Here is a 144,179-nt window from a genome sequence, read left to right on the forward strand (position 1 = left end):
AGCACAGCGAAGGGCCCCTTACGGCACCAGAGTGGAGTGTATTGTGCACTTGTGTGTGGAGTGCACTTACCACTTAACTGATGGAATTAATAATTCTCTCAAAATAATGTACTGTAAATCGGCAGGCGATAAAAGTGAAATTTTATATCTTGTTGGCAAGATATTGTATACAAATACAGAAGCTTAAAATATGCCAAGTACAATACTCAGAGCTTTGAAATGTAAGCTCAAGATCTTCAACACCCCACATAACATTTTACATAATAATGCAAATGATGAACACACTGGTTTCATAAACAGACATCTGCACTCCTTATGAACAGGCGTGATCACATTTCTGAACTCCAAGAATAAAGTTGTGTTTAAATCATACAAATAAAATTTAATATGACCCAGATTTTGGATCATTTTGTCAAAGGCCGCTAAACAGATTGACATAGGCTTTGAAGGGACATTGGCAAACACAAACCACGACAATCAAGATGAGTCTCATTAAAAAGAGCTTGATGCCTGCTAAAAAAAGAAAATCAATATATAATCAAGGATTCTTTCCATTGGGCCACAGACACATCTGATATGTCTTATAAAGAAACCCAGTCAATCAATATTCTCTGTAATGTTTAATACACAATGTCAACATTCAACTGTTTAATGGCTTTAAGTTGGTAAATATAGGCTACAGTGACCTGATTTTATTGGCCAGAGATTTAATAATATATTATAGAGGCATATTGTATCTCAGAAAGCATATATTTGCTGTATGCATGAATCAACGTGTGATGAATAAGAGTTTTGTCAGTTTGGACCAACCTTGAAAGCATTGATCCATAGACCAATTTATTTTACAACCAATAAACAAGGCTGCAAATCAATTTTCAAACCAAATGATATGGAGATAAGTATTGATCGGTGGAGGTGTTGGCAGACACGAAGCACAGTATGAGGCAGCACACTGTGTGTGTGTGTGTGTGTGTGTGTGTGTGTGTGTGTGTGTGTGTTTCCATGGTAATGGAAAAGCTGAGGAATATGTGGAGCTAAGTTATGTTGCCTTGAAGAACTTGAAAAATAAATGCAGGTGCCAGTTTTCATCAAGGACACTGACATTTCATGGCCATTTCATGATGTCATGAACATATACTTGAATGTTTCTACGAAATTTCAGGTTTCATTAAGTTCCATCAATGGAGTTTAGAAATGAAATCATTTTAACAAAGTTTGATGTTATTCATGCTAAAAACAATACAAAATAAATAATAAATAAATAAATAAATAAATAAATAAATAAATAAATAAATAAGAAAAATCAATAAAAATATGGAAAAATAGAGGTACACAATTATTTTTATTGTGTCATTTCCATTTAAGATGTAATTCTTACCATTGTTCTTGTAAGTGTCTAAAAAGTATGAAAATGTGATTTACTTATATTTAAAATATTAATTTACTTGTGAATAGAAAGTTCAAAAGAACATCATTTATTTGAAAGAGATTTTATAAATGTCTTTATTGTATTTATCGTCATTCAATTTTATGCATTCTTACTGAATAAAATAATTAATTTCTTAAAAAAAATCTTACTGAATCCAAACTTTTGTAGTAGTGTACAGAAACAGTAGTGTAAATTCTTACTGTATATTTCAGATCAGATTGACAGCACATTTTATATAATTTTCAGACTTTTATTCATATTCTTTAGTATGGTGATTTTACACACACAAGGCAATACAAGTTTATTTATATAGCACATTTCATACACAATGGTAATTCAAAGTGATTTACATAGAAGAAATTAAACAGCCCATTCTCATCCTAGGGCGTCATATATTGACGCTTTTGACATTTCATCTACATCGAACGCACATGGCACCCTTTAGCATCAATATGAGACGCAGATAGAAATGGGCCAGAAGGCGCCTCCTAGCGGTCTAACCCTAACCCTACACCAGACCTAAACCTACCCATAACCGAACAAAGCTCTGTGCGTCTCATATTGACGCTAAAGGGTGCCATGTGCGTTCGATGTAGACGAAATGTCAAAAGCGTCAGTATATGACGCCCAAGGATGAGAATGCGTTGTTTTGGGAAGGCCAGTGAGTTGTCCATTACAATAATCCACCCTGCTGGTGATGAAAGCATGAACACGTTTCTCTAAGTCTTGACTGGAAACAAAGCATCTAATTCTTGCAATATTTTTCAGATGATAGTATGCTGATTTAGTTATTGCTTTGACATGACTACTGAAGCTAAGGTCTGACTCTAGAGTCACACCAAGATTCCTGACTTGATTTTTAGTTGTTTGACCCCTAGAGTGAAGGTATGCATTCACCTTGAGAACTTCATCTTTATTTCCAAATGCAATGACTTCAGTTTTGTCTTTGTTTAACTGAAGAATGTTTTGGCACGTCCAACTGTTGACTTCATCAATGCATTGGCACAGGGAGTCAATGGGGCTGTAATCATTAGGTGATAGGGCTAAGTACAGCTGTGTGTCGTCTGCATAGCTGTGGTAAGCAATTTGGTTCTTTCTCATTATTTGGCTCAGTGGGAGCATATACAGGTTGAATAGGAGTGGCACAAGAATTGAGCCTTGAAGTTCTCTGCATGTCATGGATGTCCACTCAGACTTATGGTCTCCTATACTCACATAATAACCTCTCCCTCCTAAGTATGACCTGAACATTTTTAGGACTATCCCAGAAAGCCCAACCCAGTTTTCCAGCCTGTCAAGAGGTATGTTATGATCGACAGTGTCAAATGCAGCACTGAGGTCGAGTAGTACCAGCACTGATAATTTGCCTGTATCATTATTTAAGCGAATATCGCACACACACGCATGCTGGACATTCCATCCCTAGTGAAAAATTAATACCAAAATGTATTTATTTTATGCTAAGTATACAACAAATACTTTTACATTTATGTACTTCATATAAATACCATGCAGTTGTACTGTTGGTACTGTATACTAAACTGATATACTTAAAGTATAGTAAATTGGAACAACTAATTTTGTACTAAATTCACTCTAGTTATCTGGAAATAGTGCTGAGGAAATAGTGCTAAGGTTACTTAAGTATATTTGATTGTGCTAAAATGGAACTATTACTAATACATTTTAGGTACATTTTAAATTTCTTGCATTTAAAGAAGGATATTATACAGTGATCATACTATCCTTAATAAATGTGATATTAAAACACATTTTAGGCTTAATATTAAGAAATGTAGCCTGGCAAGCCAGACCTACATCAAGATGTTAGGTCTGGAAACTCACCATAGTCACGGCTCAATCCGAGGGGCGGGATAAATGGCTGTCTTTCAAATTCCCTCTGCACGCAATAGGACAGCGCTTCAACCAACCAGAGCGTTTTCCCTACAGCGGAGCTAGTTGATAGATTCAACTTTTGCCATATATCTGGCCGGCAAAACGACGAACACATCTTCCTTTTTTTAAGAATGACTTAAGTGCCGTTCTTTGCTCTTTTCTCAAAGAAAAACTTAACTCCAAGTCCTCCAGAGTCGCGGCCAAAGCCGATTCGAAAGACCGTTGTTCTCCATCAGCAGCCGTCATTCTTTGTTTTCAAGTGGCAGCCAGGTAACCGTCGCAACTCTGTCGTCATATGTTAAGCCCGCCCCCGCCTACTCTATACACGACGTGATTGGCCTGACCCAATTTGGGTTTTTGTAGCTAGAAGGTTTATTGAGAGTTGCTAGACCCACCTGGCTGCGAAATAATTTTTGCTGCCGCTAGGGTGCGTCTAGATTTCTAGGCTATAAGAAATGTGCATTGTGCAATTAAAGTCTTGCATACAAAGTTTAATTATAATATGTGAATAAATATGTTACAGTTTTTTAATATTGCTCAGACACTAAAATTGGAACTTGAGGCCAACTCAGTGAAACCATTCTCTCATGTACCAAATCTTCAGCTCATGTGTTTCATTTGGGAAACAATGCCATTTAAATTCCACTATCATTTCCCAATTACCTACATGATCATGTCTGAAAACACTTATACATCATTTATTCACTTAAAAAATCAAAACATTTGTGTTCTGAGAAAGAAAGAAGTTATTTTTACCCCCTTGTATTTCTGTTTAGAGTGTAAATATATATGTATATACTGTATCAACCAGGGGAAAATGAGGTGTGAGTGGATTATCCCGCAGCACACTTGCACTGCTATGGCAGGGAAAACAAGAGGGTCCAAAAGCCATGTAAAAAAACACAGTGCTACTGGACCCCTAGTAGCTGAGGGTAGTCAGGCAGAGGAGAAGGAAGGCCCCGTGGAGGAGGAAGGCTTTGACACACATCAAAGTCCCCTGAAAAGACAGAGCTAAGAAGAATAGAGTACCATCTAGAAGGAACACAATCAAGTGGCCAAAGACTAGTGAGGCATCAGTATGGCAGAATTTGGACTTAGACCTTAACGAGGTGCTGCAGAGGTCACTGTGGGGGACTTTGAAGTCTAGGCTCAACCTGTTTGGAGACATTCTTTACCAGGAATGCAAAGACAGGTTTTGGACATTTACCAACAAGAAATCTGCTGTGCCAAGACAAAAGGGTTGGCGAGGGAAAAAGATAGAGCAGCTGGTTCAGCAGCAGCGTCAACTCCGTAAATGCTGGAGGAAAATAAACCAGAATGAGAGGGAGGGTCTCAGAGCCCTGTGTACTGAGATCAGTAGGAGACTAGCCAATATGCGGAGGGCAGAGCATATCTGAAGGAGGCGGAAGAGGAGAGAAAAGGAATGAGCCAAATTCTTTAAGGTTTGCTAGGCAGCTGCTGGAGGAGGCTAAGTCTGGGAGTTTGGAGGTCACTAGAGAGGAGTTGGAAGAGCACATTAGGAGGCAGTATAGCGACCCAGTGAGAAATGAGTCCTTAAGGTCATCGAGCCACTTGCCTCAGCCAGGTCTCCCTTTATAAAAGTTCGACACCCTCCCGCCAAAGCTCAGTGAAGTTTGACAGGTGGTGAAAAAGGCCAGATCCGTATCAGCTCCAGGTCCCAACGGGGTACCTTACAAATTATAAAAGAACTTTTGTGGGTCCTCATGCAAGCAGCCTGTAAAAAGCTACCCATCCCAAAGGCATGGAGAAGTGCTATGTCTGTCTTCATCCCCAAGGAGAAGGACTCTAGGGAAATTGGCCAAGTTCCTAGCATAGCATTGATCAACGTCGAAGGCAAGATTTTCTTCTCCGTCTTAGCAAGAAGATTGACCAACTTCTTGCTGGAGAATGGGTTCCCTGGCTTTCCAGGGTGTGTGGAACACTCTTCAGTAATCTGGGAGCAGATCCAACGGGGCAAACGAAAAAGATCAGACCTGCACGTTGTGTGGCTTGACATGGCAAATGCATATGGTTCAGTACCCCACCAGCTTATCAACTATGCCACTGAGTTTTTCCAAATGCCCAACAGCATCAGGAGTCTGGTCTCAAACTATTTCAACGAACTGCAAATGGCCTTCTCCCTGCAGGAGTTCACAACTGGATGGCAGCAGCTGGAGGTGGGCATCGCCATGGGGTGCTCAATATCCCCCATCCTCTTTAGGGCTGCCTTTGTGGTGATCCTCATTGCTGAAGAGAATGGACGAGCTAATGTCCTGACAAGGATGAAGATCAAACCTGCCAAGTCCCGAAGCCTTTCTCCCAGGAAGCGAGTTAGAAGTGACCTCACTATCTTTACCGTCGGCAGTGAGAAGATCCCCCTTCTTGCTGACCAGCCCATTAAAAGCCTTGGGCGACATTATACAGCAGAACTCTCTGACAAACAAGCAGGGGAAGCTGTGATGAAGCAGCTGACTGACGGCCTGACGACTGACTGATGCCAGCTCCCGGGAAAACTTAAGGCCTTGTGCTACCACACCACACTTTACCAGAGGATAATGTGGCCACTTAAGTTGTGTGAGATTCCATTATCCATGGTAAGCAGGCTGGATGGAAAAGCCAACTTGTTAATTCGAAAATGGCTGGGGGTGCCGCGATGCCTGTTTGAAACCGGTCTCTTTGGAAGAAACATGCTACAGCTGCCCTTACAGTCAATCACATTGGGCATTCTCCAAAACAGGAGAAATCCAGGCTTGTGATGTAAAGGAATACATTGCTCAGTCAGTGAGGGATGCCAATGTCCATATCCTCACTGGCCGTAAATGGAAAGCCCATGCTGAGGTCGACCAGGCAATAAGCAGGCTGCAGCGAAAAAAGATAATCGACAGAGTTCAAGCAGGAAGGGCAGGCCTTGGGTGTGAAGAAGTCCCAAAGTCCTGGTCCAAGGCCAGCAGGAAAGGGAGGAAGGAGCTGGTCGTTGCAGAGGTGATGAACATGGAGCGTCAAAAGATCAAGGCCATAGCTCAGGGGGAATGGACGACATGGGAAAACATGGCTGCCAGAAAAATCAGCTTGGCAGACCTCTGAAAGATCCCGCAGGCAAGGTTTCGTTTTTTTATTAGGGTGACGTACGACACTCTTCCCTTTCTGCGGAACTTAAGTTTGTGGTTTGGCAAGGAGGAATGCTGCTCTCTTTGTAAAACCCCAGGTGTAAGCCTCCACCATATCTTGTCAGGCTGCAAGACGGCACTCTCCCAAGGCCGCTACAGATGACGGCATGACCAGGTCTTGAGAATGCTTGCAGAGATTCTGGAGAGACAGAGGCAGGAAGCGAGCAGAGGGCACTTTGCACCAGCAGACCATTACGTCCAGTTTGTTCAAGAAGGTGGAGGGGGTACAAGCAATAAAAATGTCCCCACAAGGTCAACATTTCTGGTATTACAATCCTTGTGTGGACATTTGGTCCCCACTCCACAGGGTTTACCAGGACCACACACACAGAGGAGAGAGAGAGAGAGAGAGAGAGAGAGAGAGAGAGAGAGAGAGAGAGAGAGAGAGAGAGAGAGAGAGAGAGAGAGAGAGAGAGAGACCATCTGACACACAATCCATCTCCCCATGATGCTCTGGATTTTATCAGGAACACTGCAGCAGATGGGCTGTGAACAAGAACAGAGTGATATGTGTTAAAGCGAACACTGAAGCGGATACACACACATTTCATGAATATTGCGTGCTTTGACTCATCGGAGACCCCTACCTTCTTTGAAATAAGTCTCCGACTTTGGCAATCATCTAGATAGTCATCCAGACTTCATGGCAAACCTATCGAAAGCACTCCTCTGGGGAGTTTCAGCTCCAGACTCTGAAGAAGTGAGTGAGGGAGAAACTTTGCACTGAGATACTCCCACTGCACATCTGCCCCCAAAGCCGGGGAAAATGAACAGTGCTAAAACTAGCTTATGAGACAGCATGTGAGCGTCTCAATTTCACAACCACAATTGACATCTGACACAGTGTTGGAAGGCTGACATCATATTTACATTTAATTTTAGAAAGTGTGGAAAATGTTGCATTTTTCCATTATATATTCCAAAAAATTGCCTCTCACAAGGTTGACAACAAAATGAGAGATAAAATGTATAATGTGCAAACTAATCATGTGTAAATAAATCTCATCCAAAACATCTTAAAAGGGTTTTTAGTACTAAAACTACATGAAAATGTAGACAAAACGGTGGAAGCTTAATTCTACTGTTGAAATAAAAAAGCTATTGCAATTCAGAGAAAAAAGTCAGAATTGGCAGATATAAACTGAGGATTGGCAGATACCTGTATAAACTCACAATTGTGAGAATAAAGTGATAAATGAGATAAAAAATATGCAATTATCGTTGTTGTTGTTGTTGTTGTGGTGGTGGAAACAAACAAAACAAAAAATAGAATTGTGACACGTAAAGTCACAATTCCAACTTTATAACTCGCAATTCAGCATAAAAAGTCAGCATATAGTTTTGTATAACTGTGAGATATAAACTCCGCAATTGTGAGAAAAAAAAGTCAGAATTGTGAGATCACAATTATCGTTTAATTTTTTTATTCCGTGATGGAAACAAGCTTACAAAACACATATGACAAGTACATAAATTATATTTAAACATAAGTCAGTCCAGCCAAATTTTTTGCTCTGTTGACCATAGCATCATTTATCTCCTCTGAGCCTGCATGTCTGTCAAAATATTGACGTTGTGTACCAAAAACAAATCATAGTTCACAAGTGTGGCATATCCAGACGGTGATGAGAAAAGGGATCAAATTTGTCTTGGTTCATCATCAATCATTCTGAACTACTGCCGCTGTCAGACTTTTTATGATTAATGATTCTATGATTTTGCTCTTTATTTCTATTTCCTGTATGTTAATGATGTGGTTTAATGTTCCACTTCTATTCAAAGACTTTCTTCTTGACATCCATCCAAGTTGACCTGATTTCTTTCATCCTGAACTCAAAATGCTGGTTAAACGATTTAATGTTGCCAATCCAGGCGGGTTGAAGGTTTTTACTTTTTTAAGGTTGACTGACATCAATCAAGACCAAATAATTTATTTTGTACAAGTCAATATTGGTTACAGAGGTGGATATTGATTGAAGGGTCAATGACATGCTCATTTTTGTCTGAATCTGAAACTTGTTAAAAAAATACATAGAGTATTCATACAAACAATGTGTTACATAAGTGTCACAGGCCGGGGTGGGCCAATCAGGCTGCACCCACCCCTGGAACCCCTCTTTCACCCTTGGGGGGTCGGACAGAGGCCAAGCAAGACAACAACAGACAGAATAATCAAAAAGGTATATTTTATTTATGAATTAGAAGGTTTAAAGTCTTAAAAGGTAGAGGTCCGGTGAGTAGGATTTCTTCGGTTCCCAGGCCAGAAGGGGAGACTAAAGGGGTTCGTGGAATTGCCGTCAGGTAAGTGTATGGTACGTATGTCTCGGAAGGAGGAAGAGAAAGGGGGGGGTTTACGGCCAGGAGCGTGGGTCTTCTGACCAAGGTCTTTCACCGCCCACCCGACGGCGGCGGCTTTCCCTTCCGTCTTTCCCAAAGGCGGACAAACGCACAGGGCAGGCGAAAGGATGACCAACTGGATTCTTTTACTGTAGAGCAGCCAATGGCAGTTTCTCACAGTCTTCCTCAGAGGCGGGCTTACACACAGAGCTGATAAGAGGAGTTAATTCTGCAAAGCAGACAGGTGAGCATTCATGTAAATCTTCGTGGTTCACATAAGACAAGGGACTTACAACTGGAGTCTTTCACTGCAAAGTAGCCGATGAACAGTTTCTCACAGTCTTCCTCAAAGGCGGGCTTACACACAGAGCTGGTAAGAGGAGTTAATTCTGCAAAGCAGACAGGTGAGCATTCATGTAAATCTTCGTGGTTCACAGAAGACAGGGGACTTACAACTGGAGTCTTTCACTGCAAAGCAGCCGATGAACAGTTTCTCACAGTCTTCCTCAGAGGCGGGCTTACACACAGAGAACTGGAGTCTTTCACTGCAAAGCAGCCGATGAACAGTTCCTCACAGTCTTCCTCAAAGGCGGGCTTACACACAGAGCTGGTAAGAGGAGTTAATTCTGCAAAGCAGACAGGTGAGCATTCATGTAAATCTTCGTGGTTCACAGAAAACAGGGGACTTACAACTGGAGTCTTTCACTGCAGAGCAGCCGATGAACAGTTTCTCACAGTCTTCCTCAGAGGCGGGCTTACACACAGAGCTGGTGAGAGGAGTTAATTCTGCAAAGCAGACAGGTGAGCATTCATGTAAATCTTCGTGGTTCACAGAAGACAGGGGACTTACAACTGGAGTCTTTCACTGCAGAGCAGCCGATGAACAGTTTCTCACAGTCTTCCTCAGAGGCGGGCTTACACACAGAGCTGGTGAGAGGAGTTAATTCTGCAAAGCAGACAGGTGAGCATTCATGTAAATCTTCGTGGTTCACAGAAGACAGGGGACTTACAACTGGAGTCTTTCACTGCAAAGCAGCCGATGAACAGTTTCTCACAGTCTTCCTCAGAGGCGGGCTTACACACAGAGCTGGTGAGAGGAGTTAATTCTGCAAAGCAGACAGGTGAGCATTCATGTAAATCTTCGTGGTTCACATAAGACAAGGGACTTACAACTGGAGTCTTTCACTGCAGAGCAGCCGATGAACAGTTTCTCACAGTCTTCCTCAGAGGCGGGCTTACACACAGAGCTGGTGAGAGGAGTTAATTCTGCAAAGCAGACAGGTGAGCATTCATGTAAATCTTCGTGGTTCACAGAAGACAGGGGACTTACAACTGGAGTCTTTCACTGCAAAGCAGCCGATGAACAGTTTCTCACAGTCTTCCTCAGAGGCGGGCTTACACACAGAGCTGGTGAGAGGAGTTAATTCTGCAAAGCAGACAGGTGAGCATTCATGTAAATCTTCGTGGTTCACATAAGACAAGGGACTTACAACTGGAGTCTTTCACTGCAAAGCAGCCGATGAATAGTTTCTCACAGTCTTCCTCAGAGGCGGGCTTACACACAGAGCTGGTGAGAGGAGTTAATTCTGCAAAGCAGACAGGTGAGCATTCATGTAAATCTTCGTGGTTCACAGAAGACAGGGGACTTACAACTGGAGTCTTTCACTGCAGAGCAGCCGATGAACAGTTTCTCACAGTCTATGATTCAGTATTTCACAACGTTTTTCTTCTCTGTAAGATATATCATAGTTATCTTCTTCACACAATCACAGTATTGTAATGCAGGTCAGTAGATAGGCTCCAGCAGATTTAAGTGTATAAATTCACACAACGAGACCGTGCATCACATCACTTCATCACTGTAAGTCATCACTCCAAGGGGAAATACAAAGCTTAAGGCCGTTGCCCATTTCCTAATCCGCATTTACAGCAACCATCTTCATATGTGAAAAGTCAGCGATCGAATCTTGTACTCACAGTTCTCATCAAGTTTTCCTTATTCCAGCGTCTTCCCTCTTTCCACGAACGTACCTGAATCAACACCTGCCCTTGAATGACCGTGCCCGCAGCCCATTCACTCTCATCACAGCTCAGCCCCGAACTCAGCTCCAAACATTGCTGTAAGCACTGCACAAGCACCACCCCAAAAACACACCGCAGCTTCCCTTTACCTCTCCTTTTATGCTCCTCTTAGACAACGTGTCTCATTCTCAGCCCTCGCTCACCTCGGGCCCAGCTGCCGGTGATCTCGGATAATTAATTCCTGTTTACGGGGCGCTTACGCTGGTTCAGGCTGTGTAGGTGTTTCACTGTTTAGGTTCCGGGGGAGTCGCGACAAATTTTAGTTCCGCTTTACAGGGGACTGATGTATTTAGTCACCCCGTGACATACCCCCCCACCAATCCGTTCTAGTCCCTAGAACGCTATAGTTCGATCCATTCTCCATACCGCCCCGGAGGCTGGCCCCGATTGTCCCGTCGGGACCGTCTTGGGGGCGAGGGGATTTCGGCTGGCTCTTGCTCAAGAACCGGTCCCCTTGGGACCACTGCCCATCCTACCGGTGGAGCTTGGTGGGCTCCTGCTTCGGCGGGGGTGACTGTGTCTACCGGTCTCGGGTAGTTGGGGCAAGGGCGGATCAGGTTCCGATGCAATACCCTCTCTGGGCCGTCTTCTCCTTCAGGACGGAGGACATACACAGGCTGGTCAGGTCTAGGTTGCCGCTGGACCACATATGGTTGAGGTTCCCATCGGTCGCTCAATTTCCCCTTCCCCTGACGCCGGTTGTCCTTGACCAGTACCCGCTCTCCTTGCAGCAGGGGCATTCTCCGGGCTGTCCGATCGTAGAGCCGTTCGTTCTTCAATGCTGCGCGGTCAATTCGGGCCGAGACCTGCTCGTAAGCCAGGTGGAGACGCTGATGGTGGTTGCTCACCCAGTCAGTCAGGTTAGCTCCCGTCTCGGTGGGGCTGGTTCCCAGTAGTAAGTCCGTAGGCAGCCGTACATGTCGTCCAAACATCAAATATGTTGGGGCGTATCCCGTGGTGCTATGTACACTATTATTATAGGCCTGGACTACAGCCGGGAGATGTGTCATCCAGTTACTCTGCTGTTCTGCCTCCAACGTTCCGAGCAGGCCCAACAGGGTCTGATTGAAGCGCTCGCAGCCTCCATTCCCCTGGGGGTGATAGGGTGTGGTGTGGGTCTTCTTGCAACCATATAACTGGCACAGCTCCCTGATGACTCGGGACTCGAAATTAGGGCCCTGGTCTGAATGTAATACTTCTGGACACCCGAAGGGCTGGAACACATGTCTCCACAGGGCGGTTGCAGTGGTGGTAGCGGTTTGGTCTCTGGTCGGGACGGCCCATGCATATTTAGTGAAGAGATCGGTCGCTACAAGGATGTTCTGGATAAAGTCAGCCGGTCGCCCCAGTGTCAGGTAATCCATCGCCACCATGTGCAGAGGGGCCTTGGCCCGAATGGAGACCAAGGGTGCTCGTTCCGTCCTCCGAGCCTTAAACAGGGTGCACCGTGGGCACTGCGAAATAAACCGTCCCACAGTCCTCTCCATGCCAGGCCAGTAAAAGTATCTCCGTATCAACGACGTTGTCCTTTCCTGCCCTTGATGTCCCAAATGCGTATGATACGCTCGAAGTAATGCAGGGGCTTGTTCTTCCGGTACCACCACTTGACATACCTCCTCCCCCAACGTTGGATCCTGTACCCGTCGACAGACGACCCCCTCCTTAAGGGTAAGCCTCTCCCATTGTCCCAACAGCCGTTTTACCCCTTGGGATTGCCCACGCCGTGCCTCTCTTTCCGGCCAATCCCCCTGCTGTAGCCAGTCTCGTACCTGTGCCAGACCCGGGTCCTCCATCTGACGCTCTTTCCACCGTTGGGGGTCCCAACCCCAACTCACGGGAGCCCCTTCCTCCCTAAGGTCCGGGGCCGCTACAATCCCCACCATCAGTCCCTCTTCTGGCGATATAGCCCTGCCAGGAACCGGTCCAGCAGGCTTTCCCTCCGGCAGCCGAGATAGTACGTCAGCGTTCGTATGCTCCTTCCCTGGCCGATACTGAAGCTGGTAATCATAATTGGCTAACTGAGCCACCCATCGCTGTTCGACGGCTCCCAGCTTGGCAGTCTGGAGATGGACCAGCGGGCTGTTATCCGTCACGACCACCACCTTAGCTCCCCAGAGGTAGTCCTTGAACTTCTCGCTGACAGCCCACTTCATAGCGAGGAGTTCAAGCTTGAAGGAGCTATAGTTTGCGTCGTTACGTTCGGCAGGATGTAGACTTCGGCTGGCATAAGCAATAACTCGCTCCTCGCCTTGTTGCTTCTGGGCGAGCACTGCTCCCAAACCCAAGTTGCTGGCGTCCGTATAGAGCGTAAACGGCTGGGAAAAATTGGCATACGCTAAGATCGGGGCTTGGAGCAGCTCCTGCTTTAGCCTCCGGAAGGCTGATTCGCAGGCAGGATCCCACAGGATGGAGGAGGTCCCACGCCCCCGGGCTCGGCCAGAGCCGGCCAGCAGCTGGTTCAAGGGTTTAGCGATTTTTGCGAAGTCCTTAATGAACCGTCGGTAATACCCCACAAATCCTAGGAAGGACCTTGCTTGTCGCACGGTCCTCGGGGCAGCCCACTCCTGGACAGCCGACACCTTATCAGGATCCACTGCGATCCCAGCTGCACTAACCCGATGCCCCAGAAACTTGACTTCCTTCTGGAGCAACTGACATTTCTCGGGCTGCAACTTCAAACCATATCGTTCCAGGGACCGGAATACCTGCTCCAGATGTTGCAAATGAGACTTAAAGTCAGGAGAATATACTATGACATCATCCAGGTACACGAGTGTGGTATCCATAAGCTGGCCCCCCAAACAGCGTTGCATGAGTCGTTGGAAGGTAGCTGGGGCATTGCACAGGCCAAACGGCATACGCTCCCATTCAAAGAGGCCGAAGGGAGTAGTAAAGGCCGTCTTCTCCCGATCTTTTTCTTCCATCTGTACCTGCCAGTAACCGCTAGCCAGATCCAAGGTGGAGTACCAGGCAGCCCGGGTAAGGCTAGTCAGAGAGTCTTCAACCCGCGGCAGAGGAAAGGCATCTCGTTTGGTCACTTGATTGAGCTTCCGGTAGTCAACACAGAATCGCCATGCTCCGGTCTTCTTTCGGACAAGGACAATGGGTGCCGCCCACGGGCTACTGCTCTCCCGAATGACTCCCTTTTCCAGCATTCCTCGTAGTAGGGTCCGGACTTCCGGGTACAGAGTCGGTGGTACGGGACGGTAGCGCTCCCGGCTTGGGGGAGCATCTCCAGTCGGGATCTGATGCTTTACAATGTCTGTCCGCCCATAATCCTCCTCATGTGCAGAGAATAGATGTTCCCATCTCACCAGAAAGTCTTGAAGCTGTCTTGCTTGTTCTTCCCCCAATCCCTCGCCCCGCAGGGACTCCCCAGCAAGGTGGGCCGGCAATCCTCCATCTGTCCTGCTCACCGGGATTTCAGTTTGGGCTAAAGCCACCTCCACAACTGTGGGTCCCGCTCGGCTAAACTGAACTTCCCCTTCCTCACGAATTTGTTGAGGGCCAATTACCGTGATCCGGGCCAGGCGTTGGTGTCGATGAAGATCCACTGCATAAGAATTCGTATTACGCAGTCTGACGGCCACCCGGCCCTGATGTACAGAAGCCAAGCCGCGGGCCACCTCCACAGCCTGACAATCGGGATGAGGCTCCACCAGGATCCATTCCTTAGACCCGTGAAGCTGAGCGGGAAGGCGAGCCCAGATGATAGCCTCACTCTGAGCCGGAATGGACAGTACGTATCGACATGCTACTCTCCCCACACTCTCTTGGTCCCGTCGAGCCGCTGCCATACAAATCCGGCGACAGTCCGCCACAACCCGGTCCCATTCTCGTTTTTCCTCCCTTGGGGCCGTCGGTGTAGGTCTCGTTCTGAACAATTCTTCCCAGCACTCAGAAATGACGTTCATCCCCAGTAGGGCACGATGAGCCCCCATACAGGTGTCCCGAACAATCACAACTCCCTTCTGCGGGACCCGAGTCCCCTGGACCTCCAGGTCCGTAACTAGATAGCCCACATAGGGAATATCCAGACCATTAGCCCCCCGTAGAGTTAACCAGGGGGCATCCGCGGCAGAAAGATCTTGAACCCCGAATAATTCTCGGGACAGGCTTTCAGAGAATAGCGTCACCTGGGACCCGGTGTCTAGAAGGCATTGGACTTCGGCCCCATTGACTCGAACTGATACCAGAGGACAGCGGCCGACCAAATGATTTTTTTGTCGTTGATGAAAAGGGTCAACTAAGGGGGTCCCGACCACTTGACCCACAGTGGCCGGTGACACTAAAAAACCCCTTGTGACCCTCGACGTGCAGAACACTGCCGGACATAATGGCCTGGGGCACCGCAGCCATTGCAGATAGGACGTCCCTGCTCGTCCCACTGGAAACGGAGCCCCGATGGCCGGGGTGGTCGTTGTTCTGGAAATCGACCCCCGTCAGAGTATGCTCGCTCCCGTACCGGTGGCGAAGGGCGGTGAGATTCACGGCGAAGTTCTTCTAAAAAGGTTTTCGACAGTTCGGTCATTTGGTCACGGACGTCTCTTCTCAATTCGTCTCGTAAGGCCTGCTTCCAATCTGGTGGAGCAAGAGGTAAGGGACCGTCTGCCGCATTTGTGGCCATGCACTGGGAGGACTCTGGGATATCAGCATGGTCTCGTTCGAGAGCTAATGCCTCCTGGCGAAGCTCATCGAACGTCAAGACAGGGTTGCGGCGTAGTTGGATCCGGAGGCTCTGGCGTATCGGGCCATCTCGCAGCCCCAGCAAGAACTGATCCTTCAATAGAGCCTCTTCTTCACCAAGTCCATGGTCCTGTCTCCCCTTCAACCGAGACAATTGTTCCCGTAACTGCAGGGCAAAGGCACGAATAGTCTGGCGAGGCCCTTGCTTGCAGTTAAAAAATTGTGTGCGGAGAACAGCTGCGGGAGTCGTGTCACCATACTGTCCTGTTAGGAAACCGAGGATGGCCTGGGCGGTGGCTCGAGTGGCTTCCGGTGCTGCTTGCACTTCTCTCCTTGCTTCGCCGTCAAGTGAATTTAAAATGAACTGGGTCTTCTGGGTGGCATTTAACCCTTGCAGGCCTGCTAAGTACTCTACTTGTGTCTTCCATGCCGACAAACTAAGTTCCGACCCTGGTCCTCCATATTTTTGAGCCCATGGAGCTCCCATAAAGATGGGCATAACCTGTGGGCGACCCACCGGTACATCTTCGTCTGCCATTGCTCGGCCTCCGTCTACTCAACCCAAGGTGAACCCTGCCGACTACGCCAAAAGATGTCACAGGCCGGGGTGGGCCAATCAGGCTGCACCCACCCCTGGAACCCCTCTTTCACCCTTGGGGGGTCGGACAGAGGCCAAGCAAGACAACAACAGACAGAATAATCAAAAAGGTATATTTTATTTATGAATTAGAAGGTTTAAAGTCTTAAAAGGTAGAGGTCCGGTGAGTAGGATTTCTTCGGTTCCCAGGCCAGAAGGGGAGACTAAAGGGGTTCGTGGAATTGCCGTCAGGTAAGTGTATGGTACGTATGTCTCGGAAGGAGGAAGAGAAAGGGGGGGGTTTACGGCCAGGAGCGTGGGTCTTCTGACCAAGGTCTTTCACCGCCCACCCGACGGCGGCGGCTTTCCCTTCCGTCTTTCCCAAAGGCGGACAAACGCACAGGGCAGGCGAAAGGATGACCAACTGGATTCTTTTACTGTAGAGCAGCCAATGGCAGTTTCTCACAGTCTTCCTCAGAGGCGGGCTTACACACAGAGCTGATAAGAGGAGTTAATTCTGCAAAGCAGACAGGTGAGCATTCATGTAAATCTTCGTGGTTCACATAAGACAAGGGACTTACAACTGGAGTCTTTCACTGCAAAGTAGCCGATGAACAGTTTCTCACAGTCTTCCTCAAAGGCGGGCTTACACACAGAGCTGGTAAGAGGAGTTAATTCTGCAAAGCAGACAGGTGAGCATTCATGTAAATCTTCGTGGTTCACAGAAGACAGGGGACTTACAACTGGAGTCTTTCACTGCAAAGCAGCCGATGAACAGTTTCTCACAGTCTTCCTCAGAGGCGGGCTTACACACAGAGAACTGGAGTCTTTCACTGCAAAGCAGCCGATGAACAGTTCCTCACAGTCTTCCTCAAAGGCGGGCTTACACACAGAGCTGGTAAGAGGAGTTAATTCTGCAAAGCAGACAGGTGAGCATTCATGTAAATCTTCGTGGTTCACAGAAAACAGGGGACTTACAACTGGAGTCTTTCACTGCAGAGCAGCCGATGAACAGTTTCTCACAGTCTTCCTCAGAGGCGGGCTTACACACAGAGCTGGTGAGAGGAGTTAATTCTGCAAAGCAGACAGGTGAGCATTCATGTAAATCTTCGTGGTTCACAGAAGACAGGGGACTTACAACTGGAGTCTTTCACTGCAGAGCAGCCGATGAACAGTTTCTCACAGTCTTCCTCAGAGGCGGGCTTACACACAGAGCTGGTGAGAGGAGTTAATTCTGCAAAGCAGACAGGTGAGCATTCATGTAAATCTTCGTGGTTCACAGAAGACAGGGGACTTACAACTGGAGTCTTTCACTGCAAAGCAGCCGATGAACAGTTTCTCACAGTCTTCCTCAGAGGCGGGCTTACACACAGAGCTGGTGAGAGGAGTTAATTCTGCAAAGCAGACAGGTGAGCATTCATGTAAATCTTCGTGGTTCACATAAGACAAGGGACTTACAACTGGAGTCTTTCACTGCAGAGCAGCCGATGAACAGTTTCTCACAGTCTTCCTCAGAGGCGGGCTTACACACAGAGCTGGTGAGAGGAGTTAATTCTGCAAAGCAGACAGGTGAGCATTCATGTAAATCTTCGTGGTTCACAGAAGACAGGGGACTTACAACTGGAGTCTTTCACTGCAAAGCAGCCGATGAACAGTTTCTCACAGTCTTCCTCAGAGGCGGGCTTACACACAGAGCTGGTGAGAGGAGTTAATTCTGCAAAGCAGACAGGTGAGCATTCATGTAAATCTTCGTGGTTCACATAAGACAAGGGACTTACAACTGGAGTCTTTCACTGCAAAGCAGCCGATGAATAGTTTCTCACAGTCTTCCTCAGAGGCGGGCTTACACACAGAGCTGGTGAGAGGAGTTAATTCTGCAAAGCAGACAGGTGAGCATTCATGTAAATCTTCGTGGTTCACAGAAGACAGGGGACTTACAACTGGAGTCTTTCACTGCAGAGCAGCCGATGAACAGTTTCTCACAGTCTATGATTCAGTATTTCACAACGTTTTTCTTCTCTGTAAGATATATCATAGTTATCTTCTTCACACAATCACAGTATTGTAATGCAGGTCAGTAGATAGGCTCCAGCAGATTTAAGTGTATAAATTCACACAACGAGACCGTGCATCACATCACTTCATCACTGTAAGTCATCACTCCAAGGGGAAATACAAAGCTTAAGGCCGTTGCCCATTTCCTAATCCGCATTTACAGCAACCATCTTCATATGTGAAAAGTCAGCGATCGAATCTTGTACTCACAGTTCTCATCAAGTTTTCCTTATTCCAGCGTCTTCCCTCTTTCCACGAACGTACCTGAATCAACACCTGCCCTTGAATGACCGTGCCCGCAGCCCATTCACTCTCATCACAGCTCAGCCCCGAACTCAGCTCCAAACATTGCTGTAAGCACTGCACAAGCACCACCCCAAAAACACACCGCAGCTTCCCTTTACCTCTCCTTTTATGCTCCTCTTAGACAACGTGTCTCATTCTCAGCCCTCGCTCACCTCGGGCCCAGCTGCCGGTGATCTCGGATAATTAATTCCTGTTTACGGGGCGCTTACGCTGGTTCAGGCTGTGTAGGTGTTTCACTGTTTAGGTTCCGGGGGAGTCGCGACAAATTTTAGTTCCGCTTTACAGGGGACTGATGTATTTAGTCACCCCGTGACATAAGCATATTTTTAATTTCTGAATTATTTTGGAATTTTTAGACAGCATGTGTTAAAATCAAAAAGTCATACATACACTACTCTCCTGATATCATAATGCAGAAATACCGCATTAAAAGAATGAAAACTATTTTTAAAAAACCTTATTAGTTTGGCATGATCTTTTATTTCTGTTGTCTGTTGTTTGTTTTTCAACAAAACTGCCTCACTGCTTATTAATGTCTGAAAAACCTTTGTCCACCAAATCAGTCATGTGGTGCTGCCAACATGAAAAGAAAAATAAATATGAAACAGTATGAAATATCATAAAGAGGACCCTGCAGACCATCATAACTGCATGTCAAAGTCAATAAGTCTCTTAAGATATCAAATAATTGGAGCTTTTTATGACAAAGCAAGGTTATTAAATGCCATGCTGCATGTGCAACTCCCCTAAAACATAATAATATATGAATTAATAACTGATATTTGCATGACATTTGTAACACTCTTTTTTACTTCAAAAATGTATTTTGAAACATTTTTTTTTAAACTAATCATTAATACATGTCACAGTTATGCTAAGTAAAGTCTGTGTTTTGTTTTGTTTTGTTTTCAAGGACTTTTAGTTCATTTATCATGGTTCCTGTTTGCTCCTTAGTTGTCATGGCAATTCATTATTTGATTAATTAGTGCACTCCTGTTTGTCTAGTTATCTTGTATTTAATGCCCTCACTTATTTCTGTTCATTGTATGGGGTGTTGTTTGTGTTTCGTGCACACTGCTACATTGCCTTTCTTGTTGGAATGATGTTTCTTTTTTTTTCTTTTTTTTATGAACTCAATCTTCATCATCTTTATCTTTATCGTCATCTAAGTAGCATAATGAGACTTCTGCTACTTTATCAAGGCCGCTTTAGAAAAAAAAAAAAAAAAAAAAAAAAAAAAAATATATATATATATATATATATATATATATATATATATATATATATATATATATATATATATATGTTAAGAAAACAATGCTTGCCCTAAAACAGTCAAACTTGGAAGATGTGTTCTCAAGGGTGTGGTTTCTTTTCAAAATCTTCAGAAAACAACAGCCCGATGGTGATGATAGTACTGGGATTACTCAGAATCAACTTAAAAATGAAAACAAGTCAAAGCTGCTGCCAAAGATAGCCTCACAACAAATAACAGATCATCTTCAACAGAGGAAGAGCTTTCCAAAGACATCAAAGCATATACAGTACACCTGATAGAATTGATGACATCTGCAAGATGTTTAGATGGTGAAGGGCACCTGGTCCTCTCCACACCTGTACGATTGTTTATAGAATTTCTAAACCTACGAGACAGAGGTTTGAGGTGATGAAAACATAATGCTAGCACGTCAACGTGTGCCAATCATCCCTCAAAACTGGCATTTTCTGTATACTGTCCTATTTAGAATTGCTGAAGGCAAAAATGTGGTCAAAATGAAAACCACGAATTCAGCAACTACTTCTCAGGAGATTAGACAAGCCACCTTAAGGGAATTGCAGCAATGATTCCTCAAAGTAGAGCAGCAAAGGGGGAGAAACTAAATACGACAACGTAGTCAACATTACGGCATCATGGAGACAATGTTTTAATTTTGCCCTAACCATAAATTACAGACTTCAATGTGATAATGTAGTTATGTAATTTTGAGTGAAATCATTTTTGCAGGCAGTTAATCCCCCTAGACACCATGTCACTAGTTTTCTGAAATGAAGTTTTCTCTGCTCCTAAAAAATAAATAAAACACTTGACAAGTTTCACACCTCAAGCAAAGCGCACTGACAATTAAAGAGTATTTATATAAAACTAACAAAGAGCCTTTTGAGTTTAGCAGACCTCAATGGCAGTTTTCTTTGGATCAATTCACATGTGTCTTTGAGAAACGATTAAGTTGTCAGTAAGCTGCACAGTGCAGAGATTCTCTGATCACATTTGGCTCTGTCTCTGATACAGTTACACCTCTGAGAGATGGAGGATTTGAAGGTTTAAAAGAAATGTATTTTAAATTGAAAAATAGTAAAAAAATAAATAATAATAATTAAACCTTTGTTGTTTGCAACATATATGTTATGTATTTTAAAACTATTTTCTGGTCAGATTTTTTTTTGTTGCCATATGGGGTGTTTCATTACTGCATGAAGACCTAGGCCAGACTGATGACAAAAAAACATACGCTGCCATTTAAAGGGAGTGTGATTGCTTCCCAAGGCAACATTTTTCAAATAGTAAAAGAAATAATAGATTGTCACTGCCCGCTGTGTTAGTGGTTTCTATTTTCTCCAGACTACAGTGTGGAGATTGTGGCACGGCTCTGTGGAGAGGGATCAAACCGTTTGCTTTCAAAGGGATGTGCAGGAAATGACTCTTCAAGTTAAGTGGTTCTTTTTGGTTGATGCTGGATGCGTGCAGGACATGGGGCCGCATCGACCTTTAGGCACGTGCTATGTTTCTAGAGCATTACTGGACTGTGGGGGACTTACACTTGCAGAACACACACATGCAGACATAGCTCAAGGCCACATCTTTTGTGTTGTGTCTAAACAATATTGTGGATTTGAAGGTGGGAATATGAATTCTGCAGTACACCACAATGATCTAATTCCTCAAGACCACACAAGAAGGTACAGTGATGTTTTGTTTCTTAGACCTGGACTTAAACTGATCCTGGAATAATTGGACTTGTTAATGTGAAATATCCAGTCAGTTCCATTTCATAGTTTTTCAGGTCTTCAAATTATATTGGCCGAGTGATTGGGCCTGAGACTGTTTGAATCACTCTGTTTGTCCATTATTGTATTTGCAGAGAGAATGTTGTATTCATAAGTATTGCAAGTTGTCAGTTTCGGAACTGTAAGACAAATTTGTTGAGTAAAATCTTTAAGTACAATCAACTTGGATGCTTAAGTAATTTCCACTTAAATAACATTAAACTGACCTTTAAAAAATGAGTTTCAATCTTGTAAAATTTATAAAAGTTAATAGACTGGGTAAACCCAGCCTGATCTGCCAGTGATTTGATTTCGCCATGCAGCTCAGGCTGGAAACCTGTACAAATATCTATCCTGCTTCCTTTACAAATTTGCGGGAACCAATCACAAACTGGCTTATCCACCTGGCGCGCTATTGGTGGGTTTAATCCAATCCAATTCCAGAGCCGTTACGGCTCTGTCCTAGTCTGGCTATCACCAGACCAAGCTCAATCTTTTAAGATTGAACATTGGTCTGGGGAGTCTGCTATGTATTTTCTTGCACAAGAGGCGTGATCATCGGGCATAGTTCAAATTACTCTGTACACTATTGGATAGTCCTTCAACCAATCAGACCAACGGTCCGGGTGAAGTATTTTGCAGAGCGGCGTGAAAACTCCAGGCAGGAAATGTGTAACCAAACGTGTTGATCAGCAGTTTGGAGAGGCAGCAATGGAATCGAGCGATTTTTGCAGGTTGTGCAAAAAAAAAAAACATGAAAGTTAATGGTATTTACACCCACTCGAGCGATTTGTTTGCTAAAAAGAAGCCATTGAGTATCGTCGAGAGGTTGAAAGGAATTTTGGGGACACATTTTTAATTTGTGGCCACAATATCTATATTTTTCTTCTGCTTGTCATGTGTGGGACTCTGCAGCTCAACAATTCACATTGTTTTGACTATTTTTGGAACTATTTGGTAGAGAAAAAATAGACAAAAAACTGGCAACATTATGTCTGAAATGTAAATGACCAAAATTAATTTCTTATTTATTCAACAATTGTATAAAAGCATTACCCTCCAAATCATGCTGTTGGTTGTAATATCAGCATATCAAATATTTAGAGAAACAGTACTCTTGCTTGTGTGATATTGCTTAAATATATAATTTGCTCATGTAGACTAGACTTGCTCAGAATCTGTCCAGTTGCACTGGGTTGCACAAACTAGCCTTGCTGATTTGTTTGGATCAAGTTGTTTGGAACACAGCTATGGGTTAAAAAGAAAGTGACAGCTGAAACTAATTTTAAAGGATGTAGTATTAGAGTGACACAACTTTACACATAAACCATTTTACATGACACCTGTAGGACTACATGAATGTTTACAGTTTGCAAAATAAAAAATGAACATATTTGGGTCTCAAAGGGATATGGTAATAATATCAACAGAATAAGAAATGAAAAACAACAAGAGATGAAGAGAAAGCAGGAGGGAGAGTTCAGCACAAGCAGAATAAACAAGAAGCGACAAGTGATGACATGACGTCTAATAGAGAGAGAAAGGCTGTTCTTGTCACAACCTTATTTTTCGTAGAACTGCAAATAGAGGAGAAACTGACTATGCTTGTTGAAATATTTCTCTGTTATAATTTACCTCAAACAAAATCTGACATTCAGTGACAGTTCCTCACATAATTCAGTCTTACAAGTGTAGTTTGTTACATAACCAGAAAAATGCTTGCCTGCAAAGTGTTCTGTGGGCCTACAAAAAGACTTTATGAAGATCCGTCTTTACGTAACTCTTTGACTGTCTGGTAATCATCCACAATTTCTGTCTACACAATTTTGAGTGGTTACGACTTGTTCACCAAATCCTCTGTTATAATAAAACCAATGGTCAGTTGCCTTTAATGGTCCATGCTTGCGTTTCCTTTGAAGCTGAGCAGAAAAGATGATTACATGTCACCCTTCGTGAGATGTTTGCAGAAACTATATAGGCATTTTTTGTGGTTTTTGCACCACTGGAGAGGGGCAGACAGTTTCTCAGTCAAAAAACAAATCATCCAATTTACTAAGCTCATCAAGTAAATTGGCCATTTTGATATTGTATTTGTTGTTAAAAAAAAAGTATGAAACCACTTAAAGCAGTTTGTTCCTGGTCCATGGGACTCAAGCCAGTATTGTGTCTACCAATGACAAAGCCCCAAACACAACAAACAGCTCTGTTTCCCATGAGAGCCCTTTCAAGCCAGAAAGCCATTGCTTGTGCAATTTATTTTAATAGAACAAAATGATCATGCCACAGAAATATGTCCAGTGATTAAAACATGGGCCAACATGGGCTTGCCAAAAAAACAAATAAACAAAAAAATTAAATAGCAAACCTTTTTATGTATTTCAAAGTTGTCAAGCAGCGTTTTGTTGGTACAAATTGTTTTACTGCTGTTTTTCCAGTTAACAGTTTGCTGTCTCAAATTATATTTCCCAAAAGTGACATCAGATGAAACAGGGGGAAAAAAGAGGAAATCTGGAAGTTATACTCTTAAAATGCATTCTTCCCCATAAAGCATTTCAGATTCCTTTAAAGAGAACCACCCCACCTAATAAAAGCAGTGTTCACATTCAAAAATGGGATTTCCCGAGACCTTACATATTCATCTTTGAGAAGATACCAAAGCCATTATGTAAATAAGACAGAACTGAATCAAAGGAACAATGTGGAGCTATTCACATAGAATGTTTTGTTGCATTTAAAAACAGAGAATATGGGCAGCAGACTGAAATAAACTGTGCTAAAATGTTTGTCAACATCCGGTGTTCTCCATTTCGCTATATACTGCGTCTCACACAAAAATCCATGAACCATGTAGGCAACAGCCTACTGTATAAATTTGTGCTAACGTTTTGATAGCGTTATTAAAGACCAGATAGCCTAACGTTTGTCTTTAATGTTGAGAAAACCTTGCCAGAACTTTCTAAAAACATTACCCTGTAAGCAGGAATAAAGCTCTGTGACTTGAGATAAAATACCGGCTTCAACTGAAAGTCATATTGACTTGCATATTCAGTCATACATTACATGCTCAGCAGATGTAAATGTTGATAAATCTAATAGGCATATTATTAATAATCCAATCAAATCTAATAATACATCTAATTACAGGATTAAGGGGGTCAATTTTATAATTAGGCTTAGATCATTAATATAGATATCACTGTACCCTGAGGTTCTAAGGACCATATTACTTTCACAATAAGGACATGTCACTACAAGATTGGGGAGTAAACCATTTGGCCATTTCTAAGAGGCCTTTACTATAACACATTGTGAAGGCTCCTGTGAAGGAACTTTGTTAGATGCTCCTTTCTCTTTTATCTCCCTTAAGGCGTTCACTCATGTTTGACAAATTGTCTTTATTCAGTCATTCCAGGAGTGTGGGGATGTGGGCCTCTAGCAATGCACCAGGCGGGCTCTGTTCAGACGGGAGAGAAAAAGTAAGAAAAAAAACATGTTGTTATGTTCTATGAACAGCCCAACTGATTACTTAAACAGGTAATTACTGCAATTTAATTTCCTAAAATACAAGTATTGATAAACCCTGTTTTAAATGTTTTCAAATATCCTGCAATCATTCAGAGGCCAATGCAGGTGTGCTGTCTTTCATAGCCCCTTCATGATAAGATCGACCACCAAGCATGAAAGGTGGGTTCAGGACCCTAACATAATATTCAATGGTCTGTTCCACCTGGGTGGGCCGGCTGTGCTGGAACGCGCCAACATGAGCCAGAGGGGTCTACCTGCTGAGACAGGAGCCTAAGGCTCTTGCTGATAGGAGACCCACATGTGTTGAGTGACGGTGGCATGACCTTGGTTGGAGAAGGTGGAGGAACTGCCAACAATTATCTGCATATCTGGTCTGATCATATTACTTGAGTGCCATTTAATATGCATGCTACACTAAAGACAAATTCGTCATATGCCCCTGTTAATGAAGAGTTTTTTTATTCAGCTTATTTGATGAAAATTTCCTGAAGCTTAATGCACTGTGATGCCCAGCAGGTTCTTTTAAATAAGCTCTTGTGTTGTGCTGTTCTTATTACTTTGCATCAGTGCACATTCTGTGTGATACTGTGCTGATTAAAATTCTGTGTCTACACATGGTGAAGAAAAGAGATTCTGATGCCCAGATCAGTTTGTTCAGTGATCCTTAGCCAGCATGTGCTGAGTACTAAAGTGTTTAAGCTTACTGAGTCAGGGACATGGCATACAGGTTTTATATGTTACTGAAATTTGCGTATAGTAGGCACTTTAGACTCTACCCTATATTTCAGTAATATAATAAAGCTCAGAGGTTAAGTAATGGCCAGCAGTTCCAGGACAAGACTATGCAGTGGTCTCTACCCTTTCATTTCATGTCAGAAAGCTGATACTGCCATCAACTGGTCAAGATGTTACATTGAATGTTTGATGCCTTTTTTTTTTCTTTTTTTTTTAAACAGTGACAGTTAAATGGTTTCTATGATTATGTGACTATGAATGCATTATGTGTACAAAATGTACAAACAAATAAATTAAATTCATCATTTATTAGCATATGCCACCGTTCAATAGAGAAGAAAAGACAATTGCAACTTTCCCTTGGATATACATCACCATAGGGAATACTATAGCAAATTCTTTAAAGGGATAGTTCACCCAAAAATGAAAACCTGCAGTTAATGTACTCACTCTCAGGCCATCCAAGATGTAGGTGTCTTTTTTTTTCTTCAGTAGAACAGTAAAGAAGATTTTTTAGCCAAAACCGTGGTTCTTGGTTATAACGCAACTCAATATTACAGTCACTCTGAGAAAAAAATATACAAGCAAAACAAAATGAATATGGCTCCTGGTGACACATTAAGGTCTTATGAAGCGAAAGTGCAAGAAACTGAACATTATTTATTTACAACAATAATCCACAGCCTCTGTATCACGACAGTCTTGAGCATGAGCTTCCTGATGCATTATGACGTATGCGCAGGAGCACAGCTCATGATCTGACGCTGTGTTTGTCGAACGCCAAATGGGTTAGCGGTCAAAAACACGCTAATTCTGACCCATTTGGTGTTCGATGTTATGTGACAGGAAGCTCACGCTCTAGACTGTCTTGAATGTGTTCAGGACCGTTTGCCAAGGTTTTTGTATAACAGGCCAGTTTGGCCTTTTATAGAGCAAATAAACATGCTTCAACAAAGACAAAATTGGCTACAAAATCAGAATCAGCAATGCAAAATCATGATTTCCAAAGGGGGATAATTGCTGTGTTGCATCTATCAATAACTCCCCAATGCATTTTTACTTTAATAAGAGAATCCATTATCAGTCTTCAGCTTTTAATGCAGGTAATTCAGCTTTTAATGCAGGTAATGTGTTGTTTATTCAGATCTGAATATGAGAGTAAATGAGAGAACTTTTTTTTCAAAATGTTACCCGAGAGTCAGTGTCCCAGAGTTGCATGAGGCCTATGAAGGGGAGCGATTAACAATGAGACATGGTAATGTTGTAAAACAGTGTAATGTAATGTCAGCATAACTGCTTGTGCACTGGTGTGCAGCGGTAACAAGCCAGGGGAATGGTGTTTTATAGCTTACCTACACAATTAATCAGGGAATTATGTCAAATGGTAAAGGCAGCTGGCACGTTTATGGCCATAGGCCAGATTTTTGCATATCAAGCAAACCTTAAAAATGGGCTGAGGTAGTTTTTCCATTTTTATGTACTGTAGTGTGAAGTGTGTTCATCACCAACTGCTTGCTATAGCAACTCGCAAAGCAGTCTGAGCCTTTGAGTGTGAATATTAGCAAATGACCCCCAGATGCCCCTGGTGCCTCAAAGTTTAAACAGAAGTGTAATGCAGTTAAAAAGACTGAATACATTTTGTGTAATAAATATAGGCCGTGTAGTCTGCTAAACAGTGTGGGTGGATCTGGCTGACTCAATGGATAATTAATATAGAGATGCTCTTGAAGAAGAATGGTTAAAAGCAAAAGAACAGAGAAATAAACAAGCAATGGAAAATTATGCCAGGTTGGGAGAATCAGAAAACAGACATTATTGGAATATTCCCGGTTAGTTAACCCTAAGGGATAGGGATAGTTTACCCAAAAATTTAAATTGTGTCATTATTTATATTCCAAACCTATGACTTTCTTTCATCTGTGGAACCCAAGATAACTGAACAGTTAAATTAACTTAAGGAAATTAGCTCATGTTACTGTACCATACTTTGAAAAAAGTTACGTAAACTCAATAACTGATCATATTAAGCTAAACTTAAACTGAATGAGTTGCAGCAGATTTCTAGTTCCCAGCATGCTTTGCGTCAGACTGTATAAGGAGGGTTTCTGTTAAGTAGTTTTACAGGGGTTATGTGGTAGGCTAAGGTCGAGGAGGAACTGCAGCACTGTTTGACTAAAAATGCAGTAGCCTATGATGTTTAGGCTAATTGTGTAAGTGTGTGAAGTGATAATATTTTTGCTAATTAATTACATTAGCACATGCATGATTTTGTTAACTAGCAATATTGTTAATATCTTTATGCAATCAAATTATACAAGTTTGTTTAGTCAATCATTCAATTTAATTAAAATTAACATGCGTATGTTATGTGCTTAGTCATTGTAGGCATTAAGTTGTCAAGGCAGTTGTAAAATTGAGAATTTTAACATTTATGAATTGGCTCACGAATTCCATCGTTGCCTCCTGTAGCCAGTTTTCTTTTTTCGTTTTCTTTTTGTAAAGTTATCATTACAGAAATGATGTTGATTGCTGAACCCAGAATATTCCTGAGCTGAACAGCGTGAGACTGTTGCAGTTTGTGTGAAATAGATCTGTAGTTGACATCGCATCCTGCTATGAAAGAAAAGAAACAACTCAACACATTCCACTGAGGGAGCTCATTCTCCTTCAACGCACATCCCAGCACAATGAGATAAACCTCAAAAGAGCTAATTTCAGAGCAATGTCTGTCAGTTTCTTATGTGGGAGCTTTAAAAGTTAAAATTTAAATATTATGCTAATATGCAGCGGGATTATCGGTTGCAAACGGTGTTTTGACAGGCTTCAGCATGATCTCTTTTCCTGAAAACGGTAGACCACCACGCACGCAAATCCGTATGCAGAGGGTGCAGTGACGTCCTTTTGTGTTAAAAATGAGCAAGAGGTGGCGCTATTTCACTGAAAATCTATAATTATAATCTCTAAGCATGTTGCGGCAGGCAAACAAAAACGAAAGTCTTTTGTCTTACAAGTAACAGTTAGCTATGTTGCTTGAAAGAACATTTCGTTGGGGATAAAACTGCTGCTAATCAGAGAATGGAAGAGGAACAAATCGCAACTGCGTGACATTTCCGGGTCCTTCGTGGAGATTTTATTTAAGTTTCAATTCAAAACAAGCTAAACGTGCTTGTTTTGGACACACTGTACAGCAGATTTGGTCAAGTGTGTTATAGGTTAAAAACACATTTCCGCGATATCAGTTGACCAATCAATGCTTGAACATGCAAACACGTGATCTTGTGCTCAGCTTCCTTATATTGTGAACCTATAATGTCTGTTTACACTGGACAAGAGCATGTTATGCATTAACTGTCATCTGTAGAGTAATGTTTCTGTCAGCCGTCAGATGATTTCTTTCTCGTCCCAGGTGCAGCAGGTAGGCCACGGCAGACAGTCCGTTTTTAGGATGAAAAAAAATATATAATAATAATCATATTTAGTGTATTTACAATGTATATTGTAGGCTAGTTCAGGATAAAAAAAAAATTGGATTAGATAGCCTATAGATACACGAACGGACATTGCACGTGTGCACTCAGTTGTAACTTAACTTTATATATTGTTTCATAAACTCATAATGTTATTGACTTCCATTCATCTGTTTTTCAGACCCAATGTTGCCATGTTAACAAAAACTAAAAGTATAAAGTAAAATATAAATATTAGACTTGAACATAAAAAATAAAATAAAAAACTTGTAGAACTCAAATATGGATTTGTTTGAAAAAATGTCAAATGCCTTGTCAACTAACTGAAACAAAATATACAATAGCCTACCTCTTTTGCCTAAACTAGACCCCATATCTAATATGTAGTTTTTATTTAGTTTAAAGATGTTGAAGGACACAAAATGTTCTTTGTTCATCTGTTTTCTGTTTTTGTTGACTTCTTTTTCTTTCAGGGTGTATAATGAAATCTCTTCTATGGATCCTGTGCACTCTTGGCCTGCTTCTCTGTACTGATGCAGACAGTGGTACAAAACCTAATTTTGTCTTTATGATGGTCGACGATTTGGGAATTGGAGACCTTGGATGCTACGGAAACACAACCCTCAGGTTTATTCATACAATTCAGTTTGTTACTTTTTTGTTCTATGGGAAATCCACACTAGCTTGCTGCCTATAGACATGTTATCTGAATATCTCTTACCTTTTAGCCGTTATGTACTCTGCATATGAAGTAGTAGGCCTATACATTAATGCCATCAGTGTCAAGTTCCCACAGAATAAAAAGTTGATCATGCAAGCGAAGTAGATTTGACATGCATGGGATTTTCCTTTTGATGGGTTCATATATGTTTCAAAGATGAAGAAAGTTTTGATCCTAGATGAATAGTCATCTCTCTAATAAGCATAATGAGACTGTTGTATTGTGGTTGTCCTGGCCTGCAGGACGCCTAACATTGACAGACTGGCCCTGGAAGGGGTGAAACTGACCCAACACATAGCTGCTGCGCCGCTCTGCACTCCCAGCAGGGCAGCTTTCCTCACAGGCAGATACCCTATCCGATCAGGTCAGTCCTGGAGTAACTGCTGAACTAAGCAATATGTGCTGTTTTTAAAGCATTGTTGAGATTGTGTTTAAAAACACTTCTGTATGTGAGAGATTTCTGCTTAAGAGCAGGACAATATTATTATTTGTCCTGTTTATCAGGAATATCTCATATACATAAGTGTTTTTAACAGTACAGTAAGTTGCAATAATAATAACTGTTATCACTGCTGAATTGTCAAAATGTCTAATTGTGTAACATTTGCTAACATTTTTATTTAAAACCGCGATTTCTTGATTTAAAAATAATACAATTGTGGCAAAACATTCAATTCAAATGAATAAAAAGCCCTAATGACACTTTATTAAACAACAACTACAGCTCTCGTTCTGTCCGTTATACGTCATTACGTACTGTTTCTACTTCATTGCACATGCGCAAAACATTACAATTTCGGTTTTCAATTCAATTAAGTGTTTACATCTGTCCTGTCGAACTTAGAAAAGGTTTAAATCACCCATTACAATCCAAATCGGATTTGTTTCATTCCGATTGACCGTGGTTACATGTGACTTTTTTCATTCTGACTGAGCTACTAGTCTGATTACAGTTGGATCATCAGGGTCCATGTAAATGCAGCTACTGTTAGTGTACTTATAGTGTTCATGTTGCATTGCAAAACACCTTTGATGCTATTGAGGTTGGATACGGATTAAGTTAAGACAGGTTTAGTGGCATGGGTAGGTGTAAGGGAATAATCAACAGTGTGATTATTGATGTTACAGAAGTACAGTGTAAAAACATGTGCAACATGCACACAATAGGAGCACTGTATCAAATCATTAATTTAAATGTTAGTACATAGTAGTTAAAAGACACTTAATATTAAAGGTATAGCGGAGGATTTTCTTTTCCCGGGTGGAACATCAAGACTATTGGTCCTCCTAAGTGTCAATCATTCTGGTGATATGTTTACGTAAGGCCGTCGTACGTGCTCGTGCACACGATTCACACGATGGCGTGCGCTCAAAACACAGGTTGGGCTTCCCACTGATGCCTCAGTCGCGAAGTTTCTACTTGACAGGTAAAGTTTGGCATGCTATTTGGAGAAATACATTTAAAATCACTGCTAGTAAAAGTTAATGTAAGCTATGATTTGCTCGTGCATGCTCTCTCGTGCACACGTTTAATAGGCGTCCCCTCTCGGGAACAGGTAGAGGTAGAGAGTGTGCGCATGTGAATTTTTTCAAAAAGTGGAGAGGGAGGTTCTTTTCTAAAATTCGGGAAAATCCTCCGCTATACCTTTAAGTTTTTCAGTTCATGTGCACATTATTATTTTTTCTCTTTTTTTGATGGCATAGGTATGGCAGCAAAAGGCCGAATGGGAGTTTTTCTCTTTACTGCATCGTCAGGAGGCCTTCCACAAGAGGAAATCACCTTTGCCAAGGCTGTCAAAGGGCAAGGCTATTCCACTGCTGTAATTGGTATGTTACTTTCATAACCCTGGTTATCTGGTAACAGAGTCCCGTACAGTATATCACTGTGGGAAATGCCTCAGACGTGATCAATGACACGGTGACTGACCGACAGGTCACGACTCAGCAATGGCACTGAGGCCCCACCTCCTGTCCCTGCCGTCACCTACCATTGCGCAATCCTTAGCATATCTTTTCTTTGTTCTGACTGCAGCTAAGGAAGTGTTGAGAGTAGGGGTGGTATTCCAAAATCAATTCCTGATTTTTTTCAGGAAAATCACGATTCACGATTTTATCACAATTCTTTTTTATGTTGGTTTTACTATTTTGTGACTGAGCATTACAGCCAAACTAATGTCCATATTTTAAAAACAAAGCCTTAGGTAACAAAATATAAAATAAAAAAGAATGGCAGACAGGGGCGAAGATAAAAATTGTCATTATTTTCTTTGTTATTAAATATTAAGATCAAAGATACACATACACAACTTAATATACAAATTAAATAAACAGTGCTTTATGTTTTCAGCTACAGTAGGTGTATTTAACAGTAGCATTGAAGAAAGTAATTAAATGAACAAATATGAAAATAAAACAAAACATAGACTTCATTGCAGAGCATGTGAGCGGAGTGGAGCGGTGAGAATCTCCGCTCATCGCTCACGGAACTGTTCACCCCTCCGCTCCCCCGCTCAAAGCTACATCGGGCCGCTCCGCTCATTATCGCTCAGCGCTCAACGAGGTTTGCTTCGCGCTCCACTCAAATCGCCCCCCGCTCGCTCCGAAAAAGGAAAAAAATCTACATGTATATCACTTTTAGCTTACCTCCTTAAGAACTGAGTAACAACAACATTTTTCAAATATAAATGTTTTATTTCAAATTACACAAAAAGTCCTGTAAAATTAAACGAATAAATGGGCCTAATAATATAAATAAAAATGATATAAACAAAAATATACATATACTTTTTTTAAAAGTAAATTAACTATAAGGCGAGAATTTTGATACGTGAACTTTTGCAACGCGCACGATTAAAATTTAAATTGGCTTTCATACACACAAACTGCTGTAAAATTAAACGAATAAATGGACCTAATAATATAAATATTATTACGGACGACAAATTCGGCTAAATAAAATGAACCATTAGGTCTACTTGAATGAAAAAACGAATTTATTTGAATATTACGCTATATTTAATTTACACTTTGTGAAGTTACCGTATTCAATTTGCTAACCTTTTGTTGCGTGTTCGCGTATTGTCACGTTCATATTTTGTGCTTCCTTGTCATCCGTTCATCATCTTTGCTTTATTTTTCGTGAAGCATTATTTTGTTGCGCTTCTGCTACGATAAATAGACATCCACTCTTTCATTGCGCGTGTATCGGAGGCCAGCTAGTGAGAGTTGTGCAGGCTGATGTCTACTAGAGAATGCAGTGTTTACTGTTTAGCGTCCTTGTTAGTGCACCCGCCTCACATTTCAGCGATCGCGGTTCGAGACCATCTTGCAAATTGCCCCCCCAAAAAAAAGATATCACTGGACTTAATGACTACAGACCTGTCACTCCCACATCTTTGGTCATGAAGTCATTTGAAAGACTGGTGCTGGCCTACCTGAAGAACATCACACAGTTTGCCTATAGAGAAAACATGTCTGTGGATAATGCAGTCAACATGGGACTGCACTACACCCTGAACACTTCTCGACAGACCTGGGACTTACGCAAGGATCTTGTGGATTTCAGTTCGGCCTTCAATACGATCATGCCTGATCTTCTCACAGCTGAACTGACCAAGCATTACATACCAACCCCAATCTGTCAGTGGATCACCAGCTTCCTAACAGACAGGCAGCAACTATTGATACTGGGGAAACTCACATCCAGGACTCTCACTATCAGCACCGGTGCTGCTCAGGGTTGCGTACTCTCCCCACTGCTCTTCTCCTTGTACACAAACGACTACACTGCAAAAGACCCCTCTGTCAAGCTCCTGAAATTTGCAGATGACACAACAGTCATCGGCCTTATCCAAAATGGTGACTAATCTGGTTACAGACTGGAGGTTGAACAGCTGGCTGTCTGATGCAGTCATAACAACCTTGAGCTGAACACTCTCAAAACAGTGGAGATGATAGTGGATTTCAGGAAAAAAAAAACAGCTCCACTCACCATCATGAACAGCACTGAGGCAACAGTGGAGTCATTCAGGTTCCTGTGCACTACGATCTCTCAGGACCTGAAATGGGACACTCACATAGACTCCATAGTGAAAAAGGCCCAGCAGAGTTTACTACCTTATACCTTAGGTATACTTCCTTCGTCAGCAGAGGAAGTTCAACTTGCCACAGGAGCTGCTAAAAAAGTTCTACTCCGCTGTCATTGAGTCTGTCCTGTGCTCATCTATAACTGTCTGGTTTGGTTCAGCTACCAATTCAGACATCAGGAGACTACAGCGTACAGTCAGGACGGCTGAGAAGATTATTGGTTCCCCCTGCCCAACCTCCAAGATCTTTACACACTTTGGACCCCACACACCCAGCCCACCGTTTCTTTGAACTGGCAATAAAGCTCTCTCTGGTTCTGATGTTGAAAACAATTTGGGAACTGCGATTCACTTTTGTAGTTTGTGTTTTGCCCTGTGTATCAAAATCAGTGATACACCATGATATACCACTGGATCAAAAGCCAGCAGCAGCTAAAGACTCATCTCAGGGACAAATGTGGGTTCACAAGCAAGTGGGGTACAGTGACAGAGCATGCAGCTCGCTGACTCACTTTGCAGGAAACAGTGCAAGCTGTAAAGCTGTCTTTGGGAAAAGTAGATGCTTTTCATCTTTTGTGGGAAATCAATGTTTGGTTCAAAAGGGGATTGAGAGAGTGTGTTTCACAGTTAGATCCCAGGATGGTTTTAGTGGTTTTTAAATTATGTGCATCCTTCATAAAATGACATATCCGTATCTCTCGCACACTTGAGTCACCAGTTGATTACTGTCACACATAATGAATGGGAATGTGCATTCCTCCACTTAACTGCCAAACTGTGCAGCTGTGGCAAGTGGGTGTCCCCCTGCTGATTTATGCATGCCTCCGCTGTGGTGTTGTCTGATCTGACCAGAATACAGTGATTTCAGTGAACCAGAAACAAGAAGAAATAGAGCTTCAAGCAGCGATGACTCCCTATTTTCTTGTGCGTATTACGTTGCTTCCTGATATCATGGTTTGCGCAAACACATATATATAACCTTAATTTGTATAGGCCTAAATAAAACAGTTAGGTACGGTTGTATGTATTAAATAAATTCAGATTGGATTGTGTTGGTAATAGGTACTTATCTAACGCTAAAAGAAGTTTTGTGCCTCTAAAAAGTGCTTTCGACCTCCTTTTTGATCTGAATGGTGTGTGTAAAACACTACAGACTTGACGTCCCACTGCCTAGAACACAACTGAATGCTTTTTCAAGCGCTTCCATACTTGGAAAAAAATACTTTTAAATAGGAAATGACGGAATATTTACGTACATATTTACAGTGGGTCTATTCGCACAGGATTAGTATTAAATGAGGGCATTTTTCCAGACCTTTTTACTGAAGGTAAAAGTCAGCGTAATCTTTACTGACATTGTCCGTAATATTACTGAGATGGCACATTCGGACGGGACTAAAATCACTGAGAAGCTGTGGTAATTATTACTTTACCCCACCTCTTCACGTTAAACTAGTCCCGTCCGAATAGGGCTTATGTCAAAGTCATTTGAATACATTGACTGCAGTCAGCTGATGCCACTATGACCGTGAACCACATCCATGAGATCATTTAAATTTAAATAAACTGCTTGTGACAGGATGTCATAGGTCAGTTTCAGGTGATTATAAATGTGTCATTTGCATCTCAAAATTTTGTACTCCCAGGAGGATTTATGTTAAGGTATATTTATATATATATATTTTATTAACCTAATACGTAAACTAATTATATAAAATTATATTGTCAGGGCACTACAAATTAACTGGTTATATGCCTTTTTTTGTTATTAAAATTGATATTAAAATATAGGGCCTAAGACATTTCTTATCCTGAAATGCAAGCAACTGCAGACAGCAATGAAAGGGTTAAACTCTAAACCAGCAAGAGTGTAAAATCAATCTCTCTCTCTCTCTCTCTCTCTCTCTCTCTCTCTCTCTCTCTCTCTAGTAACCTAATTATTAAACTAATTATATAAAACTATAAGTGAACTATAAATGACCTGGTTCTATGCCATTTTGTCATTCAAAAAAGAGAAAGAAACTAATAGATTTATTATCCTGTAATGCAGGCAAAACTACACAGCAATGAAAGGGATAAACTCTAAACCATCAAGAGTGTAAAATAGACTTGAATTAGCGAAACGGTAAGTTTATCTGTTCCAAGAATAGCGATTTGATTATCGCGCTAGTGAGATATGTCATGTAGCTTGTTAAATAGCAACTATTTTGGTTCTTTTGCTGTTGTAGGCTGTAAGGACCTTTGAAATAACTGAAATCATTTGGAGAAGTGATATGGACATATAATACTGGAACTACTTTAGCCATGCGTTTCCCTGAAAATAATTGCCCACCTTAGAATGTTTGTCAACCAATCATATTCAAGCATTCAACAGTCCCCTAGTAAAATTCAAGATAATTCTTTTTTCTCCATTGAAATTATGGGGGTCGTAAGCTCTTCACTGTTCTGCCCTTAAACTCAGGCTCTCAGCAAACGAGTGCTCGTTTATTGACTTTCCTCAGTGAAACTTGCCCTCACTAGATTCCAGTTCTTATGAATGCAGACTAAAGAACCTATCAACTGACAGGTGAGGTGAGGATGGGCACACAAATACTGTGTAGCTGTCCAGTGCAGAAACTCTGTAATTTGCAATAACCCCTAGAGATTAAAAACCCATGTCGAGACCGTTAGGCCCAACAGACAATGGCACATCCTGAAGGAATGTACTTGTCCCTTTCCTGTTCTGAGACAGAGTGCAGAGAAGCAGATTGTCTAAATAAGCAGACACTCTGAAATCGACATTTCTCAAAGCCGCCTGTAACACCCAAGGGGCGAGAGAGAGGCCAAAAGGTATTGTTTGATATTTGTGAGTCTGTTGTCTCTGGCAAACCTGGGAAATGTAATGTTTGCAGGTAAATGTCTGTGTGAAAAAATTTGAACAAGTTGGTGAGATGAATACTTTGCAGGTGTGTCAGAATAGATGCAAGTTCATGAATCAATCTGTTGCACTTTGAGAGCAAAATTAATAGTTTAATTTAATTTAACTCCTTTTCGATGACCATATTGAACGAGTAAAAAAATAAAAATAAAATGAAAAATATTGACTTGTGCCTGGACTTCATTTAGTTGTGATAATGTCTCAGTCCAACTTATATTCACAATGGTGTTTTTAGGAAGCCAAACAATTTGAATAATAATAATTTTTAAATGTACTTTTATTTTTCAATTATTTAAAAAACTTTAACGGACCGCTACAGTCTACGCATTTATTGCGAGTAATATATGATATATTATGAACATTATTTATAGTGGCTTCTCCTTCTGCATCTTTTTCTTAGTGATATTTATTGCCCTTTTTATCAGGAAGAGATGATTTTGTTCTCTTCGACTGACTGGATGGAAATGGTGCTTTATTCGCAAATGCTTTATGCGATATTACAATTTTGCAAATATGTTAAATTCGCAACTTAGGATGGAAACATACTGTAGCTACTGATGTAACGGCAAAAGTCTCATCAACTCTGCTGAGAACAATGCGGTCGCTCATGACTTTGCCGTTTTCCACAGTGAGATATTGGCTACGCTCACACTGCCAGTTCCCTTTCGAAAGCTACAATCGATGCTGCGCTGCTCAGCGCATTGGGAACATATTTTATCGTGACCAGCTGTGAATATTGTGTATAACACGTCAATGAAATTGACCCGGAGGTAATATAGCCTCGGTCGGTGACGTCATCGGCGCGCCCCCGCGACACGAGGCTATAAGTAGATGAGCCACAGGTGCATCGTCAGGTCTTTTGTCTTCAGACCATTACTGTGCATGTGTGAACGTCAAAACTCTCTCTCTACCTTTTATCTGCTACAGATCTTTGCAAGGAGTTAGTTTATTCAGGCAGTGTGCAGAAAATTTCTCATTTCTCAAGCCTTTTTCTCTCTCGTACATCAAAGAGTTTAAAAAAAGAGGAGAAATGAGCCAACAAAACATTAGTGTTGTGTTCTTCCATGTTCCCATCCCATGTCAGAACTGGATACACACACTTACTGCTTTGTTTGTTTGGGGAAAGAACATGCTGCCCTTGCATTTGAGCATGGTGATTGCGAGCACTGTGGAATGTTCACAGTTAAAGTGCTTCGCGTTCGCGTTGCTTATTTCAAAGGGGGTAGCGCCCATAATGATTGTGGGGCTCGCGTGCGATCTGGCTGAGAAGCGAGAGACGGTGCTTCCCTATCGCTCGCTCTCTCTCCAGATCGCGATGTCTTTTGCCTGACTACCGAAGCGTGCCTCGGCGCTTCTTCGGCTCGGGCAGAGAACATTAAGAGTTTAACATTAAACATTAAGTGTTTGCCGCCTCCGAGCGTTTCTCCCGTGATGATAAAAGGAGATCGCTCGTGGCGATCGCTCGTGCAGTGGCCAGATTGATCTGATCACAACAAAAAGAGTCCCATAAAACAGTCTATAAATAAATAAAGATTGTAAATATTTATGTCTTGTGTCCTCGACATCGAGCCATTCTACTATCGCGGGTGCGAGGGCGCGCGATTATATGATATTGCCTCAGTTTGGAGAGACGCTCGCGGGCTATCTCTCCCCTGGGATCACATTATCAGATGCATTTTCAGCGGTTAGGCTGGTACTGCGTTGTACACCATGTCCGTGTTAAAGGCATACCAGGTTGATCTTATCAAAGATTTAAACACAGCCTATCATCCAGACCGTGTTTGCTTGTCTGATTGGGATGTGTTTATTGCTGAGTAACTGAGATATTTATATTTATATATACAATATTTATATAATATAATTATATATATTTATGTATGTATTATATAATATTGTCTGGCTGTTCTCTGGCCACATTTAATTCTGAGGAATTAAAGCTGCCTCCGAACACATCTCTCGTTATGTTAAAACTTTTGAGAGGTTCTCGAGGTGGTGACTTGTGTGATGGTCGGATTACAGCTAGACTGCCCTCCTTGAGGATCTCCATGACGTTAACTCGGTCATGGGAAAACCTTATTCTTCGTGCATCTTTGTGCCCTTGACGTATTAAGACTATCATGGGTGCAGGGGGTGTGTGGTTATACGATGATGGGCCAGTCTGAAGAGACATTTTCTTCTCTTCTTTTTGCTCATCATCATTTTAGGAGGGTTCAAAAGCAGAGTGTAACGAGTTGCGCTCCCCCTCGTGAAAACTGGGGACCGGCTCGTTGTACTCAGCAGCTGCATAATAGACCTAAGACAAAATCCTGAGGGTTGTTTTGTCCCAGGTCTGTGGGGGTGTGCCCCTACGGGACGAGACATGTAAATCAAACAGCTCCTACCTGACACCCTCACGAAACTACTGTACTTCCTCGCCACCTCTGGTGATTCGGGGAGCAGCGGTTTCCAGCGAAATGTTAGATGTTCTGTTGCTTTTCTGCTGTCATCCAGGACACAGAACATCTAATATCCCCTCAAAAGGAAGTGTTAAGTTGATACCACTCTCAGAGAGTCTGGCAGCGTGGAAACTTCTGCCAGGTTTTTCTACTTGGGTATTAAGTACAGTACAAATAGGATAGAATCCAATTTATTAATCGTCCTCCGCGTTTCAACGGCGTGGTATTCACTTCCGTGAGACCGGAACTGGCGCATGTACTGTCACAAGAGCTACAATCTCTGCTGAGCAAAGAGGCCATAGAACATGTTCCTCTTCCAGAGAGAGAGTCAGGCTATTACAGCAGATACTTCCTGGTCCCCAAGAAGGATGTGGGGTTGCGTCCAATCTTCGATCTTTGAGGCTTAAACCGTACAGTTAAAGCACTCAAGTTCAAGATGTTAACTGTAAAACGATTGTGTCGTAAATTCAACATCACGTTTGGTTCGTCATGATCGATCTGAGGGACGTATATTTTCATATAGAATATTGCCACAACACAGGAGGTTCCCAAGTTTGCTTTTGGGGGCAAAGCTTACCAATTTTGGGTCCTTACATTTGACTTGGCCATGTTATCTCTAGAGGGCTGAGGTCAACGCCAAGGGCGTTCTCTCTCCCACCCTGAGGGTAACATGTTTGGGGTTAAATGAGACTCTGTCACCATCGGGCATAATTGTCTCCCGCTTGTGTCAGGACCAATTTTAACACCCTAAGCAACATCTAGCTAGGTCAGGACATTACATAGGTCTCATGGCAGCTGCGTCCACAATGATTCCTCTGGGCCTTTTGCGCATGAGACCATGTCAGTTGTGGCTCATAATAGGGGATTTCAATCCCCAAGGGCAAATAAAGGCAAGAAACACTCGCTGAGTGCTTCGTGTCCTTTCTAAAATCCATGTTTATGGTGAGTCACGCGCTGAACGCTTCGTGCACTTTCTAAAATCCATGTTTATGGTAAGGGTTACGCGCTGCGGCTTCGTTCCCTTTCTATGTGGTTCAGACCCTGGTTCCTTGCTTTGGGTCCCACTTTAGGTGTGTCTTGCTGTCGCAGAAGGCTAACGGCAGACGCCTCCCTGATGGGCTGGGGAGCGGTCTTAAGTGGTCGTCCAGCTCAAGGGGAATGGGAGGGTCATCAGCTCAATTGGCACATCAACTGCCTCAAGATGATGACTGTATTTCTGGCCCTGAAATACTTTCTCCCTCAGTTGAGAGACCGTCATGTCCTAGTGCAGCACAGCGCAGTCTCTTACATAAATTACCAGGGAGGTTTGTGCTCACGCAATCTGATCAGAATAGCGAGGCAGATCTTTCTCTGGGCCCAGGAAAAGTTCCTGTCACTCAGGGCAGTTTACATTTCAGGGCACCTGAATGTGGGAGCGGATTTACTGTTCAGACAGAAACTACCGATAGGGGAATGGAAACTCCACCCAGAAGTAGTCAAACAGATTTGGACCAGATTTTACGAAGTGGTGTTGGACCTCTTCGCCTCTTATCAGAAAGCGCAATGTCCCCTCTCCTTCTCTCTGAATCACCCAGCCCCTGGGTCTGGATGCGATGGCGCACACATGGCCCAGAATGTGCCTGTATGCGTTTCCTCCAGTTTCTCTGCTCCCAGGAGTTCTAGCCAGAGTTTGGTTCTCCGAGATAATATCTCTCCTCAACGGCTCGCTATGGACGATTCCGGAGAGGAGGGACTTTCTGTTTCAGACGGAGGCCGCGATATTCCATCCCAGGCCCAACCTCTGGAACCTTCATGTTTGGCCCCTGACGGGTACCAACTGAGGGACACTGGGCTTTCGCCTGGCGTTATTGAGACCATTCTAAGTGCTAGGGATTCCTCCACTAGAAAGAGTTATGCCAACAAATGGAGTGTCTTTGAAAGGTGTTGTACATAATGCAGATCCGGTCAACTGCCAGATTGCTTCAGTTCTGGATTTTCTGCAGGGAAAATTAACAACAGGCACATGCCCCGCCACTCTCAAGGTTTATTTGGCCGCTCTTTTGGCTTGCCATGCCTTGGTTTACGGGGTGCCACTCGGGAGACATCCTCTGCTCGCTTGTTTCATTCGTGGGGCCAGACGACTGAGGCCTCCCGTAAAAACCAATATCCCATCATGGGACATAGCAGTAGTCCTAGAAGGGTCTGGTTGAGACACCTTTTGAAACTCTAGAATCAGCATCTGAAAACTTCTGACTCTAAAGATGTTTTTTTTTTTTTTTTTCTTATGGCAATAACTTCTTTGAAAGAATTGGGGATATGCAGGCTCTGTCGATTTTGCCACCCTGCTTAGACTTTGCCCCAGGAATGGTGAAAGTGATTTTGCATCCTCATCCTGATTACCTGTCTAAGGTGCCTTTTTCGGCTATACATCCTGTCACGCTTGAGGCCTTCTGCTCTCCGCCGTTCACGACGCCGGAACAGGAGAGATCTCATAGACTATGTCCAGTCCGTGATCTTCAGGCCTACGTCCACCGCACTAGCTAGTAGCGTAAGTCAGAGCGACTTTTCGTCTGTTATGGGGGCCGCAACTGATACTGCCGCCACTAAGTGGACCATGTCACATTGGGTCAGGGATGCTATTGCTCTTGTCTATGAGGCGCGCGGTCAAGCTTCGCCAATGGCTTTAAGGGCTCACTCCACCAGAGGGGTCGCCTCCTCTGCTGCCTTGGCAAGAGGTGCCCCTTGCAGTTTATTTGTGATGCGGCAGGCTGGTCCTCTCCGCACACATTCATAAGATTTTATAGTTTGGATGTTCATGCCACTCCGGGCTCTCATGTCCTTGAGTCGACATCGCAAGCTAATGTCTAGACCTTCTAACGTTCTTGTGAAACACACCTGCACAACCGGTAGGAGTCCAGACATGTTCAAGCACGGCGGCGTGGGTATTCTCGTTCCCAATGCGCTGAGCAGCGCAGCATCGATTGTAGCTTTCGAAAGGGAACGTCTCCGGTTACTTAACTGTAACCTTGTTCCCTGAGAAAGCGGAACGAGATGCTGCGCTACTTTGCCGTGCTGAAGATGTCCCAGGACTGCTCTTCAGACAAAATATCCTGACGATGCACCTGTGGCTCATCTACTTATAGCCTCGTGTCGCGGGGGCGCGCCGATGACGTCACCGACCGAGGCTATATTACCTCCGGGTCAATTTCATTGACGTGTTATACACAATATTCACAGCTGGTCACGATAAAATATGTTCCCAATGCGCTGAGCAGCGCAGCATCTCGTTCCGCTTTCTCAGGGAACAAGGTTACAGTTAAGTAACCGGAGACGTTTTTGGGACTGACAACTGCATTTACTTACAGGTGGGAGTCTCATAATGTTCCGTTCAAACAAAAACTTACAGTAGTGTCTCAAATACTGTCTGTATGAACATGCAACGTGAGTCCATAAAACTGAAACGTCTTATCACTTTTGACACGACAAGAGTCCAATCCAGTTGTGATTTCATCCGTCAAATCTTCATTAACTGACAGCAGCTTTTATGTCTAGGTGAAGAGCGGAGCATTTCAGTTGCGTGTAGGTAGAACAAAAACTGGAATGAGCAGCTCCGGTGGAGAGCAGTGACTGGATCTTAAACCTTCATATGACCCTCATATCTCCATCGCTGTAAGTTAGCAAAAGCAAAACCACACACTAAAAACCGCAACACACGGTAGACAGATGTTTGTGCATTGCAGAGAATCTCTCTCGGACTATGACGTGACAGAGAACTAGTTGTCCAGTCTGGTTGGTGAGTCCTGAAAATTTACAGGTGTGAGTTTGATTAAAGAATGTTGTTGTCACTCCCATAAATGACTAGCCTGGGTTTCCCCATGCTGCCTTGCAAGCAACGCGATTTTATTCACGCTGCTAGGCAGCCTGGATACCATGGACCAAATTTTCCCCTCAAAAAGGGAACCAATCACAGAACAGAGAGGGAGCAGCAAGACGATGACGACGTCACCGAAGCAGTTTGTTTATATCTATGGATCCAACATGGCATCAGATGCTAAGTTACCTTTCGATGCAGCCTTAGATAGTGTTCTAAGTACTTTAGAACGCAAGTTTATTTCGTCTTCTTCCTCGTCGAATTTCTGCCGCTCTACATACGTCATCTGGTATAATTGAAACGATTGGCTATGAGCTATGTACAGGCGCATTTGATAGACATTCGTATCGCCCAATAAACGGCTCTGGGCATTCGTAAACCACGCCTCGAATATGAGAAAATGAACATATGGTTCCTAGACCACGTCTCAATGAGAAAGAGGTCTGACGTTAGCCAGGCTAATAAATAACTGAAATGTGTGTGGACATAACCATATTAAGGACTCAAATACATAACTGACAACCATATTCTGCTGCTGTGTGAACGTGGCAATTGAATGAACGTTAGAATGAGAAACATTAAATTCTATGCATTGTTTTTTTTTTTTCTTTAATGTATAATTTTTTTTTTTAGGGAAATGGCACCTGGGTCTCAACTGTGAAGATAGTGCCGACCACTGCCACCATCCTAACTCTCATGGCTTTGACTACTTCTACGGCACCATTATGACGCACCTTCGGGACTGCCAGCCTGGACATGGCTCTGTCTTACATCACATACATGCTCACATCCCATACAAGGGCCTTGGTATTGGTCTGGTTTCCCTGGTGTTACTCCATATTAGAGGGACAATAACTGTGACCAGGAAAGTAGTTTTTGTTTTTCTGGTCCTGGTAGGGGTGTTTGTGAGTCTCTTTGGTGTGTTGTTGTACACATTCCCCAATCTAAATTGCTTTGTCATGCGAGGGGCGGAGATTGTTGAGCAACCATATACATCAGAGAACCTCACTCAAAGGATGACCAGTGAAGCCATAGAGTATCTGGAAAGGTATGTGTCTACTTTTTATGTCCATGTTAAAGTGCAAAAAGTTTTTTTAAGGTACCCAGTTTGAGCTTACAAATGCCAGTTACTGAACTAATATCAAGGGAAATTGCCAATCCAGTTTGAAAGGTCTGTATTGAAATTAAAGGTCTTGCTTAAGCCTTTGCATTATTAATTTGATTAACTCTCTAAATTTAAAGGTAGACGTCACCCCCCCCCCCCAAAAAAAAAGAAATTCTGTCATGATGTGCTCATTTTCATTCCAAAACTGTATTACTCTATTTTCTCTGTGCCAGGTTGCTCTTGCAACTACAATGAATGGGGACAAAATGTAGGAGTACACTGCACAACTAAATTAAGAACAGATTTTATAACACTAGGATTCATACACTTGCTGGCTTAAAAAAATGGTTATAGAGAAAAACTGGGCTAAAAACTGCACTAAACGATTGAGGATTACACATGTCCAGAATTTTAAGTAGTTTCAAACACAAACTCACACAGAAACATGAACCTTGTTGCTAGGAGACAAATGACAAAAGAAAACAGTATGTGTTCTAAAATTGTCTCAAAATATCAAACACTTTTGAAATTCTCTGTCTGAATGGAATCAGTCTGAACCTAAAAAAGAAAATGTCGGTGCCCATCATACACTCAGGGTCGGCCTTAGTATTTTGGGGGCCCTGAGCAGATTTTCAAAATGAGGCCCACCTACCTACAGCAAATTTGACTTTTTTTTAAAGCAAACTTTAAGTTTATTTTTTTTTCTGACTGTATTGGCAGATAGGTAGTTAAGCATAAAGCTCACTAAATTGATACATTTCTCTGAGACATCGTATGTCAGTTTGCTTCTCATAAAAATATATATTATTCTGAAATATTGGTTATAGAAAACATAATAATAATATGATTTTTGTAGCTTGGGACTGCAGCTTTCTGATATAGTATATTAGCATACTGCATATTTTGCACACCACCCTTTCGTGCGTTGCGCTCGACAGCTTTTACGGGTGCTTGTGAAGTAGGGCTGTGCCATATCATACCGTCCACGATAATACCGGTATAAATTTTTACATGATAAAAAAGCGTCATATCGCGATATCACTGATATAGCGACGCAATGACGTATGGCACATTACGTTCCCTAGCACGCACAACAACAACACCTGTCTGAGCGTGAGAGCAGCAAGTCAGCCTCCAATGACGATCAAATCAATAATTTTAAACGTTCTCCAAGACGCAGTATTACCAACCGTGTGAGTTTCTCCAAGACGCAATATTATCAACCAGTGCCGCGTCTTCTCTCTCTCGCTCTCAAAATGGGTTGCACAAGTCAAGCGTCGATACCACACTCGTGTTTAGCAGTCAGGACATGACGGTCACTTGCATCGTAACTAAAGTTTATCATTTTCACTTCTTTTTAAGTCTTATCAGTTTAAACATTTGCGATTTTAAACTATTCAGTACTCTCGCGCGCTCTGTTTACTCTGCGTGCATACATGTATACAGTAAAGCCGTCTCACGAACAGCTCGCGAGTAACGTTAACAAAAGTTCCTTTTCACGGATTATATCGTGAACACGCAAAATTGTGTAAAAATGCCGGTCGTGGTTAGTATATTCATAAACAGTCGGTTATGTCTGGAATTAGCATAAAACGCGTGTGACAATGTGACAGTCAGCAGCATCATGAAAACAGTAATGGATCCGGGCACTAGCTCTAAAAGTGACAGCAGCCATATGTGTCTGTCATTGTCGTCAAAACAACAAAAGATAGCTTTCATTGTAAGGAATCTGAATTAATATCCTATGCATTTAATTTAGTCAGGACTATCAGTGTTATTTTACATTTGATTACCTTATACAGTTTCTGTAGCATTTCTGAATACTAGTGTTAGACCTACCCAAAAACTTTTCTCTTTATTTGTATCTTTATTATTTTGTATATATTTTTTGCTACTTTTTTGTAAAACAATTGTAAAAACACAATGAGTGAGCAAACATTTAGGTGAGATAAATGTAATAAAAAAAATTGTCAACTTTTTTTTTCTATATCGTCATAAATATCATTATCGCAAATATTCTTGAAATATCGTGATATAATTTTGAGGCTATATCGCCCACCCCTATTGTGAAGGCATCTACAGGTAAATGTAGGCTACTTTCAATAAATGCTCAAATATATGAAACTTTTAGCTGTGTTGCCATGTGTTATGAGTAAACAACTGAGCAGCGAACACTGTCTAGAGCAAACGCGCTTATTACAAACCCATCCAACATGCACCAGGTGCATTTTTGACATAGCATGTCATCCAGCATTCCCAGTTAAAAAAGTCACCGCTCGCCACTGGTATATAGAACTAGTGTAACCCCGCTCCTTTTCAGCGCTGTGCTCGTTGTCTTTTGTCGTCCGGTCTGTATTTTCACAGTAGTGCAGCAGATTAGTAAAAAAATCGTTCACTTTGGTATACAAGCATGACATTTGGCACAGATACTCTCTAAGGGCCACTATTTTGGAAAAAGGCGTTGGCCACTCAAAAAATCAATATTTTTCAAGATGGCTGCCATTCCTATTCAATGCCTATTATATCAATTATTCAAACAGTGATCCAAGCATAAAATTTGATACAAATACTCTCTAAAGGACATGTTAATGGAAAAATATGCTTGTCCCTCAAAAATTCAAGATGGCTGCCATTTTTAAAGATGGCCACCATTCCTGTCGAATATTAATTATTTCAATTGTTCAAATGGTGATGCAAGCATAAAATTAGGCAGAAATACTCTTCAAGGAACACTCTTTTGGAAAAAGGTATGTGCCACTCAAAAATTCAGGATGGCGACCATTTTCATTTCATTTCATTTCATTTCTGTCAAATAGTCATAATGTCTGCTTTGTCTGCCTCCTCTCTTTTGACCTGTCCGGCTTAGGTAAACTTGCCAGGGATATAAAATCCCCGCCGGCATAGCTCTCAGGTTCATTGGAGTACACAAGCCTCTCCACCACGGCAAGGTGCAGTCCACAGAGAGGAAGGCCCACTGTTAGAAAAAGGAAGTGGTCAGTAAAAATTCAGGATGGAAACCATTTTTCAAGATGGCTGCCATTCCTGTCCTATGTTCATTGCCACTCTTTCCAAAATAGTGATACAGAAAATATGCCACAAATACTCTCTTAAGGCCAGACTTTTTTTTACCATCATTCAGTGTTTGTGCACATTCATGTAGTCTGTCATTCAGGTGCATTGTCATTACCTGACGTAGGTCAGATTCAGGAGATATGTTATCACAAAGAAAGCAAACCTGATCATCTAGCCTTCATCTGTCTCACTACATTGAGCATTGGATTATTGCTTCTGGGCACAAAGTAACTTTGTGTTGTTGAACCGACAATTGTAGTGATACTTCGCTTGGTTCCTTCTCAAAATAGCTTCTATACCACCACCTTTATCCAGACCAGTCGTTCCAGGTCCAGGGTCATTGGCATTTTGTTCATCTTGTGAAAGAGTAGAATGTTGGTGGCAATCATTTTATAGCCATCATGTTGAGAAACATGATGGGTAGGTGGTGATTAGAGGGGTTCCTTTGTGTCTGTCTGACAAAGACAACATTTCATCCACTCAGTTGGCCTCTTGGCTGACATGGGATTTTCATTTGCCATTTTTGGGGTTTGTTGTCTGATTAAGGCCGAGGGGTTATCCTTTTACCACCTCAATCATAGACATAGTACACATTCAGGTATGGGATACAACAAGGTTCGGGTCACCTACACCTAGCCCGATCATTCATCCAGTGCCATTTAAGTCCTGTGTGATCTGTACACCTTCCAGGTAAGCATACATGAACAAGCCCCGCTTACCCTTGGCTCGGCTCGACAACCTGTCAATTCAGGTGCGGCTATTTAACTACATCTATTACTAGCTAATTGATGAGGGGCTGTTAGACAGCATTTTGGACACTAAACTTATTACTACTAGTCAAGAACTACAGTGTAAGTAAAACTAGATCAGCTGACACTAAACCCCATGCTGAGTTCCACAGCAGTGAAGTCACCAGTGTGCCCAGGTTGTGTAATGACGTTCACTCTATTAAACAAAACCTTCCTTAACACGTTAAATTGAGCTCTGACAGAAATGGTGGCCATCTTGAAAATGGTCGCCATCTTGAATTTTTGAGTGGCACACACCTTTTTCCATGATAATGTTCCTTGAAAAATATTTGTACCAAATTTCATGATAGCATCACCATTTGAAAAAGAGATGTAAGGATTCAAGATAAATGGTGGCCATCTTGAAAAATGGTTGCCATCTTGAATTTTTGAGGGACAAGCACTGTTTTCCAAAAAACATTCTTAAGAGAGTATTTTCACAAAATGTTATGCCGACATCACTGTTTGAACGATTGACATAATGAGCATTTGACAGAAATAGCGGCCATCTTGAAAAAATGGCCGCCATGTTGAATTTTAGGTTGGCCAACGCCTTTTTCCCAAAAAGTGACCCTTAGAGAGTGCCAAATTTCATGCTTGTATACCAATTTGAACGATTCTCTTGAAATATGCCATTAATCTGCTGCACTACAGCGATCTTTCGTATTTATGAATGAACGGCTCGTTTTAAAATGTTGCCGGTCTACTGACATTTGTTAAGACATATGCCTTGAACATTACAATCCTTGTGATAACTTTCGTTAACTTTACATTAAGTAAATCCACTTCAAAAGCCAATTAATCCTGGACAGCAATACCATAGAATTATACAGAGAGAGAGAGATAGAGTCTTTTTTGTCCCATAGGGATAATCATTTCCACACATCCTTTTTTCACACACATCCACATAAACACGTCAGATGTGACAACTACTTGGCAACTTAGGTGGGGGGTGGCAGTATTACAGTTTGTTCAGCACTGTGATGGCGGTGGGGACAAAACTTTTTTTGAAATAGGCTTTAGCCCAGGTTAGTGCTCTGTATCTGCGACCGGATGGGGGTAGTGTGAAGAATTTATTCAGGGGATGGTCAATGTCAGCTGCTATTGCGCGTGCTAGGCGTGTGATGGCTGTGTCATTCATGTCTGATAGGCTGGGTGTGGGGAGATTGATAATCTTGGAGGCAATATGTGTGATTTTAGTGAGTTTGTTTTTGCAGGTGGCGGTTAGCATCGTGTAGAAACAGGTTGAGCAGTATAGCAGGGTGGGTTGAATGATGCTTTTATAAAGTAGGAGCAGGAGGTGAGGGGCAACAGAGAGGGCTTTCAGTTTGCGTATTACATGTAGTCTTTGTTGTGCACGTTTCTGGATGGCAGTGGCATGTTCCTTGAAGTTGGTTTTATTATCTATAATGAGTCCCAGGTATTTAAAGCTGCTGACCTGTTCGATTGGTTGACCGTAGATGTGGGTATGGTTCAGTCCAGGTGGTGATTTGGATGTGTACATGACCAACTCTTTTGTTTAGTTGGAGGTAATTGTTTTGACACCACTGTGAAAACTGTGAAATTGAATCCTGATATGCTATGATGGAGTTATTGTTGTTGAGTAATCCAACTATGGCAAAGTCATCAGCGTATTTGTAGTAAGTAGTGACGGGTGATGGGCTATTGCAGTCGTTGGTGTACAGGGTGTAGAGGAAGGGGCTGAGAACACAGCCCTGTGGGGCACCAGTGTTGGTGATGATGGTTGTTGATGTTGTTGAGCCAATACTAACGGTCTGCGGTCTGTTGCTGAGGAAGTTGTGGATCCAGTGAATGAGAGGTGGGGGGATGTTGAGGTGATGTGATTTCTTGATTAGCTGGTGGCGTTGGATTGTGTTGAAAGCGAAACTGAAATCAATGAAGAGGACTGAGGCAAAGTTTCCAGATGTCTGTAGGTGTTGAAGAATACGATGGAGAAGGCATGCCACTGCGTCCTCTGTACCTCGTCTGTGTCTGTATGCAAATTGATGTGGGTCCAGGTGTTGTCTGACGGTTGGCAAGATGAGGTGGAGGATTAATTTTTCCAAACATTTCATGATTATGGGTGTGAGTGCAATTGGTCGATAGTGGTTAGGCTCTGAGGGGTGGGGTTTCTTTGGGAAAGGGTGCAATGGTTGAGGTTCCCTTTCAAGGGAACTCGCGTTGCGTCGAGATTGACGCTATGGGAACGCATTGCGTAATTGCATCATGAAGCACTTGTAAAATCAGTCCAATGGCGTATAGGCGGGTGACGTCATGGCAGGAAGCTATAAAGCGCACCCAGACCAAACATTGTCAGCTTCTGTGTCTTCAGCAAGCGCTCTCTGTGAAATCTGTCTCTGTCTATTTATTGTTGTTTGTCCTAACAAGCAAATTATATATCTAGACAGTAATATAATGGCGAGCAAACAGCATTTTGGATCGTGTGTTCCTCCCCGCTCTCGCTTCATTACGAGTGGGGATACACGCGATTTATGTGTTGTTTGTTTGGGAGTAGAGCATGCACGGTCAGCTCTAGTAAAAGGTGGCTGACAGTGTTCATTCATAATTCCTGACGTGTAACATATGCACTTCGAGAGTTTTAGCTCTGCTCCTGTTGGCTTTCTTCTCAAGGGAAGAAAGTCAAGAAAGATTCTTTGGCTTGGATCTCGCGTTTGCCGAGGCAGCGCGTAGATTAGGCTACGGGTCTGCAATAAAGATTCTGTGACTCGATCTCGGATCTCGCGTGTGCTGAGACAGCGCGTAGATTACGGGGCTGCAATAAGAATCTAATGGCTCAGATCGCGCGTTTGCCGAGGCAGCGTGTAGATTATGAGTCTGCATCTCTGCAATAAGAATCTAGTGGCTCAGATCGCGCGTTTACCGAGGCAGCGCGTAGATTATGAGTCTGCATCTCTGCAATAAGAATCTAGTGGCTCAGATCGCGCGTTTGCCGAGGCAACGTGTAGATAAGGTCCGATATATTTATATACTCACAGGGAACTGAGCAGACGGGAATTTCCTTTTCTCTCTTTCTCTTATGATTGTTTGCAAACTAATCATGTGTTTGTAGACTATTATTGTGGTTCTTTTTGTTTGAGAATATAATATGAATTTAATTTGGAGAAATTAAATATTTGTCTGGCTTTGAAAGAAGATGTATGAAAATAATATATTCTATTTTTCATCCAGACCAAGTTCTGTATTAATACACTAAATTTAGCCTTTCACCTAGACCGTTTCTACTTGTCTGGTTGACATTTGGCTGCATTTAATTTTTGAGAAAATTAAATATGTACTTATCTGATCTCTGAGGAGTTCGATGTCTATATTAATGTAGTATTCAGCATTTCATCCAGACCGTTTCTACTTGTCTGGTTGATATTTGGCTGTATTTAATTTTTGAGAAAATTAAATATGTACTTATCTGATCTCTGAGGAGTTAGATTTCGGTATTAATATGCTGGGGCCGTTCTGCCAACCCCATCATCTCGTGTGCTTTGGGGCGCAACAGTCTCCAGTGAATTCTAGTCTCAGATGAGCCTTTATCTCACTGTCCGCCCGGAAACGTAGCGGCGCTGGGATTCTTGCCCCCTCCAAGGAGGGTCTCAGAGCAATCATTTCGGCTGTTCCCTGCCGGTGCGCCGTTTCAGGGCAACGAATTGGTCGCTTGAGTAATACCAGAGACCAGTCTTGAGAGGCTGGTTCTCTTAATTTCCGGGGGGAAGTGGTTAACACCTTACTATACGGTTCCCATTTCCCTTTGATGTCTTCGGGGGGCCGTTCTGCTACCCCGCCACCTCGTGTGCGTCGGGGCGCAACGGTCTCTGACGAGCCCACATCTCCGTGTCTGCCCGGAAACGTAGCGGCACTGGGATGTTCGCCCCCTATGTTGAGGGTCTCAGAGCAGTTAGTTTGGTCGTTCCCTGCTGGTTTGCCATACAGGGCACCGAATTGGTCGCTTGAGTAACACCTAGAACAATCTGGAGAGCTTGGTTATCTTATTAGATTTTTTGGCAGCGTGGGAACTTCTGCCAAACATATCTCAACAGAAACAGAGTGTTTGCTCCTGATCCCCCACTAAAAGACTGGGGTTGGGTTGGCACTCTCAACCGCAGCCTACAAGGGGTAAGGCGGATCTGAGGACCGTTATTATTTCCAAGAAGGCTGTGGAGAAAAGGTCCTGACGCCCGAGGGGTTAGGCCAATGAGGGCAATCTCCTCTGAAGGTAAGCGGTTAACACCTCATTATACGGTGCCCGCTGCCCTTCGGTGCCCTCAGGGGACAATTATGCTAACCCCGCTAACTTGTGTGTTTCGGGGCGCAGCGGTCCCCGGCGGCACATATCTCAGGGTCCACCCGGAAACGTAGTGGTCCTGGGATGCCCGCCCCCTCCAAGGAGGGTTCCAGAGCATTCAGTTCGATCGTTCCCTGCCGGTTCGCCGTACAGGGCACCGAATTGGTCGCTCGAGTAACACCTACACCAGTCTCGAGAGGCTGGTTCTCTTAGTAGATTTTTTGGCAGCGTGGGAACTTCTGCCAAACATATCTCAACAGTAGCAGAGCATCTGCTCCCGAGCCCCCACTAAAGGACTGGGGTTTAGGATGGCACTCTCAACTGCAGTCTTTAAGGAGTAAGACAGATCTGAGGACCGTCTTTATTTCCAAGAAGGCTGTGGGGGAAAAGGTCCTGACGCCTGAGGGGTCAGGCCAACGAGGGCAGTCTCCCCTGAAGTAAAGCGGTTAACACCTCATTATACGGTGCCCACTGCCCTTCGGTGCCCTCAGGGGACCATTATGCTAACCCCGCCACCTTGTGTGTTTCGGGGCGCAGTGGTCTCCGGCGAGCACATATCTCAGGGTCCACCCAGAAGCGTAGTGGTCCTGGGATGCTTGCCCCCTCCGAGGAGGGTCCCAGAGCAGTCAGTTCAGTCGTTCCCTGCCGGTTCGCGTTACAGGACGACGGACTGACTGTTCAACAACAACTAAATCCGGAAGCCAGTGTCGAGAGGCTGGTACCTCTGCTAGAATTTTTGACAACGTGGAAGATGCTGCCAAATATTTCTTGTTGGGTCCTGCAGACCATAGAAAAGGGTTATCATCGGGTCTCGCCCGCCCAGGTTTGTGGGGGTCCTATCCACCGTGTTGGGCCCCAAGCAGGTTCTGGTAATGGAACAAGAAGTGAAACCCTGTTGGAGAAAGGGGCCATAGAACATGTACCTCCCTCCAGCAGGGACACCGGGTTTTACTGTCGGTATTTCATCGTTCCAAAGAAGGATGGGGGATTGCGTCCCATTTTGGATCTGAGTGTTCTGAACGAGTCAGTCATTCAGCTAAAGTTCAAAATGTTAACACTGAGACAAATCATGCCACAGATCAGATCCGAGGACTGGTTTGTCACGATAGATCTCAAGGACGCATACTTCCACATTTCCATCCTTCCATATCACAGGAAGTTCCTGAGGTTTGCTTTTGGGGGCAAAGCATACCAATATCGAGTTCTTCGTTCGGCCTAGCACTATCACCCCAAACTTTCACGATAAGTGTCATCCGTTGGCAGTTTGGCCCACAGGAAGGAGTTGCGATTACGGCTAAACGCCAAAAATAGTGTGCTTTCTCCACTACAGAGGACCACTTTTTCTAGGCGTGGTTGGGACTTAATGTTGATACAGGCATACCTCTCACCTGCACGTATAGAGTACATCCTGTCAGCTGTGAAAAGAATAAAGCTAGGCCAGTCACTCACTGTGAAACAGTTTCCGAGACTGTGGGGTCTGATGGCAGCAGTGTCCAACGTGATACCTTTTGGCCTGTTGTACATGAGACCCCTGCAGTGGTGGCTCAGGACCAAAGAGTTTCCCCGAGGGGCAACCCCTTTCGCATGATCAGGGTCACGCGGCGATGCTTACGTGCCCTAGTTATGTGGAAGAAGCCTTGGTTCTTGTCCCCAGGATCCTGTGCTGGGAGCTCATTGTCGTCGCTTAACGCTTACGACGGATGCTTCCCTCATGGGCTGGGGTGCGATCATGGATGGTCGCTCGGTGCCCGTGGACGGGTCACCATCTCACCTGGCACTTAATCACCTGGTGATGATGGCTCAGGCTCTACATCCCTGGGCACCAGATTCAAGGAGCAGACATCCTGTCGAGGCAGGGGCTGAGGCCCAGGGGAGGGAGACTCCACCCCGAGGCGGTGGAGCTCATATGGTTCCCTGATTGTTCTACTTCCGGGAGTTCTGGAGAACAGAGTTATGTGAGTGTGGGTTTGGCCCCTGAGGGGGCCCAACTCATAGACTCGAGTCTCTCAACTGAGGTTGTTGAGGCCACAATCTCTCTAGAGCTCCCTGCACAGGAAACAAACCAGTTTCCTCCGTGGTGCGTTGGAGCAGGAGCAGTATGGCGGCTTTGTAGCCTTGTATTAGGGGTATCCCTACAAGAGGTGTGTAATGCGGCGGGCGGTTCCTTTCCGCACACACTCATCGGGTTTAAAACCTACTTTTGGGCTTCACTCCTGGGTCCCAGGTTATTCTGTCTTTGTTGTGCTCGCCTGATTTCACACAAGACAGGCACTGGTCACTATGGTGGCGTTGGTATAGACGTTCCCATAGCGTCAACTCGACGCAACGCGAGTTCCCTTGAAAGGGAACGCCTCGGTTACGACTGTAACCTCGGTTCCCTGAAGAGGGAACGAGCGTTGCGTCACCTTGCCATACTTCCGGCGCGCCTGTGATCGACTTGCTTTGACCTATCAGAAGTTGACAATGTTTGGTCTGGGTGCGCTTTATAGATTCCTGCCATGACGTCACCCGCCTATACGCCATTGGACTGATTTTACAAGTGCTTCATGATGCAATCACGCAATGCGTTTCCATAGCGTCAATCTCGACGCAACGCTCGTTCCCTCTTCAGGGAACCGAGGTTACAGTCGTAACCGAGGCGTTTTCCAGAGGGTGTGTATTAAGGCTGTCCTATATGATTCCCAGAAGATGGTGTGAAAAGATAAACTTCAGTTTTTTCATATATAGAATTTTTTCATAAATTTATAGTTTTATGTGCTGCATGTTTCAGAGTGGAGCACAGCACTGTTCATTTTCTAATCACAGTTAATGCTAATAAAAATATATATATATTATTATTACTATTAATAGAAATAATAACAATTATATTAATAATTTGGTTGTAACATATATCATAATATAAAATAACCTTGAACATTAAAGTGCTAAAAAATAGGAGTAATAAATAATCAAAACACTATCAACCAATATCTAGATAGTCTTTATCAATGTTATTATTCAGGGGTGCAAACAGCGTGCTTTTCGGCGCCTCCCGCTTTTTTCACGTCAGTTTGGGTGACTTGTGTGAATCGTGCAGATCCGAAGAGTTTTTTTTTTAGGGGGGGGTTAGGGGGGGAGGGGGTGGATAGTAAATAGGAAATAAGCGAATCAGAACACTGCGCGTCAAACCAGCAGTATGTGCGCAAGCGTGAACCACTAGTGTTTCTGTCTCACTCTGGATCTGCCACTGCATCACATTTCTCCCTGCGTGGCGTGGAGTGTCCGTTTTTATGTCGGCTCTCATGTTAACTGGTTAGAGCTTGTGTTAGAGCACAATGCCTGCGTGACACACACACTTCTCAAACCGCGTGCTAGAAATAGAACCGCAACCGACGCCTATTTTTCAGCGACACGCAAGAGTGTTGGAAGTTTTCAGACAAAATAGAAGGCGCAAATACATATTAATAAATAACATTTTGATGCTTGAAAGTCTCTCGGTTTTGACAAATGCATATATAATTGTAATTTAAAAAATAGGCCTAATTATCGATTTTCAAATATTGCCCCTGTCAATAGGCCTACAGAACGAAATATTCTGTAGCCTATTTTGCCGTCTATACTGCCGACGTTGTCTTTGCTGTATCAGGCTATATATATTATGTTGAACATCCAAATGTAGATGGTCTGTCGGCGCACAGAGCCACGCAGTCGCAGACAGCACGTGAAGTTCGTGAACACCGAATTCCCTTTTCTTTCTTATCTATTTGTGTTTGAACAGACATGTGCTCGAAAAAATAAGCCAGTGTCCGTTTTAACTAGTTTCCCCGTAATTGCAGTCAAAATAAAACGGATGCGTGTCATTACCAGTATTAGATACGTGCATTCGTCTTAACACTAGAAGTGCCAGAATTCCATAACTACTAGAACTGCCACAAGCGGTCATTTTGACCGCTAGATTCCAAACTAGGCTATATCTTTAATGATAAATACCCAATTGAGAGATTAATGCATTTATTGTATTAGGATGTCTTTTAAAAACAAAACAACACCAAACTGTACATTTAAAAAAGTTTAATTATACATTTATAAATACATAATATCCGTAGATGTCCTAATCAAAATGACGGAGTATGAAAACCTATGTTTTCATGTTTCTGTTCGATCGCGTCCGCGCCCGCCGACACACACACACACACACACACACACACCATATTCTAGCATTGCAATCTTGACATTGCAGCCTGTTCATTATAGCCATAATATAATAATAAAATAGTCAACCTAACATATAAAAATTCCACTGCTCTGTTTGTCAATAGCCTATACAATTCGTACCATTTTGCGCATGTGAAGAGGATGATTTTTTTTCCGTCGATACTGGAACGTGAGTGAAGTACAAAGCCTATAATAAAGAATAGTTTACCATTCAAATACATCGCAAATGTTTAAACATTTTGATTCTAATTAGAGAGTTACGTGACGTGAGCCTAACGCCGCTTACTTTCACTTTTGCTTATAAAGTAGCCTATTTCATTTTGGCTTGTTTATAGTTCTTTTTTTCTGTTCTGAATATCATTCCATTTAAATGATTTGTTGTGGAATATGTTTTGTGTATTTTTTACCACATTTTATTGTTGTGTATATTAGTATAGCCTAAAATAATACCGCGAAATTCAGTGCGGTCAATATGACCGTCTATGGCCGAAATAGGTAAATATGTTCATTTGTTTTTTTGCCTTATGTGTAATTTATATGAAAAACATTTTAAATGAAAATACAGACACTTTTAGGAAAAGTCAGGTACCAGCAGGATTGTATTTATTTTTTCAAAAAAGTTATTGCAGATATAAAATTCAAAACGGTCAAAATGACCGCCATGGCAGTTCTAGTGTTAAAGGGACAGCACCCAATATACCTGCAGCTGTTTGTGTCACCAAAGTTAATCAAACAACAAAATAGAAAGAGAAAAATCACGTTTTGTCAAAAGATAAACTGTATTAATACTTAATACTTAATTTACCTGAAAAACATAAAGCACTGCTTTATTTCTCATGTATTTGTGTTTTATTGTATTTATATTTATATTTGTATTTTGTTTTTTAGTTTCTATGCAGATGCACTAGGCCTACCCTACACAATTACCCCAATCATCCTAGAATTATTAATTATTTACAAAAAGAGCTATTCAAATCATCAGGTGAAATTGTTTTCAGGAAGTAGCAGTAAAGCAAGAAGAAGAAGTGCAAGATAGTTTTTCTAAATTTCATTTGACTCTGTGCCTATAGGGGTGGGTTGGGGAGGGTGGCAATGTAGTATCTGGATATTTGCCGCGGGACGAGGGCTTCGATTACCTCTCTCTTTTTTGACCATACATGTGTTTGCACCCCTGATTATTAACAAACGTTCATGTCTGAACCCCTGGCATGGGGTCCCCTGAAATCTGTTAATTCTGACTGCCCCAAATCTGCAAAGTCTCTATTCCAGCCTTGAGGCTTTCAAGATTCTAAAAAGACACGAAAACACCATAAACATATAATTCAGTGAATAATGACCACAGTTTGGCTTCAGAAGATCTCAAATAGATTTGAAATCATATGGACCACTTTTATGATACTATAATGGTCCTTTTGTGTCCTTTGAAGTTTAAACACATCAGTTCCAATTTATTTTGTGAAATTGAATGATAAGTACAATTGTTCAAAATGTGTAATTTTGCGCTCCATATAAGAAAGTCAGTCATAAGGGCTTAAAATGACATGTGGGTGAGTAAATAATGACAGAATTTTTTATTTTTTATTCGTTTAATTAAAATACAGTATCTCTCTGCCTTAATTCTTAGATGTATCAGATAATTGGTTTATTGGGAAATTGTGTTTTTTATCTGTAAAACCAATGATAGATTCTTATAGTAATGTTCAAGTTTAAATTCTCTCCTTGCTCTATTGTAAGACATGTCATCAACAAAGCCTTATGTTAATTTGGTTATCAACAAAGCCTTATGTTAATTTGGTTATCAAAGTTAATTTGGTTATCTGGTTTACACATGGAATCAAATCCCTTTCAGCCAGGCTCCTGATCCCTGATCTGATGGGATAATACAACCCTGAAATTATGTGCTTTGTGTTTGTCCAATGGTAATGCAAGATGGAACATTAAGGGTTTTCTTTTTGTTTGTTTGTTTTCCCCACAGGAATTCACAGAGTCCTTTCTTGCTCTTCTTCTCATTTATTCAAGTCCACACTGGACTTTTTGCCTCTCCTCTCTTCAGGGGGAAGAGCCAGCATGGCCTCTATGGTGACGCTGTCATGGAGATAGACTGGAGTGTAGGTACTGAATGACTTTTGACTTTGCCTTGTCACAAAAATATTCTTAAGATAAATTGATAAGTTTAAAAGCAAGTTCGGCAAAAGTAAGTGGACACCTACTTGACTACCATGCTTGAACTTGTGCACCCCATAGCCTATACAAGACCCTCTCAATAGTTCCATCAGACTGTTATCTTAAAAGGGATAGGTCATCTAATAATGAAATTTCTGTCAGCATTTACTCACCCTCACCCTCATTCCATTCCAAACCTGGCTGAACTATCCCTTTAACATTCCTAACATGCTGTAAAATGAAAGGGATAGTTCACCCAAAAATGAACTTCTCCACCCAAAATTAAAATTTCTCTCAACTTTTACATATCATTTTCCCTCATGCTGACCCAGATATATGGGTAATCCATCTCTGTGAGTCTATATAATGCAAATGTATGTAAATTAAATGGGGAATCCTTACTACCCCAGTTGATGAATCAATGTCTACTGAAGCAAAACTTAAGGTGTGTGTAAGAAACATTTATTTTAAATATAAAGTATTGCTTCCGTCATACTTGGGTTCATACGAATTCACACTTGACATAAACATCAGTATGTTGCTAAACTTACGTGAGACGTGACAATTCTCTGTGGTTTTGCGTCACTTTTTTTTTTTTAGAATGCACTTTCATCATATTTCACAACATGCTGACGTAATGCTTCACGGCACTGTCATGACAGCTGTATATGACAGTTGACCGGAAATTATGGTTTATCGTTAAAAGTTTCTATTTTCTTACACACGCACCTATCATTTGGCTTTAGAAGACATTGATTCATCAAATACGTTGTGTTGATTCCTGTCATTTTTATTTTTGTGGTTTGAAGCACAACTTGCATAATATGCATTCAGAGATGGATTATTTTGATTATTGTGTTCTTCAGAGGAAAGAAAGTCATATACACATGGGATGGAATGAGGGTAAGTAAATAATGAGATCATTTTCATTTTCTGGGTGGAGTATCTCTAGATACATGTGCCTGTGTCTAGGGCTGTGTCCGAAATCGCCCCCTATACCCTTAAATAGGGCACTATTTGAGGGGACAGCCATTTGTAGTGGGGTCCAAAACCATAGTGGACGTTATTGAGTGCACTCATTCAATCCCACAATGCACGGCAACAATGAGTGTACAACTGATGTACGCTCAACGGCTAGAGAATACCCTTAATACACTATTAGAGTCGCACACTGAATGAATTCCCGAGATGGAGATTGCGCCGCAGCTTAATCATCCATCCATTTTCCAAACCACGCTGGTCCAACGTAATATACACAGGTATAAATTCCTTTTTTTCATTTGTTACTAAATTGATGAATTAATGTTTATGCTAGTTTCCATGGCAGAGTTCAAGATAAATCTTTTCATTACTACTGGATCTGCCAGTTTGCTACGTTTCAAATTATTATTATCAAACAGCATGCACAAACTATGCAAAATCAGCAGCCCTCAGTGTCTGAATTCACTCACTTGTTTTCATTCACTCAAGTGGAGTAATGTAGGGAATAGTAAATGAGGGTATAGGGGCGATTTCAAACAAAGCAAATTATTTTAGTTTTTAGTGTAGCTCCAACCAGCTCCAGAACACCTGACTGGAAGCTTCTAGTAATCCCAAAGACCTTAATTAGCTGGTTCAGGTGTGTTTAATTAGGGTTGGAGCTAAACTGTGCAAGACAGTCTCTGCCCCTCCAGGAACTGAGTTTGATGCCCCTGCTTTGGAAAATAAGTTTGAAATGAAATAATCAACAAACACATATGGGTGTGGTGTTTGGAAGTCAACATACATTTGGCCTTACAATGCAAGTCTTGGTAATAAGCTATTATCTCGAACTGAACTACATATTTATGCTTTTTCTTGCCTTTAATTAATCAGATTTATCAGATTTGCTAAATTTATCTTCACGGTAGCTGAGCCGAGAAAGAATTTATCACAAACTAATGAGAGTGTCCCTTAAAAGGACACAATGAATGGGTTCTAAAAATGTCTATGGAGTTTTTGTGTGTGTGTGTGTGTGTGTGTGTGTGTGTGTGTGTGTGTGTGTGTGTGTGTGTGTGTGTGTGTGTGTGTGTGTGTGTGTGTGTGTGTGTGTGTGTGTGTGTGTGTGTGTGTGTGTGTGTGAAAAATGAGTATAGTTACCATATAAATTTAGTAAGGCCATTGTTTATAGCACAAAATGGTTAATCTCATCACTGTTGTGCAAGAGCGATCATTTTAAAGCAAAGGACGGTTATCTTAGTCATACTTGAGTATTCGGGAGAATAAGCAGAATTAATGAATTGATACCAGCTGTCACAGTCACTACATTTCCCATCATCCTCCCTGGCCCTCACTTGCATGCTCTTCCTCTGTTCATTGTTCAGTTTCTAGCCACTCCTTCATTAGTTAATTTGGTTCAGCTGTATCTTGTTAGTTACTATGGTTACTGTCATTGAGTTAATTTGCCCCAGCCGTGTCTCGTTTCCCTGATCTGTTCTCTGTGTATTTAAGCCCTCTGTTTCTCCCTCTTCCTTGTCTCGTATTTTACTTTAAGTTATTATTTTTGTGTGGTTATGTTTATTTCTGAATTTAAGTCTCCTATTGAATCTCCTTTGTTGTGCACTTTATCTTAACCACCTCATCCGTGACACCAGCAAGGTGGTAACCAAATAATTGGATTTTTTTAAGGTACAATATGTAAGATTTTTGCATTAAAATATCCCAAAATCTCAAGGCCATTGTTATATATTTTGTTAAATTGATTACTTACAATATCCCAAATGTTTCCAACTATTTTTAAATTGTGAGAAAATTGCGATTTTTAACCAAGGAAATGGGAGGGGTGAGCTGGGAGTCGCCAGTCAATGGCGTCATATCCGCGTTACCCTCGGTTTCCGCTCGTACTGCGTGGAGTCCTGGACAAATGCCGAAGTTGTAGTTGTAGCATCTATCATGCAACAAACGTCAGCTTGTTTCGTGCAGTCGTTATGGAACACAATTATTCTTTACCGATTGCAGCTGGTTCTGTCAACAAAGACAAGTCCCATAAACATAAACGTCAACGTACGGGTATTATTGCTTTAGGTTTGTGTTTAGTTTATTGACATTGTTTATCATGTCTGGTGTTTATGGCCACGTAAATAAATATAGTGTGGCGAGCAGGACGAGGCTGAGGGCCGTGAGAGAGCGGCACGAGGCCGGTGGTGTAATTACTGATGAGCGACACCTGCGCGACGCACCGGTCTCGTATCTCTCACGGAGGAGCGGAAGCATAAAGGGGGAGCGACGACAGTGAAGTCACATAAAACTGCGCAGCGTTATCACAACAATGAATTCGACAAATACAGTAACATCTATGATAACCAATTTAGTATTAAACCTTACTTTTCTTGTGGTTAATTCATTTTAATGGAATAAAAGCATGTCATTAAACGCAACATTTATAAAAATAGAACTTTACCTCATCCATGAACATGATTTTTCGATTCCCATCTGACTGATTTACATCCACGGTGGAGTTGAAAACGACAGTTCCTTCACATCGTCATCAAGCTATGCCGTTGTTGTTTGGAATGTAGCAGCAGAAAATCTTGCATATTGTACCTTTAAGTTTTTTAGTTAACAAGATTTTTTTAGGGAATTTATGTCTATACACAATTTTTTTTTTGTCTAGTATTATTTAAGTATTAAAGCATGATCTTTAATATCTAATGGTTTTTAAGATCATAACCTACATTTAGTCAGTTGTATCAAAACATTTGACTGGTAGAATGAAAAAAATAACTAGATGAAGGCAAAAAAATAAGTGTTAATGTTTTGTTTAAATTTCAAGAACAAACTTTGCAAGCTTTGGTTCTGTGTTAATGAAGTTGTGTATCAGAACTTTTGTCCATTTTGCAGTGTAATGGTGGCTATAGAGGGTTAAAGGGATAGATCACCCAAATGTGACAATTCTGTCATTATTTACTCACCCTTACCCCTTTCCAAACCTGAATGAAGATATTTTGAAAATATTCTCACTGGTTTTTCATTCACATAATGGAAGTCAATGGAAACCAAAAGTGTTTGCTTACCAACATTCTACAAAATAAATTTTGCAGAAGAAATAAATTTAGAAAGAATAAATGAGATAATTTTAATTTTGGGGTGAACTATCCCTTTAAATACCTTGGATGCATGAAAAAATGCCAAGTACAATTCAGAATCCAAATGCATGGAAAAAAGACCAGTCGCAACTCAGTATGCAGATTTTACAAGGACGCCAGTTATCAATGAAGGATATTAGGAATGCATTCTTACTTTTATATTATAGTAGTAGTTTATTTGTTACCGGCAAAGTGTGTAATCCCAGTATTGTATAGAATGCCTAGGTAATGTATAGAATTAGGTAATGTATTTTTTGCAAAAAACATCAGGAATTCTATACATTGCCTAGGCATTCTATACAATACCGGGATTTCACACTTTGCCGGTAACATACATCGACAAAACAAAGTTCAAATAGAGTCTGTAGTGCATGTTAAGTGGTTTGAACTGAACTGGTAGAAAAAACTTTCATCATCCACTAGATCTGCTAATACAGTCACAACCTTCAAGAGACAACTGAAGATGATTTTAGTATTTTAATATTGATCTTATCGTCGGTCTGACTTCTCACTACGCTGTTGCTGTTCTTAGGTCAAATCATGCAGACTCTGGAGCGCTTAAACTTGAAGCAAAACACTCTGGTTTACATGACTTCAGATCAGGGGCCTCACCTGGAAGAGATTTCCATTCACGGAGAGATGCACGGGGGTTATAGCAGCATATACAAAGGTATTCTGTCCGAGGGTTTGCCCACAGAATAGTCCTGAGGGCCAGTTTATCAACCCTTGTGAACAAAGTATCACATTTCAGCATTATTTTCAGTTTAAAAGTTGAACAGTAACTGCGATTTCACTCCCTCTGTTTCTCCATACCCTCACTGGAGCAGCTGGCAAGTCTACCAATTGGGAAGGTGGGATTCGGATACCGGGGATTCTTCGTTGGCCAGGTGTCTTGCCTGCTGGGAAGGTCATTGATGAGCCCACTAGCAACATGGATATTTTCCCCACGGTGCTGAATTTAGCTGGTGCTTCCATACCTAGTGACAGGTCTGTAGCCTAGCAACAAGATCTGCCAGTCAAGAATTTGGTTACTGAGACAACAGATACAAGATACAGATATAATAGATGCTAATAATCAGGAGATACATTAAAATATTTGGATATAGAGAAATCAATTGATTAGATTGTATTTTCAGTTACTTAATAAGATGAAAATATGCCCAAATTAGCTAATTAGTATAGAATAATGATGTTTTGTGTTTTGGCCACCCAAACTGCTAAAAAGACTCACTAAATAGGCTAGCAATGCATTACAACTTGTTTCCATTTCAGAGTCATTGATGGCCATGATCTCATGCCTCTGCTACAAGGGCAAGTGGAGCATTCTGAACATGAATTTATGTTTCATTACTGCAATGCCGAACTGAATGCTGTCCGGTGGCATCATCCTAACAGTGAGTCCTAATTTCAATGCACCTACCTTTATACACTCTCATGAAGCAACTAATAATTATTTTGATCATCTAAATAATTACTTTTAGTCTGTTAGTTGTAAAGTAGACATTTTGCTGAGTTGCTCTTCAAGTGATTCAAGATATAGATAGATTGATTGATTTATAGCTGAAAACTGATGTCCCTGACAAAGGCAACCCCCTACGGACACACTGAAGCTTGAGTCGCTATTTGCTAATTGCCAGACTTTTTACATGGAATGCAAGAATGCAAATTAAAAAATAAAATCTACATAAATGTAATATAAAATATTCATTTTAAACACTATTAAAGTCAAAGAAACAGTCTGTAATAAAATAAGAACAAATAATCGAACTACAAGCAATAGCACAAATAAAGAAATAAAACAAAGATGCAAATGAAATAAACAGTGCTTTTAAGGTTTCACAGGTAGATCTAACAGATACAGATTAGATTAGGTACAGATATTGGATAAAGTAGCCTAATCAAATTTAAAATAACACTGCATAGACATCAGTGTATAAATTAAATATAGATGAATCCTTATTAAAGTTACACAAGTTATTTAGTCAATAAGTGATTTTTGCAGTGAGTCGGTTGTTTGATTAACATTACAAACAGACAGCAGCAGGAATATTAGGCTGCTGTCACTTTAATAAAAATTGTATGGATCCAATAAACTGATACTGTACACATGCATTTTCTTTCTCAACTGTTAACACTCACTTAAGACATAACCGATTGTGTTTACTAGGATACTCGCCAAGACAGACATTTTGTCATAATTTTGTGTGAATTTGTCCGTTAAAACACAAGATTCACGTGCTGTCAGATGCTGTTTTCTGGGCACGTGCTTCAGTTGTGCAGTTTGTGCACATAAAACTTCACAAACGTATTTTTCGCGTCGTCTTGTGCTTTGAAGTTTAAATTGGCAAGGCTTAGAAATGATTATTTATACGAATTATTTTCAATTTTTGCTCATATTTGTTAGTTGTCAATGCTATACTCTTGATTATATATATATATATATATATATATATATATATATATATATATATATATATATATATATACATACACACAGTCATGTGAAAAAGAAAGGACACCCTATTGAATTATATGGTTTTATGTATCAGGACATAAAAAAAAATCATGGTCCTTGGCAGGTTTTAAAATTAGATAATTACAACCTCAGATGAACAACAACACATTACATATTACACCGTGTCATTATTTATTTAACAAAAACTAGGCCAAAATGGAAAAGCTACTAACTTAGAAATCAGGTGCTGCTACTTAGAAACCAGACGCTGCTAATGAAATGTCTTTGATTAATTGATCATCAATCAGCAAGTGTGATCATCTCTATAAAAGCAGCAGTTTTGGCAGTTTGCTGGTCTGGAGCATTCAGGTGTGTGTTAACACAATGCCAAGGAGGACACCAGCAATGATATTGGAGAAGCAATTGTTGCTGCCGCCAATCTGAGAAGGGTTATACTGACATTTACGAACAATTTGAAGTCCATTATTCTACAGTAAGGAAGATTATTCACACGTGGAAAACATTCAAGACAGTTGCCAATATTCCCAGGAGTGGACATACCAGCAAATTGCAGACCGTGCAATGCTCAGAGAAATCGTGAAACACCCAAGAACTACACCTCAGGCTCTACAGGCCTCAGTTATGGCAGTACAATTAGAAGAAGACTGAACAGGTATGGCTTGTTTGGAAGGGTTGCCAGGAGAAAGCTTCTTCTCTCTAAAAAGAACATGGCATCACGGCTTAGGTTTGAAAAGTTGCACCTGAAGACTTCTGGAACAATGTCCTTTGAACAGATGAGACCAAAGTGGAGATGTTTGCCATAATGCACAACACCAAGTTAGGTGAAAAACTAAACACAGCATATCAGCACAAACACCTCATACCAACTGTCCATCACAAATGATTTTTGGCTTGTTTTGCAGCCACAGTACCTGGGCACCTTGCAGTCATTGAGTGGACCATGAACTCCTCTGTATACCAAAGTATTCTAGAGTCAAATGTGAGACCATCTGTCCGACACCACTTAGCTGATATTGGGTCAATCAACAGGACAATGATCCCAAGCACACCAGCAAATATACAACAGAATGGCTGAAAAAAAAAAAAAATCAATTTGTTGCAATGACCCAGTGAAATTCCAGACCTCAACCTGACTGAAATGTTGATGCGGGACCTTAGGAGAGCTGTGAAAAAAAAAAAAAGCCCACAAACCTCAATGAACTGAGGCTAAATTGCAAATCGTGGCTTAATAATTAAAGAGTCAGACTGGTATCCCAAAGGTTGTGGGTTCGATTCTCAATACCGGCAGGGATTGACTGAGGTGCCGTTGAGCAAGGCACCTGACTCCCAATCGCTCCATGGGCACCACAGTAAAATGGTTGCCCACCTGGTCTGTGTCCACAGTTTGCAGTGTGTGTGTTCACTGCTCACTACTCCTTATGTGTGTGCACTAACTTTTATGGGTTACATGCAGAGAACAAATTCTGAGTATGGGTTACCATACTTGGCCTTCATATGTCACTTTTTTTTTAAAGAAGAGCAGGCCAAAATTCCTCAAGAATTATGCGAGAGAGTTATGCTGTCATACAGAAAAAGATTCCTTCAACTTACTGCTGCTAAAAGTCACTCTACAAGCAATTAAATCATAGGGTGTACTTAATTTGTCACACATAGCTTATTCATTTTGGCTTTATTTTTGTTCAATAAATAATGACACAGTGTAATATGTCAGTTGTTGTTGTTCATCTGAGGTATTATTTACCTAATTTTAAACGTACAGTATGGCATTTTTCGCTACTAGGGGTCGCTAACCTATTTACAATAACAAAGGCGTAGATTGATGACGCAACATTTGCTAAGAATTATGGATCTTGTCGTCAACGTCAAGCCGACCGATCTAATAATGTTTATGGATGACTGAATACATAGATGTTTTTATCATGACTGTGATATGAAGCAGTTCGGGATTGCTAAGAGACAGCTTTCAGCTCCAAACGCGACGCGAGTCCCGCGGATATAAAAGGAATATGGACATTTCATTCTACCGAACTTCACGCAGAATTACTACTCACAGGTCAGTTTATTAGACAAATTAAACTTGTGAGGTAACGCAGCGCTGTTTCACTTGGTCTAACATTACACTAGCACACTAAACTGCATTTGAATGTGTTGAAATGTATGTGTTAGTCTGTCTGTATGAGACTAGCAGTAAGCTAGATCAACATTAGAATAACATACAGATCATATTCTGACATTTTATCATTGTTGAACTATATAAAATTGATTAGTTTTATGTAAATGTGCTCACCTGTTTAATAAAGTGTAGGAGCGATCGAAGTCTCGGACATGGAGCTCTCGTTTATATACTGTCTATGGGAGCTCTAACGTTAGGCATCTCGAAAACACCGCGCTGTAGTGTTGTCACGATACTAGAATTTCTAACTTCGATACGATACCTTAAAAAATATCGATATTTGATACCATTTTCGATACCACGGAGAAAAAAACTGCCACAATATTAAGGGGGTATTTTTTTATTTAAAGCTGAATATAACAAGTCTAGAACATGATAATGAGGTATATTTTACAAAAATGTCCTGAGTTCTATCTGTTAATATTTTTTCATTGGACCAGAGCTATATGAGCCGTTGCATTTTTATTACCTACTGTTATCAAAGATTACTGTAAAAAATGGATTGTTTATCGGTCATAAATGCTGGTTAATACATTAACGTTATTTGATGAACAGATTTAAACACAAACGTGCGTGCATCACGCAAAAAATGCTCACTGGATAGGCATGAAGTCAAGTCAAGTCACCTTATTTATATAGTGCTTTTAACAATAAAGATTGTGTCAAAGCACTTAACACTATCAAATTGGAGGACAGAGTGTCAGTAATGTATAATAATAACATTAAACATAAAATTTTCAGGCATATTATTATTGAATTCAGAGATGTCATTGTCTAGCTCAGTTTAGTTTAATTATATCTGTGTAATCAAATTGATGATAATCGCAAATTTAGGCAAATTGCAGAATTAAATAATATTTTTTTGAATAAAGTTAAATAGGCACAAGTTAATTTACATTTGACCACAGTTAAAATATTTACTTTTAAGATTCCTCAGTCAGATTATATTAACTTTAAGAATTACAGTGGAAAAACGAAACAACACACTCATAACAACAATACTAGGCCATCTTGGTTAATGTTTCAGAAAAGTTAAAATGAGAAGTTACAGAGGAGTTACAGTTAGTTATAGGGGAATTCAGAAAGAGGTGACCCACTGATGGTGAGTAGCATACAGGAACATGTTGCTAAATTTACATGTCCCCCTGGAGCTTGTTCGTTAAGTCTGTTTTCAGAATTTAAAAAAATGAGTGATGTGAGGGATATTGATAGCCAAACAATCTTTTGGGTGCCCGCAGCCCGCTCGCAGTGTGAAGCGCGTCCGCGCTATTCTCCGACATGCCCGCTCGCGGTGTGTTTTTGATTCTTGTTTTAGTTCTCCTTTCGCATTGGCGGCGACAAAACGGAAATAAAGAAACGGGACGTTTCTCGAATTAAATTACAAATTTCTCCTGGTTTGAAAGTTGTTGGAAACAGTCGGGATAATGTAAGTACACAAAAAAAAATATATATATAACATAGATATAGTGATTTTTGCTATTTTTAAAGCAAAAAAGTTACATATTGTGCCTTTAAGACCTGCTAACGACCAGATGATTTTAGCATGTTCTGATTAAAACCATAAAATTCTAAAGGGTGTCCTTTCTTTTTCACATGACTTTTCTATGATAATAATAATATTAATAAATAATATTTTATAATATAATAATACTATTTGACTGTATACTGAGAAATGGATTGATAAAGGAGATGATGATTCTTCACATTTGAAAACAAGATTTCCTGTTTCCAGGTAGTGCAATCTGGAAGGCCTTTTTCTTTACACCTGACTTCTACCCACAGAACAGCTCTGCGTGCTTCCACACTCATATCTGCTTCTGCATCAAGCCATTTATCACGTTCCATGACCCTCCACTGCTTTATGACCTTTCAAGAGACCCGTCAGAAAGCACCCCCCTGAGTCCAGACACTGAGCCCCAGTTCTACTCAGTTCTAAAGGTCATAAGGGCAGCAGTAAGCCGTCATACAAAGAGTCTAAAGCCCGTCCCATTACAGCTTTCCCCTCTAAAAATAGTATGGAAGCCCTGGCTGCAGCCCTGCTGCTCTTCTCTCAGTCAGCTTTGCAGATGTGAACGAGATCATCAGATAGAGAAGCTACGACATTAGCTTTAAGAAAAATAGTCCGATACACAAAATCATGTGGCATTGCACAAGGAGGGCATGTAATACTTAAAGCGATAGTTCACTCAAAAAGGAAAAAATGCCATAATTTACTCGTATCCCAAACCCATGTGACTTTGGGTTTGACAAAAAAAGATATTGGTTCACTATTGACAATAGTGACGAAATTAAAATGTCACTGAAATTTGGCTAATGTGATCACACCTTAATGGGTTAAATGTGCAACAAAATCAGGTCAAAATGAAATTTGTTTTGGGGAGTTTGAAACAGTTTGCCAAAGAGAACACTACAGAAAAGTTTGCTCTGGCTAGTAAATACCTTCAAACTACCATTGGTCTGTGGCGATTTTGTAATAATGTGTGCTGAGGTTCCACCTTCTTTGACATGAAAAACTTCTCTGGTTCATTTCTTCTGTTCTGTCCGTCAAGGTCAGACTTGAGTATGAACACACCACTTTGAAAAGCTGTTTTATAGTAGAAATTGAAATTGTACTACTAGTTAAAAGCAACACTGACAGTTTTTTTTAATACTGTAAAGCTGCTTGCTTTAAAGCAAGATATTGTATAAACTAGACATAAATGTAACATGAAGTGACTTGATTGGAGTGCCGAATTGTAAACCTGGTGCAAACATAACCACTTCGCTATGAACGCTTCCTTAAGTGCTGTTTTCTCACCGCTGTCATTTTTGTTGTGTGTTTATTTTGCTATCGAGAGGTAAGCCCACAGCACATTTGAACATATTTAAACGCTGCTCACAGCAAGGTATTTCGGACATCTTTTTAACCCCTAAGTGAAAAACGAAAAAGAAGGGAAAACAATACTGCACACATTTTTGGCGCAGCCAAATTTGTATCACAAGATCTAAGATCTAAGGTCATTTGTGGCTAGAGTGTTTGTAACTGCAGCCAGATTCTCTGTTCTGAGTTCTGTATTCCTCCTAGTTTGGAGATGCATCATCCTGATTCAACAGCGTAAGTTCAGGGATTTTGTGAAGCTGTAATTACTACCTTTATGTTTGTAAGCTTTGATCTAGCCTGCAACCGGTAACAACTCAATACCCATAATGCCTCTTACAGGCTTTGGTGTTCTGAGGGTTTTTGTAGTATTTTTGGTATCCAATATGTTTTGCTTATTTTTGTGACTAATCAGGCTGCGCTAGATGGTTTGCCAGCCTCAAGAGGCTCTCCACGCTCTCAACATCATGTTCATTACACTAATCTCATCACATTTAAAAATGGTCTGTATCAGAAAATAAAAAGATGTTTTGCCTAATTTTTTAAGAGCCAGATGTGATATTTATTGAAATTATGCTGTACTTCATGGCTTGATGTATTTATCACTGTTTCAGGAACATGTAACACATTTGCTAATCAGATATTGAGGTATTAGGATAAATTTCATATTTGAGAGTATCAGCTCTATGAGCTTTTGATCATTGACTAATGTTTACCATTTGATACAGTATCATGCATAATTTCCTCAAGATTCCATGATTATCCACAGTCCTGAATAAATAGTGCAAGTTCTTAAAATAATTTCAAGTGGGTCTTACTTGACATGATCAAATAACTCTTACTAGTATCTTTCTGAATACAATTGAAAACATTTTGACCTCTTCTTACAGCATATCTACTAAACTGAATGACTTTTATGTGAACAGATACTGACTTAGACTGACTTTAAAGATAAAGCTAAAAGAGCAGATGGCGGTACCCAGGGGAGGCTTAAAAGCAATTGAAGCATGGGTCTCCTCAAACCGAAAAAGATCTAGGCCTATGTCAAAATAGACAAGTTCAATCATTCTGATTTTCCGGGTGCTTTTGCAAAGGGGAGAGATCAATCAATTGCATTATGGAAGGCCTGCTTGGCTTAAATGATCAAAGGCACAAGCAGAGAACATATGCTCTGCTTAAGGATAGGTTTCTAAAACCTATATAAACTTTATTTGTTATAACTTTTCTGGAAATTGAAACATAAATGTCTTTAAAGCTGCACTCATAGGGATGCACTGAGACCACTTTTTCCAGAATGAGTCCGATACCAATATTTTATTTTTGGTACTTGCCGATACAGAGTACCAATACTTGTTTTTCGACTGCATTTGTAATTTTTAAATGTATTGGGTAGAGAAACCAAAAGAATATACATTTTATTAGTTGGCTATATATATATATATATATATATATATATATATATATATATATATATATATATATATATATATATTAGGCTTGTTGCGATAGTCGGTGTTACCGGTGATGCACGGTGTTTAACCCACCTACCGGTCATAGCACTTGACCACCGTCACCGTCCCCATCGTGTTGAAGTTTTAGCCTATAGTAATAAAGCACTTAATTCAGTTAGTGACTATGTGCCTTCTTAATTTAGCGTAAGCGGAACGAGCGCCGCAGTAAAGCAGCAGGTGTCCGATTTCATTTATCATTTGAGGAGAGTGAGGCGAGCTAACTGGCAAAGGATGGCGGAAGATCTGGTTTCAAAGAGAAATGCAAACGTGAGTTTAATTTTTATATTAGCTTTTTTTTGCACTTAAGTGTCCAGTGATTATTCGGGTAGGCTACCTTATTTAACGAAGTTTTTGATGTTCGTTCGTTTCATATTCGATGGTTGTGCGGTGTTTTTTTTTTGTTTTTTTTTTAGCTGAAAAAGGCAGGCACTTTATTTAACGAATAGTGATTTTTTATATATAATTTCTTGTTTGATACTTGCACGATGTGTGCAGTGGTTCGTTTTGTTAATAAATGCACTTTAAAGGTGTTTCATAAGTGCTTTTGTTTAGTTTTTACATGGTGTGTTAAGTTATTATTCATTTTGCAATAAAGATGTGTGTAATACAAGCGAGTGTCTTATTGTTTTGTGTATTTTTATTAAGAATAAAATAAATTAACCCATGATTAATTCAAACAAATGCTACTGAATTGCCGCTAATTAAAGTGAAAGTAAATTGAGACGTGTGCACGTGCGCATTTTCGGCCACCCGAAATCCCCGACACGCAACCCCGGTGACACCGGGATTACCGGTTTTTTTACACGTCGATTAACCGGTGGAAAAAATCCGTCACCGCAACATCCCTAATATATATATATATATATATATATATATATATATATATATATATATATATATATATATATATATATATATATATATATATATTCCTTCAGTTATTTTTATGCTTACTTAATCCTCCTCAAATGTATTGTATGAGCTCCTGTTACTTTCACTGTTCATTCTTTTGCTCTATCATATTTTATCTTTCATTTGCTCAGCACACATTTAGAGATGTTCAAATGTTTAGATAACAGTGAAATATCACAATTTCAATTTTCAAAACTACTAGCCTAATTAATGTAAATGTATTATTGTGCCAACTAAATGTAATATTTTTAAATATATATATATATATATATATGTATGTATATGTTATAGTTTAAATTTATATGAAATGCAATTAGTTGAACTTCAGTGGACTCTCATTCCTTACTGTTGTGTTTCAGCTAAAGACTGCAATGTTTATGACTCACACAGCCAGATTCACTGTTCATCTGAGCACTGAAGCAGATATAATCAGCTCTGTCCTCTATTTTGACATTAACTGCTGTTAATTTTAGTCAGGTTTTGGCGGGGCTCCTATGTTTTTATGTGTTTGTCCTGTAACCACTTGCAGCCTCTGGCAATTTAGCCCAAAATTATCATTAACATGACGCTTCCTGACGAGGCAAATTATCCTATGTGGACTATAAAGAGTCGCCTTATTCACTGCACCTGACACCGCAGAACCCTACCGCTGATTCTAGGTATTTTGTTGTGACATGGGACCACTGATATACAGACATTAGAAGAATATGGATGAGGAAAAACAGGTAAAACTATGGTTACAGCAAGGTGACAGATGTAATACCAGACTGGGTTTGACATTCACAGTAGTGCAGAATAAAATGTACATTTTGAAACAGCCACATTTGAAATCTCGGTGTGGCTTGTATCAGTGGCGTAGGCAGAAATTGTATTTTGGGCGGGCCAGTGAAAAAGTGAGTGGGCCAATAGTTTTTCCTAGAAAAAAAATTACTTAAATAATAATTAATAAGTAAATAATAATAATATATTAATAAGCATGGTTTGAAATGAATAACAACACACTCCCCAATTTCTGTTAAATCAACCATATACAATGCAGCCTGGTGGAAATTAAGCTTTTGTGCCAAAAAAATTGCAACTAATTTAAACTAAACAATGTACAGTAGGATAGCCTATAAGGCATTCAGCTATACAGTACACAACACACCAGTAACTTAAGGCGAGACAGGTGAATAGGGTAACATTTTAAAATAATAGATATTACCATAAAACTTCCTCAGTTATTCTGGAGAATGACAAACAACTAATTTTGAGAAAACAGCATTTAAAGATTTGTAATGTAAAAAATCATACTTTTTAGCAGAAACAACTATTTACAGACACAATATCTTATCAAATCATCAGCAACAACAATACAAACCACCTAAAACACATCAAAACTTATAACACAGCATTTATGGCCAACAACTGAACAGAACCCCAGTCAAAAACAGTCAAAAACACACATCAAAATGTCAGAGCACGTCACGTGATGCATCTGAACGAATCACATTGTCAGAAATTGATATCAGCCAATGAGATTTCGCTTTTAGAGTTAAATGCCCCATTGTACTTTCACGATTGGTTGCTGATTAAAGGAAATTACCATATTTGGTTCCGACAGCATTGTGTACAGGAGAAAGTAGAGAGCTTTTCAACGGTGTTTGTGTTATGACAGGTGCAGAAAGCGATCGCGGTGCAGCATATTGATTAACAACGCCAACTTTTGTTGAATTTAGGAGAAATATACAGACGCAAATAGACAAAATGTAGTAAAATAAAGACCTAAATGTGTATTTTGGATTTTTTTTTTCACCACAAGTCTGAAATAATGCATTGAAGAAGACAAATAGCCCAAAATCTTAAAATTGACCAGTGAAAAAAACCCCGATGTTTTTGCCGTGTCTCGCCTTAAATCACTTCACGGGCAAAAATTAAGGAAATTAGTTAAACAACTGGCCTACCTTTGTTGTTTTCACTCTACAAAACAAGATGCAAGTGCCTGGGTTTAGTATTAAAAACAGAAATGATCTCATCATAGTCAAAAGAGTCACAGAGTTATTTTTCAAAGAACTAAAGGCCGCCAGAGCCCGCCGCCTAGAGAGTCTGCCTGTCGGACTCGGAACCCCTAGCAACCATAGCAACCAATTACGTTCCGGAGGGAGGCTTTCACGCATTTTATTCGGAAACAGAATTAAACACACACCAGTCAACAATAAATCAGGTTTATATTAATATATTTTCTTAAATACATTTGAATAATAAAAATAAACTAAAAATGTATTTTGATCAAACTTGCCTGGGCGGGCCAGTGAGTTATGTGGGTGGGCCAGTGCCGCCCTGGCCCATTACTGGCTACGCGCCTGGCTTGTATACTTTATATAGTGGATTACACTTTAAGTGTTATTTATAAAGTATTCTGTTCCGTGCAAAAACAATTTACACCATTATATAGTGTTAATGTACAAGATCAGACATAAAATCAAGAGTCTTCAGACAGATGTATAAATCCAAAGTTTATTTAAAAATGGGCAAAGTGGCTCCTTTAAAACATATGCCAGATGTGTAGAAGGTCAAATTATCACATTCATGAGGAGTTGCACAGGAGAAAAAAGGCAATAAAAAGCATAAAATCATCAAATTTGCCTAGACATGAACAAATATGACAGGTAGATTTGATCAAGATTGCAGAAAACTACTTGTCGACAGTTGTGAAGCATCCATGAATGCAGTTCCTCTTTGTCCCATCAGCGAGCAGGTAGTACGCTGTGTGGTCTCTTCAATGCAATCAAGGTGTTCTTGTATGCGGGTCCCTGCCAAAGACAAAAATAACACTCAAAGTCAGCTCTCCAATTGGCCGTCTTTATAATAGTTTTCCACAATACAATCAACCCAAATGCCAATATTCTGAGGCAGACAATAGGTAGTGTGACAGAAATGTCCAAATTTACCTTTTTGAAGACGACAAGGTGTTGTTCAGCATGATATGAGGACATCTTTCCAGGATTCTTGCAGCCTTGTGGTGATGGTGGAATCAAATCAAAGAGGAGACGAATCGATGCAAGATCGCTGCCCCATTCTAAATAACAGATGTGACAACTTCAGCAAAAAATGCATGAATGCGTATAGATAATCTTATTCTGAACTATAGTCTAACCTGAATCATCAGTTTCATCATCTTTCACAGCAGATTCTGCAGTCAATCAGGTCCTTGAAGGTCTTGGGAGAAGCCTTTCCTGGAACTTAGCTGAGGTCTTCTAACCAAAAATCAAAACAAATAAAACAAAAACATCAGTTACATAGCATAATGACAACCATATCTCTCTAAGGAACCATTCTGTTCAGATGATTGTGTAGTCACAGAGTAGTGCCGTTCACACCTGGCATTAACATTCATCTTGGGTGACGCACAAGTGAACAACTCGAAGTACAGGTGTAAACGCACCCAAGACGCATTGAGATTCGATTGTTCTGATGAGGTCTAGGCCACATTCTTTTATTAAAGGGTTAGTTCACCCAAAAAATTTAATTCTGTAATTAACTCACCCTCATGCTGTTCCAAACCGGCAAGACTTTCTTTCGTCTTTGAAACACAAAAGAAGATTCTGTGAAGATTTTACAAAATCTGAGAGCTTTCTGTCCCTCCACTGACAGCTACGCAACTACCACTTTGATGCTTCAAAAAGTTCATAAAGAGATCTTAAAAGTAATCCATATGAACCAAGCAGTTTAGTCCAAATTTTCTTTTTCTTCTGTTTATGTTTGTGGATTAATGTTTATATGTGAATAAAAGTCTAAATTCAATCTTGAAAATTTGGACTAAACCGCTCAATTCATATGGGTTAGTTTATCTCTTATGGGTTAGTAAATCTCTTTATGAACTTTTTGAAGCGTCAAAATGGTTATCGTGTGGACTGTCAATGGAGGGACAGAAATCACTCAGATTTAAAATATATTCATTTGAGTTTCGAAGATGAACGAAAGTCGGGTTTGGAATGACATTAGGGTGTGAAATGACAACAATTTTACACTTTTGGGTTAACTAACCCTTTAACTGTTTGCAGTTTAATATCTTGAATTTCACAATGACATAGTGATTGATGTCTCATCATGAATTATGACAATCAAGACACATAAATCACCCAAGACACATGTAAATTCCAGGTCTGAACAAAGGCATTGTGTGGTTGCCCAGTTAGGTTTAAATTTTTCATGTTCATTTGTCATGTATTAAAAGTTGTACTGCACATAGAATAACATATAATGACACTCACAATTCTGGATTCATCTTCTGCATTCTGTTGCTTTCTTCTTCATTTCTGTTGCTTGCTTTCTGTTGCAATCTCATGAGAGGAGCTTCCTTCACTTGACACTGCAGGGGTCTGGTAGCCTGACTACGTCAGACTTCGTACTTCCGCTCAATTTCATTTCGCTTCTGTACTCAGTCTGAGACCACGTCATAGCTTTCCGTTTTCCTCCGGCCTGAAAACAGCCGGCCAATCAACGAACAGAGGGCGGGCTGAGAGCCGTGACGTAGACGCTGATTGTACCGTGGATGCGTAGCCGTAGATTTACTTCACATAATCTGCAAAAGTCGTTCACAGCCATGTTCACTCCGGTATTTCGCTCGATGGTTTTGTTTTCGCATCATACATGTGTTTACAGTGGAAGTTAGATGCGGCTGAGCATGCGCATAACACATGCCATAGCCAAACGTTATGTGATTGGCTTACGGGTAACCAATGATTTTAAGCTTCAGACTAGCGCCCCCAGGCGATAAAGAAAACGTTTTTCTATTATGGAACTCCAGACTCTCTCTACGAAGCAAAGCGAAGTAGCAGATCTGGTATTACCAGGCTAGAGGTCTGGGCCAATTCTATTGAAAAAGGATCTAAAAAATATATATATGTCAGTTGAGACTAATATTTCCAAAATTCAGTAATGCAATACAATTTAAATTAGGGCTGTAAATATGGTAAAAATAATTGTGATTACTCTTAATTTAGATTATGCTGAGGGCGGTCTATAAAGCATAGGTGTCAAATTGTAAAATTATTTATATTCACATCCTTAATTTTAGGATTAATTAAATCACTGTTACAAGGTAATAGCCACAAAACCTTGAGTAATGTTCACATGGAGGCCTGAAACAGTTTAAATATGCATTTAATCTGATTATTAAATACATTTATTACATGGCTTGGTTGAATTCTAATGTAGAATGCAGTCTGTTATTTCTTGATAACAGACCGCTGCTAAGTATAACACACCGTTACCATGAAAAACGTACTCGGTTACTAACGTAACCTCGGTTCTCTCTAGAAGAGGGAACGAGTACTGCGTAATATCTTAAGCTACGGGGAAATTTCTTTTCCGTGAGATACTGAAGCCAAAAATTATCCTTAATTTTGGAATAATGTAAAACGCGTTGCGGCAGCATGCAGACATAGGCGAGACAGCTCGCGCGCCTATTGGCTGCCCTGCAGCAGCCTATCGAAAGGCCCCATCGTGACGCTAGCTCCAATGGGGGCGCTTCGCGCCCACTGCGCCACGTCCCGCTGAAACAGGCGTGGCTTTGGGTTATAAATATAGCTTCGACAGGCTGGTTTAGCTGGTTTTTCATCGGCGGAGCGAACCAGAGCGTGTTGCAGGCATGGCAAAGATACGCAGTACTCGTTCCCTCTTCTAGAGAGAACCGAGGTTACTTTAGTAACCGAGTACGTTCTCTTACGAGAGGTTCTCTCGTACTGCGTAATATCTTACCCTATGGGGAACACAGTGTAAAACCCCGTGCATGCTGAGATCCAATACCAAAGTCCCAAGGGCAAGTGCCCGGGGCTCATATAGTACATTTCCCCGTAGCGTAAGATATTACGCAGTACGAGAGAACCTCTTGTAAGAGAACAGAGCGTTGCTATGGACGCAGGATTCTAACCGTAGAGACGGAACAGACTATTTTATTTAGCGGAAGCAATACAATCCTTTTTAAATCAATAAACTCCTTTTTAAATCAATATTTTGTGTCAAATTATTTGGTGGGTAGCCATGTAATAAGCGGGATAATGTAGAGCGAGGCGGTTGTTATAGTGAATACAACCCCTTCAGGCTGATTCAAGATCAGCCTGTAGGGGTTTTATTCGCTATAACAACCGCCTCACTCAACATTATCCCTTACTTATATAATTTAAATGAGTAAAGTGAGTAATAAGGCATGATCTTAAATTGAACAATTATGAACTGTCATAAAAAAATACTTGATGGTAGTAAGTTTGTGTCTTGAAGCAGAAATGACAACATGATATTCAGTGCTAAGAACAAGCAACATGCAGATTATGTAATTCACACTTAAACATAGGGCGAATAAAAAGTTTTTAAATGCTTCCCCAGCTCAGTCTACAAAAAGACTGCATTTGTTGTTTGCACTGCGTGCTACAAGATACTTAAACACGCTGTTAATAATGCGCATGCGTCACAAAAACGGAATTGTTAACGCGTTAATGTACAACACAGCCACTTTTATACACACAAAACAAATATAAAATTACCATTTGAAGAATTCTCTCATCTGTGCAGAAAAAAGCCCAAATGGTGCTGCTTCAGGCCTACTCATCAACTTCAGTGCCAGGCTCATCATAAAACCAGGCCTCAGCACGACTGGAGGCGGGAATGCTTACTTTCATGAAGGCTGTCAATAAACCAAAATGAAAGAAGGTAAAAATATATATAACATGTGTAAGCACATTCCAACAAATTTATTTTAAACGTAAAATCACCTTCATCCAGGAAATCCAATCGATATGAGAAACTTTCACATTCTTTTGTACATCTCTGCATCTCGTGAACTTGACTAGCTTCCTTAATCCTGACAAAAACGCACAGTGAATCATTTCAAAATGTGTTCACCACCATATTTTACTAAAAATGTTAACAAATGTATTTACTATTTAATTTTAGAAACAGAAAAGAAATTCAACCTACTGTCTCGGTCGCATGAAGATAAAATGGCATCGTCAGCAGTCATCGGAGGGGCGGAGTAAATATAATTTGGCACGTTTTTTTGCACTTTCAGTATAAAAATAAAATTACACTAAGTAGCACCCTGTAACTACACTGAAGATGAGTACTTTTTAACATTGTAGATTGTTAATTTGACTCTTGGGAATTAATAACTTTTAACACTGCACTTTTTACACTGCCGATTTTACTGTACGGTCTTGTGTAAGTCCACAAGACTTGTAAGTGCGTGAAGTGTGCCATTTGGGACAGGGCCAGTGTCTGATGTCAGTGACTCGCTCTGATCGTTTCTTCTGGCAGATGTGATTTAAAACGTATTTGAACATAAACTTTGATTTCATTTTCAAATCTATCCTAAAGCACTTGGGGTTTGACAAGGCGAGACACAAGATTGGGTTCACGAGAACGAGACGAGATTTTTGCTCAATATTTTATAGAAATCCTCAATGACAAAGTTCATGACTGGAAAAATATTCTGCAGGTGCATTTGGAAATGTTTTAACTAATAATCTTCTAATGAATGTAATTTCACTTCTACTTTATGAGTATAAATTATCAAATGCATTGAAAGATAACAATATACAAGCACTGTAAAAGGTTTTCCCACAAACTCAACTGACTTGCTTTTCTCCTGTATGATTTCACATTGGTCTCTTCAGACCTTACTGTACATTAACTATGAGCTTCCAGAACTTCTGATTGAGGCTGTGTGTGACTTCCTGATTGAACTCCTTTCCATAAATTGATCATAGAAACAGTAAAAATAACAAAATAAATAATAGTTTTCTCTTAGTCTTTTTAAGTGCAAACAATAAGTGCAAGTGTAACATTCCTGCTGCTCTGTGTGCGACGGCAACTTGTGCTGGATGAGCAGAGCAGAAGTTTACAATAGTTTTTATTTTTATAAAAATAGCCAAACAACAGAAGAGGCGGTGCTGCGGTGGGAACCAAAATGTAATATGAATATAACGGACCAGCGGTGGCATAATCCATGCTAATTTCACCCTCACGCTCCGTCATGGCGATATCACGAGACAGCTTTTCCCTCGACGAGAAATCTTGTCACATTTTAGTCTCATGAGATCTCGTAGCACACGATCTCGTCACACCCCTAATAAGCACATAAAAGCACTCCTTTCCATAAACCAATAGAGATTGATTGAGATTTCTTTCTTTCTTTCTTTCTTTCTTTCTTTCTTTCTTTCTTTCTTTCTTTCTTTCTTTCTTTCTTTCTTTCTTTCTTTCTACAGCTGAATGGTAACAAGTAGGCCTAGCTAAAGGGATCAAAAGAGGTTGTCTGGGACATCAAACGTCATCACACTGAACAGGAACATGAACAAGACGCTGTGTCATTGCGTTGATGATTTGGGATTCATTCTGTGTGACCAGTGCCTGAAGCACTTTTGAAAACACGCCAATCTTGACTGGCTGACGTGAGGTCAGGCGATATAGTGTAGTGTGTCAGCAAACTATAAACCCCCCCATGGCACAAAATCCCCAGATTCTAATTTTCTGAAGGAAGCCTTACAGCAGGGATCAGCAACTCCGGTCCTGGAGGGCCACTGTCCTGCAGAGTTTAGCTCCAACCCTAATTAAACACACCTGAACAAGGCAATCAGTGTTTTCAGGATTACTAGATAGATACAGGCAGGTGAGTTTTTATCAGGGCTGAAGCTAAACTCTGCAGGACAGTGGCCCTCCAGGACCGGAGTTGCTGATCCCTGCCTTACAGGCATGCCTGAAGTGTGGCAAAACGATGCAGCATCTCTTTCCCTTCTAAGGGAACCATGATGTATATGTAACCTGAGACATTCCTTTTCGAATGGAACTTGACGCTGTGTCATGGCGTTGACGCTATGGAAACTTCAATACCAATGCTGCCACTCTGAGGGAAGATGCCTGCCAAACAAGGCTGTGAAACACTGGCACAGACACTTGTAGAGCAGAAAGACTGGCAAGGAACTAACCGAATGGAAGATTCGCTCCCATCGCAGGCCTCCACCCCCCGAATCACCACGGGTGCCAGGATAAGTAGAGACGCCCCCTGAAAGCCATGAAGAAAATTTGCCACACATCAACATTGCCCAGATTCCCACAGAAGGTGACTTTCTCAGGGATTTTGGATAGTGAATTGGAAGATGCTACACCCTGGGTGGAGTGAGCTCTTATGAAACCATTGGTGAAACCATTCTGTGCGCATCATAGGCCAGGTAAATTGCATCTGTTATCAAAGATAAGAGGCGGTACTAGGTGACCACAGACCCCTTGCTGCGACCACCAAGCAGATCAATAGTTGAGAGGATTTATGTCACTTGCCTGAGTGGTGGATGTAAATCCTCAGAGTCTGAGTAGGTGAAGCATTTCTTGCTCTGGTAATTCAAGCAGTGAAGGAAAAAGGCCTGAAATATGACCGGATGAGCAGTCGCAAAAGGCTGTAACTGTGACAGGCGTGGCCACGTCTAACTCCTCAGAGCCAGATGTGGACAGCTTTGGATCCTTGTTTGGATTGGAAGAATTCACAGAGTGAGCTTCCAAATCCCAAAAAAAGGATCCTCGGAGTTGGTGGATGTAGCAAGAGAAAGGGGGGGACACCCGTCTCAAGCTGATATAAGCGACCGTGCTGCCTCAGCAGACATGGAATCCGAATCTGTTGGCTTCCAACAATGATGAAAACGTGATCATCAAGAAAGAATTATAATTTTTTTCCCTATTGTGACGAATATCCGAGTGAAACGGCTTCTCAAATGAGAAAAAAATGTAGGATTGGGCTTGATTTCGTCCTTTGGGAATTGATTTGATCGTTGGAAATTGGGTGTATTTAAAAAAAATAAAATAATGAAGTGCACAGATAAATCATTTTGTCACGGGATGTTGCAGGCAAGACCGCAGGAGACGAGGAAGATGGATCCATGGGCGCAGACGGAGAGCTAATGGAAACTGTGACGGAGGACAGAGGCGACACCGAGAGAAGGAGGAACCTGCTGCAACCGTTGGGGTGGAGGGACAGAGCACTGTGGACGGCCTGTAAGTGGATGGCCCGTAAGTCCATGGTGGTAGTAAAGTGACAATTGACCAAGGGGGAGCCGTTGGGACGAGGAAACCCGGTGCAGCCGACAGGCCGAAATGGAGCGAAGAGATCAGAGGATGGAAGCGGAGCCACAAGATCCTCTCGCACAGGCGCTGCTGGTGGATGCACGGCCTGCAGCTCGACGTCACAGCAGGAGACAGCGCAGGGCTGTAGACATTCGGTAGCAGCGGAGTTGGAGGACTGGCTGAGTTTTCGCGTGATGGTGGCAGTAAGAACTCAGTTCATTTCGTCTTTAGAGCTGTCTAGAAACAGCGATGATGAAGGTACCGGGTGGGAGTCAATACCTCCGTGTTTAAGTCCTTCAGCCAGTCCTCATTTTCCACGTTAACTACTCCCTCGTCCGCTGATGTCGCTGACCCCTGGTCAGACTCACTATGGAGCTCTACTTCCGGGGCGAGGGTCAGCTCTGTCCTCTTCTCCTCAGACTCTGGCTGATGCGTTGCGGCATGCGGTAGCTCTCTGTCTACGGGGGGATCATTCGATTCTTCTGTGGTTGAAGGTGGTAATTTGGACTCTGGGTCTGGCTGTGTCCTGGATCGGGGAAGGATGCTCTACAGACACCGGATGATGGCTTCCTTCCAATTCAGTCCAGTGGTGTCTGCGAGGTCAACAGGATTGTGGTAATTTGTCCCGATCCAGAACAGTTATTTCAGTGTTTCTTCGTCATAAGAGCAGGTGACGGCAAGACGACAAAAACACTCAGTAAATTCCAAAAAGTTGTGGAACTTTGCGCTCGCTTGGTGGTCGGTCTGGTCACCATTCTGATTGATATTTTTAGTGATACACACTTTAATATTTTTGTCCAGTATCTTTCCTATTGTCTGTTTGATGTTATCTATTGGCTTGTGTAGCATCTAGACCAATCAGACACACAAAAATGATTCCTTATATTTAAAGAATAATCCAGCAAACTCACTCTCCCAACAAAGGTCTATGAAACTTCCCCCAAAACTAAAATCCCAAATGAAGCCAACACACTGGCAGAACCCGGTGTCCTGTTACAGGACACATTAAGACTGAAAAGACTTTTTACGACCCCCAAAAGGAATTTGCAGAGAGTTGTGACTCTCACTTAAAGGCACAATATGTAACTTTTTTGCTTTAAAAATAGCAAAAATCACTATATCTATATTATATATTTTTTTTAGTTGTGTACATTATCCCGACTGTTTCCAAAAACTTTCAAATCAGGAGAAATTTGTAATTTAAGACAATTTGGATCGCAAGCTTCTTGCAGACTATCATTTTTAATAACAATTTCAGTCTCGCGCGAGAACTGCGGTCTTACGCACGCAGGATTTTGCGCTATTTCCTTATCACTTCTCGCGTGTGTTTGGTTGCGAAACGTAGTTTGCGGACCAGACAGAAGTTGTCGGCGATTTTTCCTCCTGAAAGTCATGCAGTGTGAAACCTCCTGTCGCCGATGCATCGTGCAGTGTGAACACACCAGCAACTGAATGTTACCCCAGATAGTCACACAGTGTGAAAAGAACAGTGACCCGACTACTTTGAAAATCGTGCAGTCGTGACGTTGACGACAAGATCCATAATTCTTAGCAAATGTTGCGTCATCAATCTACGCCTTTGTTATTGTAAATAGGTTAGCGCCCCCTAGTGGCGAAAAATGCCATACTGTCCGTTTAATTATTGCTGAGAAGGAGAAATAAACCCTTTTAATCATATATATTCTATATATAACAACTTCAGAAATGTAGAAATGTTTTTATTTTTCCCATCTAATGATTTTTTTTTATGTCGTTTGGCCTATGTATTCATTCAACTCTTTTGGATTAATGTTTCAGACTTGCATACTATGGTTAACCAAAATCATGAGTAGCATGTTTAGTCTCTATAAACTCCAATCTTCGTCCCCCATTTATTAATTTGCATTACATTTTGTACTTCGTGACGCATTAGTATTATACGAATCTTGAAGATTCTTTTGTTAAACACCCAATCAGATTACATGTTCAAAGGCCTGCTTGAACAAAAGGTTAAGAAATTCCCTCCAAAGGGAACAACTTCTTATTGGCCTCACAACCCTCCAGAGGGTGTGACATCTTCACGCTTTAAAAATCACTGATCACAAGATCATGCCTTTTACCCTTATAGTTCCTTGCTGAAATCCTGATGTGAAGATGATGCTGAACTAGAAGTTTTCTAAGGACCCCCAAACTTGTGCCAGACTGTGGCCTTGTCTTTCCATTCACCAAAGATCCTCTGACTACCACTGGTTCTCTCTCATCAAGACAACATCAGCAAAGATCAACTGGAGCATCAACAAATTGCATCAGGACAGTTTAATTCAAATGGGCGATGCAAGTATAAAACTTCTCATTATTGGATACATTAAGTATCATTAACCCCTTTTAAAGAAGGGCGTGTTAGACCTAAACTGATGGTTTGCTCAAGGCTGTTGATCTGCTGAATTTCAAACAATTCTGTAACTTCTTGCTTTCCTGTATTCTGCTTCAGCTCTCTTTCCCTTGGTATACTGTATGTATGTATATGTTAGAGTAGTTTAAGTATTTAGTCTAGTTAATAAAATCTTGTTCATGTTACACGTAAAGATGTCCGTGTTTCAAGCTCATATTTACTAGAGTCCCTAATCATGCAGATTTTGACTACTTGCTCTTAGTAGTACTCTAAGAAAGACATTTCCCATACCCCGGAAATGTACATTTCTTAGAAGTAATAAACAATTAACACTGAGTGTTCACAGGACAAACAGGTTAATTGACATTAAGTTAATTATATTAACTGATCCAAATATTCATAATCAATTATAACAAGTTATGTTTGATTTATTAATATTTCTTTAGAGCTAATTTGCTACACTTGTCAAAAAATTTAACTCTTTGAATTATATTAATATTCTAATGGTTTGAGTACTTGCCATTAATGTCATTCATAAACCATTGATTAAAAAAAATCTCAGAGCTTAACAATGCAAATTAATACAGACTTGATTTGTCAGTAAATAATGCAAATCCCTGAGTCAGGGTTGTCTCCTTAGAGCGTCTTTGTGAGGTGTCAGATTCACTTTGTAACAGGTCTATGTGAAGGCATTCTAATTACATTATTAATGCAGCTATTCAAAGACACATTCCACTGGAGTTAATTGCACAAATAAATTCACACACACTTAGACAAAGTACATTGAAATGGCATATTATTTAACATAACTTTCATTTTAACATTCATTTAAACAATACTTTCATTTAAACAACCATTCACTCTATTGATTACCAGGTAGTTCAAAAACGCTGGTTCAACACTGAGGGCAAAAAAATATGAGGGTCTTATTATAAATAATAGATCAACCCATATGACCATGTGCATCATTTAAAGACTGATGCAAATTACCCATGCTGCCACGGAGCTATACACTGAATAATCAATTTTTATCAAGCTAATGGTGCTCCGCTTATAACATTGCTCTTGCTTCTAATGAAGACCAATTACAATTGATGTAATTTCACATAAGCAGTTCTTATCATCTTTTGACAACACTAACTGCTCTATAAATCAGTAAGTCAATAAAATTGCTTTTTAATTGCAAAAACTTTAATATTTCAAATGATTTGATAACTTGCATAAGCAGTTTATGCCATAGTGTGTGTGTGTGTGTGTGTGTATGTATGTGCCAGCACTCTGTTTCTCTCTACAACCACATCATAAATACCCACAAGCCTTTGCTAATCCCCAAACCTTCCCCAGAGAGACGTTCTCACAGACAGAAAAATGATCAGAACGCTCTCGCGGAATCAAGTGAAAGTAAACCGATAGTTCTGAGAGTTGAGGAGACTCATGGAGTTCAAACGACCTCTCCTGCGGCTTTACTTCAAAGGCTTGTTCTCCAGTGTTGTCCTCAAGGACCTAAAAAAAAAAGCTGCATTGATATGTGCAGCAAGTGTAGGCAAAAGAGCGACTTTTTGGTCTTGGGATTGACTGAGATTTTAAAGGCCATTAAGAACAGATTCCAACAAAAGGAGTTTCAGAAATATTTAAACACTTTGTTTAATCATTCTCAAAGAACACTGTAGTGCTGTCATGGCTCTTCACTGAGAGCAGTGGTTTTAAAGCTGTGCAATAGAAATTTTCTTTTTATAACAATGATCATTCAGCCTCCTGAAATACATGATGCATTTTACTGTGCTTTTCATCTTGAGAATGAAAGTAGATGCCAAGTCAAAGTATGATTATTACACTGAACATAATATTGCACGCCACAAATGAGCTGCTATGAAAATAGTCTTGGTGTCACTATGCCACATTTTAGACATTCAAGGTGTTGAAAGTGCTAGAAAGGAGAAAATCAGTTATTGCATCCATCCATCTTTCTTTAAAAAGTGAACAGCATCCTGGTATCCCTCTTGATCCAGTGCCTTGAGCCTGGGTAACGAGGGAGGAAACAGGGCCTGGTTCAGCCTTATGATGTTATCCTTGGAGAACTAAGGGTGGAAAATGATTGAAATTTCAAAACTTGTCAGGTTATGACATAACAGTTTGGAAGGAGATTTATATTTTAAATGTTTCCAGTTAAGTAGTGCTGTACAACTATACACTAAAAGTAATAAGTAAGGTTTATTAATGCTAAAAACTTACCACAACGCTCATGTTGGCCAATCTGAGGTGAAGCTTACTTATGCCCTTATGTGCTGGGGAAATATCCTGGGGGCCGCTAAATGGTGACACTGTTATTGTGCGTCCCACAGGAAGAACAGGAAGACTGTCTGTGAATCCGCCATCCATCCATTTCTGAGGAAATCAACATTCTTAAATAACATATACACTCTTATGCTCTCTATACACTCTCATTTTTGTGCAAACTGTGATACATTTTTATTTTTCTCTGATAAATAGAAAGTTCAAAACAGTCTTTCTTTGAAATAGAAATCTTTTATTTCTAACATTATTAATCTTCTATAACATTATAAATGTTTTACTGACACTTTTAATCAATTATTTAAATTGATTAAACATTTTAATGATTAATATTTAATTGAACAACATGCATATATGCAAATTAATCACACTGTATAATCAATATTATTTGCTGAGAAAAGCCCAGAAAATAAAGATCATTTAAGACATTGTTGTCAGATAAGCAATAAATGGCTTTAGTAGTCTATATTTCTATTTCATCAAACAAGACTATCGGTGTCCATCAACCTTCAGTAATGAATTTTACAAAGAATTTGCCAATCTGCCATGCAGCTTTTATTACAGTATTTTATTTAATAAGTTCATAACAAATGTAGGTTAATGGGTTTTAAAGGTCATATTCTTTGCTTGTATACAAATTGCCATTGGCTTACATTACAATATTTAGTGTCCCCTTCAATGGAAAGAATGACTGCATTCTTTTCAACCTTTCTGATTTAATAATTCATGCAACAGAGAGTTAAAGGTGTAAACACATTATAAGCTTTGTTTAACCCTCTGATGGTCTTTATTTATGTCTACACTCTAGGTTTTTGGGGTCTCTAGAGACCCCAGACAATAACATTTAATTTTGTAACAAGATAATAGTTTTTTTTTTTTTTTAATGTAATTTTATTCTGTTTGTTGATGTTTTTACTCAACATTTGTGCAGTTTTTGGAGAATTTATGATATTTTTTTAAATTTCTATAAATAAATAAATATTTAAATAGCCTTTTTACAAAACAAACAGCATTTGATGTAAAATTCACTTTATAAAAGACCCAGATTTCTAACTTTCATTCATGGGGATAACATGGATAATTTTAAATGGTTTAATGTAACATTTTTGCCCATTTTTTGGAAAATGCAGTTTTAAAATAAAAAATAATAATTTTAACCACTAGATGGCTATAGAGCTCCAGTATATGCTATTTGCTATTAGACTACCTGAAAGATATCTTTTCACAAGTTGGATTCATATCTAAATATTATAAAATCACAATTATAACAAAAATAAAATATTTTTGTCAAAGTTTAGCATTTTTTTTGTACCAAAAAAAGTTTTTCAATAATGTTACATTATGATTAGAACCAAACCTGAACAAAATGTTACAAAGAGAAATGTCGGAGTCTTAAGATTTTATCATTTATTTCAATCATTTATTTTTAATCTAATTCTAGATTCTAGACACACACAATTGTGTGTGTGTGTGTGTGTGTGTGTGTGTGTGTGTGTGTGTGTGTGTGTGTGTATGTGTGTGTGTGTGTGTCTGAGAGATAAAGAGAGAGAGAGAGTGTGTGAGTAAACATTGTCGATGTGCCAGTGTCACCACACCACTTTATATTTGTAGTGGTTCTGCATTTTGGATGATTTTATTTGACAAATTATAGCCTTACAAATGTTCCTGTGTGTGTGTGTATGCGTGTATGTGTGTGTGTGTGTGTGTGTGTGTGTGTGTGTGTGTGTGTGTGTGTGTTTACATTTTCAATGTGTCAGTGTCACCAATTTATTTTTGTAGTGGTTCTGTATTTTGGATAATTTTATTTGACAAATTATAGCCTTACAAATGTTCCTGTGTGTGTGTGTGTGTGTGTGTGTGTGTGTGTGTGTGTGTGTGTGTGTGTGTGTGTGTGTGCGTGTGTGTGTGTGCGTGTGAGTACACATTGTCGGTGTCAGTGTCACCACTTTATATTTGTGTTGGATCTGCATTTTGGATGATTTTATTTGACAAATTATAGCCTTACAAATGTGTGTGTGTGTGTGTGTGTGTGTGTGTGTGTGTGTGTGTGTGTGTGTGTGTGCACATTTTCAATGTGTCAGTGTCACCAATTTATTTTTGTGGTGGTACTGCATTTTGGATGATTTTATTTTACAAATGATAAGAGAACAGTTTTTATAGTCTCAAAAATGTATTCCTCTATATGTGTGTGTGTGTGTGTGTGTGTGTGTACACGCGTGTTGTGAGCAATATAATTTAGCATTGTGGATGTTTTTTGCATTGGTGGAAGTGTGCCACTTTATTTGTGCCATTTCTGTCGATGTGTTCTGCGTTGTTTCTGATTTTGATGATGAATTTTGTCTATTTTGATTGCGGGGTCTCCAGAGACCCCGAAGACCACGAGTGTCACAATTTTTGTCACGCTAACATAAAAACAGATAGCCTATCATTCCAATTTTTTTTTTTTTTTTTGTAGATCTAGAAAGTGTTGAGAGCTGTAGAAGGTTTCATACCATTTGGACAAAGGGAACATTTTTTGTAATTTGAGTAAAAGTCATTTGCGGTCTCAAAAGACCCCGTAAACCATCAGAGGGTTAAATTGTACTATGACAGCTTTACAAAACATCAATATTCAATTTCTGTATGCCACTTCAAAGATATGAATTTCTGTCTAGAGTCTGTCTTCATTATGTTATTGTACAGTAATACAACTTGATGCTTTCCCATGACACACTTGAACTTCACCAATTCAACTTCATAATTGCTTTGGCTGATAATACCACCACATTTGGCTGCTAATGTAGTTTTGTCAGACCTCTGTCAGTGTAGGGGGCAAGCAGAACTAAATAGTTGGTTTGCTCATTCATCTAAATGAAAACTAAACATCAGCTCTCAGCAGTCACAGACAGTACTGGAGCCAAGAGAGCTGGTCGTGTAAGACACCATTACCTGCCCTCGAAACTCCACTGGCTTCACTCCAGCATAGACCGGCACAAAGCAGCTGGCCAAGAGCACCTTTTAAAACAATACCGTCATAATACATCAATACAATGGACAGAGGAATAGGAGGTTATAAGTCTAAATGATTTATAAGAGTGCCTGTGATAAAGAAAAGAAAAAAATAGTTTTACATGTGTGGGAACTTGCAGTAAAAAATTAAAATAAAATTCTTACACCTTGTATACAGGTACACATCTTATTACTGCCCAAAAAAAGTTGTATACACACTACCATCCAAAACATCTTAGAAAGCCTCTCATTCTCAGCAAATCTGCATTTATTTGATCCAAAATAAAGTTCAAATAGATTTGTTTAGGCCTATTATAAACGGCGGTGGTGCTTAATAGTTTTGTGGAAACCGTGATATATTTTTTTCCAGATTTCATTGATGAATAGTTTTCCAGCATTTTCTTTTTTTTACGAAGTTAGTCTTTATTGTTGCTTATGATCTATATATTGCATGCTTGCTGAATAAAAGTATTATTTGCTTTCTTTCCTTAAATATCTATTTCTTTCATAATTCTTAATTAAGATTTTTTTTCATCATACTGACTCCAAATGTTTTATATAAATATTCTCTCTCTCTCTCTCTCTCTCTCTCTATATATATATATATATATATACTTTTTTTCTAATAAAACGAACATGCTTCAATGTATCACCCTGACATTTTTTTTTTTTTTGTTTATTAATAGTACAAACAAATGAATTGCATCATTGACCCTCAAACAAAAAGAAAAGGATGCCAGAAAAGACAGTTTATATCATTATGTTAGATGGACTACTGAAGTACCAGCGCAATTTGTTCACAATTTCAGATGGGAATGAATTAATGAACTCAGCAGCAATTTTCCACAGCAGTAACTCTGTCAAGTAACGGCACTTATGATGTGTCTAATTGAATAGGCAAGTTCCCTTTGGGTTGTGTGCATCACTCTGGTAGTTGAAAGATAAATCATTGTCCATTGACCTCAGGCATGAATACCTTAATTAGATCTTCCCTTGAGGTGAAGCTGGACACCATGCTGTTCTTGTATGTCTTTGAGTGTGTTATTGAAACATGGAGGCGTTCATTGGCTAACTGGTGGGCATTGGCTGGGAGAATCTCTTCGATGCCCTCCCTAGAGGAAAACCAAAGGACAGATGCTCATTTGTTGTGTTTGCATAATTAACAACCTCAGTGAAATCCATTTTTCCCTCAACATCATATCGTAATTACACAATCTGTTGGCTGAACCACAGAGGTAACGCAGGAGAAATAAGGAAAGAAAAACCCACTCAACGTTCCATTCTAAGGATATTTCATCAAAATGAAGCCTGCTATCCGCTCCAAGCGGTATGTCAAGATTATCAGAAGCCCTCAGAGGTTTGTGCACATCACAGATATTATTCCCTTCAACAGAAAGTGAGAGAAAAAAATTCCACCGTTTCATATGCCAGCCGTATCTGCGATTTCACAAGTAGCACTGAGGAGGTGAGACATTTCTGCATCGGAACGGCACTATCTACAAACCATTCAAACCTCATTCTACTGGAGCCAGGAACAGTTCGTTTTTTGAAGATCTTTACAGCTGTGCGAGGCTATATACATACATACATATATATATATATATATAGAGAGAGAGAGAGAGAGAGAGAGAGAGAGAGACAGACAGACAGACAGACAGACAGATAGATAGATAGATAGATTCCTGTACGTGTGAAACGAATGTGTTTTTGGAAAGCAAGGTCAAGGTATTTCTTTCTCAGTGTCTCTCACATGAATTTACATAAACACTTCTATTTGAAGTTAATAATGGAAAGTTAATATTGGAAATTATGTTTAATACTCACAGAGACCAATCAAACAAAAACACAATGTGGTCTAATCATCCGCTTACATTTGAAACTCTCTTAAGAAAATTACTGCAATAAAGGACATTTTCAACGGAGCTTGTGCATCTTGTTAAAAAGAGATTGTACTCACTGATTAGTGATCTTGGAACTTTTTTACACTGGCACCATTCTTTCATCTCATTTTTTGAAATGTATGGTAATAAAGGGATGACCAACATCATACTAATGTATAGCCTATGCATAGAGAATGCAATGTCATTACAGTCCCTGTTGGAGTAATGGTCAGGTGTCCAAATACTTTAGTCTAAATAGTGTTTAGTTCGAAGGACACTGCTGACAGCAAAGGGAAAAAGTGAATCTTGATGCGACACTTCGTTGGAAGTGGCTAGGGAAATTTACCCACCTGTCATCGTGCATCACACCAGTACTGCAATAAGTTTGACTAAAACAAACACAGTGAAAATAATTAGTCCCAGGTGTGATTTGTATGTGGTTGTTTGTGGGAAATAAAGTGCAAAAGACACAAAAGTTACAATGCAACTATCATGATTACAGTTGCATTTATTTTCATACTGAAACACCCATTTATCATACAGATTAGCACTATTTATATCAATTAAATTAATAAATGTATATTTATTTAAATAGACATGTAGACTACATTAAATGAAAGTATGGGAATTTATACTGCATTTATTTACAGAAGGATATTATGTTATTAGGCTATATCTCAAACTCCTCTAATATGCGTGACTCAAGTGTTGTTTATGTTTGATGACCTTGCAGGGTGTTCAAGATGAATGCATTTTGTCAAGTGAAGTGAACTTCAACAGGTATCCCATTCTCAGAGAGAAGGGAGCCATGAACACTGCGTAGGGACCCTAATGATCAGAATGCAGCATGGAGCTTTCAAGCTTCAAAAAGAATGCAAAAGCACCCAACAAGTACCATAAAAGTGATCTATATGACTTCAGGGCTGTAATCAAAGTCTTTGATAGCTTTGTGTATGAAACAAACCAAAATCGTTATTTAATTCAGTGAACAATTAATAACTGCAAATGGATTATTGAGTCTCAAGAACTAGTTGAGTGCGATTTGTGAATGAATCGTTCAAGTCAATTTTGTGCTCCAGATAAACAGATTGAAAGGGACATACTCAAGCAAAAGGTTAACTAATGTGTATTGTGTGAAAATATAGCTTCATATAAGCTATAATTATATCTACAACTTATGATCCGTTATGGTGTTTTTATCATACTTTTTGACGCTGTAATCCCCAATCTTAATTACATACACTGAACAGTACATTATTAAAAAAAATCTTCTTTGATGTTCCACAGAATAAGGTCATATAATTGTTGGTTATAATGTTGACTAAATGAAAGAATTTTTGTGGGGTGAACTATAGAGAACTTGCTCCTCCAGCTTTTCTTGTCCACCAAATTATTTTTAATGAACTCTAGTTTCTACTTGTATTTCCTTTCTTTCTACACATTCTTAGTTTATATGTTTTATATGATACCTTTGTGAGATTAAATCAGTTTATATAATAATAAGACAGAACGGCACCCGCAATAATGCTTCCACTATAAAAACAATGTGCCTCTTAAAACTGATGCTTCACAGCAACTGAAAAAGTCTCCACAATGTCAATTTGAAGAAATTGGACACCTATTATTTTACAAATGCATTTTATTTAAAACACATAAAACATAAAAGCATAACAACAGTAGCAAATAAAAGAGACTTTTTTTTTAAATATATAACAAGGTGTTTTCAGTGCAGAGTAATTTTGATCCAGCCTCAGTACTATCTATCGCAATATTCTAACACCATTTTGAAATTTAATTTGATTTGAAATGAGGTGAATATAGTTGAGTGAAAGAAACAGCTGAGTAGGATATCTTACCTAGACAGCCTTTCTGATTAAAATTCTGCATGTAGGAAAAAAGGTTGCAAAAAACCCTCTGGGGTTAATTTCAACCTAGTGAATCATTTTAGTTCGATCAAAAAATTATGTCTGAGAGCCGCATTTACCTCAGTTCAAGCATGAAGTCATATCCTGGCGTCACAGCTCCAAATCTCTGACTTCTCACATTACTGGCAAACCTGTAGGTGAATTGCTTACAATGCTGTAAGAAAACACAAAGTCAGAACATACAGGTAAAGAGCTCAGTCAGTTACATGCTTGAGCCTTGGTGATGCAACTGTGAGAAATCTGTGGCTTCTACAGATCTGTTGGCTTGACAGGGAGCACATCAATCACTTTCAAGTCTAAACAGGTCAGTCGGTTTTCCCAAGCACAATGAGGGACACTGCTGATATGCAGTCCATTTTGAGCTCTGTTACTTAAAAAATAAAATAAAATAAAAATAATGGATTTGTCTGCGTTTTAGTTTCTCAAAAGGGTACAGCAGACATTCAGATATATACTTTAGTGAAGCTCAGGCACTTAAACCTCATTAAATATATAGCTTAATTATTTAAATGATGAAGAACAATGCTATGAATTTTTTTGTAGTATAGTGATGCATGTAATTGTATACCACAAAACATCAGAGAATTCATAAAATCTATTGCCAATACTTCTTTGTGCCTTTCATAATTGAAGTGTGTTTTTTTTTCTTGCCAAAAATAATGTCACTTCCTCGTTTCAGGATGTCATTAAAGAACTGGCTTAATACAGAAGAAAAATAAATGTTTTGTTTAAAATATTGAAAGGGGAAATAAGACAAGCTGGAATATTTCTAAATGTATTCAAAATGTTTTCATGTTTGAAGTTGTGCATGCAACTCTTTTAGTAAAATAGGCAACATTTTTAAATGAACGCTGGCACTCCATTTTTAACACATTTTACTAGTTTGTTGACCAGAATACCGTTGTAACATGTTCTGGGTTGTAGCTGAATATCTTTACCTGTAGTTTATCAGGAGCAGTGATCATCACAGTGGCCACTAAAGCACCAGCTGAAGCTCCAGCGCAGGCTTTTAAAGAGGACAGCAGCTTATCCAGTGTTGCCAACTATTTTCAAAGGAAAGTAGCTAATGCCTCCCCGAAAAGTAGCTAAATGTCGCTAGATGACGTCATGCGTCAATTAGCATATTCATGACGTCATCGCGGCGTACTTGCGTTCTGCCTGCCTAATGTTTTTTCTCATTAAAATCATGCGCACATACTGTATTTTAATATAATATAATATAATATAATATAATATAATATAATATAATATAATATAGCCGAAAGTCCAATAAAGCTGTTCTCATTTACTATATTTTTTTTGTCAGACAATAGAACGAGTAGCTATTGAATGATTATGTGTAAAATTATCTGAATTGAGAGAGTTCGGGAACTGGGTGAACTAAAGCACTGTGATAGTGAGTATTACAAGTAATAAGCACAAGAAAAGAAAGGAAAATAAAACGGTCAATTAATATCTAAATTCTTTAAATATAAAAACAAAAGATAAGTGATAAGTCCGTCCGTGGAAACAACACTGCTCATTCAGGTCTGTTAGCTGCCGTGCTGCTGCCCTCAGCCATTCACAGAACAGGGTAGACGCATAGAGAGGTGTGTGACGGCAAGGAGAAAGCAAATCTCGCGCTCGCAGGACTCATGCTGGCAACATTTGGAGGTTACTGAGGTTTGTTCAAAAAGTAGCTAGATTAGTCGCTAGTCGCTTTTTTGAAAAATTGTCGCTAAAGGGGTCTGAAAAGTCGCTAAAAATAGCGACAAAGGCGCTAAGTTGGCAACACTGAGCTTATCTCCGTGTCTCAGTAACGCCTCTGTTACCCCGAGATGATATGCTCCTAAAAACCCAGCCGCAGCAAATGATAAATTCACCACCGTCATACCTGTGTCCAAAAGAAAGAGGCATTTTCATTTTAAAGATTAATATTAAAGTATGTGTGTTGTTTGGTTTGGAGAGTAGGCTACTGATAAGAGATAGCTGCTACACATCCATGTGTACCCTTGACCAATCAAAAGAAGGCTAACGTTAGTTGTTTAAAACGATCTTCATTACCTGTCAGATTTGATAAACTAAAGCCATTCAGTAAGGTATCAAAAATATGCACGTAACAAATTATATGCCTACTTAAATCATTCAACGTTACTTATTTTTCACATATCGGACAACAGTACTTTCATAGGACAAGTTTTGTTTGACAACATAACACAGCGCATGCGCACCCAGCTTCCGCGCTTTAAGTTTCAAAATAAAAGTCATTCGTCAAGTAACGTATAATGTATTGTCAGCCGGTCATTTTAAGGCTGATTATGTGAACCACCCCATCGTACTTACATTGGGTATTTTTTTTCACACCAGGGGCTTAATAACGTTTATTTCGTTTGTAATAAATAATCTGCATTTTTGTTGAAATATGATTCATAAACAATAATTAAATATATAAAATTGTAGCGTCTATATAAATATGTAAATAATACAATAGCCTATTCAGGAACTGTATCTTAGAATTACTCAGGGTTGGTAAATATATAGCTATACTGTAAAAAAACAAACAACAAAAAAAAACAGTATAGTTTTGGTGTACAGTATTGGGGTTCGTAGCCTAAGATTTTGAAATATGTTTTTGAAAGAAATTTCTGATACTCACCAAGGCTGCATTTATTTGATCTAGAATTCAGTAAAAACAGTAATATTGTGAAACATTGCCATTTAAAATAACTGTTTTCTATTTTAATATATTTTAAAAAGGCAAAACTTCAGTAGTCAGTGTCACATGACACTTGCTGTTTGAGTTTCTATGATTAATAATAAAAAAATCAATATACTGATCCCAAAGTTTTTCACACAAGCACAAATTACACATTTTATTTGTTCATCGTTCTCTCATTTGAAAAGTTTGTTTTTGTCTGAATTTTACATCTGAATTTTGAACAATATCTCTGTAAAAATAAAAAAATAAAAAACTTCTGTCAAACTTGCATTGTCACTCTGTTAGGACACCTGCATAAGAAAAAAAAAAAAAAAAAAAGGAACCCAAGTACGATAAGACCTAAACAGCCTTCACCAACATTAGAGCAGAGAACATTTAGATTGAGTGACTAGCATTAATTCATGACTACAAATTACTCCAGTGTCTCTCCCAGCCTTGCAATAAACATATGTAGTGGTGTATTATGTAGTGCAACCCCTGAGATAAAGACATCCCATTAGTTATTAAGAAGCATAACCTTGGCAGAGATTGAGAGGGCCTTTGTGGTTTAATTGTTCTTGCTCTGACTTGATTACCTCTTCATTGCTCAAAATCACTACACAGCATGCTAGGTGAGGGTGTGTGTGTTGGTATACGTTCATTGTCAGCCCGTGTTCTAAATATCCAAGGCCTTGTCCCAGATGCCGCACCTAATGTGGACTTTTGATCTTGTGGCCTTCGACGCATGTGCTCTTCAACTCCACAATGCACAGGGTGTTTTATTTGCATTTTAGATTTCAGAATGTTGCTTGTGAGCTGTGTTGTGGAAGCTGCTTTGAAAAAGTAATTTGAAATCGATTGTCGAGTTCACACGCATAGGTTTAGTTACCTATGATCACGCCCCCACCCTGGACAATCGACTACTATGGACTTCGACCGAAAACAGGAAGAAAATACAGGTATGTGCGCTGGCTGAAATAACATCATTTTTATTCATATCTTTCACATCTACTGCAGTCAGATTCACCCGTGATCACTCAGAAGGAATCACTCACATTAGCTGTGCACTTGTAATTACACATCAAGGATCTTAAGAGGCTAAAAGCAGGTTTAATACTTGCCCCATTGAAGTCAACAGGGCGCAAATTTTAAAAAGAGGATAACACGGTGTAGGCAACAACGATTTTTGTCGTTGTTCTCTGTACTGACAGCACTCCAAATTTACAAAAAAATGAGCTCAATGTTAAAATTGAACGGAGTTCTCCTTTAATAAAGAAAACTACAATGTTAATAATAAACCAGCTTGCAGAAAGTGGTTTACATAATTTAACATTAACTACACAGAAATTGTAAGAATGTTTAACCAAACACCCACTGCAAATGTATTACAGCCAAGTGTGTTATTGTATAGGGGTCAGATCAAGACACTGAGAAGCTTATTAAGCTTAGAGGAGCAAATGGCAGCCTGTTTACTGGCTGGAAAAATTCTGCCAAACTGGCCTGGGAGTGAGTATTCCTATCAGAAATGTTACATTTTTTTAGCCACATTTGCAGGCTTTTCTGTTATTTTGAAGTATTATGTCTGTTATTCACTGTCACACATAAAACAAGTAATTGTTTTGGAAATAACTGTCACGTAGGGGTTGTATATAAACACACAACGAAGAAGATGAATCACAAATAAAGTCTTTATTAGATAATCCATAAGACATACACAGAGGAAGGCAGGAACATAGCACAACATGTATACACTGACAAGATCGGAAAAAGGACTGAAAGACCCAGGGAGTATATACAAGAACTAATGAGATAAGTGATAAACAGGGCACAGTTGAATGACATTGGTAATTAGACAGACTGGGGAAAACTAGGTCACAGGGACTGAACCAAAAACACACAAGACAGAGCATACATGTAACAGTTCGCCCCCCTCCCGGAAAGGCGCGTCCTTACTCCGTATAAATGGAACTGCGGAGGGTGGGGGCTCTGGAGGAAGGCGAGGAGCAGAGGAAGGGCAAAACAAAAACAAGTCCAAAGAATTAGTCCATGGGGGAGTGGAGGGTGGGAGGAGCCAGGGGACAGCCAGGAGCAGAAGGGGCCTGATGATGCCACAGTCAGCATGATGTACCGGCATTGCGTTGCAGGAGGAAGGAGCCATAGATGAAGCTTGGTCGATGGAACCAGGGGTATGAACTTCTGCGACGAATCCGGCCATGATGAGAACCAGTGTGGCCTCATCATACTACGGCCTCTGTGGCTGTAGGCGGAGACAGGGGATCCTCTCGCCAAGGCGATGCTGGAAGCCCAGCAGCGAATACGCAGTGCTGCACAGGGACAGCTGTGGATGAGCAAAGGGGCAAATAGGAACCAGAGGAGTAAGGGCTGAAGAAATATGCTGGTAAAATAGAGGAGGTGGGAGAGGGAGGCTGGTCGGGCAATCTGAAGACACAGAGGGCACTGGAGATACTTGGGGCACAGGATATACAGGGGTGATAGCACTAGACATTTTCAACTGCTGTACACTTTGAAATTATATTGTACAAGTACAGTTTTACAAATTGTAACAGTGTTCTGTTCTTTCAAACCTTATTTGGGAGCCCCATAACCCTCCAACTGGCACTGGGACAAACCAGGGGGAACCCAGTGCCTGCACATGGAAGTGGTTTGCTTTGATGCATTCCACTATTGGAGCAAGGGCCAGCATTACTCCCCACCAAATTCAACTAACCAGCCGGTGCCATCCTCTTACATACCAGCAGTGTCGGGAACGTTACTTTAAAAAAGTAATTAGTTATAGTTACTCACTACTTGTTCCAAAAAGTAACTGAGTTAGTAACTTAATTACTCTATAATAAAAGTAACTCGTTACCAGGGAAAGTATCTATTTGCGTTACTGTTAAAAAAAAAGTTGGAATTTGGAAACACTTTGCAGTTTGAATGTCCTGTATAAACAAAATTACTGAGTATGTTTTTATGTTTTCACTGTTCGATCGCGTCCGCCCCTCACACACACACACACACACAAATGTAAACACTTTGCGACTTTTCGATCGCGCCTGCGCCTCTCTCCCTCTCTCTCTCCCTCTCCCTCTCACACAAACACACACAACACATTCCAGCATTCCAATCTTTACATCGCAGCCTGCTCCAGAGCCATGTTCAGAGCTAAGGCGGGGATACAAAGAACTCGCGTATCTAACAGTAGTTCCGCATTACATTAATTAATTTGCACGCGAGTTTTATTTGTTTTTATACCGTGTATTCTCCATGTAAATGTAGGCTATGCACCGAACCGTGACGCCGGTACCATTTCGGTTAAATACGAATGTACCGTTCCACCCCAAGTTCTTGCCTTTGACCTCAATGAATTTGAAGTAGTATATCTCCACCTTGAAAATGCCACCTTTTCATTGGATTGCTCCTGACTCGCCATCTCTGCTGCTTCATCGAATCTCTGTTTAGCTTGTGTGTGTGTGGCGCGTGTGCTGACATATGTATAAAAACACTGGCTCTGATTGGCTACCATGAAACACATGACTCTGCCTTAGCCAGTCATAATCACTTACCTCGTTATAGAGCTGGTAAGTCCCGCCCCTTCCGCTAACCCCACTGGACCTCTAGGTTGAAAAATCGTCAATGCAAATGAATGTGAGAAAATAATTATTTTCTGGTCCCGTTAGAATTTTGCCATGAATGTGAACATATGTTGTCTGTGAATTTTTAATATAATTTTTCGTGTGAAGAATGCTACAATTTAGCGGGTAGAAGTTTGATACGGTTAGACTTTGTGTGAGAGCACTTTGTGGACTACAACTAGTTTTTACATCAGACGCGAATCTGAAGAAAGAACAGCTCATTTGGTTTGAATGGTGACATTTGGGTACAAAACACACAGGCATCTCGATCTGTCTCCATAGATTATCGCAGCATTAGCACCGTGATTTGACAAGTGGAGGGAAAATGTGTTATGGGGTGACGTCACATAGGCGACATGTAGTCTTTCTCGTTATGTCTTTTCCACAACTGCTAGCCGAAGAATCATACAATATACTGTCAAACTCGTAACATGAAAAATTATATAAAAAATTCACAGACAACATATGTTCACATTCATGGCACAATTCAAACGGGACCAGAAAATAATTATTTTCTCACATTCACTTGCATTGACGATTTTTCAACCTAGAGGTCCACTTGGGGTTTTACGGATGGGCGGGACTTACCAGCTCTATTTACCCACCTCCTCACTACCTGTGTGAGCCAGGGGTGCGTTCGGATTACACAGTTTATCAGAGAATGTCTAATAGAGTTTATTCAATCAATGCATAGTAACGCACCGCATTTAACGTCCAGTAATGTTAATGGCGTTGTAACGACGGGAAAAGTAATTAGTTAGATTACCCCGTTACTGAAAAAATAACGTCGTTACCTAACGCCGTTCATTTTAAACAGCGTTATTCCAAACACTGCATAACAGATCCACCTCCACCTGTGGCCCCAGAATCCCCGACCCACACACAGCCATCAACAGCAGACATCATTACCAATAGCCAATCCCAACCACAGCAATCATCATCATCAGCCTTTGTCACATCAGCCACTGCTCTCTCGCCTGCCTCTCCATCTGAGAAAAAAGTAATTAAGTGAATTATTTCAGTTTAATATGGAACATTTAGTTTGTGACTTTACATACTTTGCACATGTTTTCTTGAATTAGAAATCAAATAGAAGTCTAAATGTATAATTACCACTACAGTTTTAAACATTAAACTATTTACATGTGTAGCAAATGGTTTCCTTAAATAAACAAAAATGTCATAAATGTATGAAAGAAATACAGTTTACTGCCTACAAGTAGTGGTCATGTAGCTGGGTCCTGGGTGCCAAGCGAGTGTGTTCCTCACAGCTACTACACTCAGGTCTCCAGGACCCATTTGAGGAGGTGGTCCCACATAATTTTCTGCTGCCCCAGGTCCAGGATCCTCCAAGACCCCAACCCCAAGGCATATATTATGCAATACAGTACAACATGTGATGACATCAGGGACAAAATGTGAGTCAACTTCAAGGGCCTTAAAGAAGATATACGCCACCTTGTCTTCATCATCCCGAATGCTCTCTCAATTACACATCTGGCTTTTGAAACATGGGCATTGAAATGTCCCTCAATGACGTCCCTTAGAGGTTCTTTAAATGGTGTAATAATGCATATGGGATGTTCAATGCAAGGATAACCACCATCACCTAGAATAAAATATCCTGCTGGAGGATAGAGAGCTTGTTTGTATACTGGGCTGTTTTTCAGTACTCTTGTGTCATGGAGTGATCCTGGATACCCAGCAAAAGTGTCCAGAAAAAATCCATTGCTGTCACATATGGCCTGTAATTGAACAGAATAAAAGAGCTTTTAATTGAAGTAATCCTGTGCGTCTAGTCCAACAGGTTTTTTATTGTATCAAGACACCCATCAATGGCACCCACACACTTTTTGAAGAAATGGCTATGGGCCAGTCTGGCAAATCCTTCTCCAACTTTGTCAAAGTCCTGAGGTTTAGGAAATTGAATACACTTGGTTCGTAGAGCTACAACTTTCAAGGTAATTGAATGGACGATCCGAAAGACACTGGTCTTTGGAATGGAGAACACACGAGACACAACACTATAAGAAGCCTCATGCCCAAACCAAAAGAGAAACACAAGCACCTCAACTACAGGCTTCCAGCCATGCCTCTTTTTAATGCCAAGTAGTCTAACCAACATAGATATGGCATCTCGAGACAATCTGAAGTCAGTCTTTATGTCCATAATTTCTTAAATTTGAAGTACTGGCACACTGGGGTTGACATTTGCAATTTGCCTTTGGTGCTGAAATTTGGAAGAATAAATATTTGGTTTAAATAATATGAAAAAATAACAATAACAACAATATACTGGATCTAATAATAATAATAGTAATAATAATAAATGTTTAAGTCGGCTATCTTAGTACATTACATGAGTGCATTATTAATGACTATAATAGGATAGTTAATGATAAATACATTAATTAAATTAGGTTAAGTTGATGATTGTCATGATTAAAAGCTAAAAATGGCAAGTGAAGCTGGTTCATGAATTTTTACATGTATGCTAATCAAGACTCTAGAGGAAAGTGAGCAGTCACGACTCACAAGATGTCCATTCAGAAACAAATAGCTCTTTAATGGGTGCAGTTGTGGTTCAAAATAAATAGAAATAACAATATTGAAATTATTACAGATTCAAGACTAGACTGTTACAAATAAACAGCCTGAATCTGGGAAAAGAAAAACGTCTTTTCAGGTGCAGAAATTGCCAAATTCCGCAAAGTGACACCACTCCTAATGAAAGAGCAACCACGGTCTCCACGGCAACCTCCATAACAATTGATCAAGGGCTTAGGGCGGTCCATTTAAACCCTATGCACGAGTTCCGGTTCTGCCAGTAGTGAGCACTCGTGCAATGTAATCAATGATGCACATCCGAGTGAACGAGACAGAGGGAAGTTAGCGAGTGAAGGGCATGACAATTTTGGACTTGAACGCAGCCCAGGTCTTAAAAACACCAAAGAACAGTGCCCTTAATGAATTGGTGCCCTTAATTAGGGCAAATATGAGTATGAGTGTGATGGGATTAAAGTATTATTGTAATGTTTATTTTATATGAATGTATTTTGATATTAGGGCTGAACGATTTTGGAAAATAATCTAATTGCGATTTAGTTTTAACAATATTTCGATTGTGATTTAATATGCAATTATTTTTTAAGCTCTTATCTTTTCTATTATTCAACAAAAACAAGCAATAAATCATTGTAAAATAGGGAAGGGAATATTTAGGCACCTCATGAGCCGATACATTTTTTTTCTTTAATTTATCTTATTAATAAAACTTAAAATATTTAATTACATAATTATAAGTAGGCTTACTTATAATAATTACACATCAAAAAACTAAATTAATACAATTACATGTTAATAATTTTAACAAATATAGCTTCAAAATAAACAACAAAGAGGGGAAAAAAATATTAGGCTACAAGCAATAAACAAAGAGTGCTTTCAGTAAGAGTAGGCTGTCTGAACGTTTTCATCTCTTTTGAAATTATAAGATGTGGTTTGTCCTATCTGTTAAATAACTTAAGTTCACGTCATAAAAGCATTTTGAGATGCTAGTACATTTAATCACGTAGACGGAGTCGCTCACAGCCACATGCTCAAACGCTCTTCGCAAAGCGCATGTGAGTATTTGAAATTGAAAGCAGCTTCTGTTGGTGATTTTCATATTTTTAATATAGGGCCTATAAGCCAACTGCATTCCAAGACATATGATGCCCTCATAGAACATTTGTAAGTAAAATACCTGCGGGTGAGACCGCGCACTACAAAACTAACATCACGCAGACCGCGAGTATCTCATATCTTGTGCAATGAAGCCCGCGAATGTCCTTTTAATTTGCTTCAACTTTTCCGAACGTGTGTGTGTGTGTGTGTGTGTGTGTGTGTGTGTGAAACAGAGGAATTATAAGCAAGCAGAACATGGTTGTTTATAAAGCACACGCGTCATCACATATCTGTGTTTAAAACTAAGCTCAGACATAAATCTGAAATTATCTTAATCGATACAGAATCGTTGGAGAGAATCTATAACACAATATCACATAAATTAAACATAAACTGTTTTTCCTGTAGCCAGGCCTATATGCGTAGTGTGCCAAGTTGATGCTTCATCTGCAGTATAGACTGGTTTACTCTCGCGTGTCACGTGACCAGACTGTAATCGCAGCTTTGCGGTTAAAAAAATCACATTTCATCATATCTGGCTATTATCGCAAATGCAATAAATCGTTCAGCCCTATATGATATTGATTTTATTTTTTCTTTCATTGATCGGTGCTTGTGTGTTTGCCATGTTTTTGCTCTCTTTTTGAACATCCGTGATAGTCTAATCTATAATCCAGCATGATAGGCTGGTTCATGTAGGTTGTCTTACAAACCGAAAGGTTGGTGGTTCCATCCCCGGTTCCACCTGACCAAGTGTCGAGGTGTCCATGAGCAAGACACCTAACCCCAGCTGCTCCCGACAAGCTGGATGGCGCCTTGCATGGGTGAATGTGAGGCTATGTAAAGCGCTTTGGTGGCCATAGGTCTGTGAAAGCGCTATATAAATGCAGTCCATTTACCATTTACCATTTACCAGGATAACTCTCGTGAAATCAATGGAAGAAAGAGCTTAAAGGCGAAAATGCTGTATTACGCACATTTAATGGAAGGTACACAGGCAACGCGATCCTCCCATACATGAGAGGGACAAATGCAACAGAACTAGCATTTGGCTAGTTTAATGGTCAACCCAGCGGACTCAAGCCTTGAAAATACTTTCTTGAGATCATCAAAATGTTGTTTGAAAGTGGGCGAAGCCACAACAATATCGTCCAGGTTGACTGCACAGGACTTATAGATAAGCCCAGCCAAGACGCTGTTCATAAGTCTTTGAAAGGTCGCCGGTGCATTGCACAGACCAAATGGAAGCACTCGAATTGAAACAGCCCACAATGTGAAACAAAAGCAGTCCTCTGTTTTGAGCCTTCTGCCATGGAGACTTGCCAGTATCCCAGAGAAAGGTCAGTTGGGCAATGGGTAAGAGTCCTTTGTGGTAAGCTGGTTTAACTCACGATAATCCACGCAAAATCGTGGTTCACCACAAGGTTTCTGCACAAATCACAACCGGGGCAGCCCAAGGACCCGTAGCCGGTTCAATGATGCTTTCTTCTCTGCAACACCCAGACACGCTTCCTAATTTTTTTCTTGAAGTGCTGAAGATGGAACTTCCATGAACAACAAACTGTCATCTGACTCATGCCCTGCTCCGCCATCCAATTTCTCCAAGAATAAAGGATTTTAGCCCATGACGACAGTTCTAAATGGGACGTGAATGGTAACGGAAACATGCAACATGAAGTCCATCCCCACGACCAATGTTGAGGGAAGGCGTGAGACAATAGCAAAACGGTGGTAAAAACGCTGTCCCATAAAGCCATAAAAATTGCATGATTATGTGTGATGAGCATAATAGACACGTAGGTTGAAAACATGACACAGAATTATGCAGTTGAACGATGTTTGATTATAAGTTCGTCAAGCATTGTTTCGGCATGATCTTATGTATTTTGATATGTAAAGTATCAATCTCTGTGGTTTAAAAAGATTTCAGCCCTTTGTTTCAGAGCTCAGGTCAAACAGGTCTTAAGAACAGGATGGTCTGTTTTTGATCTTTTGTCGTGGGATCAAACAATCTATGTTGTTATCTTTTTAATGTTTTTCCTTTCACAATGTCTTGTACTTTTGACTATTAGTCTTGGGTTAACTGCCTAATGTTGACACATTCTTCCTATTTACAAGCCTGCGTGGCCATAAAGTACTCAGCTGGGGGGTTCATTAGTTCGCTCAGACTGAATGGAGTCTCAAATGGCAGATCGTCTGATTTAGGGTCCGGAGTGTTGAGCTGGGTTTTTGTGTGGAATTCTGACTGAACGAATCATCTCTGTCTGATCTGGTCTCAGACCCTACAATGTCATCACTAGGATCTGTCATTCAGAAACATGTTTTTTCCTATCATTGCTACACTGATGACACACAACTCTACCTCTCATTCCAGCCAGATGATCTGATCGTAGCTGCTTGCATCTCTGCCTGCCGGACAGACATTTCTTGCTGGATAAAGAACCACCACCTTCAACTCAACCTTGCGAAGACAGAACTTGTGGTCTCAGCCAACCCAACTCTTCATCACAACTTCTACTTTCAGCTAGGTTTCTCAACCATAACTCCATCCAGGATAGCCAGGAACCTTGGAGTAATAATTGATGATCAATTAAACTTCACAGACCACATTGCTAGAACTGCCCGGTCCTGCAGATTTGCCTTATACAACATTAGGAGCAGCAGGCCCTTCCTATCAGAGCATGCTACACAACTCCTTTGACCTTGTTCTATCCAGACTGGACTATTGTAATACTGTCTTGGCAGGCCTTCCAGCTTACAATGTCAAACCTCTGCAACTGATCCAGAATGCTACAGCAAGAGTGTTCTTTAATGAGCCAAAGGCATGTTACACCTCTTTTCATAAAATTGCACTGGTTGCCAGTTGCTGCTTGCATTCAATTCAAGCAATTCAAGGCTCTGATGTTTGCCTGCAGAACAACCACTGGATCTGCACCCCATACCTAAACTTATACCTTATGTAAGGGCGCTTTCACACTAGCACTTTTGGTGCGCACCCGGGTTCGAATGACGTCAGAGTTCGGTTCGTTTGGATGATGTGAACGCTGTCTTCCGAACTCGGGTGCGCACCCGCGAACCGTACTCGAGTCCGCTTAAAAAGGTGGTCTGGGGTACGGTTCATGTGAACTCGGGTACGGTTCGCTGCTGATATGAACGCAATCTAACCAAACCGCGGAAGTGAACCGCTATTGTTGACGTATGGGGCCCTATCTTGCATCCAGCGCAATTGACTTTGTACACCGACGCATGTATCATTCCTATTTTGCACCCGCGCAAAGCACGCTTTTCCCTCCACAGAAGCACATCGCTAAACTAGGGAATGAACTTGCGCTCCCTGGGCGGTTCAGTGCAAAAAAGGAGGCGTGTTCTGGCGCAAACGTTCCTTCATGCTATTTTGCAGGTTTAGAAAACAATTGCGCCACTAACCTGGAAAAAAAAGTTTAAAGTCAGTGGCGCGTTGCGCATGTTATTCATATGCTATTTTAAGGGCGCATGCTTGGCCATAATCAATGTAGCGTGTGCACAACGCGCATACACTTTGATTCTCTCATCTACACAGAAGCAGCAGTTTTCATTTTTGCAAATCATACATTATTACGATAGATAGATAGACAATTTATTATAAAAGCATACATCTAGCTTACACATTTACCCAAATTATCATACGCCTTTTTAACCGAAGTTAATTTGGGTGTGTTTCTCCATCCCCAACGTCCCTGACGAGAGCGTTGCTCTCCTTGGCTGTGAACCGCTCCTGGCGCGCGCCTGGCGAATCCGCCGTTACAATAGGAATCCGCTTTAGAAAAAGCGCGTCTGCTCTTAAAGGGAATGTGAGATGACGCTCTGATTGGTTTATTTCACGTTACGCCCAAACCACACCTATGAATAATGAAGCTACTTCAGACCAACCCATTTTAGATTTGCGCCTGGCGCAAGAGTCATTTATCCCGCCGTGAAAATAGCAACAGCGCCAAGACCCGCCCACATAGTTACTTGCGCTTTGCGCTTTGACACTTGCGTTTCAGATCGTTAAAATAGGGCCCATAATGTGTCTTCGGCGGACAACCTGCTGTCTTTGAAACGTTTTCAGAATTTTTGCAGCAGGCAGACGCAAGTGTGTTTCTGTATGTCTATGTTGAAAACAAAACCAAAGGTTAAAAAAAAGAAGAAAAAATGTCAACCGAGCAAGTCTATCCATTTGGGCGCCTATTCATTTGCGGTTACCAAGCAACACCATTACGCCAGCTGCAGCCTGATGACGCAAGTGTACCGCGGTTCGGATAGAAATAATATAATGTGAACACAGTCCATCGGGGGCAGGGGGAGGGGGGAGCAATCGAACTCGGGTTCGGAACAGGCAATCGAACCAAGTGTGAAAGCGCCCTAACAGGTAGCGCTATATAGTGCACCATAGCTACTCCCTTTCTATGTGTATAACCTGTATGGCAGGATACACGCTATTGACCAGAACTCTAGATTCGCTACAGAGGGCAAAATGAGGTAAAACACATTAACACAAAAACCAGACAGACCAGGAAAATTACTTTTACCAAAATGGTTTCCTTTTACTTTGCAGGAAATTTGAAAATGAATGTAAAATGAAATGAAATAACAATGACCAATAAAATTGTATAAAACAATGGAATTGTCTCTTTCTCTTTAAGAAATCTAGGGTTTGAGCTCCTTTGTGGTTACTTGATCTAATTATATCTATTCGTATTATATTTATTTACTTTGGTATTTAAATTATGGTTCTGTATATAAATTTGTTTTTAATAGACTTAAATTCAATTTTAGTTTTATCCTATTTCTCGTGTTCTAATTTATTATAGTATTTGGAGCTTTGTTTCTTATTAATTTAGTTGAATTAGAACCGTTATCCCAGAAAAGAAAATACAATTCAAATAACAATTACTTTAAGAAAATAAAAAAACTAACTGAAAATAATTCAAACTTGTAGATAAACAGTTTTTCAGTCCATGGAACAATCGTGTGTTTGTGTGCAAAACAAATAGTCCTTTGAATCCAAACAAATGTGAAAGTCTCTTGGTATGGTGTACTGCAACAATGTCTGTAGTGCGACAATCAGTAATGTACGATACTCAGTGTTGAGGTAATTGCTGAGAAATACCACTAAAGATGAATTCCACTTGTGACATCAGATAAGGCACTGATCACTCAACGAATCACAGGTTTTCTTGTCCCTTTAGGACCTTTCACCTGGGAGGCTCGCCATCTCAGGATCAGCGTATTCTCGTATCTCAAAAAAAAAAAACCTGACCTAATACAAACAGCGCCATAAACATCATAGGCAATTAGTATGACTTTTAAACTTCTCTTCTCACAGGACAGCATCAGATCACTGAGTGTCAACTCTCTTTCACAGGACAACGGGGATGGGACAGATAGCCAGGACCTTTTTCGGTGGGGAGCAGTGAGTAGTAGATGGTAGGCAAAGCACAAGGGGTTACAGGTGGGTGGCAGCAGACGATGGGCTTCCTCTTTTCACAGGACAGCGTCAGTTTCTCTGTATTCACAAAACAGCAGCGGTAAGCACAGAATCCCACAGTCAACAACTGAGCCTTCCTACCACAGGACAACGATGACAGGCAGCAGTGGCGATTAGCAGCTTCTCTATGTTCGCAGAACAAGAATGGTGAGTTCCGAATCCAGCAGTTAACAACTGAGTTTTCTTCCCACAGGTCAGCAATGGCAGCATGCAATGGCGGATAGCAGTTTCTCTATGTTCACAGAACAACAGTGGTGAGTACAGAATCCAACAGTTACAACTGAGTCTTCTTACCACAGAACAGCGATGACAGGCAGCAGTGGCGATTAGCAGCTTCTCTATGTTCACAGAACAACAATAGTGAGTACAGAATCCAACAGTTACAACTGAGTTTTCTTACCCCAGGGCAGCGATGGCAGAAAGCAGGGGCGGATAACGGGTTCTCTATGTTCACATTAATTCTTGGCTCTCCAACGGGCTGGGCGATCTCCGACTAAGCTTTCAGAGTGCTGGTAACATCAAGCTTTCAAATACTTGTGCATGCATCAAACCACTTTAAAGGAGAACTCCGGTCAATTTTAACATTGAGCTCATTTTTTTGTACATTTGGAGTGCTGTCAATACAGAGAACAACGACAAAAATCGGTGTTGCCTACACCGTGTTATCCTCTTTTTAAAATTTGCACCCTGTTGACTTCAATGGGGCAAGTTTTAAACCTGCTTTTAGCCTCTTAACATCCTTGATGTGTCATTACAAGTGCACAGCTAATGTGAGTGATTCCTTCAGAGTGATCATGGGTGAATCTGACTGCAGTAGATGTGAAAGATATGAATACAAATGATGTTATTTCAGCCAACGCACATACCTGTATTTTCTTCCTGTTTTCGGTCGAAGTCCATAGTAATCGATTGTCGAGTTCACACGCATAGGTTTAGTTACCTATGATCACGCGCGTGAACTCGACAATCGATTACTATGGACTTCGACCGAAAACAGGAAGAAAATACAGGTATGTGCGCTGGCTGAAATAACATCATTTTTATTAATATCTTTCACATCTACTGCAGTCAGATTCACCTGTGATCACTCTGAAGGAATCACTCACATTGGCTGTGCACACATCAAGGATGTTAAAGGAGAACTCTGGTCAATTTTAACATTGAGCTCATTTTTTTGTACATTTGGAGTGCTGTCAATACAGAGAACAACGACAAAAATCGGTGTTGCCTACACCGAGTTATTCTATTTTTAAAATTTGCACCCTGTTGACTTCAATGGGGCAAGTACTAAACCTGCTTTTAGCCTCTTAACATCCTTGATGTGTCATTACAAGTGCACAGAAAATGTGAGTGATTCCTTCAGAGTGATCACGGGTGAATCTGACTGCAGTAGATGTGAAAGATATGTATAAAAATGATGTTATTTAAACCAGCGCAAATACCTGTGTTTACATCCTGTTTTCGGTTGAAGTCCAAAGTAGTCGATTGTCGAGTTCACGCGCGTGATCATAACCTATGCGCGTGAACTCGGCAATCGACTACTTTGGACTTCAACCAAAAACAGGATGTAAACACAGGTATTTGCGCTGGTTTAAATAACATAATTTTTATACATATCTTTCACATCTACTGCAGTCAGATTCACCCGTGTTCACTCTGAAGGAATCACTCACATTTTCTGTGCACTTGTAATGACACATCAAGGATGTTAAGAGGCTAAAAGCAGGTTTAGTACTTGCCCCATTGAAGTCAACAAGGTGCAAATTTTAAAAATAGAATAACTCGGTGTAGGCAACACCGATTTTTGTCGTTGTTCTCTGTATTGACAGCACTCCAAATGTACAAAAAAATGAGCTCAATGTTAAAATTGACCGGAGTTCTCCTTTAAGAGGCTAAAAGCAGGTTTAAAACTTGCCCCATTGAAGTCAACAGGGTGCAAATTTTTAAAAGAGGATAACACGGTGTAGGCAACACCGATTTTTGTCATTGTTCTCTGTATAGACAGAACTCCAAATTTACAAAAAAATGAGCTCAATGTTAAAATTGACCGGAGTTCTCCTTTAAATCTTCACACGTGCTCACTTCAATCGTCAGACACTGCAATGACACACCACTTACAGTGAAAAGAGTACCTTCACTTCAGCTCGTCGGGCCAGCAGATCCACTATGATGATACTTTCAAAGGGAGACACCCAGTTCGATCAACAATCCGAAATTCCAAAGCACACTCGTGCCTCCAAACGGCCGCCCCTGCCTCTCGTCTTCTTGTACCTCAAGTTTGATCAAGTCCGCTCTGCTTGTCTGCACCTCTTCTCTTCGAACTGCCACGTCTCTCTTCTCAAGCCGCCGGGCACACTGAACTTTTCGACCGCCACGCAAACTCCACCAGGCCGCCACACAACTGCGCACTGAACGCTGAACACCGAACGTTGAAATAGCCACTTGATTGTCCACTGCAGCTGTCGCTCATCAACATCGGTGGCCATGACAGGTCACCGGAACCGGCCTGGTCAAAGAGTATAGAAGCCCAAGAGGCGAAACTCCATAGCAACAGTTGCCCCCATGACGTGACGGCGCGGCCGCCATTATGGACTGAAAACTGAAGGAAAACGCAGAGAAATAATGGGAGTCAATGGCACTGAAAAACTTAACATAACAAAAACTTAACATAACTTAATTTTTTCTGGCCGTCATATCTAAATATGAAAACAATTTAAAATACATTAACGAGGATGACCGACGTTAAAATGACGTTAAATGACAGAAAATATACGTATATCTGTTGGTTATGCATGGCCTAATTACCCTTAGGAAAATAGTATTTTGGGACAAAATATTACTATAGAAGTACTATAAGACTACTATAGAAATACTATAGCGGCTCTAGGATATTATAGAGGTATTACAGAACATAACATACTTCTGTGATGTTCTGTAATACCTCTATAATATTTTTAAGCTGCTATAGTATTTATATAGTAGTCTTATCGTACTTCTGTAGTATGTGCCAAATTACTATAGTATTCCTATAAGATTACTATAATATTTTGTCCCAAAATACTATCAGATTCCTATAGTACTTTTTAGTAAGGGTATGTCCCCACCGAATCGGCTTCATTAGCCTACCACTTATGGTTTGCAAAGATACAATTATAAAATTACTGAAAACCTTTAATCTATCAATATTTATGTTCTATTATGCATTTTCCTTGTTATATGAATAACAGAAATTCATGAAATAATATGCAGACACAGTAAAATATTTATTCAAATGTTGATTTTGAAATTAGTGAACATCACCATATATAGGCTATGATTAAAAAAAAAAAAAAAAAAAAAATTGAACATTTCTAAAGACAGTTAATCTTTTACATAGAATATCACAAAAATATTAACAACTTGTTTTTTCAACATCTTCAGTTAAAGTGCACACAGTGAACGTTTCAATGGCAAGAAAAAAAAACAATCTATGAAAGTCTTATTACAGGCGGAAAGATACAAAAAAGATGTGCAATCTAGCAAGTGAACACATGAACTATAAACACCTATTAAAATGGATTTTGCCATTGACTGGTGCTAACGATTTCAGCAGCTTTCAGTCCATTATGGTGGACGCGCCTCGGCAGCGCCATCTACAGACTGTTACCCATAACACAACAGAGTTTCGCCTCTTGGGCTTCTATACCATAGATATCATATATAAACACTAGATGGCTTATGGCGCAGTCACTTCCGGCATCACCGTTCGGCCATCTTGTCACAGGCAGGCTTAATGTAAAGTGAATGATCAGCACGCACACAAATCCTCTTATCTCGCTGAAATATTGACGGATTTACAAACGGTTTGGTTTCTTACAAACGTTATTAACGTGGCTATAATTCCGAATGCTTGAACATGTAAGTTATAATTTTTCATATGTATGCAGTGTATGTATGTAGTGTCATAGCTACATCTCTGACGTTTATAATAAACCAAACCGTTTGAAAATCGGTTGAAAATTGAGCAAGTTATGGTTATTTAAAAGTACATGCACCATTAATCAAGTGAGCGAGCTGCCTGTGGCATGATGGCCGCCACGCGCGAACGTCGACCTCCATTGGCCAACAGCGCGGACGAGCCATCTAGTGTTTATATATGATATCTATGTTCTATACTCTATACTCTGTTTCCCCAAGGGAACTCATTCCGTTTGTTATAGTTCCTATTTGTCACTCCGTGACATGTATTTAAAATAGGTCATTTATGTAGAAGAAATGTGAAATTATTTTTGAATATGGAGCTTTCTAGACTAAGAAAAGCCAGAAAATTTATTTTTGGCTTATGTGGATGAAAGACAACAACTCCCAGAATGCACTTGCTTCGCTGCCCTAGGAGGCCACTCCCAAGCCACGCCTACCGGTAAGAGAGGGCAGTTGAAAACAACAAAGCTAAGCTACTAGCGAGTCTCTGTGATGAGTTTGCCCTGGATTTCGAGATCGCCCAAAATGTCCGGGATTCGGCTTTTGTGTTCTACAGTCACCATTCATCATGTTTACTGTGGCGAGCAGGACGAGGCTGAGGGGCGCGGGAGAACGGCGTGAGGCCGGTGGCGTCATTACTGAGACGCACTGGTCTCGCATCTCTCACGGAGGAGCGGGAATTTTCTTAGCAATGTTAAAATGCACATCAACCGATCACTTGTTTAGCGTTCATGTAAACACTACATTCAGATTCACCAATCGGAATGAATTCAGCTAGATTGAAACAAAAGGTGTGCATGTAAACAATGAATGGCGACCGCAGAAAGCAAAAGCCGAATCCCGGACATTTTGGACGATCTCGACGGCTGGACATGTCCGGGAAAAAGAGGATGGCATTGGAAATCAAACGCACTGGTACTGATTTGTGATAGGTCTGTTAGCGCATTAGGTCCAACCCCCAATGGGCGGGTTTGAAAGGGTGGGAACTAGTGCTTGTAGTCTCAACAGAAATCCGCCCCTCTTACACTTCCTCCGACAATGACGCAAAATGACGATTTTTGCATCATTGTGGGAGGAAGTGTAATGCCGTGTTCACACCAAACGCAAATTTAATTATTTGCGCGAGTAGATTACATACAAAGTCAATGCAAAGACGCGAATGACGCAAATTTGGCGACGCGTTTGCCACGAAAGCTCGATAATCGCCTCAATCGCGTCTTCCGCGCAAGTTGAAAAATTTCAACTCGAGCGGAAAATTTGCGTGAAGACGGTGAAATTCACAGAGTTGAGTGCGCCTCTGGATGGTGCTGTGAACCCAGACACGTCGGCGTTTGGTTTTCCTCCGTATTTGGGACTTCCACAACAACTACAGAGCAGAATATAATTTATTTCAGACATGACGGAAAAATTATGGCAGAAAGAAATTGTGTTGTTGTTGATGATGATGACACACTCCTTTTCGCGGGATGTTTTTATTCGCGAGTGACGCGAAAAACAAGAAAAACATCCAGCGAGTAATCTAGAGCGAGTAACGCGATGCGAATATACACTTCGCGTTTGGTGTGAACACACCATAAGAGGTAAATATGGATTTCTCCCGTCTCAGGGGAAAATGAGAGTGTTGCACGACCATTCAATAGTATGAATAGTCATACACGCGCCCGTCTTATGACAAACATCATGCTTTAATTATTATAGTTAATTTAATTATTTTAATGTTAATGGCACAGTAGAATGACTTTGGCAACACATTATGTTACTCATTTCAGCATTTTGAGTGAGAATATAATTATTACAAATTATATTTATTTTTTCTGATCAGCTCAATTTTGACCTGGGTTACACTAACTTTAGACCTAAGTGAACGGCACCTTGCGGTGCCATACCAAAGAGGCACAACATTACTTTTACGTACCTTTACCTTGACTGTTCAAAGCTGGTGGAATATCAGTTGAGCCTATCTCAACCCAAGTCTTTAGCCATTTTCATGAAACTTCTGAAGGTGCAACTTTTTCGTCAACACTTGACCCATTAATACCATTACCAACACTTACTATTCTATATCTTTTTTTTTTTTTTAAACACCTTGCTATGTGTCACCGTGCTAGACTAACTGGGGCTAGCAGCATTTGCATTTTGTTGCCTTATTGTTGGTTTGATTGCTTCTATTGCTTTCCTCATTTGTAAGTCACTTTGAATAAAAGCATCTGCTAAATGATTAAATGTAATGTAAATGTAGTTTAGCTGGTAGCATCGCAACTTTAATTACTAACCATGAAGACTCGAGGGAAGACTGTGAAAGTTGAGGGCACCATTTTCTGACACGACTGTTGAAATAGCTTTGTTTAAACAAACTGTGAGCACACAATTGGGAAACAATTACAATTTCATTGTTTGCTACATATAGACACTATTACGGATATAGCTATTACTAGGTCTGTTTCACAAATGTATGTGATGATTTTTTTATTTATTTTTTTGATAAATGCTTATGGGCATTCCCCTTTATGTCTTTCATTTTCTTTTTTTTTGTCTTTCATGTTTTATTCCTGGGGTGTAATTCCTCCAGTACATTCTTAAGTCAGCACTTATTTCTCACAGACCCAAAACAATGCTCATTTTGCTGTGGTTGCTTATTGGGGGTGTCAGCACAAATTTATTGCTCCTTTACTTGTTTATGGTTACATATAATGTGCTGAAGATAAGTTATGGCTCAGGAGAGAATAATAAAACTGGCAAGTGTGTGTGTGTGCCTGTTAGCATGTCTCTGTGTATGTTTTCCAGGTATATAGCACAGATGAGCATGAATGTGTGATTATTAAAAGAAAAGGGACAGCAAACACTTCTTCAAGGTCTTGAAGAAGTGTTTTTTAGGCCAAAACATTTTTTTGTCACATACAACAAACATCTCCTCACCATCCACTAGCTGCCTGTCCCCTGAACACACTGTAAAAAAAAAAAAAGCGGTCTCTGAAGACAGCCCAGGCTCCACAAACGGCAAGAAAAACAAACAGGGCCAACCCGCATCACAAAACATAACAAACTGTTCCAGCCAATAACCGACAAGAAGGATTTTGGGGTGGGGTTTGGGGGGTTAGTGTGCGGATGAGGAGGAGGGAGGGTCTAGCTAGCCTCCATTTTGTTTGACAATACTTTAAACGTCAACAAGAAGTGACGTCACCCAACATCACTTAGAGCACCTTTAAGTGTTTTTTTTTTTCATTGCACCAGTATAGGTGGCAATAAATGGGAAGGCTTTAAAAGTGGGTGTTTTTTAATCGGAAGCCTGCATACCTTGACTGCTACATCATCAAGCTCCCTTGAATACCGTCACAATCTAAAGGATCCTTGAAAGGCAGCCTTTGTTTCTTGTTATTAATTTGGCATATTTTGTATCCTTTGCGTTCTTCAATAACCAACAATCCTTGGAACACATTAAAATTCACAAAAAAAAATAATTGATGGAAAATGAGTCAACACTATCTTATTTCATTATGAAATGCAGCACATAAATTTGTGTATTTTGTACAAAAGGCCACAGATGGTTGTTATTCTCTATACTGCATACTGCACTTAATAAAAAAAATAAAAAAAACAGATAATATAAAGGTTTCCAATACAGAGTAGTAGGTCATGACTACGAGGGCAAAGACATTTAGACTTGCAGACTTACAGTACAAGATTGTCTAGCTTTTAAGGCTGAGAAGTCTAGCCTAGACACATCACAAGACTGATGCAGTCTTCTTCTGACTGAAAAACACCAGTTTAATAATTGACTGAGTCCTTCAAAGACACTCACATTTTTTGAAAGAAAGTCACATACTTTGTTCATACTTTTCTTGTTTTTGCATATTTGCTTATATATTCCATATTTTACACAAGATGTTAACATGCATACCACATTCTGTCATGAAACTCTAGATGGAGCAGGTTGATAGCTCATTTACCCATATAAATTTGTTTTTTGAAATGGTTCTTTTGTCTGCCTTAAAGTAGATCTCTCTCTCTCTCTCTCTCTCTCTCTCTCTCTCTCTCTCTCTCTCTCTCTCTCTCTCTCTCTCTCTCTCTATATATATATATATATATATATATATATATATCGAAGTATGACTGAAACGACATGATTAGAGCAGTTTTCTTGGTTGTGCTTGTTGTTTACCATTTACATATGAATGTTGTACACCTTTCCATGTCAACAAACTTTTAAGTATTTTAAGTACAATACTTAAGTACAACAAACATATTAACTATGAAGTTTATAAATGAGCAACTTCTAAAAACAAATTTATAACTGTCTTTGTAAAGAAATGCTCACCTTATATGTTGCTCTGGAGCGGCTGCTCTGAATCTGTACAAACACTTCCAATGTGAATACTCTTGCGAGTTGTGAAGCTGATGCAAAGCTCGAGCTTGCAGTGTGAAACGGCCATTACATGCTCATATAAGCATGTCTGTGAATGTATTAGCAGTAGCAAGTCTCTGTACTTGCTCTGCAGCAACAGCAGCTCATCAGATCCATTATATACAGCTGATTTTAAAAACGAAAAGATGACTACTAGTAGTTTTTTTTTTTGAAGGTCTGCCAAAACCTGACGAAGAGAGCAATGAAAGTTTGAAACAGCCTCTGACAGAACAAGAACTTTACTCAGCAATGAGGAGTATGGAGAATGGGAAATCCCCTGGGATTGATGGGTAACCCATTGAATTCTATAAAACTTTCTGGCCCCATCCTAAGAGAAGATCTCTTATCAGTGTTTGATGAAAGCCTTATAAATGGTTTTATTCCACTCAGTTGCAGAAGGGCAGTTATCACTCTACTGCCCAAAAAAGGTGATCTTCAAAACATAAACAATTGGAGGCCTGTTTATCTTTTGTGCTCAGAGTATACAATCCTGTCCAGAGTTTTGGCTACAAGATTGAGTAAAATAATAGGGAAGGTGATACACTATGATCAAACATACTGTGTACCAAATAGATTGATTTTTGACAATATAACTCTAATCAGAAATGTTTTGGAAGTTACAAAACTGTTTGGTATAAATACTGGCCTTATTTCTCTAGACCAGGAAAAGGCATTTGATCGGGTTGAACACCTTTATTTGTGGCATATTTTACAAGCTTTTGGTTTTAATTCAAGTTTTATTGATATGATCAGAACAATATATTGCGAAATTGAGAGTGTGATCAAAATATCATGGTAGTTTATGTGCCCCCCTTTAAAGTACAGAGAGGGCTTAGACAAGGTTGTGCCATGGGTTATTGTGCTGGCTATGGAACCATTGCTTTTTATGCTACGAAACAAGTTAAAGGGTTTAACATTGCCACAGTATAATAATGCTTTTTATTTATCTGCATATGCTGATGATGCTTTTATAAATGACAGTGATGATGTTCAAATGTTACAACATATTGTTAATGATTTTAAAGATATTTCATCAGCAATTGTAAATTGTGGAAAAAGTGATGCTTTATTGATTGGGAAATGGGAAGGAGGAAATCCCATTCTACCTGGAGGCTTATTATGGCAAAAAGATGGGTTAAAATAGCTTGGTGTTTTCTTAGGCAATTAATCTTTCATGCAGAAGAACTGGGAAGGAATGTCAGATAAAGTAACAGGACAGTTGAAAAAATGGAATTGGCTGCTTCCTCAATTGTCTTTCAAAGGACGCACACTTATTTTCAACGGCTTCTTCCCTGTGGCATAGACTTGCATGTGTTGACCCTCCTGTTGGTCTCTTATCAAAAATTCAAGCAGAAATGGTGTACTTGCAGGATCCCTCAAATTGTTTTGTTTCTGGCTAAAGAAGATCTAGCGCATTTGGCAAGTAGATGTGCTGCTTACCGTCTTCAGTTTTTGCAGAAATCTATGCTGGAATCCGAAAGACTGGTATGGAGACCAGTGGCTCAATGCATTTTACGCAGAATAAGTGGACTTGGCCTGGACACTGTTTAGTTTTTAATGGAATCTAAAAAAATTGATTTTAGAGGAGTTCCTGCTTTATATCAAAGTCTCTTTAAAATATGGAGTCTGTTTAAGCATCAATGGATGGAACCATTAATGTCCCTGTACTGGCTATTGGAGGAACCAATTGTGTGTGGAGCACGTCTCGATGTATCTGGTTATGAAATACCAGGTATTGAGGATTTGTTGAACAGAAGTGGATTTCTACAATTTAAACACATTATAAATAATGCAGGTCCTGATTTTAAAGATGTAGAAGCAGTTTCAGCCTTTTTAAAGGTAAAGTCTGCACAATTGACGATTTTTAGATAAACTGCAGGGGGCTTGTAGAGAACTTTACTCGAGGAGTACAATAAGAAATGTATATTTCCAGAGTGCGAAGACCTCTTCCCAGATACAAGTATTGTACCTGATTTTGTCTCATTAAATGACATAAATCCCTTGTTGTAGAAGAAAATTGATGAACAAATAGATTTTTGAAGTTGAAGTCTAGAAGTATTGTGAAAGTAAAGAATATTAAATGGTTAAAGAATAGAAATTATATTGAATGGAGATACACATTAGAGATTACTGAAACCACAAAACCAGTGTGGAGGATTCTGTACAAACCTCCCTTACCAAAAAGAGTTGGTTATCTTCAGTGTAGGATACTCCATGGAGCTGTATCAGTTAATTCTTGCAATGTTGAACCCAAATGTAAGAATTGTCCTTTTTGCAATGAAAGGGAGACTGCGTTTCATTGTTTTATGTTTTGTAACAGACTTTCCTTTTTGTTTAGCCTTCTTCTTTTTGAAGTATGTTTTACAAAGCAGGATTTTATTCTTGTTTGTATGAATACTATTAAGAAAAAGTTCAAATTTCAATTGCTCAATTTTATTGTTGGTATTGCAAAATTAGCCATTTATATAACTAGGAGAAATAGAATTGAACAGAAAGGAGAACAAGAACTTATATCAGCTTTTTAAAAAAATGGTAAAATCACAACTTGTAATCGAGTTTAATTTTTATAAACTAATATTGTATATTGAATATTTTTGAAATTGAGTGGTGCTGTGATAATGTGCTGTGTTCATTAGTTGATAATGAACTGGTTATTTCGGAAGTGTTGATGTGATTTTTTGTTGCATTATATTTGTTTGTGATTTGTTTTGTGAATGTTTTTATAGCCAAGATATTGGAATGAAGTCTGATAATTTTTTGTCAAATTCAAAAAAATTCCCTCTCTCAGCTCCACTGTGGTCTCCAGCTCTTCCGGCTTCTTCTGCTTGGCCATGGTGGTCTAATGCACCTTGTTCTCCACCTTGGTGGACTCCTGCTCTCTCCTGCTCCTGCTCTACCTAGGTGGTCGCATTCTATAACGACTGAACTCACACCTGTACATTTTCAGGACTCACAACTGCATTCCCGGAAAACCTGTGCTGTGTGAACGGAACTAGACTGGACAACTAGTTATCTGTCACATCATACAGTTCAAGAGAGCTGCTCTGTGGTGATCAAACACACATCTACTGTGTGGCTCTACGCTCCACCCAGATATAAAAGCTGCTGTCAGTTAAGGAAGATTTGATGGATGAACTTGTGGTGAAATGTGATAAGACTTTTCAGTTTTATGGATGTCGCCATCTTTAATATTACTTTGGTCACTGTCGCTATGGTTACTAGTAAGAGAATACGGGCTTGACCCCCGTTGCACGTTCAGACAGTATTAGAGGCGCTGCTTGTAACATTTTAAGACTCACACCTGTAATTAAATGCAGCTGTCAATCCCACAAACTGAGATTGTGAACGTAGCTTTTGTTAATAAATGTCTTTTAACTGAATTTGGATCCTAATCTCCCTCATTTCTGAACCATGCCAAGTTACAGAATATTAGCATTACTCACAAGAGTACTCTTGCTCATTTGATATTGATTAGCAATTCAATAGTATAAGATTGATATGTGCGTCAATAGATTTTGCTTTGAGGTGTATCTGTATGACACACTGATTTGAACAAACATTACAATGAGTCTCTAACATAAATGTGTATCATCCTCTCTGTGATCTTCCTACGCAAGTTAAACTATAATCATCCTCAATAACCAATATAATTTTTTCTTTTTTTGGCAGAATCAAGTTAAGAACAAATTATCAGAGGAGTCAAAAGTATTCACATTCATTACTCAGGTAGAAGTATAGATACTAGGGTTTAAAAAGACCTCTGTAGAAGTTGAAGTATCAACTCAAGCTTTTTACTCAAGTAAAAGTGTAATGAGCGAATACAGCATTATCTGTATCTGTATCTGTTAACAATATGAATTATCTGTATCTGTACTCGGACTGGGCGGGGCCTAACCTGGAAGTGGACGGGATTTAACCCGGAAGTGGGTCGGGTTGTCTTGAAATGGGCGGGGCTTTAATTGGTATGTTATTTTAAGCATGCAATTGATATGGGTTGATCAGAAATTGTTATATTTATTGCTGATTAGAAAACTATTTACATGACAGCATCAGCATTGAGCTTCAGATCAATGTTTGATCACGATAACAAATGAACTAAAATACAGAACAGAATACAGAAGTTTTGCAACAATGAATACAACACATGCGGTTGCAATTATGAAGTAAAATGTAATGAACAAGAGTTTTCACCTCAACATAACTTTCTTTTTGTAACTTAATTTTTTTATGATCAGTGTGATTTTTTTACATTTTTTTATTTCCACACCAGGTATGTGTGTGTGTGTGTGAGTGTGTGTGAGTGAGTAAGAGAGAGTAAGAGAGAGAGAGAGAGAGAGACTGAGACTGTGTTCTATGTAGAGTTGAGCCGGATACTCGGCTGAAACGAGTATCCGGTACGGATAAAGCACTTTTGCCGAGTACGAGTATTATACCAGTAATATGAATCAATATCTGTGCTCGGATTGAATAAAAATCCTCATTGGGTAGCTGACTGTGTCTGCGTTCTGTGATATATGATAGGCTAGTCACAGCGCCCCTCCCCTACACAGATTTATTGTGTTGCTGTGTCCCGCTCTGCTCACTCACACACATCACATTCAGTGATGGCCCAATCTTACATGCTTTGCACTGCAGCATCTCAGTTGTCCACCTACAAGTGTCCAGTCTGAGCGTGTTTTTAGCACAGCTGGAAATGTGGCCAGTCCACAGCGTGCAAACTTAGACCCTAGCCATGTGGAACAACTGGTCTTCATTAAAGTCAATGCAGATCTGAAAAACAGCGTCAGACTATTTGATCCGTAGAATGAATATATATATATATACACACACACACACACACACACACACACATATATACATTATATATACCCTATATATATGCCCCTTTTTTTACATTTGATCCCCTGCCCCTGAGGAACTCTCTGCACGTCCCTGGTGTTTAATGTCATGATGACTGATTGTATGGACTACATACACACTTTAGTTTAGTTTTTTTTTTACCAATTAGACTTTAAAATGTAGATGTTTGAAAACCGCCGAACTGACCCCAAACCAGCCCAAATTTTGTCCACCCGCCCAAACCCTTTTTTTACCCGCACAATCAAATTCAAAACCGCCCCGTCTGGCAACACTGATGGTGCAAAAAGTCAAACTTTAGAGGCAGACGATGTAGGCTACACGATGGATTGCGTACAATCCAATAGGGTGTCGGAATGGTATATGTGTATACTCAGACATCCCAACCTACAAAAAGTCATTTCAGGGAGGTACCACCCCCCCCCCCCCCCCAATAAAAAAAAAGGAAGGAGGACAAGCATATGACATTTCATTGTGGTCACTAAAAGATATAAAAGCATAATATAATTTCTATAGGCCATGCAATTACTTGTTAATTATGTTAAAATATGTAGATTATTTTTACTTATATAAGCTGCTTGTAGGCTACTATTTATGTAAACTGCTTTTATTTATATTCCATTGGGACTTTAAACAGCTCTAAGGAGTTTGTTGTTTTCATGTATCCTAGCCGACCTGAATAATATGCACATGAAATGAAACTTGTTGAACTCCTCAACATGTCTTTTACAATCATTTACAATCATCAAGTCACTGTTACAAACTATACAGCGTGCAAGACTGTCATTATGTTTTACTCTTCAGGTGTACACTTTCGTGTAGTCTGGCATAAAATTTATCTTATACTTTAGTTTTTTGGGGCACTCTCCCTCTGCCATGGCGCTCCTGTTTCTAGATACACTGAATTGATTAATTCGGTTCGGGAGAAGAGATGAAAGCCCGCCCACACTGACAATTGATTGGTTGATTTACCGAAACAGGCCAATCAGGACGCTTTCTATCTTACATGCGCTTCATGAGGCACACTAGCACACACACGCAAGGTCTCTTGCTCCCTCTCTGCCATGCACGTGCTACACGGTTTGGAGCACAGTCTCTGTCTTCCATGCGTGCTCTTGCTCGCTCGTTCTAGATTCCGGGAGATTTTAACTAATTTGCGGGCATCAGGGAGCTGCTATCAATATGCAGGAGACTCCCGGAACTTCCGGGAGACTTGGGATGTCTGGTATACTTCTCATCCAACCACAATCAAATTCACTCTATCCAGATGGCGCGATTTATCTGGATAGCAAGCCGGAATGAAAACAAGCCGAAATGAAACAGGAGTATTTTTAAAATGCAAGGAGTAGAAAGTACAGATAATTACGTGAAAATGTAAGGAGTAGAAGTAAAAAGTCTGCTGAAAAATAATTACTCCAGTAAAGTATAGATACCCAAAATTTCTACTTAAGTAAGGTAACAAAGTATTTGTACTTCGTTACTTGACACCTTTGCAAATTATCCATCATGAAAAGCTTCTCAGAGATATGTCTGCAGAAAATAAGCTGTCTCTGCATATGCCTGAATAAAAATTATATATTTTTTTAATACTCACTGTTGTGCTTAATCACAGCTAATTAAACTTTCCTAGCTAATACCTATCATAGGGGGATTAATCCTCATCTAGCAGATGGATAAACTGGGCATTAAGGTGCTTTATTTTCACACAGTCACTGACAAAGTCAGGGCAAGGTCACATACTGTAGATAGTGGAAATCTGCCCCTAAGATCAAATGGCCCCTTTAGATGTGGAGCCGAAAGCCTACTCAAGGGGCAGCGAGGATGAAAGGAAATATATGAGACAGAGAGAGAGAGAGAGAGAGAGAGAGAGAGAGAGAGAAGAACAGGAGGATGATGGGCCTCCGGAGAGAAGAAAAAAAGAAGAGATGATAGAGTGTGACAGGAACACGATGATGAGAGGGTGATGCATAGAGTGTACTATTTCAGAAGTGTACGAACAGGACTGATATACACTGATCTGTTCACAGTAAGCAGCAGAAAAAATATGCATGTGAGTACCTTATTAATCTTCATGCATTTGACACATTTTGGAATGAGCAGTGCTGCACTTAATAGACTGTTTTGACATTCTTAAGCCAATTCAGTACTTTTGTAGCACAATTGTATTTCTACTTGTCACAAAACACACCTTCTGAGAATAACAACCTTGGACTGGATTTCCCGAAACCTTCTTAATGCTACAATGTTCTTAAGTTACATTAAGCTGTACCTTTTCGTTAATACGCGTTTCCTGAAACGTTCTTAGTTAAGTATACCTTCTGTAAGGCATACTGTAACGATGCGGTTGAAACATAGGAGGAGGCGGGATCCACGTGCAGTAGTCTTTTATTGCTAAAAGACTTTTGCTAATTTAAAAATTGCTTTTAACATGCTAGGGAACAGGACTCCCTATTAAAGGGGTGGTTCGGGATTTTTGACATCGGATGTCAAAACATGCAAAACATTGACATGCAAATGTCCGTTGAGAGAATAATGTTAGAAATCAAACTTACCTTTCATCACATTGCATTAGTTATAATTTGTTCCCTGTAATCACAAGCCTTGTCTACAGCAGCAGCGGAGTGATATTGATTACCTAGGCAACCGAGTGAGCCGGTACACACATGTACGGCACACACTGTAGTGCGCTTCTTTTCTGTGTTTACTTTTTGCCGCATTACTAACTGGAGCAAAGTAAAATTCCGCAGCTGCTGAGCTTTGGGATCATTGAGATGAAAGGTAAGTTTGATTTCTAACATTATTCTCTCAACGTACATTTGCATCGATAGTCTAGTGTTATAATTGATTTGCGTTTGGTGCACTGTGGAGTGGGTAAAACGGTTTTTAATGGCTGGCTAACATCTACCCTTGACTCGCGCTAGCCTAGCATCGGCTAACTATCCAAATATAAGGACTGGATAATTTTTTTTAAAAAATGTCTCCACTGATGAATAACAACCAGGCTGACTTAAAAATGAGGTCGGATGTCAAAAATCCCGAACCACCCCTTTAAGCTCTATTGTACCAGTGTTGGTTGTAGTTCCACCAGAGTTCCACTGGGGGCGATCGCCATGAGTGCAAAATGAATGGGAGTCAATGGGGCTAGACAGCTAAATTTGTCTCTTTCACCCGATTGCCGTTGAGAAATCTCAGATCTGATTGTAGATTTTGCAAGTTCAACGTGGGTTTTAGGTCGAAAGTTGAATGAACGAGTACTTATGTCCTTTTGATTTCTTACAGGCTGAGTTGTTGTTGCCCATAACACGCTAGCATTCTGCTAATGAACGCTGATTGGTCAGTGAAGGACTGATTACGACCAGAGATACCGCTTGATGGCATCGTGTCATCCGCAGCGGGACCAGAAACAAACAAAACAAAAACTCTTCTAGCACGTGTGTTTACCTGTGTCAGCTGTGTTGTCGATGCCTCGAGAGAAAAGAAAGTGCAGAGCGCGAAAGCACCAAAGTGACTGAAGGATTGCCGTAAAGCAGTATCTCTGGTCGTACATGTGTATTCTGCACTCGTCCTGTGAGCGCCCTCATATGGAATCAGAGAGGAACTGCAACCAGTTCAGAAGCCGGAAGTGTACTGAGAGTGAAACTTCTCGCCATATTAGACATTCTCTGACTAGACACAGGGCTTAAACACACATGCAAACAAGCTTAACAAGATAACAAGGGTGTGGCTAATCAGAAAAACCTGGGAAGACTAATAAACAAGAAAAACTACAAAGGACTACAAAACATGGCACAGGACAGGAAATGATAAAAAGGTCCACACAAGACAAGGGGAACACAAGACAGGAATTATGACACATTATACGTTCGGAAGGTTGGTCTGGGCCACCCTTAGCTTTACTTTATCACTGTTGACATTTCACTCTGCTAGTGGCCACAACTGCAAAAAGTCTATATGAATATAATTCTGAAGTTGTAATACACCCAATGTTCAATTAGGCTAATTTAAGTGTTTTCATGCAAATAATAAAATTGTCATTACACTGATTGTTGTTGGCTTTTAATAATATATTATCTAAAGGTACATCAGCTGGCAAACCATTGGGCTTGTAAGACTTTTTAAAGGAGTCTATTTAAAGGGAATGATTGTGGTGGGGAGTCTGGTCAAACTATGGCTGCAGAACAGCGAATAGGTGTGCTAAATCAAAGACGGCGCAGCCTGCGCAGCCCTTTCATAGGCCAGTGAAAGCAATTAGTGTAGCGGGTTGGCGCATGATACGTTTGAGCATGAGGCTGCGGGTCTGCACACTCATTCCGAAATTATATAAAATATCCAGGGTTGGATTTAGTTTGCATTTTGGATTGTTTTTTTATAATATAAAGTCCTAATAAATGCAATTTCAACTATTTCTGAAGTGCTTCTTTGATAAAGAACATTGCTTTCTCACATAACGCAGTGAAGCAGCCTCTGCATAAGTGAATAATTGATTCTTGAGCCATCGATATCAACCAATTCAGCACCACCGCCACGGACAGCACCTGGTAACGTTGCACGTAAGGTTTATCTTAAGCAACCTCCTAAGGTATAGTTCGGGGAACACGCCTAAAAATGGTATACCTTTAATTAAGTTGTACCTTTAGAGTCTTCGTAGCGTGCTAAGAGACAACGTTATCGGAAATCCAGCCTTGGTGTGTGTTAAATAGAAAATAAGTAGGCCTATATATATCTACATTTATATTAAATAGAATACACATCTGCATTTGGTACTTTTACACAATTTACATTGAGTTCAATGATATATATTTTATCAGCTGCATCATTTTCTGGAAAACTACATTCAGAACTGATTGAGAATGCCTTTTAAATTCCAATTAATTTGAATTGAGGTAGCAAACAGGGCACATAATTTCAATTTCAATTTTAAATCTAAGAAAGTAGAATTAAGTTTTATTTTAATTAAAATTCAAAGAAATTCATATAACTTCAAATTATAATGAGAAATGTTGGCATGAAAAAGCCCTTGAAAAATGTGCATTGACTTGATTAATTTGCATTAAAGTTTGTTGGCCTTGCAGACTAAGAAATTGATTGATGGATGAATGGATAGATAAATAAATAGATGTGTTTAAAAATACCTGAAATACCACATATGTGACCCGTGCTGGCAAAATGAGTGGGAATACGCATGGTCTAATTAGGAGCTGATATGTAATTTTTGGTCGACTTTGAGTTAATGAGTTAAGTTCATTGAGTTACTGAGTTCATTTGGTTTTAACTAGGTGTGTGCCAAATTTGGTGTTATTACCAGAGATGGTATGGTCGCATGGTGATTTTGTTTTGGAACCTTCAGAAAACTTTAATTAGATTTTTCTATTGACTTTGCACAATACACTGTAGCTCATTCATTTTTTTGTCCGGTTCCAACAAACATACATAATTTTGAAGGTTTTTCAATGGAGAATGTGAAAATAACAAAAACTTAGTTTAAAAGTTGTTTATTCTGACTCATTTTGCCAGCATGACCAAATGAGACCACATATATAAATTTAATAAAAAAAATTATTTGTGTATTTCATCATATTTCATAAATTATCTTTAGCAGAGGCTATATATGCGACCCTGGACCACAAAACCAGTCACATGGGTAATTTTTGTAAAATTTGAGCTGAATAAACAAGCTTTCCATTGATGTATGGTTTGGATAGGACAATATTTGGCCAAGATACAACTATTTGAACATCTGGAATCTGAGGTTGCAAAAAAATCTAAATATTGAGAAAATATTTAAATATATATGTATAACAAAAAGTTGTCCATTCATGTTCGCGATTGTGCTGCATTCACTCACAAATATAATATATTTACGCTAGGAAATTTACAAAATATCTTCATGGAACATCATCTTTTCTTAATATCCTAATTTTTGGCATAAAAGAAAAATTGATAATTTTGACCCATACAATGTATTGTTGGCTATTGCCACAAATATACCCATGCAACTTATGACTGGTTTTATATACTAATATATATATATATATATATATATATATATATATATATATATATATATATATATATAGTGTACACACACACACACACACACATATATAATATATATATATATATATATATATATATATATATATATATATATATATATATATATATATATAATGTATACACACACATATATTAGGGTTGGAGATGAACTGTGCAGGACAGTCGATCGGCAGGAGCAGGGTTGGGCACCCCTGCACTAGGCCTATTGGGCTTATAGTGCAAATAGTGGCAGATATTTGCACCTCAGTGTATTACAGTGTGTTTATTGCAAGTAAAACCAACCATATAAATATGATTCAGCATATAATTGCATTAATACCTAAGGGAGGAATTCCACCCCATTTTCCAAAATGAAATTCAGGCCCTGTGATTTAGATCGGTGGCTGATCGATTGGTGTGCCTCTAATAGGTGTAATATTTAATCTCTACTTTCGAGCACTCCGTCGTGTGCATGGGACACTGCAAATATGCATCACATAGTACATACTCATAGAAATCATGTGTCCTCCTTCAGTCGGACAACATACGAGATTTAATTGATTTAGCTTTTTTAGCTAATTGCTTAAATAACTTAGCAACACAAACCATGTCATGTGTAAATAAATTAATTTGACTTGACTTGAATGGACCATTCCAAAATTTTCTTAAGTTGGTTACAATTTAATATAAGTAGTACACTAGTACTTAGTTTTTACATTAGAGTCTGTGTCCTAAAATCTCACAATTCATTGCATTGATGTCACGTTTCCATTCTCTATATTCAGCGTTTATGATTATATTTAACACTTTATTTCCACTTTTTGAATATTTTCTTATTTTTTTATTTTAAATAAATGCATCTCCAAGGTGATACGAGATGAGAATGCTGAATGTACATCAACCACAGAGGTACGGCAGGCCTCTGAAAATTCTCTGAGATCTCTGTGTGTCCCAGAAGATAAAGTGAGGAAAGGCCATTAAGGTGAGGAAAATTGGATATCTCCTAGAAGTGGGAAAGTAAGAAAGAGGAAGGGGGAGATTGTAATTGGGAGTCTCATAGCGGATGCAGTGGATTGTGGGGAGAAATCAGTATCAAATTTAAGCCCCGGTCAAGGCCTAACTCAATCTTTGTCTGGAAAGGGATAAACCAAAGAAAAATCGTTCTGCTTTCTTAAGACTGAAAAGCAGGAGTAGAGAAAGGCCAAAAACAAATTTATATACAAAGATTTAAAGAAAGAAATGTATCCACAACATCAGACAGGGATATTTAACAAATATATAGAATAAGCAGATGATATAGCCAATGTAGAGCAACACAGGGCCCTTATCTGTCACACATTCACTTGCACTTGTTACCTAGGACCTATTTCTAATATGTGAATCTTATAATAGTTCATATTTACTTTATAGAAACTGAAATGCAGCTATATTAAAATTTCATTTGCGCAGTCTTTTTTGAAATAAAAATAATAATAATAATCATTTTAGAGAAAATATTCACACCCATTAGTAAAGAGCACTGGCTATTTGTACCCAAATAGTGTGGTGGGCTGGTGAAAATTGGATGTTGTGAAGTAAAAAGTAGGCTAGTGCTTGTGGTTTGAACAGTGGTACTTGAGTCTGGCTTGAGACTTTTCCAATCCATCTTTTCCCCCCATCATAATATAATAATAACATATAAAATTCTAATAAATATGTATACGTTACCATCAGGGCTTGACGGGTGGATTTCAGCAGTGGCATGTAATGTAGTAACTCCTACTAGCCACTTTGGTGAGTTGAATATATATATATATATATATATATATATATATATATATATATATATATATATATATATATATATATATATATATATATATATAATTAGTTTACAATTTAGTCTTTTAAAAGGCATCTGAAATAATAAACTAAGTGCAATTTGTTGTAAAAAATATAGATTTTTCTAAACTTATCGATACTGAAATATCTGAAATGCTTCCATTCCAATACAAATTTTTCGCAGAATAGATACACTATACCAGCTGAGTTTTGTTACTCTCTCATCTCTCCGACAGCAAGTTGACACACAAGCCCCGCCTCCCCTCCCTCCCTCATTTATTTTGCTCCGAATGAATATTGTTGCTGTTACAGGGCTTGATTTTTGGAAGTATTGCACATCATTTTTCTCATTCGTGCAGATTTTCACAGACTCACACACAAAGTGCGCGCACATAAAGCTGCCTCTCAGTACTAAATTGAGTTATTTTTGTGCTGCTTATTGCTCTTAAACAGTCAAATACACAAAATAAAGTCAAAATGCCAGTCTTGGTATTCATGTAAACAAAGTCAGTTATGTTTTAAACAGTTGAGAAAGAAAACGTGTGTAACAGTATAGGCTAATGGATCCGTGCATCAGGTACCATAATATTAAAAAAGTGTCCCCATGGTATTGATTTCAAAATTGTGACCAGTGAACTTTGGAAAACTACTAGACACAGTGGCTGATGAGCAAATAAGTTAATGTCAATGTCAAGCCCTGGTGTCTATGATATACTAGTTTGATTATAGTCTACTATATGGGCTATACTGTATATTGTTTACAAGGGGATGATAACAGTTTTGTTTTCAGAAACTTGCATTTTCAAGCCCTCATAATGCAGTTTTAAATGATGGCCAAAACACATAAATATTTTTCAGCTTTTAGTTGAAAACAGTGTCGTGTATACGGGCCCAATGTCTTGCCTTAAAAACAAATGGTGCAGCCAGATACAACAGATTACAGATTACAGAGTTAATTAGAAATCAAGTTGTACTTCCTAAGTGAACTTTACATCTTAATGTAAAGCTAACTCTGATTTATTCTGAAGTTAAGTGTTATTCTGTCATGACAACTCTCGGAATGATTGGCATGGTAATGGGTATGACAATGTCGTATGTTTGGTCTTGGTGGAACAGATTTGCTACGCTGCTGCTGCTTCTATTGCTGCTGCTGCTGTAGGTTATTGCTGCTTTTTTTCCAAGGAAATTACTGTAACAGATTGTTTAGGCTTTGCAACAGCTCTAGGATAAAGGTATTTTCCAGCTAAAGTTAGTTTTGATTGATTGATTCACTTCCGTTGCCAGTGGTGGAAAGAGTACTAACAAATTTTACTTAAGTAAAAGTATTGCTACTTAAGTAATAATTTACTTGAGTACAAGTAGAAGTACTGAAAAATAATATGACTCAAGTAAGAGTAAATACTGTAAGTAGTTGGCTTAAAAACTACTCAAGTAACTACGTAACAAAGTACTTTAGTATTATTTTTCTATTTTTACCCAAAATGGGTAGATGATAGCGATATGGAATCCTAAACACTCACATGTCATATCTGTTCCATTCATACTGGAAGCCCAGTACATACAGATTCATCCCTCGTGCAGAAAGTCCACAAGTGAGATTCATAGAAGTATTTAACTTACGATGTTTCAGGAAATGCCTTATATGGATATAATAACATGCAAATAGAGATGTTTTGACTGATGAAACATGAAGACAAACACATGGTAGTGATAATATATATCTGTGTTCATCAAGCTATCTCAGGTATTTTCATAAGAATGATGTCTTTAAAGGGATAGTTAAAAGGAAAATAAGCCCATGATTTACTCACCCTCAAGTCATCCTAGGTGTATATGACATTCTTCTTTCAGATGAATACAATCAGAGTTATATTAAAAAGTGTCCTGGTTTTATAATGGCAGTGAATGGCTGGAGAAAATTTTAAGCCCCAAAAAGTGCATCCATCCATGATAAAAGTGCTCCACTTTTACTCCAGGGGGGTTAATAAAGGCCTTCTGAAGTGAATCCATGCGTTTGTGTAAGGAAAATATCCATATTTAAAACTTTGTAAACTATAATCACTAGCTTCCGCCAGATGGCCGTACGCATCGATTTATGGTGGAAAACTAACCACAAGTCTTGTGGCGCAAGTCAATTTGCATAGTATGCGTACGGCCGTCTGGCGGAAGCTATAGTTATTTTACACTATAAAGTAAAAAATATGGGTATTTTTCTTACAAAAACCCATGGCTTCGCTTACCAAGGCCTTTATTAACCCACTGGAGCTGTGTGGAGTAGCCTATTTTTTATCATGAATGGATGCACTTTTTTGGGTTTAAAATTGTTTCGTCTGAAAGAAGAATGTCATGTACACATAGGAGGACTTGAGGGTGAGTGAATCATGGGTTAATTATAATTTTTGGGTGAACTAACTCTTTAATGCAATGCTAATCAATATAGCCTGTATAATATAATTTAATAAAATAATATATTCTCACTCTGTGTTAAGAAGCAACATGAAACCACAGAAGTAATTTCAAACACGACTGACATGTATTGTGATTTTGGAGTAAAACATGATATTAAAGGAACACTCCACCGTTTTTTTCATATTAAACTATGTTATTCCCTTAACTAAGACGAGTTGATACATATCTCTCTCGTATCTCGGCGCAGTAAAAAGTCACGCCTGAAAAATCCTCTCCCTTCTGTCATTAGAACCAACGTGACTTTTTACTGCGCCGAGTCAAAGTGCTCCCGAGTCCCAAGTGCTATTCCGCCATACATTATAGTTATCCTTTTTACCCGCTTAGAAAAACGCCACGTTTTATTTTGTGTCACCATACTTGGTCGTGTAACTACTTGTGTAACTGTATTTAAATAGGGAAAACGTGGAGGTGTTTGGTCGCTTCTAACTTCATCTCTGTTTGGTCCCTAATGAATGAACTGGGCTAAGCTAAGTGCTATCAAAGTGTGGCCGCGCGCCAGAGCGATTGAGTGCACGCACTGAGACAAGAGAGGTATGTATCAACTCATCTTAGTTAAGGGAATAACATAATTTAATATGAAAAAACGGTGGAGTGTTCCTTTAAACTCATAAATTGTATTGTGTGATGGTATGCAAGCAAACATATAGCTTTCCTTGTTGTAAAGAGCAATTGTTTTATTACTAATTTTGAAAAGTAAGTCCAGGTAAGATCATTTTAATGTTTTCATTTGAATCATTTCATAATTGAAAGCAAAGAAGGTTAAGTGAGAGGTTTGATAAAAAAAGAGAGATGTAGGCCTACAACAGTATGAATAAAAAGTGCCAATAAAATAATAATAAATAAGTGGGGTATGGTTAACATGTTAAATTAAATGCTCTTTTTTTTCCGTTCTACTGAAAATGTGCTGGGAGCCCACTATTCCTACACTTTTGCATGGATCTAATTGACAGATAAATCATGCAACCTTATTTCACTGTTGTTGAGTTTTATTCAGCTTTGTACAAAGTTTGCTTCGTACCAATAGTTTAACTGTATTGTTAAAGAGGGCAAGCTTTACCATTCATTTGAACTGTGTCCATGTTTTTCAGACACTTGCATTGTTCTTGCTCCGTCTATGCAATAACTGCGTCCATGTTATGAGCTGAGTTTTTTATTTACTTCAACTGCTCAGTCCTCTGGTATTATCAATGGGACGACCCATTTCAGGAGTTGCCACAATTAAAATTTAAAATCAGAATATGAGCATAGCTCACTTACATTCACTATAATATTGAAGCTTTAGCGATACTGATTCATAAAACGAGCGCCAGTAGGTGCTTTCTAGATTTGCGCAAAACTCTTGCGATTTTTTTTCTAAATGTCGACAAAAAACTATTGCGAAATGACGGCGTTTCCATTAACCGATGTTATGCGACTAAAACTTATTTTTTTCCTCTCGTGATAAGTCATTCCAATAGCAACGGACGTTGGTAGGTTATGCATCTCAGCCACGCACTGGCCATTATTATTAATCAAAGGAGATGTATGTGTGTTATCCAAGCACTGATGGTAAGGAAAGACCCTTATTCGCTAGTTGCACGTGGCCGTCATTTTGGATTTCGGATCAGCGAGGGTATGCTAAGACACTTCCGGTTTCGCATTACACCCGGTGCAGGGAGCCGGAGAAAGACAAAATTTATCTTTTATAGTTGTTTATAGAATCAATTATCACTTAAAATACTACTAAGATCCATATTACTATCACACGAGCCAATGGCAATTAAATGCACGGATGCATAGTCAGATTAATGAATGAAATAGGCTACTGTTCACAAACAGAAGATTGTATTTGACTCATGCTGCATACACATACGCAATAACAATTATGCCTAAATATAGAGTTACAACTACGACTAGAGTTGTTTACATAAAATGCACCGTGAACATTCACATGTTTGCCCTGTGATCGGCAACAAATCGCTCCGTGCACGGCGACCGTTGACGTTCGAACTTAAGTGTGTGGGCCAGTACTTCCAGTGAAAACGTACTCGGTTACTAACGTAACCTCGGTTCTCTCTAGAGAGGGAACGAGTACTGCGTAAGAACTTACGCTCGGGGGAAAGTCTCTTTCCGTGAGATATTGAAGCCAAAAATTATCCTTAATTTTTATATAATGCAAAACACGTTGCAGCAGCATACAGACATAGGCGAGGCAGCTTGCGCGCCTATTGGCTGCTCTGCGGCAACTGCAGCAGCCTATCGAGAGAGGCCCTCTTGACGCCTTGACCAATGGGGGTGCTTTGCGCCCATTTGCATAGCGTCCCGCCGAAATAGGCGTGGCCTAGGGCTATAAATATAGCGTCGAGAGGCTGGTTCACTGGTTTTCATCGCCGGAGCGAACCAGAGCGAACTGCAGGCACGGCAAGTATACGCAGTACTCGTTCCCTCTCTAGAGAGAACCGAGGTTACGTTAGTAACCAAGTACGTTCTCTTACGAGAGGTTCTCTCGTACTGCGTAAGAACTTACGCTTGGGGAACACAATGTAAAACGCCATGCGTGCTGAGATCCAATACCAAAGTCCCAAGGGCATGTGCCCGGGGCCCATATGGTACATGATCATCAGGGACTCACAGAGAGCCCAGGAAGAGAGGCTAAAGCATCATTCCTGAATAGGTAGCATCCCATCAGGGAGCATTAAAATAATAGTGTTCCACACAGTCAGGGCAAAGTTGAAAATGAAAATTATGGGTCTTACAGTTGCCCTCAGGGCTGTATGATCGATCCGTGAGCATTGCTCGAACGGTTTCCAGTATCTGAGCCGACCTCGGGGCAGATAGTACTGGCTCATTAGACCGACAACAGCTTAGCTTGCAAAGCGGGAACTTCCAGGTTATAAAACCTGATAAATGTAGACGGGGAGGCCCAGCCTGCCGCCATACAGATATCATGTAAAGAAATCCCACTGGACCAAGCCCACGAAGAGGCCATGCCTCTTGTGGAGTGCGCTCTGACACCTAATGGGCACTGCAGGCTCTTAGAGATGTATGCCAGCGCTATGGCATCCACTATCCATCTGGATAGGGTTTGTTTCGTTACAGCTAGCCCCTTAGAGCGTCCGTAGAACGAAACGAATAGCTGCTCTGTCTGTCTGAAGGCAGACGAGCGAGACACATAAGCTCTTAATGCCCTGTTACCGGGCAGAGCAAAGCGGCGTCCTTCTCCTCCTCAGGGACCGGTAAGGCCGAGAGGGAAATGACCTGGGACCTGAACGGTGTGTTGAGGGATTTAGGAACATACCCGTGTCTCGGTTTGAGCCTGGCGATGGAGTCATTTGGCCCAAACTCTATACATGTCGCGCTTACAGAAAGTCAATCTGTGATATCCACAGATTGAATTGGCTCAAATGGGGCACCTTTCATGGCCTCCAAGACCGTGGAAAGGTCCCATATGGGAACTGAAGGGGGTCTGGGAGGGTTTAACCTCTTTGCTCCTCTTAGGAAGCGAATGACCAGATCGTTCTTTCCAAGTGACTGGCTTAGCGTTGGTTTGACAAACGCCGCTAAAGCCGCCTCATAAACCTTGAGCGTGGAAGGGGTTCTGCCCTTTTCCAGAAGCTCTTGTAGGAAGGAAAGAACGTCCGTCACCCCACAGTCCTGGGGCGACACGCGGCTGTGCACCGGCTAGAAAACACAGACCATTTTGAGGAATAGAGCCGTCTCGTAGAGGGAGCTCTAGCCTGCGTGATCGTGTTTAGCACTCCCGAGGGGAGGTGAGTGGGTACCCATTGATGGCCCATACGTGTAGGGCCCAAAGCTCCGGGCGAGGATGCCAAATCGAGCCCTTGGCCTGGGTGAGGAGGTCTCTCCTCAGAGGTATCGGCCATGGGGCAGAGCTCACGAGTTGCATCAGAACTGGGAACCAGACCTGGTTTTTCCAGAACGGAGCTACTAGTAGCACCGAGCATCCACTTTCCCTAATCCGCTCTATTACCTGAGGTATGAGCGTAATGGGGGAAAGGCATAGAGCGGGCAGCGGGGCCATACGTGAGCCAGCGCGTTCCTGCTCTTGGAGAAGTATATCGGGCAGTGAGCGTTTTCTTGAGATGCAAACAGGTCTACTTCCGCTTTGCCGAACTTCTTCCACAGCAATTGGACTGTCTGTGGGTGTAGGGACCATTCTCCTGCCGGAACTGTGTTCCTGGACAATCTGTCTGGTCCCAAATTCAAGTGGCCGGGCACATGAGCTGCTCTCAGTGAGTGCAAATCGTGCTGGGCCCAAACCAGGAGGTGTTCCGTCAGCCTGTGAAGGGTTCGGGTTCTGAGGCCTCCCTGGTGATTTATAAAGGCCACCACCGCTATGTTGTCCGAACGGACTAGAACGTGGTGTCCTGCTATCTGGGGATAGAAGCGCCTGAGTGCTTTGTCGGCTGCCATCATTTCCAAGCAGTTGATGTGTAGAAGCTTTTCTCGTTCTGACCATAGGCCAAAGAACGGCCTGCCCTCGAGCAGCGCTCCCCATCCCGAGGTGGAGGCGTCCGTGGACACCACCTTCACACTCGAGGAAGTCCCCAGGCTTACTCCTGACCGGTACCAGTCGGTCGCTGTCCAAGGTTTCAGAGCTGAAATGCATTTCTGATCGACCTTGAGGCGAAAAAGACCAGAAGTCCACGCTCGGCGCGGCATACGCGCTTGCAGCCAGAACTGAAGTGGGCGCATCCGAAGGAGGCCCAGCTGAAGTACTGGCGATGCTGCGGCCATGAGGCCCAGCATCCTTTGAAATTGTTTGAGCGGGACCATAGCGCCGCAGCGGAAGCTTTCCGTCATGCGCTGAACGGCCAGTGTGCGTTGTGGCGATAACTGAGCTGTCATTGACAGCGAGTTCCGGTCTGTGCCCAGAAAGGATATTTCCTGACTGGGAGACAGCGAGCTCTTCGCCCAATTGACTGTGAGACTTAATTTCTCGAGGTGCTCGAGCAAAATGGTCGTGTGTTCTATGAGCTCTGTACGAGACTGAGCCAGAACTAGCCAATCGTCCAAGTAGTTCAAAACTCGCATTCCCCGAATTTTCAGGGGAGCGAGGGCCGCGTCCATGCACTTCGTGGATGTACGGGTCGCTAAAGACAGGCCGAACGGTAGGACTGTATACTGATATGCCTGGCCCTCGAAGGCGGATCTCAAAAATCGCCCGTGACGAGACGCTATTTGTATCTGGAAATACGCGTCTTTCAGATCTATCGACGCAAACCAGTCCCCCTGGCGAATTTGCGAGAGGATTTGTCTGGTCGTGATCATTCTGAACGGGCGCTTTGAAGCACTTTGTTCAGCCGTCTTAGATCTAAAATGGGTCTGAGACCCCCGTCTTTCTTTGGTACCAGGAAATATCTGCTGTACAGGCCCCCTTCGCTCTGAGCTAGACATAGGGGTTCTATGGCCCCTTTGCTCAGTAGTTTCGCTATTTCGGCTTGAAGTAGATGAGCTACTTCCGTTTTTACCGTAGTTTTGACTCGCGCCTCGCAGCGGCGAGGGCGTCGAGCAAACTGTAGCGAATAGCCTCTTTTTATAATGTTCAGCACCCATTCTGACACCCCGGGAGCTGTGCCCATGCATTCGCATGAATAGCTAGGGGTTGAATGAAGTTTGCGCTCTGGCCGTGACAGTGTGGCGGCTGAAGAGCTTCTATGTGCTGAAACATAGGTGCCGTGTTTGCGGCAGACGAGGCGGGGGGCGCGCTGATGACAGCAGGCAGCCTGTCCGCGCTCAACTCTGGTACAGCGAGTAGCTGAGAGAAGGCGAGCGGGCGAGACCCTTCGGGGTTTGACATGTCTGTGAGTGCATGTGGGCGCGCTATAGCGGGCACATGGGAAGCACTGAACACAACCTGGGTCTGTGACCGTGTGTGTTTTGGTTTCGTTTTACAGAAACCAGGAGACATGCAGTGTGCAGTGTATGTGGGCACTGAGCTGTGGGCACATTCACTACATTTAATGCGCAATCGACCTGAGTCGATTTTATGAGCGCAAGCTCTGTGTGAAGAGCTGTGTTTGTGTGTAGGAATGAGCACGTTATAGTGGGCATTTTTTCTACACTCGTAACACCATCGGCCGTGGCCGGACTGTGAGTGCATGTGAGTGCGACACAGCGTGCACATGAGAAGCACTGAACACACCTTTGGTCTGTGACCGTATGTGTTTTGGTTTCGTTTTTACAGAAACCAGAAGACATGCAGTGTATATGAGCACTGAGTTGTGGGCACATTCACTACTTTTAATGCGCAATCGACCTGAGTCGATTTTACGAGCGCAAGCTCTGTGTGATGAGCTGTGTTTGTGTGTAGGAATGAGCACGAGGTAGTGGGCATTTTTTCCAACACTCATAACACCATCGGCCGTGGCCGGAATACCAGGAAATACACTCTTTGAGGGATACATCTGGGTTGCCGTGGAAACGGCGTTTGTAAGCAGGCAAGCGGGCAGTGTTACCGACTTGTTTACTGCTAAATAAGCTGGAACAGTCACATTTTCTGGAACTGAGCGAGCTGGTAGTTTTTGTGGAAGTCTGGCCGCAGCGAGACTTGAACACCGTCGTTTTCCTAGAAGGGCTAGGACGACTTTGAGGCCCGTTGCCGCTGTGAGGCGGTGGCGGGCGGTGGCTGCGGCTGTGAGCTTCGAGCAGACGGCTGTTTAGAGCGACCTGTCGCGGAGCTAGCGCGCTTTGGCAGGAGATGCTAACCACAGGTGTCTCTCAGCACTGGTGAGAGAGGCCATAATCCGCCCTATGGCCTGTGCAGCAGATTTAGTAGCGCGAAGAGCGAGGTCTGTAGCGCTTTTCAAATCTGAAATGCTTACAGCTTCCAGTCCTTCCTCATCGAGTTTGCAGAAAAGGTTGGCTTGGAAAACCTGTAGCGTGGCCATTGTGTGCAACGCAGCTGCAGCCTGTCCAGCGGCGGTGTAAGCGCGGCCGTGCAGAAACTGAAGTGGTGTGGCAGGCTTTAGAGGGGAGCGCAGTCTAAGCGCCGTCCAGTGGAGGGCGGGCAAAGATAAGCAGCTACAGCTTCCTCTTACTGCAGGAAGAGAGTGGTATCCTCTGTTTTTAGCATCATCGACAACGGAGAATGCTGCAGAAACAGAAGTTTTCACTCTGGCTGAAAAGGGTGCAGACTAGGATTTCGCGAGTTCTTCGTGAAGCTTCAGGAAGAAACAGTGCGGGTCTAGACGGTGTTAGCAACACGGCCCCTTTAAGGAAACAGCCATCCAGTGTGCTGGCTCTACGGGCGCCGAGCACTCGAGGCCGAGGCTCTCAACGGCCTGAGAGAGCAGACGCGTCAGCTCTGATTCAATATTAGCCCGTTTCCCAGACGACTCCCGAGCAGGGGGTGCGAGATCAACAGAGCTGAGGTGCAGCCTCTGAGAATGTGCCATGCGAGTCCTTAGAGTCGTCATAGGCAACAGCTCGTAATGATGGCATCCGCCGTCAGCGAGCGCGAGAGCTGCGTGATCTTAGAGTGTGAGACATCTTGAAAAAGACGCTCAGCTCTTTTAGAGAGAAAGGGGTGTGATTCGCGGGGCGAAAACACACTAGCAGTAAAGGATATAGTGCACCGGATAGTGCAGCAGGAATGTCAGCAGAAGGCGGCGCGGCCAGCAGCTTCGATGCAGACTCGTCCCGCTGAAAGGCTTCTTCAGACGGCGCGGCTTCTCTCAGGATCCAGCGATGCGTGAGCTCCGCTTGAAGAGATGAAAATCAGTGAACCAGCCTCTCGACGCTATATTTATAGCCCTAGGCCACGCCTATTTCGGCGGGACGCTATGCAAATGGGCGCGAAGCACCCCCATTGGTCAAGGCGTCAAGAGGGCCTCTCTCGATAGGCTGCTGCAGTTGCCGCAGAGCAGCCAATAGGCGCGCAAGCTGCCTCGCCTATGTCTGTATGCTGCTGCAACGCGTTTTGCATTATATAAAAATTAAGGATAATTTTTGGCTTCAATATCTCACAGAAAGAGACTTTCCCCCGAGCGTAAGTTCTTACGTAGTACGACAGAACCTCTCGTAAGAGAACTACGGTGATCTGACAGCGAGAGACAACAGCGACCGAGTTCCATTACCACAGAGATATTTTTTTTCACAAGGAGTGTTGCCTTGCCTTTCAGAGGGTGACAGCCTCAGCACATAATCGTTCACGTTTCATTTCGTCACGTTACAACAGAGAAGTCAGCTTTCATGCGGTCCCCGTTGACGCCGCGGGACGGGCTGATGGATACAGAAGATCCGAAGGGATGACTTCAACCCGATCAAATTTTTTAAGTCCACATGAAATCAAAATTTACCATATTTACTTTGTTTGCCTAAATTGATCGTTTTGTGGTGAACAATTCATCCATGCAAGTCAATCCACACAAAAAAAATGTTTGGCTTCGTAATCTTTAATCAAAATCTGAAAATGCCCCTCCCCTCTGCTTTAGAGGACCTTCCCTGATGACGTATGTTTGACCCTCAAACCGTTAGTCTGTTATGAGCAGAGATGGAGAGGAGGAGCGCTAGAGTAAAACCCTGCCCTCTGTTCAATATTCCGTTTCACAGGGAAATACGTCACAACACTGGAGAAAATTCGTTTGCAACTTCCGGTTCACGCGGACTTTAAATGCATATAATTTCCAGTGTATTTCACCTGTGCGTTTATATGCTTTCTATTACTGCATTTATTTTGTGCAAGTGAGATGAGTAAAGATCTGTTCCATATATAATAATAATAATCTGTCTGGTGTTTATAAGCAGCACATGTATTGTGTAAAATATACACAAACTTACCTATATTAAATTGTTGGTGGCACCTACCGTAAAAAAATGAAAACGTAAAATATGTGATGATAATATTGATCGAGCAATTGATGTAAGAAAGTAAAAATATATGCGCAGAATTGAGAAAATAGTATTTATGGAGATAAATTGTAGCCGATCACAGGTCAACATGTGAATGTTCACAGTGCATTTTATGCAAATAACTCTAGTCATAGTTGTAACTCTATATTTACAGTAGGCATAATTGTCATTGCGTATGTGTATGCACTATGCAGCATGAGTACAATCTTTAATGCGAAACCGGAAGTGTCTTAGCGTACCCTTGCTGATCCGAAATCCAAAATGGCGGCCACGTGCAACTAGCGAATACTTGAGAGCGGCACATATGAGGTGTTTCTGGGTGTTTCTCCCTCATTTCTGCTTCGAGGTCTTGATTGTGGCATTTCTTTGAGGTTTAGAATCCATTATTCCTGTAATTCTTCTGTCTTTTATGGATTTAATAAAGAACTCTGTCTCGTATTCTGTCCAAACACACCGCGTCATCTACGTCAGGTGACCTGTAAATGCGCAAAAACTGTTTCCATTGCAGGTTTGCGAAATATTTATTTTTCGAATTGCCTGAAAAACCACCTCATGCGAGCGGAAAAACTTTTTTGTGATAAATGGGAGTTTTTGCGAAATTGACGTGTTTCCATTGGGCGTAATTGCAATTTGCGCAATATGAAGGGTAATGGAAATGCGGCTAGTGATTGAATGCCAGAGTGCGGTTTGAAGTCCCCGCCCCCCAGCCGAACTGGCCGTTTTGATTGGTTTTGCACCCGAGTCAGACCTGTCTGTTATTGGATGAAGCACTTCAGACCTTTCAGTTATTGGCTGAAGCACAGGGCTCCACCACAGTAGTTTGAAAAGTGTGTCAAATGTCAGCTTGCCCTGTTGCCTCGTCGGCACCTTTATCAAAGTACTTTGTACTTTTGGTGGAAAATAAATGTAGCTTTAAATAAATAAATAAATGAAGTTGAATATTTTATTTTTATTCTACTCAAGTTAAAGTACCACAATTTAATTATACTCAAGAAAGTAGAAAAAAATCGTAAAATCTACTCAAGTACTGTAACAAAATTATTTGTAATTAGTTACTTTCCACCTCTGTCCGTTGCGAAGATCATTAGTTATTAATGTAAAAAAGCTACATATGATGGCAGAGCTTTCAGCTTATAGATTCCCCTATCCTAGAGAGAGTGAAGTGCTAAAATGTGCTAATGTGGATTTCTGCCTAGATATGTAATAACATTTTGCAAAAGAATTATAGATAAAGACAGAAACACACCTGTTCACCTGTCACTTTCCTCAGCTGTAGGTCAAGGCAAGTTTCAAATCAGTGCTTCTCCCGGGAGACTATCGCTAAATGCAGACATCCCAACCTGCACAAAGTCATTTCCGGGAGTCAAGAAATCTCCAACGGGGGGGGGGGGGGGGGGGGGGGGTATTCGGTTCGAGAAATCTCCAACGGGGGGGGGGGGATTCGGTTCTAATTAGTTCGGTTCGAGAAATCTCCAACGGGGGGGGGGGGGGGTCTGATTAATTCGGCTCGAAAGTAGAGATAAAATCCCGAGGCACACACGCACACTAGCGCACACACGCAAGGTCTCTCGCTTCCTCTCTCTGCCGTGCACGCGCTACGCTTGCGCGCTCTTGCTTCCGGGAGATTTTAACTGATTTGCGGGCATCAGGGAGCCGCTATCAATATGCGGGAGACTCCCGGAACTTCCGGGAGACTTGGGATGTCTGTAAATGAATCCCCTTATCTTAGCGACATCTGTTTTAGAAGAGGAAGCTGCTCAACTGCATTTGTGAGAAAATCTGCCTGGAC

At 40.5% G+C, this 144,179-nt stretch overlaps 2 protein-coding genes across 5 annotated transcripts; one reads left to right on the forward strand and one right to left on the reverse strand.

Annotated features, from left to right (window-relative positions):
• Positions 1 to 21,363: 21,363 nt before the first annotated feature.
• Positions 21,364 to 85,610, forward strand: sts (steroid sulfatase (microsomal), isozyme S). Of its 4 annotated transcripts, none has more exons than XM_081362540.1 (11): positions 21,364 to 21,493; positions 24,984 to 25,056; positions 29,781 to 29,934; positions 30,271 to 30,392; positions 31,733 to 31,855; positions 43,949 to 44,363; positions 58,744 to 58,880; positions 63,567 to 63,704; positions 63,862 to 64,021; positions 64,307 to 64,428; positions 69,416 to 71,334. In XM_081362540.1, exons 3-11 carry the CDS (start codon positions 29,789 to 29,791, stop codon positions 69,787 to 69,789), a joined length of 1,737 nt encoding a protein of 578 aa, XP_081218666.1. In that variant the 5' UTR covers positions 21,364 to 21,493; positions 24,984 to 25,056; positions 29,781 to 29,788; the 3' UTR covers positions 69,790 to 71,334. The 4 variants fall into 4 exon arrangements, with proteins under 4 accessions (XP_081218666.1, XP_081218665.1, XP_081218667.1 ...); XM_081362541.1 differs by lacking the exons at positions 21,364 to 21,493; positions 24,984 to 25,056; positions 69,416 to 71,334 and adding exons at positions 28,817 to 29,255; positions 79,516 to 79,653; positions 85,157 to 85,610; XM_081362539.1 differs by lacking the exon at positions 24,984 to 25,056.
• A 1,426-nt stretch (positions 85,611 to 87,036) lies between these two features.
• On the reverse strand, positions 87,037 to 96,686 carry pnpla4 (patatin-like phospholipase domain containing 4). Its single transcript, XM_081361067.1, has 8 exons — positions 96,549 to 96,686; positions 96,284 to 96,378; positions 95,444 to 95,530; positions 94,565 to 94,659; positions 91,677 to 91,812; positions 90,641 to 90,706; positions 87,653 to 87,805; positions 87,037 to 87,498 (listed from the first exon to the last, which is right to left on the reverse strand). The coding sequence occupies exons 2-8, from the start codon at positions 96,374 to 96,376 to the stop codon at positions 87,367 to 87,369; spliced, it is 762 nt and encodes a 253-aa protein (XP_081217193.1). The 5' UTR covers positions 96,377 to 96,378; positions 96,549 to 96,686; the 3' UTR covers positions 87,037 to 87,366.
• Positions 96,687 to 144,179: the final 47,493 nt, after the last annotated feature.

The sequence above is a fragment of the Scardinius erythrophthalmus genome (genome assembly GCF_964197995.2).
Source record: "Scardinius erythrophthalmus genome assembly, chromosome: 3".
NCBI classification, from domain to species: Eukaryota; Metazoa; Chordata; class Actinopteri; order Cypriniformes; family Leuciscidae; genus Scardinius; species Scardinius erythrophthalmus.

Bases quoted from the DNA above. Each gene is read 5' to 3' on its own strand.
- sts (XM_081362540.1), top strand. From the start codon at position 29,789: ATGAAATCTCTTCTATGGATCCTGTGCACTCTTGGCCTGCTTCTCTGT. The intron at 44,364-58,743 runs GTATGTGTCTAC...TTTTCCCCACAG, and splicing joins GCCATAGAGTATCTGGAAAG to GAATTCACAGAGTCCTTTCT. The intron at 63,705-63,861 runs GTATTCTGTCCG...TCACTGGAGCAG, and splicing joins TTATAGCAGCATATACAAAG to CTGGCAAGTCTACCAATTGG.
- pnpla4 (XM_081361067.1), bottom strand. From the start codon at position 96,376: ATGACGGTGGTGAATTTATCATTTGCTGCGGCTGGGTTTTTAGGAGCA. The intron at 94,660-95,443 runs GTAAAGATATTC...GTTTTCTTACAG, and splicing joins CTGCTCCTGATAAACTACAG to CATTGTAAGCAATTCACCTA. The intron at 87,806-90,640 runs GTAATGGTGTCT...TGATTTCCTCAG, and splicing joins CAGTGGAGTTTCGAGGGCAG to AAATGGATGGATGGCGGATT.